The 144179-nt window shown below is 37.3% G+C and overlaps 1 protein-coding gene across 1 annotated transcript; it reads right to left on the bottom strand.

The window, feature by feature from the left end:
• Positions 1 to 38701: 38701 nt before the first annotated feature.
• On the bottom strand, positions 38702 to 94660 carry HNF4G (hepatocyte nuclear factor 4 gamma). The gene is made up of 11 exons (XM_030446263.1): positions 94588 to 94660; positions 68765 to 68867; positions 54615 to 54783; positions 52803 to 52897; positions 49401 to 49507; positions 47334 to 47489; positions 45104 to 45191; positions 42821 to 42973; positions 42401 to 42637; positions 41801 to 41923; positions 38702 to 41109 (listed from the first exon to the last, which is right to left on the bottom strand). The coding sequence occupies exons 2-11, from the start codon at positions 68811 to 68813 to the stop codon at positions 40991 to 40993; spliced, it is 1296 nt and encodes a 431-aa protein (XP_030302123.1). The 5' UTR covers positions 68814 to 68867; positions 94588 to 94660; the 3' UTR covers positions 38702 to 40990.
• Positions 94661 to 144179: the final 49519 nt, after the last annotated feature.

Here is a 144179-nt window from a genome sequence, read left to right as displayed (position 1 = left end):
AATTCACATAATCATTTAATGCAAATTTTGGTATCCATAAGTGACACTTTTATATGTTTGTAAAGCCCTGCAAACCACAAGCATCACTCAGAGAGAGGCAGAGAAGAGGAAGCAAGAGGTTTAAACGTGTCTTAGGAACTGAACATTTCGTTGCACAGCAGAAAATTTGCTGAAGCCCTTGCTAAACCCGAAACATTAAATCCTTGTGCAGCATGTTTTATATTATAGTTCTTCAAACCATGGTCAATGAATCTACATAGAAAATTCTGTAATGAACTGTACTAATATGCAATGTACCACAATCTTACCACCTGTTTTCTCCTTCTGTGCCATTTCTCTTGACATCTGGGAAAGTAACATAAGGTTGATAATATTAACAGAATCAGCTGCATAATTATGCAGTTATCACCCACGTTTGGAAAACACATTTTGTTCCTATTCTAGGTCAAGTGATTATGAAAATTTGTACGCATGACTAGCAGAATAATTTGTATAGTGTTGTTTTGCCCTGACATTTTGCTATCATAGCACCTCTCGAAGCAAGAGTGTTGAAGCCTGTTAAACTTCACAATTACATTTCAGCTCCTGGGTGCCACTGGACAGGTCATGAGAAGTAGAGAGGTGAGTGGTGAGTTTGTATTTCAACACTCACAAAGGAAGTGTTCCCAAAGCTGTTGTCTCCTTGGTAGGTGTTCAAATGACCTTTCAACAGTGGATTGGCACAAAGTAATGGTCAATAACAGTCGTTTGCTGTAGGGAAGCCTTCCACTCTGTCACCATGGTTTCCAGAGCTGAGAGCCCCTTAAAAGTAATTTTCAGAAAATGGGACAGAATCAGGAACTGGATGTAAATATTCTTTGTCCAGTATGTTAAATCCGTGCGAGAGATTCCACATCTCTACTTTACAGCTGAGACCAGCGTGGATATCCTGGCTTGTACTTTAAGTTTAAATAAGTACCATGAAAATGCCCATGTTTTTACACTATTAAATGGTATCTAGAATGTTATTGTACATTATTATAAACAAAATACAGGAATGTCACAGTTGACTAAACTCCTATCAATTATGAACTTAATTTTTACACACATTTAATACTTATCTCATTTCAGACTTTTCTATACTGAGAAATTTTCTTTTAAAGAAAAATGGTTTATACAGTTCACTTCCTGCCATAATCAAGGTCTTTCTAACCTGATATCTGAAGGTTATGCTTCAGTGAATAATTCAGTAGGTTAGTGAAACTGTGGCAGCAAAGAAAGTGCTAATCTTAGATGGAAGCTGTGAGGGATATTAAGAAACAATTGCAAAAAGTGACATATTTAATAGAGAAAGATTACTCTGTGCTACATCTATTTAATTTGAATTGAATAAATTTTGCCAGTATTTTATGAGATGCAGTCTGCAAATTATGTGAAACTTCATAGTGTCACTGAAGTCTAGAGGAAAGAATAAAGGGGGTTTTTTTCCCCCCTCAACCATTTTATGAGTATTATGATTTTTGAGGACTCCTCACTCTTTCAAAAGAAATTTCAAAGGAACTGAAGAATCATTCACTGCAGGACTTTATTAATTTGAATTAAGAAAGAAGAAAGGGTAGTAAAAGGTGATAGTACTGAAAGATAAATAACAAGAGGCAATAGAAGGATCTTGTGTAATGAGACTTCTTGAAATAACTGAATTCCTTCTGGACTGTGACTGAGTGAGGCCGGATATGTTCTCAATCTTTCAGGGAAAATTTAGTTGATCTAGCTGAGACAAGTCTGAAAGTATGAGCAAATGCAAGTGTGAAAAATGATAGGGGGCAGGTTTTCCCCTTAATCACTAAACAGATCCTTAATGCAAACCCAGTCCTGACAAAAATAATTTAAGTCTATGTTCATATGATACCTTGTATGAGTAAGTGGAATACGAATATGATGCTGCTACTAAAAATATTAACCTCATCCTATGTTCTCGTAGAGATAATATTATTTAAAAAACCTGCTCTTTGTCTCCTCAAAAAAACCATTTATACTTTCTACCTGTATATTACTGATTTTGTTCTAAAATCTACCACAGTATAAAAATTATACAACAGAGATATTCTCTTGACATATTCTTTGAAAAAATATAGAATGATTTGCAACACTTAATTACATAGAAAATCTTTTGCAGAAAGCAGAAATTACAATAATTTCTGCACACAAAGAAACATCTGGAGAAGACAAAAAAAAAAAACAAAAAAAAAACCCAGCACAACAAAAAATATATGAAGCTGAGCATAACTGCAGCTTATAAACTCAATTTTATACTGGGTCCATAATTTAATAATTATGGTATAAAAAGCAGAGGCCCTGTCTAAAATTTTGGTCACAAAACTCCTCTTCCAGAAAATTTGAACTTTCTCCTTGTACCACCCCTGCATGCCAAGTTATTCTGATGCAAACAGCCTAAAAGCTATAGATTTATTAGGTTGTGATTTTTTTCTTTAAGGATGACAATCTTTTTTTTAAGTACTTACACTGTTTTATTTTTAAGTAGTTGATAAACAAACACAAAATAACTCTTGAATACTTTGGGTAGGTGCCAATCACAGAAGCCAGCTGTACATTTTGAAGTTAAATTTTGCAAACTGTTTGTCCTGGAGGTGGACTGTTTCATATTTTCTTTTTCTCTGAGTGATCACATCGTTCAAAACTGAGAGGAGACAATTTCTTTCCCTTCACCTCTCTTCCCTCCAACTGCAAGAATGGTAAAAACATTAGAAGCCCAAGCTACAGGCAAAAGAGTTCTCTCTGATCTGCATGGTGGATCCAATATTCCCAATGGGAATTCTGTGCTATGTGAATAAAGAGACAAATTTCACTAATAGTATGAAACATAAAAATTTTACTATGTATCCACCGGTCCTGTTAACACTATAATTTATACTTTACCCATTCATAATCCCTTTTGTCTGCTCCAAACAGACAGAAAACACCAAAAAAACCAGATCTACTGTGCACTTCAGAGAAAAAAAATTCTTTTATATGCATGATTAACCTTATACTGAACAAATTCATATATAAGCAGGAATGGAAATACGATATGGAGCATTTCACCTCTGCAATAGGTTACCAGATCAAGTCTGGTTCAGGTCACTGGTAACTTAAAGATATTACAGCCTAATGGCCAGTTTGTGACCCAGACAAAATGAGCTGTAATTATTTAAATTCATGGAAATATATTTCTGCATTGGAAAAAAAACCCAAAACCCACACAGGACAAGCAACATTGTAATGGTAACATTAACAGCAAAGAGCAACCGCAGAATTGTAGTAGAGATCGGACTAACTTTTATCTTCAAATGGTGGACATATGAGAAAGCTGCAGCAAGAAAGCAGTTGAAGTGTAGGAAAGACAGAGAAAGAGGCAGAGAGGGGATGCTATGTTTGTCTACGTATCGTCTGATATGTGTACAAAGAGAAGACTTCAGTCTCAAGGCCTGTCAGTTCAGCACCTTTCACAAGTACAAAATGTCATGTACTACATACTGATGAAATAAAAGACAAAGGTGTCAAAGGAACCATTACACTATATTCTAGCAGTGATCAGAGGAGCAACAGCTTCCCTTCTACACTGACACTATGTTAAACTATGCCAGTGTATTTGGCCTAAACCTCTCCTTACCTGCCCCAGTTTTATACCGAGGGTGAAACTTAATTTATCTCAATAGCCTCACACTCTGTCAATTGGAAGAGAAATGAAATACACAGGTATTTCCCTTCTAAGTTATTTTTTGCCTATTTTTCCACAGATAATATGGCTGCATATATTCACACATATTAGGAAGCTTATAGTTTCTCCTCTTACCAGAAACAAAGGGTGTGTATTTACTCACCATACAGATGCAGTGGGTAATCACTGTAGGCAGAATAACATTTTGCACTGAGAGAGATGCTCATAGCTGGCAAAGCAACGTGTGAAAATACCACTCTTTCAGCATTGCATCATACTGCAGGTTTGGCTCACAATGCATTTTTTTCATCAACAGACCCTTGTGGAAGAGCTCCATATTTCAGCAATCATGAACTGTGACAGCCTTAGAGATACCAGAAGGTTTTATTTTCTGGTAAATTCTACCCATACCAGCTAATACCTGTTGAGAATTCTCTGAGAAACCAGGCATTTGAAAGGTGCTCCTAGCAGTGCTTCTAAACTGAAATGTCAGAAATTGTTTGAAATTACCGTCCAAAATAATATTCCTATTAAAAAAAAAATTAGTGTGATTACTGAAGTTGAATAATGAATATGGAAAAAATAATTTTTTTTTTTTCTGTTATTGTGGCCTTTACAACTATAACTGCTGCAGCAATGTCCTTTTGTCAAGTCAAGTCAGGTTATCACACCCCCTCAAAATTAGACTAAATGTCTCTAAAAAGTATAGATACTTTCTTTCCTCAAAGCCATTTTTACTAGTTCACAAACCTGCAACAGCAATGATTATACAATGAATGTAGACTAATTGCCTACAGGTCTCCCTGTATTCCACCACGTACATGAATACTAGTCTTCAAAGAGCAGTGAGTTAGCTTTTAGAGGGCCTAAAGTGAAATAATATGTAGCTCACTCTTTTCCAGACTCACCTTTTTCCTGGCAGGAGATTTTCGCAATGCATTCCAGAAGAACAGCTATAATGCACAGCTATAATGATGGTCGACTGCCACACAAAGTCTCCTGCTGCTGACCAGTGTGAGTCCCTGCTGGAATGGCAGCTTCCCACCCTCTCAAGGGGCTGCACGTCTTAGGCTCATGTCCTGAGAAAGACACCCTAAAAGATTCTTCTATTTTAATTACATCATGTGATGCAAAACTTCTAACAGTGATTATTTGGACAGATGCTAATCCATGGGATCTGTAGGGAAGGAAGGAGAGGAAGGAGAGGAAGGAGAGGAAGGAAGGAAGGAAGGAAGGAAGGAAGGAAGGAAGGAAGGAAGGAAGGAAGGAAGGAAGGAAGGAAGGAAGGAAGGAAGGAAGGAAGGAAGGAAGGAAGGAAGGAAGGAAGGAAGGAAGGAAGGAAGGAAGGAAGGAAGGAAGGAAGGAAGGAAGGAAGGAAGGAAGGAAGGAAGGAAGGAAGGAAGGAAGGAAGGAAGGAAGGAAGGAAGGAAGGAGGAGGAAGGAAGGAAGGAAGGAAGGAAGGAAGGAAGGAAGGAAGGAAGGAAGGAAGGAAGGAAGGAAGGAAGGAAGGAAGGAAGGAAGGAAGGAAGGAAGGAAGGAACCTTCACAGGTTTCCATACACAGTAGGAAAATTTGTCATTCCTACTGCATCATCTCACTATAAAGTCTAACTTGTGGGTAACTTTTTACCTTTTACTACAGTTGTATACAGAACATACCTACTTCTTTATCTAAAATTAATATTCAAAATCACTATGCATTGTGGAATGAGTGCACAGTACCAGGGACAGTCACAAACTGCTCACATGGTCTACTCTAGTCTTGTTAGTAATATACTTAGTCACACCATGAAAGGCTCAGTTTCACATATTTCTTTGTGACTGGTCATTTTTGTGGTATCTCAAGTAGCTTTTCCAAAAATTTTCTCCCATTTTCTGCAGTTCTTTCAGCCATTATCATTCAGGAAAAAGGCTCTAAAACCCTCTTGCCTTTCCTTAAGCTTACAGGACAGTTTAAAGTAAAAAAAGAAAAGGATAGAGACAGGCACTCTGTCCTGTTGATAAAACGTCATTTCAGAAGTCTTGTGCTTCTTACTATAGTCTGACCTGTTCAGCAACTTTGCCTGAAGTTTTAAAAAAAAAGACTTTAAAACTTTAGGCTTTAAAAAAAAGGCGGAAAAGAAACGTGAAAGTTGAAAAAGATCATTCTGCATTCTTAGAGATGATCAGCACAAAACTAAATATTCCAGCTCTTGTAACATGCCAGAAGAGAAAGTAGAAACATAACCCTGTAGGATTTGTAGGCTCAAGGTGCTCTGGTGTATTTATATCCTGACCTATTAATTAAGAAACAAATGTTCAAGGCTTTCCACTCAGACATGAACTTAGAAAGACTACCTTGCATGCTCTAGCAAAGGCAAGCAATGCTGTGCAGGAGGCACAATTCAGCACATCCATTAGCTGGACATTCATGAGACAGGTATTTCCAAATAATCTCACAGGTTTTACCAATCACAATTAGGTAGGAAGAAACCAGATTAAGAAGTGTATTTATTCCATCACAAAATCCACTTGAGTAAAAAGGTGACAGCTGCTTCACCAGCCAAACATTATTTTCCCTCAATCCCCCTCAATACTTCTCCACATTTTTAAGTCATAGCAAAGTCTAATGTAAAAAAATCTTTGGCTTCTGCAGTGAGTGTCAGTTGTTAAGTACCTCAGGCTGACACCATTCTGTATTGCAGGCTGGAGACACCTGCCAATACCTCCTCACTACACATGCACGCTATTAGTACTACCTAAGAGGTACTGCTGGCTTCTGAACCCCTTGGTTCTCAAGGTAAAAGAAAAAAGAGGAGTCAATCTCTGGTATAGAAGAACCTTTGATACCTGACTAGGATTCTTAAAATAGGTCATAGGATTAAAAGATTTTTTCAAGTTACGTGTCAAATATTACCTAGACTCTTTTGGGAATTTTAGATTACCTGTCTCCTGCTAGATACAGCATCAAAACAGAAATAATCTGATTTAACACAGGGTCTGAACTATGGAAGACTTTTTAAGTCAGAATCACATCTCATATTTAATCATGAAACAAACAGGAAACCAGTGTAATATACGGGGAATAGATATTAACTGTGGTCCCATCAACCAGGTGCATTGCTCCTTGCTGAACCCTGAGACACCTTTAGGGGCTCATTGCAGTCAAGACAGCCAGAGGTAACAATGGTTTAGATAGTGTCAAGAGATCTTGCATCTGAATAAAGGTTTTACCCTAACTGTGCCTAATAAGGGAGGGAAAGGACATGCTTGGCCAGTTCATGTAGTCCATCCTCCAGAAACAAACAAGGTGTAAAAGGACATCCATGTGTGTGAGTCTGAGTAACAAAACACAGGCACTTGCATTCAAATAATGGTAGCCCTGAAACTGCAAATAGTGAGCCCTAGGGGCAAGCACACTTGGGCTTCTGCCACCCCTGAATTTTGTTTTTTTTTCTCTGTCTTTTAGTGTTTAGGGGTATCCATTTTATATCCACCAGTGACCCTTTAAAAAGATGACATGATGCTAAAGACTGATCCAAGGGTGTTGAGCTCCCACTTCAATAACAAGAGGAAAACAAAAAGAAAATGAGCTTACTGAAAGCTAAGCACTGTCCTGCATCTCATTTTTAGGTACTGAACACGAAAGTCCTTGATTTTTACATAGAAGACAATCAAATCTTTAATTTCTACCTGTCTCTGAATAATGTATTGTCATTGTATACATACTAGGTATTGCTCCATGCTTTGCCACTTCATTCATGAGAATAACAGCTGTGAAGACATAGCCTTTTCTTCCTGCCTTTTATACACACACACACCCCTACAAACACAGAAATACAGACACACGCACACGTATAAACAAATAAGCCCAGGTATCCAGCCACATAAAAATTCACAGTAAGGCTCAAAATCAAACAGCAAATTTGCAAATGCTCTAAACGTAACACGCAGGCTAACTAGACATACAACAAAAGACTTCTGAACCTTTATCAAATACAAATTAACAGGAATACATTTGAATTGTTAAGGCGAACATTGCCTTTCAAATAGGTTCAGAACCAGTTCCTCAGCATAAAGAGAGGGGGGGGAAAAAAATATTGTTGCAGCTCCACCTAGTGGAAAATGGGGACAAATACAGCGACCAAGCACAGCCCCGCCGGGGCCCGCGACCCCTCGGGGAACGGAGCGGGGACACTCGGGGGGCCCGGGCCCGACCCCGGGAGTAGCAGCACCGACCCCCCCAGGCCCTCGCCTCCATCCCCACGGGCTGCCGGCACCCCCCAGGTGCCTGGACCGGTCTTTCTCAAGCCTTACAAAATGCTCTATTTCGGAGATCAAAGATGAGAGGTTATTGGGTTCTATCTGTTTCTCAGGTGAGGCAGCTTTGTCAGCAAAGGGCATCCTTTAACGCTGGCAGGGCCATCCATCAAAACAAAAGATAAAGCTGCCAAAATTATATATATTTTTTTAGTCAAAAGGAGTCTGAATTTTTCATATACTTTCAGAATTCTCCTGTGACCTCTGCTGAATTAAAGGTAAGGAGATTTACTGTGTTCACATTTTACTGTAGTATTAATTTGTGCTTCTCTAATACATTTAATTAACTTCTTTCCAAATATTACTGTAACAGTATTGTACATGTCACAGCACCTAGACATGACTGAATCTAAGGGATAGCTCATGAAACCTCTCTATGCCTGTTTCTTTACCTTTGCCTGATGTTCCGAAGTAGACAAAATTGAGAGTCATGATGTCATGCAAATGCATCACCTCTTCACAACAGACACTGATGGTAAGAACTGTAGAAGAACTGTACATAGGAATAAGATCAGAAAAAAAAAAAAAACCTCGCAAACCCTTTCAATGTGTTTCACTCCATACCAGTTTTCTTTCTTGGAAGGCAGTGAATGCAATGGAATGCTCTCAGCTGCAACTCTTGATTTATTTGATTTTTATTATCCACTTTTCAAACATTTTCTAACTTTATTTCATCAGCTGTCTGTGTTTCATTGTGGCCATTTAAAAAGATCCATCTTTTTTAAGAAGTCAAGCACTCTGTTAAGGCCTACTGTGTAAGCAACACCTTTTGCCTCTGTATTTTTACCCAGTTGCTCCTCTGCTCACTTTCTCTGCTCCACATGTGACAACCAGAACTGAACTCACATTTTGCAGGGCTCTGAACCACTGGCACTAAAAAGATCAGGGCCTGAATAGCTGACACTCCAGTCCTGCTGCCAGAGGGGCAATCTGACACTGAGCTGTTTCCTCCTGCTAGCGGGGGAAATATAAAAGAGAAACCTGCACACAGAAGAGATATTAATGGACAACAGACTGCAGATGAGTAGGGCTATGCTGCTTCTGCTGAAGTATAGCATATCCATAGATTAACTCTAATTTAAAGCAGCAGTATAAATAATTTCTACATACGAATAATTTTGTTCATTCCAATATACATAGTATGCATTCTGTACAGTTAAAAGAATAATTGCAATTTTGTGCACATTCCAACAAAAATGCTTGGTCCTGTATAGAGTAAAAATGAAAAGGAAAAAAGAAAACCTTACAGCATGTGGTTTAAATTGTGAAAATATTTAGTCAGATGTTGAAATTGAAGCTTTCAAGTATTGCATCTAATGGGACAGTTTACAGACTTTAATTCAGTACATGAACATGTATTTGCAGAACTGACTCCCCCTAAGCAACAGAGGGAAGGGATCTACCCACTAGAATTATTTACTTCAGTATTTGTATCTAGTCTAGTTTATTTCTTCTGAGAATGTAAATATTTCTTTCCTCAAGAAGAAACCTGAAATGTGCATAATGATTTCACTAAATTCACGTTAACTATACAGGGTAAATTAAGCAGAAAAAATAAAGGCCAAACACTGTACACAGTAATTAAGCTCAATATTACAGGGCTGTACTGTAATAATTACAGCCAGCATTGCATGCACACTCTGATAATTCACTTAAATTGTCTTCAGAACATGCCAAGAAAATCTCCTTTATCCGGACAGCAAAAAGGTTAAAAAAAAAAAAAAAAAAAAAAAAAAAAAAAAAGACAGAAAGAAAGAAAAGGAAATTTGTACTTTTCATTTTGAAAACTATCATTTTTCCTTTCCCTATCTTGTCTCTTCTGGGAAAAAAAGCCCTAAATATAAATAGAGCATTTGCTGTTGTCTTTCCACTAAAGCTTTTAAATTTAAGGAATAATAGATGCCTGTCTAGACAACCCTAAAATTGTTTTAGTTACTGATGTATGGATGACTGATAAATGTCATCTTTTCTGCCTGCAGTGCATTTTGCATCCAGTCTAGTGACATTTGTCTATAGCTGACCTGAGTCTGCATTTTTCATTTGCATTAAGCATTTAAATTTTACAACTCTGGACCTTCAGGATTCACTGTTTATGGGAAAATACAATACCATTCCCTGCCCTGCCTCCACCCCAAAGGAGAGATGCTTTCTTTGCTTGTCACATGGCCATTTTTAATTAAACCAGCAGGGAAGATTCTAATCAGACAAAGACGATGGAGTTTGCTTCATACCTTTCCAACTGAAATAGTTATTAATTCCTTAGTTTCACCTTTCTCATACAGATAAAATGAAACATGTAACGTGGGCAGTGAAAGGGTTTTATTTAAGTATGGACTGTTGTTTTTTTCTAAAACAGTACCAAAACCATGTAAGTATTTCATGGTAGATGACAAATCCACAGAGATGCAAGAAATTAATAGGTTTACCACTTTTAAAATATGCTTTGTATTCTTAATATCTTTAGGTAGGTGATTGCAAAATGGTAGAATTATGTAGAGATTTCTCATATAGAGATTTCCGTTGCAAAATAGATCACTGTATTTTTGCACACTTCTACTGAGAAATGTTTGTTGCTGCCTACTTCGAAATAGAGATGGTTCAAATATTTTACTGTGACTGGACCATATTATCCAAGCCACCATTGCTCAAACAAGGCAGGGTTTTTGCAATATGTCAGCTCAGAGGACTGAACTAAATTGAAAGTCTCTGCAACCTATAAGCTGTCCTTCTGATTTTGAGGATTTTTTTTTTAAAAAGCACACAGATCTGGGAATCCAGAAAGCTTTTTCTGTTCACAGTTATTGCAGGCTTCTAAGTTTTAGGCTTCTTAAAAGAAAAAAAAAAAATAAAAAAAAATTAAAATATCCACAGAAATTGTTTGGTTTTATTAATATTTTTTGGTGGCAAAACTAGAACATTTTTCATTATAAACATTCAACACCATTTTTATTTTTCCTACAGGTACTTTCAGAATTGTTACCAAAGTAAAAGCTGAAGGAACTGCTTTGTTTTTTTGTTGAACTAACAAGATAATAGCCTGGGTGGAAGTGACTGAGACCGAAAGCACGTGTCCAACTTTACATACATGAATAGTGCCATTGAGGCCAATAGATTTGCATACTTCCCATTAAGGGTGCACATAAGTAGTCAACAATAGACTTTTTGTTCTACTAATAAAGCTACATGAGGGTATCTGCCCTACTACAAAACCCATGGGCAAATGTTTTGCCCCACTAACTGGCACCAGCAGAGTTCTTCACAGCTTTGGGAAAGTCTGGTTCCATATACCATTTTCTTTGACAGAATTAGAAAAAAGTTCTCTTTTTGGTGTAAGCCTATCATGACCATTGAGTGGACACAAAGAAAACCAACTGCTTTCCCTACACCTTGTCTACCTTTGGCAGAAGTGCAGCAACCTAAGAAAGAAGCAGGGGCTTATAAAAGCACCTATGCCAGTCAAACCTCACCCTCCCTGGAATGAGACTCCCTGTAGTTCCTTTGGTCTAGGACTACTTTCTCTTGGCAGTCTTTTTGTCAAGCTATGCATTGTTTGATTTCCATTGAAGAGAGCTGGCTTTAATATTTTTCACCTCCCCAGCACAAACCAGTGCAGAAAAACACCAAGCATCCCAAGCAGTCCCCAATAAGAAGAGAGTTTGGAGCAAGTGTTTTTCTACTAACCTCTGCTGCTAAAATTACAGCCAGATCCTAGCAAACAGAACAAAAAGGAAATGGCTGCTGTACATTTTTAATAAGTATAGAGGATACAGTTTTAAAATGGGATACTTCACCAGGTCTAGTCAAAAAAACCCAGCCTCCAAAAAAGGTTTTTTGAAAGAGTATCAGGAAAGCATATGCCCTGAGCTCAGAGGAAGCTGTAGCAAAAGGAAAACAGAAAACAGTTAACCTCCACCTTGTATATAAATCGGTGCAACAGATGTAAAAGTAAGCGTACATTTGGAACCTACTGACCCAGAACACCAGCACTGAACCTTTGTTTTCCCTCCAATATGACTCCATCCTGTGATTTTTGCTCACAAGGCACAGAAGACAGAATAGTTTTGTTCTCTTGCAGGATTAAGCACGAGAAACATTTTTGCCTTGTCTTGAAATGCATCTCCTTTCCTCAGGAGATGTTAGGAAAGGTGTTGTCATAAGACAACATCCAGTATCCTAAAATGCAGGGATCAGATATCACTGGGGAAAAAAACAAACAAAACAAAACAACAGAAAAACCAAACAAATGGTAACATAAAATCACTCAAGGACTGGCCTAAGTAGTCTCCCATCAACATTCAGTAGCAGTGCGATAGCAAAGAAGAGAAAAAAAAAAAAACACAACACCCCCCAGACATGAGGAGAAAAGATAAAAGGAAGCCTGAATGAAGAAAAATGTTTTATTTCTTAACTGAGCTGTGGATTAGGAGGAGGAAAGAGGCTCTGACATGGCCTGAAGCTCTTTATTTATAAGAAGATCCTCCCAGTGATCTGAACCAACATCAGATGAGAGGACAGAGCTGCTCTTCATCTTTCTTTAGTACTTCGGCTCCTATGCAAACTCAGAAAGGTACTAAGTGCAAATTTGTGTGAAAAGGCTTGTTATCAAAGGCTAGGAACAGATTTTATTTCAACACTTCATGCAGAATCTTTAAACTCTGTTCTAGGAAACACACTGGAGGTTTGCAGGCTTCTCTGGAGTGAAGCTCTTATAAAAGAGTTCACGTGTACAAGGTCCCAGTCCGGCAGCTAAGCCTCTGTGAGCAGCTCTTTGCTGCTCTCCATCCTAACTTCAGTAATGCAGAGACCTGTGGAAAGATGAACATAGCAAGAACAGCTCAGACATTGATTTGGTTTATTAAGCAGAGGGTTTGCATTCATAAATCAATACATAAAAATGTATAAATAAATATGAAACTTATTGTATATACAAATATACAGAGATATAGAAATGCATATTATGAATACTTGTGTATTCTAGTCAATATTATATATATTCTAGTCAACAGAAAACTGGAAAAGGTCTTAGAAGCCTTGATTTATTTCCTTTAGTTAGGAACATCATCTCAAAACCTTATTTCCTTTTTAAAGGACTAAGTAGGCTTTTTTTCTTGGAGAGTCTGATCCACTATACATTGCAAACCAAAAACCTTCCATCTGCAAAAAAAAGATTAAATTTTCTTCCTGTGACATGAAACTTGTCTCAGCAAAAAGGCAAACTCTGATCAGAAGGCTTAGGTTTTAGGAGCCAGTTTGTAGATGGAGAAAATTTCTTAAACCACAGTTGTTAAAATGAAAGTGAAAACACCTGTACTGCATTAAGGATCTGGTTTTATATCACTGACACAGGCTGAAAATCATCCTTCTGAAACTGCTTGTGTTACATCAATACCAAACCGATCTGAACTTGACCATTCAAGTTTTTTTCAGGAGAAATGCAACAAAAAAGTGTTTTCATACAGAGGGGTAGATTATTCTCTTTCCTTGGACTTTTTTCTTGTTGTTCTAACTGCCAAAGGAGATGATAATTAGGACCATCCCCTATACATTCCTCTATTTATCATTTTTATTTGTTTGTTTGTCAATTTTTAAGCCCTATTTCTACTTCACTTGCCTTCATAATAACAATAGGGCTAGCTTGACACCTACAGGGAGATTCTTCATGAATTTATGTGTACCATTTATGTATATAAAGTGGTATTTAAATAATATAATAATATATGCCATGCTATGGTGGAGAAGATTGCATCTACCAAATATTTGCCTGAGAGACATAGGAGGTTAGACAGATGGAAGTTTGGAAATGACATTAAAGTCAGGACAGGTTGCAAATTGCTTGATCAATACAGTGGAGCAATGGAGAGAAGAACTGAAAAAGTCTATATCCTATAGGGATAAGGAGGAATATAGGTCAGTGATGAGAATTCAATTGCCATAATAAAAGAGATGGAAATGAAAAAGCACAACTTTCATGCAGGGGCAATAATTGCCTTTGCATCCAATGGCTAGTGCTCGAAATAAAAAACAAAGCTATAAAAGCAGAAAAGTAACATGAAAATAATAATGAACAGTTGGGTCCCACTGTGTGTGACCATTCTCTCTGAGTCCCTTCTGCCTCTGAAAATCTCTGCCTGTGCCCAAACACATTTCTGGTGCTGGTCCATGCAGTTTTTATAACCTACTTCTAACAGTGCTAATATTTAGTAGATTCTTACACTCAACTCTTGCTTACATTAAGGGATCTCCAAAGCTGTGGAAGTGGCATGGATTAGATGTTCATGGTTTGCGGACAGGAAAGCTGAGGCCTAAAGAAGGCAGAATTCACATATGGTCTCAAGGAGACTCGGTGGCAGGGAGGGAAAAACTGCTGTGAGAGCTTAACAGGGAACTATCTTCAAGCCCTCTTTCTAGTGACTGGCTGAGTCTCTATTGCCAAATGTGAAGCTCATAGTGGGATTTTTTTTTTCCATAAGGCAGACAGAAGCATGCCACAGCACTTTCTGGGCAAGTACAGGAGTATCCTCAACCTTCCCCACTGTTTGACCCTATTGTTAATTGTGTCCTGTAATGTAGGCTCTCACATAGCATGGTCTGTACAGTCAAAGCAGTGAAAATGTGTGGATTCTGGCTAGACACAAGACTTAGCTCTATATGTTTTAACTCCAAGCCCTAGACAGTGTTCTTTTCTCCTAGGGAAATTCCTATGCATCCCCTGTGCTCAGCAGCATGACTGTAACACATCTCTGTCTTCAAGAGGTCTTTCCTGCCGTTGTATGAATCAGATGTATAAAACATGAGTCTTCCTTCTCAGCATGGGAGACTGTTGGTACAGACTCCATTACAATATAGCATCAGCTACTACCCTTTTCATGTTCATCACATCAAATTCAGACCATCATAACTCCCTGACATGCCTATTTTGTGGGTTGAAATTACATGAGTGTAATTTCTTCCTAAAATTAAATTATTTAGGCTGTAAAAGTTTTCTGGCTATTTCCAAGTGTTAGGAGACATATCAACAGTAAAAAAAAAAAAAATAAAAAAGAAATGTGAATGCTGAGAAGATTCAGAATTAAAATAATTCTCAATAAAAGCTGAAATTTGGTCTAAGTAAGGAACAGTGTACAGATTAGTCCTCCAACTGCACACTAAAAAAACAAAACTAAAAACCAAACCAAATTATTTTCAAGCCTTTTAAAATTGTATATTGGCCATACTGGGGGGAAAGGGGACAGCGTACCTTTAAAAAAAGCCTATGAAACATAAAATGTTCACACTAATGAATCCTCCATGTTCATAAAAGATGATAAAGGATTCTGTACTGAAAGAGATTGACCAGTCTCACGTGAGAGCACAATAGTAGTTTTTTCTTTACTATAAATCTACTTTCCTAAGGATGTAGTTAAGGTCTTCAGTAGTTAAAACTTCTACAAAGTTTTAAGATGTAATTTTTATGTGAAGCTGGTGACTTTGGAGTTCCCAGTTTCAAAAATCTTGAAAAGACGAAGGAGATTAAAGGAATTAAAGATGTTAGGAAGTTTTGTGCCAGTCGTTCAGGGAAAAGGTATTAAATTTCTGGTTTTGTGCTAATTCCTATAGCTTTGTTCTCAGTTGTTGTGGTTCAGGCCCAGATGATACCAACCAGGCCTCTGCTTGCTCAACCCCCAACCCCAATGTGGGACACAGAGGAGAGAATCCACCCAAAGGCTCATTAATCGAGACAAGGACAGGGAGGTTTGCATTCCCCAATTACAATAACAGGCAAAAACCAGACAGGTTCAACTTGGGAAGAAAATGAACTAATTTAATCTACAAGGAGAAAGAGAAAACGTAACCAGATTTTCATACCTTCTCCTTTCCCGCCTCTCTTCTCCCCAGTCCCGGATCCCTTCCCTGCTGCCTCCCCCTCAGGGGACAGAGAGGGGTAGGGGGGGTTTAGGGTCAGTTCTCTACATGGTGTTTCTGCCGCTCCTTTCTCCCTCAGGGGGAGGACTCCTCACATTCTTCCCCTGCTCCAACGTGGTGTCCCTCTCATGGGGAGAGTCCTTCAGGAACCCCTGGGACATAAGTCCCTCCCATAGGTGCAGTCCCTCAGGCACAGATCCCTCAGGCATAGACTGCTCCATCCCGGGCTGCACACAGAGTCACAGCTGCTGCGGGAGGAGTCACCTCCTCTGGCACGGGCTGCTACATGGCCGCAGATCCACATCTGACCCTCTTGGTGATCCTGAAGAGGCTGCTGCTTTACATGTGCCCAACTGTAATACTTCATGGGCTACAAATAAACATTTACCCCACTTTGGTCCTTCCAGTGTGGAGGTGGTACTTCATAGATGGCAGGGGCACAGCTGCCACCTCACATGGGCTGCAGGGAAACCTCTGCTCAGTCACCTTCTCCTCCTCCTTCACTGACCTTGGTGTCTTTTCTCTGGCATTACTCTCTAATGTCCTCCTCTCCACTGCTATGCATGTCTCTTTTAAATTTTTTTGCAGTTCTGTTTCCCTTTCTCGAATATGTTACTGACAGAGGCACATCCAGCTTCCCATATCTGCTCAGCCTTAGGCAGAGGCAGAGCCAGCGTTGGAACTGGGAAAGCTTCCAACAGCTTCTCACAGAAGCCACCCCTATGGTCTCCCCCATTTCCAAAACACCACTACATTAGTCCAAGACAGTTGTCTTTTGCTTTTTGTTGCCAAATGTGCTTCATCACAAGCAAGAGGCATATAGACCGCTGTCAAGTTGGAAAATATTTCCAATTATTTTGCACTGGGACAAACAGCTAAATGAAGTTCAGTAGAACAGGGAACCATTCCCCTGTCTCTATCTGCAAAAACCCCTAGCAAGGTGTGCATTGCATTAAGCTTCTGCAAGGGCATTTGTACTTGAACTGGTTCCACCTGCATTCCAGTTTGCAGCAGCACAGAAAATCTAAAAGCCTCATTATAGGTGACTCCACAGTCCCTCATTGTATTATTTTTGTTACTAATACATGCTAAGTTCTGCTGAGCTGAGAAGGCTTTATTTCTGATGAGGTTTTATGATGTGGTATTAGCATTTTTTTTCTCCCCTCAATTTATAGGATGGTCAAGGACCTCTATTTTCAACTGCCCAGGACATGGAAAAATCAAGTTTCTTGCTCCCAGCAAAGGAGGATGCATTATTGCTCTGGCAGTAAAGTCAATGTGAAGCTTTCCATTGGCTCCAGCAGTGTCTTGATCCCACATCTTAACCAGCCTGCATTTCACCTCTGTCTTGGTTCTTAAATATCCTTAACAGCACTGCATGGTAACTAGCAAAGCCCTCAAATAGCATTTTAAAGACATGAGATTTGATTATATTTTGTTCAGGGAGAACTATGCAGGCTTCTTACAACTCAAATACGAGTTAATGTCACTTCACAGAAAAAGAAGGAAACCAGATCATTCGAATTACAAGATTGTTGATGGATTAATTTGTGACAGAAGAAAGTGAAAGTGAGGTGGTGACAAGGGGATTAGTTAACAAGATGCGGTAAGAATGCTAGGAGAGCTGCTCTTGCTTTACAAATACACTAGACTTTTTGAAGATAGTGCTAGCATGACAGATAAAGGGAATGTAGCTGCATTATATATTTAAATTTTCCAAAGGCATTTGAAAAGATACCGCACAAATGGCTTATTTTGAAAATAAAAGCCTATGTGATGAGGAGAAGGTGCAAAATGAATTAAAGTGTAAGAAGAAAGGAGGGGGAGGAAAGGAATAATGAATATAATACATTTAAAATAGAAGGTATTCTCCTGAGAAGTATCAGAGAGCTCTGGCAGGCTTAAACCAGGGCACTTTCACCTTGTTATTTAATCTATGTAATGCTTTGCTTATAGACTCTTATTTGACCAAACTGATGAAAATGCTTTATGGGATTGATGATGTAACTTTTTTTACCTTATTTTTAGTATTTTTATTATATTTAAAGTATGAAGCAATTTCCTCGATATTAAAGAGATGAAAGATATTAGCAATAGTCTTATCATTACAAAACTCACATGTTATGGGCTTAATTGATATAGAAATCCTTTGTCCCTTCAGTCACAGAAATGACTTTAATATCACTGCTACAGCTCATCTTACACTGAACACCTGGAACCTCTAGAAAAGAAATAACTAGTGGAGTCCATAACCTATAAGTGTTTCTTCTTGATTAGTGTCTCATTTCAGCCTTTGTGAATCTATCTTCATGCACTATTTTGTTATTAGATACCCATGAATGGAGCTTACATGGTAACAGTACCATTGTCCCTACAATTTTATAATTACGCTCATTGGATTTGAGAGGCACAAATATCCCATTTTTATAGCCAAGGAAAAAAAAAACAGGGAGAAACTTAAAGGATTAGTTTCTTAAAAGTAACAGGTGCAGTATTGCAAAATTTAAGCCATCATCTGATGGAAGCCTCAATTACTAAGCCTCTATGAGACTAGTGAATCTAAATTTGATTTGCTCTTTTGCAAAGAAAATGACAGAAAGAGCATAGAGTAAACCGAAGTCTAAAGCACTCACGCAGATGTAGAAGATCTGCATTCAGCGTTTGGCCTCTGTTTGCAGCCACTCCAAGAATTTTCACTGTTGCTCTGCCAGCTTCCATGTCAATACCCTAATCGGAAAATACTGGGCTTTCCAGTGAAGTGTAAATTTATCTTATTGGAGTTATTCTGTCCCTTATAAATTATTCAGTAAGGAAAAAGGGAGTGTCTCTTTAATCCAGCAATTTTCATCTATCACATGGAAGGTCTTCTATTACCTTAGTGCCATGAAAAAGCAGAACATGGATCTGAATCCAGTTTTCCCCACACCCAAGGGAAGTGATCTTAGCACTTACTCTTCTTACTCTTTTGTTAGATGCACAAGTCAAAAAGATTTTTTAGGAAGCATCTATTTCCGAGATGTGCTTCATTAGCTTCTGTTCTAAGCAATGCGTTTGTTCTGGGGAAATGTTACATCTCATGCAGCTCTGTCCATATTCTTCTACAGCCTTAGACTGTGACATTAAGACTGGTTCCCAAGAACCATTTATAGGCTTTTTTGAGGAGCTTAAGAACTACCTGGGCCAAGAGATATGCCAAAAGACACCCAGGGGAAAAAATGGAGAAACTGAATCCATTGCTCCTAAGTCCACAGCCTGTGTATGACCCCTTCTCTAACTGAAAGGGGAAAAGGGAGAGCATGTTATGGCATTTCCTGTGATTGCTAACAATGCAGTTTGTCTCATGTCACTTCAAAATTTTGGGATTCTATTATGGTTTTCTACCATCTTTTCCCTTTTACTAGGTAAATTTATCTTCTTGTAGTGAACTGTGAAAATTCTGTAATTGTTTTAGCAGTGGTACTTCTAGAAAAGGACACTGAGTCAGGTTCAGAATGGTTTCCTAAGTGGGCCAAAGCTTGGTACTTGAATGCCATCCACTCATGCCAGTCCACATTACTGCAAGTTAGATCAGCAGAGGTGATTAAATTCTCTGCAGCCTCATCCAAAAGAAAAATTCAACTGAAACGAACAAAGCTAGGGCAGGCATTACATAAATAAGAAAAAACAATAACTGTCAAGGATGTTCTTGTCAACCCAGTCCAAAACTAATCATTCTATATATGCTTAAATTTAAACTTGTACTTAATTCTTCCAAAGGAGAGCCACGAGGATGGTGAAGGTTCTGAAAGACATGACTTATGAGGTCACTTTTATTGTTCAGATTGGAGAAAAGGTATTTGAGAGGTGACCTCATTGCAGTATAGAGCTTCCTCATGAGGGGAAGAGTTGGGGCTGGTACAAATTTCTTCACTCCTGTGACTGAAAACAGGACACAGGGGATGATAGGAAGCTGAATTAGGGGACATTTAGGTTAAATATCAGGAAAAGGTTTTTCACCCTGTGGGCTGTTGAGCAATGGAACAGGGTCCCCAAGGAAGTGGCCACAGCACCAAGGCTGCCTGAGTTCAAGAAGTGTTTGGATGATGCTCTCAAGCACATACTGTGAGTTTTAGGGTGTCCTACACAGGAGCAGGAGTTGAACTGGATGAGCCTGATGGGTCCCTTCCAACTTGATATATTCCATGGTTCTATGTTTCTTCTCAAATCAAATATTGCATGGAGATATGAAAAAATATTGGAAGGAAAGTTGTGGCTACAGGAAATTTCTAATATGTCTAAAAATAAAGTTTACTACTTGCTTAGGGCAGTTCTTCTCCAATATGAATTAAATAACCTCTTGTTAGTTGGTATCCAGGTACTTAGAGGTACAGAAAATTACAGAAGCAGTTTGTCTGAGATGTTACTGAGAGAATTCGGTGTTTTCTAATACATATTGTCTTGGTTTGTATTTTATAATTGGGACAGGATATGCTGCTACTTTCATTCATTAATTTTCAAGCTAAAATTCAGAATTTTTTAAGAGTCCAAAGTACATAGGTGCCACATAGGGATGCTTAAATTCATACTCTACCTCCAGCTAAAAGTGTCTATGCCTGAGAGAAAGAGAAAAATATACATATGGTTGACACTGAGCAGTTAACATGTATTCAAATGGTTCTTTACTCTGAGACCTTCAGTGACTGGAAGACATGATTCTAGTATGCTACTGACAACTATATTAAAATTGATAACACCACTCATTTGGACATGAATTAACTAGCAAAATAAACTGTGCAAAACCTCAATGGCAATTTGAAGGAAAATAAAAATATCAGGAAAGGGACAGATGTCAAGTGAATTCTAGGGACAATAGGATAATTCAGAAGACACTTCTGATCTGTTCTGCTCTCCTTGAATTTCCTAATCTATCTTCAAGGTCACTTATGAGTAATGCCATAAGGTTTGTGCTTGGTTTAATGAAGGCTATGATGGTCAGCATCATGGTCTGAAGAGTTACAGCCTCACTGCAAAGTGAAGATGGAAAATGTTGTTACCTATTACTTCTACCTAGAAATTCAGAAAGAACAAAAACTCCAGCGTGAATCAGAATATAACTAGCAGAAAAATAAACCTCAGGCTGCATATCTGTTGAGTAACACAGGTTGCATTTTGATTTTTTCCTTGTCTCTCTCCCCTTCCCAACTCAAGAAAGCCTCAAGATGGCATGATTTCCATAAACCTGTTCTACAGTGCACTAAGAGGTTCAAGAGTATTATAGCATAGACTTAGCATAGATCTCCAGAAACCCACTGGGGGAAGACTAAAAACTTGCAGGAATGCAGACAAACCCTCAGTGGAAGAACTGGAATCCACCCGTAGGCATTCCAGTTAAAACCTCATTAATGAAAAAATAAAACAAAGAGCAGGTGTTGGCTGAGGGTTTTTTTCCACATTCTGGGCTGATGGATTTGCATTTGGTGCTCTTGGCCATGGCATGCATTGTAATGGCCTGTCATAGTCCACTGGCATCTGAGGAAAGAGAACCCTAACATCAAGTCTATCAAAGTTCTTTTGTAACAAAGTGCAAATGTGAAGTAAAAGACCGAGGGTATATCAGTTTCATCAGCTTTTAATTTGGAATTTAGGGAGTATACTACGTATGGAATGGCTTTGCTGATAGGGAAAATGTTAATTACTTAGTGATATAAATAAAATTGGCTAATTTTCACATCAGTATAGATGCAAAATTGTTTATGCTGGCTTATTGCTACAGGGAGGTGTTAGCTGTCAGATACTATTGATTTCAGCTTAGATGTCTTAATTAGTCAAACTTATTGATTTTGATGAAGATGTCATGAAAAGTAATTACTTTACTTCCAACATAGTCATTTTTCTATTTTAACTTCTCTTCTCTTTCAAAAAGCAGACTTTTAAAATTGCTAACGGCACTAACACCAAAAGGCAGCCAGATTACTTGGTTTAAGAGTCAAACTAGACTCCTAAGACCACTTATCATCATTTTGACAGTTTTTGAAACAGACCACCAGAGCTACACTCAAAACTGTCAAAAAAAGTTGTGTTTCAATACTGCTTCTTCCCCAAGGCCTGATTATGGTTTGGTATTCTTAACTTATTGAATTTTCCCTCAAGTGGTCCTTGTGCCTGAAAATTGTTGAGCTGTTCCATCATATTAGCACGAAGTGCCTGTTCTACTATAGTATAGCAAGGACAACAAAGCTCAACCAGTGTTATGTCATTTCATTCATTTTTCACCTCTTTTCACTTCTGTATTTCATCTCTGACAAGAACTTCTCTATGTCTTTTTAAGATCAAAGTCAGGAAAGTTAGTTTTTGGTGTGCTGGATATGGATCAAAGAGTCTTTTTATCTAAAAAGCTTGCACTTGGTTAAAATCAATATACATATTTTATAAAACCTTTCGTATTAGTCTCAAATGCTGTTTGGGTCATTCTTTAATTTAAAATAAATCACATTTTAGAGACTGAAAAGCCCACGTAAAAGTATTAGTTCATAGAAAAATGCTAGCCAAATTTGATTGTGAGTATATTTGTTCAAACTGTAAAAAAAAACTTCCCCAGAACTAGGACAGCAGAAAAAATCTCTACAAAACCAAAACAAAAAAAACCACAACCAAACCAACCAAACAAACCAAAAAACAAAACCCCGCAAAACCCAAAACACACAACAACAACAAAAAAACTTCTTCATGAAAGGTACCAAAGATTACTAGGAATCTTTTTAACATACACAGGGAGACAACAAAATTTTGACCACTCCATAGCCCTATCTAAGTGACTTCACAAGTAAGATTAAGACATCCTTTCAGCTTGTCTCTCTTACTTAGCCTGTCCAGTTAAAGCTGGTTGTATATCAGTGGTTGCATATCAGTAGTTGAGTTGATTATTTTAGAGTTTAGGAACAAGCACTGCACACAGATTATGAATACATGTTATAGATAGAAGCAGCAAGCCTGATGTCATGAAATCTGATCACAAAAAATGGAGACCAGTTTAAGAGGAAATTTCAGAGTTAACAAGGAAAAATTCCACACTTTTTTGCCCATTCCTAAACTGCTTTTTTCCCCTCGTAACTCTTGGAATAGGGAAACTAAATGAGAATATAAAATAGGCATGAAAGAATCAGGGAAAATTGTCCTTGACATTTTGGCTCACAGGCTGTTGTCTGCATAGCCATGGGTTTCCTTGGTTTTTTGTCTGATGAGTCCATGTAGTAGAACTTTTTTCATTTGGACTAGATTGTGCTACTTTAAGCTGGTTCACATTGTGGTACTGAATGCATAGGAAAAAGTCTGGGTATCCTGGAATCTACGATATCTGCCAAGACAAAGAACATCTTGTAAGGAATGTTGAACCTTTTTTATGTTGGCAATAATTGTCTGACTGTAAACCCATGCCACAGCTATAATAAGAAATACTGGCTTATCACAGAACTGAGACTGATTTCCCAAAGTGTAAGTATTTACAAACTTATTGTTCAAGCATCACTCGTTTTAGTGTTTGAATGTGATGTGTTATAGAATTGTATTATTATTCCATTTTATTATAAAGTCACCAAGTTTCTGGTATGCCATATTCTAGTAGTTTCAATATATGTTTCCCTCTTGATATGGCTTTTGTTTTTCAGACTATCTTACTATTTACTGCTTTCATTGGGATGGACAGGACTGGTAGAAGAGGTACTAGTACATCAGAGGATAAGGTACTAGTATCTCAGAAGATAAGGAAACAAACAAAAAAACAAACAACAACACAAACAAATAAACTAAAAACAACTAAACATAAAACCAAAATGAGAATACCTCTAGGAATTTCATTCTTACACAAATATATAGGAGCTTGTTTTGTTTGGAGATTTAATTTTTTTAAATCTTTACATTTCTTTTGTGACACCTTTTCTGCTTTATTTTTACTCTATTTCTGCATTGGTGTGGTTTTTTTCCCCTGGAGGTTTCAAATCTTCCCCTTTCTTTTTGTGCCTTAAATGATCAGATTTCTCCCCAGAATCTAAGTTGTGAAAGTTGTCCATGAAGTTCAGTGGTACAGTAAAGCAATTCTCAGTGGGCTTTGTGGCTACCATTTTCATAATATTTATTTTTATTCAAGTGCACAAGTTAAGTGTAATATGGTCACTTCAAACTCTGCATATACTGTGATCATCGTATCTATAGTGTGCATGATCAAATAAGCTATAAAGGACTTTTTGCATTTCAATGTACTTTCCTGAATAGTAAGAGTATTTTTTTATATTTGTGTCTACAATGAACAGCGTTATAAAAAGGTAAGACCTCTTACTGTAAAATGACTTGGATAGAAATAACTTGCTGTGTGTCACCTCCTGGGTTCCCCTAGGATAATCCTTATAAAGCTGAGTCTAGTTCAGTGTGTTACTTAGAGTGATAGTCTATAATGTGCTAAATCTTTATGATTATAAGGAGAAAAAAACAGTGTCTTCAGGTTGTACAGTAAGCTGGAGTTTCCATGAAAGACAGAAGACAAATTACTCTTATTCTGAATACCTGGGTAGAGAATCATAGAATCACACAATGGTTTGGTTTGGAAGGGACCTCAAAGAGCATCTAGTTCCAAGTCCCCTGCCATGGGCAAGGGCATCTCTCACTAGACCTGGTTGCTCAAAGCCTCATCCAACTTGGCCTTGAACACTCCCCTTCCAAGGAGGGGGCATCCACAACTTCCCTGGGTTACCTGTGCCAGTAAGACACAGTCAAGAATCACTCACAGTCAAGAATTTCTTCCTAATGTCTAATACAAATCTGTACATAAGAAGTAAAATTATACTGCTCCATGCAGGGACCAGTTTCTTCCTAAATTTGCTGAAACAGTTGGAATAATTCAATTTTCATTGCATAATTGATAGTGAACCAAGAAGTTGAATCTGCTAAGGATTCCTAAAAGATTGTGCTAGACTTTATGTGTATATGATAAGGGATCAAGAGTATACACAAATATGATCCACATATATACATAATACACATATCCACATAATACACTTCTTTATTTAAATAAACTCACACATATACACATTTAATAAAATCAATGTAAAAAAAATTTCATCAGGATCTTTTCTATTAAAATATATAATTCTGAAGGGTCTAATCATTAATCTATATTAGAGGCCAATTCTTGCTGGTAATCTGAAGTTGTTTTTATTTCTCTTCTACATCACTTTTGTCCCATTAAGATTAATTTGATTTCTGGCTTATTTTGTGTGCTGATATGTATGAGCATTATGTGTTCGTAATATGACATCTTGCTTTCTTTTTCCTCTCCTATACAAATCTTTGGCCAGTAGAGTTCCTATGAAACGTTTGGACACCTAAAAAATTAGGTGATTAATGTCTATCTGACATCTTTTCATAAGTAAGTCAAAGATTAAAAGCAGTAAACTTAAAATCTCCATTTTCTTTCAGAAAGTTACTGTGAAAATTAGGGACTGTCAAAGGTGCCACTGAGCTAACAAGCAAGGTCAAAGCCAAAACACTGTAGGACTGGAGGCAGGGGGTTTATGCATCCTGGTCCTGGATTCCCCTAGTAACTGCAATTGCAATTTTTAGGAATAAATTTAGCCAAGTTTTAAATAGCAAAGACTGTGCCTTACTTTAAAGCTCCTCTGGGAGGAGCCTCTGTGCTCCAAAGACTGGGACACTCTTTAGCCATTGTACTGCTACAGGTGTGTCCACAACCCCACCACCTCCCTCCCAAAGTCTGTGGGACCACCCCATAGCTGCTGGCTAGTAAGGAGTGACTAAGGTTAGGTGGGATGACTAAGATTAGTCTAGTAGGGTAGGTGACTAAGGAGCATGCTGAGTCTTAGAGATGAGAACTCGCCCTCACACGGAGGTGAGATGGGAGGCAAATACGTTCACAGGAAAAATATCTTGCTCTCATGGACGGTTTCTGGTTTTCCTTAGAGAAAACATTGTTCAGTTTTACCACTGAAGGTTCAAAAGATAATGATTGTAGTTTTTATCCTCTGCTCTGCTCCCATTTTCACACCATCAAGAAACATGAGCAGCGTTTTCTTACTTGTCCTTTTACCTGTGCTGAAATTCTCTGGTTCATTCCTGTTTCTCTTTTTTGACAGTGAATGATAGAAAGACTGTTTATTACCTTCACCCTTATATCTTTTGAGATACCTAACAAATTTTAAAAGTTTTTTGGAAGAAAGATGTAGTTATACTCTCCTTTTCTAGTATTTTGTTAGTATGGTCAGGAGAACTCCAGTATATAAAGCTCTAATTCATCAGATCACTTAATCCCAAGTTTAAATCTTTTTGAAATGAACAATTAAATGGGTGTTCTACTGAGTCAGGTCTTCAATATCTGATTTTCTTTACGAAAGTGACGTGGGTTTTAATGAAATATAGGGACTATCAAACTGGTTTAACATCGTACATTTAATTTATGTTATTTTTTGTCTGTACCTGATAAGATTAATTTACCTGTAAAACTCAATATCAGTTTATACAGTTTATTCAGGAGAAAGACACATCTTGTCTCTTCGTCAATTGTGTAAGACAGAACAACAGATTCTCTTGTTTATAATTCCACTATTTGCATGTCAGTACATTAAGCTGATTGACCTCAATGTGTCTGCCTTTCAGCTTGTTTAATCCTTATTTTGCCTTGATCACCTCTGTAAGCAACACATTATGGTTGTGCAGTCTTTTAGCATTTATGGCCAGATGATCTCCTGACCTCTTTCCTCTAGAGGGAGCATGATCAGTCTGTGCTGTTTCCCACAGCATATCTGGCTGCCATGAATACTGAAGGATCAGATGGAATTTTCTACTGGAAGAGGGAGGACCAAGCATACTCTCCTATTGAAACCCAGAGGCTCACACTGAAGCTAGAATTGAAGCTGGCAGAATTGATGTGGCTAAATACAGTATCATACACATCTAGCTCTACTGCACTGGCCCTTGAAGGTCTGGTTGAAAATAAGAATGTTTTCCATATAGAGAGAAGCTGGACAAACCTGGAAGGTCTAGGAGGTTAGGGAAAGTCAGTTATTGGTACTGAGGTGCTATTGGATTGCAAGTGTACCAGCCCTGAAGACAAACTGGCTCCAGATAACTCCTTCTTCTGGTGCATTTGTCACACAAATCGTAAGACCAGTTTAATTGTATTATACTTTATTACTATTTGAGGCACCAAGGTAAACCTGTCCCCTGGAAAAATATGAGCAAGTACTGGAAAAAAAAGGATCTGTGCCAAACATTTTGTGGCACAGATAAATGCTTGTAAAGATGCAGTGTTCAAATATAAAGCAGTGTCCTAAGATGTACCACAAGTGACCAAACCACAGTGATGCTCTACTTCCGCTGGGCAGTTGGTCTTTCAAGTTTTTTTGTGGGCAATTTTGCCTCATGTAAGTCATATTAGCTGCCCCAACTACTCTTTGTATAGAAAATAAAGAAATAAACAAACAAACAAAAATAGCAAACAAAAAAATAATAATAAAAAAACCCTAATCCATCTCAAAACTAAGTCCAGAATTGGTCAGTGCTCATGAATTTTCAAGTCAAAACTTGAATGGGGTTGCACATATGCAGCCAGTCCTTTTTGCAAGGCTAAAATGTGATCTTCTTTCTAAATAAAGAGTAGGGGAGATGCAAGGCCATTATGGAAATACATTTCTAGTTAATTCCTGGAGGCTTTCTGTCTGGTTACTTAAAGAGGTTTTCTCTCAGGTCTTCTGGACAGTCACTGCATGCCACTGAAGCTGTGTCCCTGCAATGTGAGGTTTTACAGAGGGTAGTTTAATTGTGTCAGACTTTATTAGCATTAGGGGCACCAAGGCAAACCTGTCCTCTGGGAAAAAATAAATATGCACTGGAAAGAAAAGGATCTGTGCCAAATATTTTGTGGCACAGATGAATGCTTGTAAGTGCCCAAATATAAAGAAGTGTTTTAAGATGCATTAACTATTACAGAAAAAAAAAAAAAGGAATGGAAAGAAAGAAGGGATTCTTTCAGACAGCATATACTTATTGGAAACATAGGCCCACCAGTCAACTCAATATTTCTCAAAGTGATTCTGGCAGGTGCCCTTTAAATCTCTTTCCTTTTCCTTTGTTACCTCATCTTTCAAGTATTCTGCAATTTAGTAAATTAGCTCATTACAAGCTCTACATTTTCTTTAAAAAATTATGAAGAAGACTATGTACTGTTGTCTACTTTTTTATTATTATTAATGGCATAAACTAGGGCATTTGAACAAGTAATTCACTGGGGATTATTTTTCCCAGTTTGCTCTGGGTTCTGGTTTCTGCCTATTTTCATTGATGCACGGAAGATTTCATTGTTTTGTTGCTTGAAAAAAATTTTCAGTAATATATTTACCTGATAACTCTCACACAGAAAATTCAATCATCAGAATTAATTCCACAGCCACTCATTTGGTTTTTGGTGGTGGTGGTGGTTAATTACACAATAACAATTGTCAGGACACAGGAACAACACCGTGGTCCCTAACTGGGAGGTCAAATCATATTTCAGCTGCTGAGCAGTAGAAGCCCAATTAGTACATGAATCATTTAAAATCAAATTGAACACATCAATTGATAACATTCCTTTGGGGGTAATCTTGTGCTTGCAGAGGGATCTGTCTGCTGAGCAAGGTAGCCTCAGGGATGCTCTTACCTCTGCCTGAGGGCTGGCCTGCACACAGCAGCCTCAGGATAAGGGGAGGGCTTATATCAGAGTTCCCTTTCCTGTGCATTCCTTCCCTCTGCAAATGTGACCATGTGCTTAACTGCTAAGAGAAGCAACTGACCTCTCTGCAGGCATGCTCAGGACTGAGCTGAGCCCGTGCTTCAGGCCTCACCTTTTATTGGCCCCCTGGTCCTGCTCATGCGCAGTGGGGTCCTGTCCTAATTATCACAGGTGGGCTTAACACAAGCTCATACCACTCCCTGGGAATTACTGGCACCTGGTTGCCTCATTTCACTACACTTAACCATCATACCTGGAGATCTGGCCCGTGTATGAGCAGTCTCTGACTTAGCTGCTTCTTCATTATCCAGCTGCTTAAACTGGGTGCACAGGAACATGAAACAGTTCATTTCAACATTGAAAACACTTCCCTTTTTTTTTTTTTTTTTTTTTTTTTTTTTTTTTACTATTGTTCCCCCAAAAAACTTTTAGACTGGCAGAACAAGCTTAATTGGGATCTTAACACTGCAAGCTGGGACCAATTACAGACACCAGAGTTTGGCACCTATGGTCCTATCTCTAAGCATTTAGGATGAATCAACCTTCATCATCCTTAAGTCTCACAGATTTCACCACACCATTTCTGGTTAAATTAGTGCTACCATCATGTATTGTATTCTATGACAGCTTGACTTTAAATCTGTATAACAGTTATCATATTCAATTATATTTAATTTTTAAATTTACTTACTTTAGATTTACCACCATGTCTGCATCTGTAGATGTAATCATCTGGATCAATTAAGAAGTCAGACTTGGAGAAGTAGGAAGGAATCCTCTGAAGAAAGCACTGAACATGAGGTTTACAAAGGGATACAACAGAAGTACGTGCCTGCACTGCAATGCCGCATAGGTTAAGAAAATCAAGTTAGCACAGCCCTACCTGGGCATGCAATCCTGGGGCTAAAGGCAGTTTACCCATATCAGTGCATTATATCTTCGAGCTTAATGCTGTACTGACAGAGGTGTAATGCTTGCAGTGTGACAGCTGGCATACCAGTAAAAGCCCAGATGTGGCTCAATAGGCCACAGTATCATTATTTATCACTGAATAAAGATAGCACTAAAGAGGGTCTCTGGTGCTATCCTCAGAATTCTATGCCTAGCACTGAAGTCATACAAAAAAAAAAGCTCCTAAATTTTTCCTTGTATACATAGCCAGAAGCATCTTAGCCTCAGTATCTTTAAACTTGATCACATTTCCTCATAAAGATCCACAGCCGGGGCAGGAAAGAGGATGAAGAAAATTCTGTTCTGCCTTTGAGTTGCTAGCTCAGTGGTTAGCCCACATGCAAATCACAGACGACCTTCAACAAGACAAGAAGACACAGTCTTAAGTTGTGCCAGGGGAGGTTTAGGTTAGATATTAGAAAGAATTTCTTCACGGAGAGGGTGATTAGGCTATGGAATGGACTGCCTGGTGAGGTGGTAGATTCTCCGTCCCTGGAGACATTTAAAAAAAGACTGGATGTGGCACTCAGTGCCATGGTCTAGCAACTGCTCCGGTGGGTCAAGGGTTGGACTAGATGATCTCTGAGGTCCCTTCCAACCTGGCTAATTCTATGATTCTATGATTCTATGGGCCCAAATTCCCATGTAGAGACATCTGGGCTAGGAATGTTTAACTTTATGGCTCACATCCTGTTGGTCAAATTCTCAGTCTTGATTTAGGGACTCTGTCCTTACCATGCTTGGGGACATACTTTAAGTGATAATCATGGCAGCTAGTAGGCTAAATGATGAGTTCCCTATGTTAGTAGTAAATTAAGACAAGAGGTTTCATGCTTGCTCCTCACTGGCTGTTTGCTCAGAGAGACTGAGTGTCATCTCCACTCAGGATGCATCCCCCCTGGTGCTGGGTGTTTTAGATAGGTCAGCCCCTTCAGACAGATACAAAATTGGGCTTTGGCTTCCACAAGGGAAAATATATCACTGCTACTATAAAGATCTCATCTTACTCTTTTCAGTGATTTATATACTGCTAGTGTATAAACCTTTTTGTCCCTATATGAACTGTAAATGGTAGTCACATTTTTTTCAGATATGACAGTCTCATGCAGTAGGTTATTTTTTTCCATTAGAACACATGCCATTAAATCCATTATCCTTTCTATTTTCTCTGTCAGTGCGATCTATCTCTTTGCTTTGCTACAGTTAACGCCACTATTAATTAATCTTACCCTTAATTCATACCTCATATCTTTTTTAAAGAAAATGTAGAGCTTGTAATGAGCTGGACTGGCAGATTTTGAGATCAAAAGCACAAATCCTTAGAGATACACGGATGCTTAATTACTATTTAGGTACCCTACTTCCATTGATTTCAGTAGCAGTTGGGTGCCAAAATATCTTTGAAGATTGGTGCCAGAGTTTAGTTTCACATAAATATCTATAGTGCAGTTTCCATCACTAGATTAATTTTCAGGACAACTGTGTCCAAGGGTATTAAACCATAGTGCAGGCTCTCAGTACATTCAATCACGGCCCTTGCTGTAACTACTTGCAAGTGTAGCTTTATTATAGGACAAAAATTTCTAACCAGATGATTGTTGAGCAGTCAGTTCCACCAACACTTCATACACAGTTGGAAAGAACTACTCACTCACTACAAAACAGTCACCAATGTGCAGGGATAAAAATCAGAATTTTCCATTTGCGATTGATTATGTATTCAAAATAATGAGGAGGTGAAGGATCCTTTGCAATTTATACAGGACACTTAGCTGCTCAGTCTGCATCTTGTCTTCATATATACTTTCCTGTGGATAGGCAAGAGAGATGTTCTGCCGAAAGTAGTTCTGCTTTTTTAAAATACTCTGGCCTAATTTGTATGATGGGCTGGAGCACTGCATTATTTTCCATTTCACAGGGTGGCATTTTCAATTCCATCCATCCCTACACGTCACAGTGTGCCAGAGTGCACTCCCCTTTAAGCCTATAAGCAGCTCCATTGAAGTCAGTCATGACTCTGAAGTTAAGCATTGCTTAAGTGCTCCCTTAGATTGGGTCAGGGTGCTAAGTGTTTTATTCAGATTGTATCTCAAATGTCTAAGCAGCCTGAAGAGCTTTACCTCATGACCTAAGGGTGCCCACACTCCTAATGTACACTAGGTTACATGAGTGAGTGACAGCCACAGCCTATGTATGAACAGAAATTAGGTTCCCATGTAATAGTACCCACGTTATCTTTCCTCAAATATGCTTTCTTCAGTCAAACTCCAAGGTAGGCTTACAAAATGTAATTTTTTTCTTCCAATAATGGTGTAACGTTTTGTATAGTATCATATTTCACGGTATATTTTTTGTATAAAAAATAAAAATGTCAAATGTATTAATAGACTTCATTCCAGTGGAGCAGCAGCTTCAGTGCAGGCTGAGCTGCCTTTATTTCACAGAAAAAGAAGCAGAAAGTAAGTTGCTTTTAGTTACAGCGTGATGTAGCCCTACAGACATGCTGGAGCAGGCACTCTGCTGATCCCTTCTTACATTAGGGGTCACCTGCCCCACTTAGCCTCATTACCACCAAGGACAGGAGTCACGTGGGACTGACCGAGAACTCTCAGTTGTATTCCTCATCATCTGAAATGAAAGAATATTAAAGGAGCTTGACACTCTACTTCAAAGGTCAACAAATAACTCTCAGTGTCTCCATATATAAAGGAAATGACAGTGGACAATGGGCACAGCTTTGTCTCCTGTGCTGCTTGTAGTTTAAAGCAAAGTGACAGGAAATAATGAGGATTAAATTGGTGAATTGGTTTGTGTGTACTGGGGATTAACCTGTAATACACAGTGCACCCAAATTACAGAACTTCAGAGAAGAGCAGCTTTAAAGCATTGTAACACACCCTGACTGCAATGATACCTCATTTACAGAAATATTGGTATTCCTCATTACCATCCCACAGCCACATGTCATAAAACTAGATTAAAATTTTCAACCACCTGGCAATAAACTTGAGTGGTATTAGAAAATTAACACTGCTGAAAACTGATTTCAGTAAGGTGACTCGTAGAGAAGATGAAATGTATCTGCAAAAATCTGGTCCAAATGTTACATTTTTGCTAATACGTCAGGATCAGTTTATTTATCAGTGAAATAAAGCACAAAGAGGCAAAGGATGTATTTATGTTTTTTAAAAGAAGGAGTGGGATAAAATAAATGTGCTGTTTACATCTTTCGAAACACTCTCCATAACAATCTGGATGTAGATTGCACAAAGAAATTGAGTGGCAGCATATAGACCTTTGTGTCACCATATGTCTCCCTTTGACATGAGGAACTACTGTGCAGTCACAAGCATGTTCAGAGGTCATAAACAGTAGGTAGTGAGTTCAGCAGCAGTGAGTAACAGAAATGACAGGATGCTCTGCATCCTTCTAAATCTGCTTCTATTTTCTCTTGCCCTTTCTATTTCTTTCAGTGGGTGCTTTTTTTTTTTTTTTTTTTCCTTTTTGCCAAAGGAAATTCAGCCTGAGCTCACATGAAATGGGGCTAGCAGTGTGACTGCACAAGTGTCGTAAGCTTGTTAGGTTCAAGGATTCTCAGGCACAGGATTCAACATAAATTAAGGTGTAAATAAACAAGGACTCTTACTCTGGGAAAGATAAGATTCAGGTGAGAGAGAGGACAGAGCAATGCAATTAATTATCGTTACACTAAAGAACCGTTATCACCAGAAAATAATGTTATTAGGGTTGAAGACAGTAATTTGAGCAAATAGTTCCATTCACATGCTTTAGCTGAAGTAGGTCTCATGAGTTTATTTAGTGTGCTGATGGAGGTGTATTCTTTGGGTCTGAAATTTCCCACTGCTTTGGCTTTTTTTTTTTTGGCCTTCTAATATCTTCATTCACCTCTCCCACTCCTCCCCACTGGGCAGAGTTTGAAGAAGACATCTGACATGGCAAGGTATATTCCAAGCCTTTAAAGTCTGAAAAGAGCACTCAAAATACCAAAAAGACTGAATTGTATATAAAATCAATAAACTGAATTATTTCCAAATCAAAATAATATTCTTCTGATTTTTCTGTGTGGAAATTGCATTGTTTGAAGAGGTGGTCTGTTAACTACAATTGCTCTGTTCCTGACAAAATAAAGATTCCTTTTCACTTATTCATATACCTCCAGGAGGGGAGGCTTTGCAAAAGGCAATGGTGCTGTGCTAGTTCCTCAGCTGACTGCCCTCCTTGAATCTATCCTCTCTAAGTGGGTATTGTTATGAGTAACTTTTTTTTCTTCTTAGGTATCTTTTTGCCACAATTAACGCTATGTTCAAAGTGCAAATTTCTTCATAAGCAGGTGTTTCCTTCTGTAAGTCAAAAGCTGAAAGATTCAACAGTACCTTACTCATGATCAGGGAGATGTGGTTTCTTCTCCTGCCCTCCAGAAGGGCTCTGTCCTTTCATTTTCAAATTATTTGTTGATTAATGAGCAGCACCTCAGGCTGTCAATCTCTGAACAGGCACAGTGTCACAGGAATGGAATATTTGTTCCCATGCATTTAATCACACAACACAATTTTAATCAACCTGCAAAAAAAACCTGCATTAAAATGGAGGACAGATCATACTACAGTTAAATTATGATTTTTCTGTTGAGATTAAAACTGGATAATAATGTTCTTGTTTCAAAAAAAGAAATGTACTTCACAGTACCTAAATTGATTATATAAAATTTGTTATTTTATAATATATCTATCTGCATATTTTAGAGTATTTGTCCATTTCATTACATTTCTGATCAAGACTAATGCTTATTAAAAATCTAATATCACAATGAAAAAAATTATATGGAAAAATCTTGCCCTCTATTACAATTGCTATCTGCTCCAGTTTTTGGAAACCACATCAAATTAGTCTTTGGCCATGGTAATCTTAATTATATCTTGGAATAGATGATGTTGGAAATATATTGCATAAACTCTTTTGGTGAGATTGCCTGTGCCTCTTAATGCAAAATCTCAATGTTCATATGCTTGCATTATTTAAATTACAAAAGGCACATATTTGAAAAATGGCATGCTTTGTTGGGCAGTCATATTCATGGAAATTCATTCCATTGTCAGAGGGTCAAAAAAACAAGGGGGGTGGAACAGCTTGGTGTTCAAAATGTAACATAAGCTACACCATTTAATTTAAGTAGTGAAATTCATAGATTAAAAAATAATTTTTTACATAATCTTAAAACTGTATTTCTATGAACTCGGCATACTTTTAAATAAACAGCAGATGTAACCCAATTTATTTAGCTGCTTTATTTTAAAAGGGCATTTTAACAGGTGGCACACTCTGCAGATTGAGTGGATGATGCTACTTGTGAAGGTGACAAATGACATCAACAACTCCAGCATTTCTCTTTTCTCTAAAATTGTATCAAACTAAAATGTTCTCTGTGTACACAATTAAAAACTTGAGCAAGCTTTTATCTCATCACAATTGGCCTGGAAGCAGCTTGAAATAAAGCATGACTTAGACTAATGGATCAGCTGCTATCATGATCACTTTGCAAGTTGACTCTGACTGCTGGCATCGTTAGCATCAGCTGGGTGCTCATTGTCTTGCAGTGTTCTCAAAAATGGGGAATTTGCAGAGTTCATCTAGGAAAAGTGGCCAGGACTTGGGAAAATGCAGTACAGGTGATGCAACTGGCAGGTTCAGCTATGCAGCATATGACAAGATGTGATAATAAAAGGCCACTGGTGACAGTAAGCACTGCCCTGAGCTACATAAATGGTCCTGTTCTATTCCCATGCTATTATTGTCCATTGATAGAGAATTCATTTAAAGAACACAGAGAAAGGGTCTTTGAGGAGTGATATAGAATATGCCCAGGTCACCCTTCACTGCAGTTCTGTGGAGAGCCAACAAACTGTTGGCACCTGTGGGCATGCTAACCTGCTGGGACATGATTCCTGAAATGCTTAAGAAAAATTGTGAATGAATCAGCTGTTCCAGCTTCATCTGATGTTTGCAATGTACAGATAATATAAGGAACCACAAACCAAAATACATTGAGCAAAACTGTCTGAACTTATACTTCCACAGTAGAGGTTCACATAATCTCTTCATGGAATTAATGGTTATCAATTTGTGCAGGACTTCTTGCCTTCCTCTGTTCACTAAATCCTTTGAAAGCCCTTGTCATATACTTTATTAAATTATTTTTCTCTAGCCATTCACTATCTCCTTTAATTCTTAGGGTAGTTTAACTCCCAGAGAAACAACTCTCTGAGCAATCTTTGTTGGTATTATTTCTCTGACAACATTTAAGATTCTAAAATCAAAACAGCAACTTTCTATCTGTTTGGTCAACCTACTAACAAAACATCAGAGGAGGTTACATTGCAGCCCAAAGCCCACAAAGCCCCTGAACCTAATGAGACACACAATGTTCTCAGCCATTCAAAGACTGCCCCCCTTTAACAGTAACACTCAGAGACCAGCCAGTGCAATTCAGACCCAGGTCAAAGAATTTAAAAACTGTGGATTTCTAGACATTCTCTAATCTTGGAGCAGAGATCCTAAGCTTCAGCTGAAACCACCCTTTCATCAGTCTGGCTAAAGGAAAATCTTCAAAACTTGCTGCTGTTGCCTCCATGAAGCACATCTGTCATGCTGGACATCAGTGGTGTTCACACTTGCAAAAGGAAAACGTGTTTTCAGGCCCAGGATCATCAGAAGTTGCAATTAAGAGCTCAGTTCTGGTGCAAGGCTATAGTGCCACTATGTGACCTTGAGTGGCTGTCACACCAGGAACCTATAGTGATGAGGTGACAAATCTACTGTTGATGTGGCATCTTCAACTGAGACTCAGCTGAATGACCAGACAATGCCAGTAGCAATCTTAAGTCCACCACAACATTCAGCAATAGAGGTAATTATCATAAGTGCATTTTTAGGCACAACATGCTTGCTCCCCCATTTTATGAGATTTTTCCCATAGAGGCTATTCAGACATCCTGGTATTCAGTAAGTATGATTTACTTCTTTCCATCTTAAGATACAGGACATAAGTTCTCTTTCATTGTATAAGTTTTTATATTTGACTTTCATCATTAAGTTTTTTACCTTTTCATAGAAGTATTTATCATTTTGCTTAGAAATCAGATCTCCATTTTAATTTTCATAGAAAAGATTTTTGAAAATGCATTCCCTACTGTGCAGCACTTTTACTCCTCTCTGCAATCTGTTTCATATCTTAGCTTAGAATCATAGAATCATGCTTTATAGAAGGCTCTTTAGTTACAAGTAAACTTTTCCATTAATTAAAATATTTGTATTTGCCACAAGACGATAAGGAACCAGCCCTGATGACATCTATGTTTCCTTTTTTACAACATTGACAGAAGGAAAACTGTTCACTCAGTGGCTGAAAATTTGAGGGTAAATTTTCGTTTTCTTTTTGTTTTGTTTTGTTTTTTTCCTAAAGAAGGAAACTAATGGCTCTACATAAGGGAAAATTAAAAAAGTGTAGACATTTGCTAACCAACACAATAAGTTATTAAAGAGTTACTGGAAAATGTGGAGATAAATACTTTCTTCCTCTATGTATTTTAGTGTAAGCAACAGAAATATTGGAACTGCATGTCTGTTGGACAGAAATAAAAATTTTTGTCAGTCACAGTCTGACGCACATCCCTAGGAGTGAATATAGAACTGCCAAGTAACAAAGGTACAACCAGAAGGCATAATGGACTTCATTCTTGTATTCTGAGAATGTTAAATTTTCTGTCTCAGAAGGTTCTTGCAGCTCAGTAAATGCCTTCACCCACATACAGATTTCCTGAGTTGGGAGCAATTTTGCACAATGAGTAGGACTGAAAGCTAATATTTCCATCTGTAAAATATACAATTCTGATTCACTTAATGGTGTGGTTTATAAAGATGATTCACAGAAATCTGTAAAGAAATGTCTGTCAGCACTTCATGGCATTGAAGATGTAGGAGGTTTTCCATATTTTCTCCATTGTAGGCTGAAAAGACTCTCTTCTTTCCTCTAAAACCATTACCTTCTTTCACCCAAGTTAGCATTTACAGTGAAGGGCAGAGAAATCTTTCATTTAAAATAATGAGCCACAGACACAAGTTTCTCAAAGGGACCTAAAAGCACCCAAACTCATAAGCAAAGCCTCTTCTACCTCCAGTGGCAGCTTTTCATGTAGCTCTGCACTTGAGTAGAACCCATGAGCCCAATTCCTTTTATGTAATTACGCCCTCCCAGTCAAAAAACACCCCTCTATTCAAAATCTACTCAAAGGAGACATACAACAAAATATACTTTCCAAGGCTCTCGAGAGACATTATCTAAAAATATAAATCTTAAAGAATCTTCCTAAATTTTTCAAAGTCTGTACAAAATAAACAACTGCTTAGCTGCAAATAAATTAGACTAAATAGCAAGGCACTAGAGAAACAAAAGGGAGTGATTTGTTAAGTTATCCCTGTCCAGAAAAAAAAGGCTGTTGAACATATGCTTCATTCTAAACACAGATGGAATTAAGAATGCACTTAAATTCTTTTCTGAATCAGAATTAAAAATTGAAAACCATAGCTATGTAATTATTTGCCATGTTACAGATGAATCAACTAAAATGTTGCCATCCTATTTCATATGATTTCAATAATCTGCTTATTCAGGGGGGCTGGACAAGATGACCTCCAGAAGTCCCTTCCAACCACAGACACTGTGATGCTGTGAATACTGAAGAGATGAAAGCATATTTCAGTTTTATACTTAGTCACAACATAAGCAACATAAAGCATTGTTATTGTTTATGTAGATAGTCATAAAATTAACAAAGGCAAATGTGTCATTTGGATCATTCATTTTTCTTTATTGAGCTTTGATAAAAAACAGTCCATTTGAAATATTTCCAGCAAACTTTTCAATTCCAAATGCTCAACACAAAAAAAAACCAGTATCAGACTTCAAACATATAAAGTTACATCTCATTATAATTTAACATTTAACAAAGCTACTAATTTCTGATTTTTTTCATAATTAAGTTTACAAAAATAATATTACATTTATAAAATAAATCAGCTTCTCCCAATAAATTACAGCGGTGTTCTTCTTATTCAAAAATGTAGTATATCATACAAAATAGATAACTTTTTTGTCAGATAAAATACTAAAGTATATTTTCCATCCGGTACATTTTGGCAGTGTGTGGAAACAATTCATTGTACACTTGATATCCAAAGTACATTGTGAAAACTAAACACATTAAGCTATTATACATATTGCTTATATAAGGCAAGGGTAGCCAACTCAGGGACTACTTTCTATTTCCCACTAAATGTTTTTTGTCAGACCAATACTGCCACAGTTATGCAATTGACTTCATTAATCTGACACAGGAAAGCCATGCAAGCCCAGCTTGAGCCAAATGTTCTTTTCATGACAAATGCACAAAAGTGACACCCATTAGTCAGCTTTTGGGCTGCTCAGTATCCCTCACACATGGTTTACCATTGTATTTCCCCATAAAGTGCTGGTGGCCATCAGCACAGTCTGGTAGCTCCTAAAGTTAATGGCAAAATGTTGGTACTATATTCCATCATCAAAACTCATGCTAAAAGGAACTTGTAAAAAGAGTAATGCATTGATAAAAATAAACAGTAACCAGCAAAAAGAAAAACACTCTAAAAAGCAAAACATAAACATTAGGAGGCTTTACAAAAGCAACTACTTTAAAATAACATAAAAACAAGGTCTCATTGGTGGTAAGTGTATTTCCATGAAAGCCTTTTGAACATGCAGGTTAGCTCAGCATTTCCTGCCTGCAAAAAACATAACTGAAATATCTTATCAGTGTGTTTCAGAAACTTTTACAAGTCAGAGATTTAACTACACCATCTTTGGATTCTGCAATTAATGCAGGTGTCTGGCTCAAGATGACCAACATCTCACTTTGCAGAATTTCTGCACTCCAATGTTTTCTCTTTGCAATCATTCAGTAAACTGCAGAATTACTTCTCTCTTTTTTCTCTGTTTCTCTCTTACACAAGTTCTGAGAAGAAAGTCTGCTTTAAAGTACTAAAAGAAAAATTGTTGCTGTCTGGTATAAAAATGTGGAAAGTGGTGATTTTCTTCATGATTATTTGAACAAGAGATCACTTTATATATCATAATGGATCATTTTCACATAACATCCCAAGTGAACATGTGTCGCAAGGTCCCCTTTGAGCAAAACCACAAAAAGTCCAAAATCTAGATGGGTTATTACAGACTCCAGGCACAAAACTTGGTCAGTGTTGGGTCACCTTTGACTGGAAGAGGAGGAAGAAGAGGAGGAGAAAGGGGCTTTTCATAGTAAGTCAATTCATTCCAAGCTTCTGAAAACTCTTAAAAATCCAGAGAATAAGTATTTGGTGTGCTGGATATCTTATGGCTTGAAATGCCATGGCTCAAACCACAAACATCTAAAGCTCAGAGTTAGTTCATACCTCTCCAGACACAGAGCTACTGCATACTACTCTATACATAGAGTGAATGGTGAAACATGCATTCACTGGCCAGTAAAGCAAATAAACACAATGGCTACATTTACCCTTGTAAATCAAACAGTACAAAGTCTATACTCCAGCCTTGAGGTCAAGTGGCATGGTCTGGCCATATTCCTACTTATACCCTCTGTGCCCCTAAAGCAAGGTGAAAAGTGTCCCAGAATGGCCTAATTCCCATAATGTCCATACGAATAGGTAAGCAGGGGAGATTGAACACTTCTGTTGAATTTTAACTTGATATCTTTCTTTCAAAACAGGATTTTTTAATTATTATTCTTTTTTAATTAATCGGGTGTTTCTGCCCTTGTTTTCTCCTTTCTATTTAATACATGTGCTTTGGTAGCCTACTGTTCTACTATTTGAGGAATCTTGGCTTTTGTTTGATTAACACACTTTTTCATGTCTACAATTCACAGCTAAACAAGCACTAACCAGTTCCGTCACAAAGAAAAAAATTATATACACATCTAAAGCAATAACATTAAGACAACAACTAAAACAGGAAATAAAAAAATTAATCTGTGCAGTTAAAAGATCTAAAAACAGTATCAACCTCTATACATGTTTGTCAGACTGCAGTGTCCACAGTTACAGTTGTGAATGGCAGTCAGAACAGTGAGCATCACTTTCCAAATAACAAGGTGTTTTAAGAAACATCCACAGTAGTGTCTGCTGAGGAAATAATTTCCTTTATCATCCTGAGATTTTAAATGTGCAAGTGTCCTACCAATTTATCTAGTGCATAAAAAGGAAGAGGGAAGGGATGGGAGAGGAGAGAGGGAGAGAAGGAGGGACAGACAGATGAGTATGACAGGCAGAGAAACATTATCACAATGGTTTGGGTTTCAAAATAGATTGCTGTGCAATGACTGAAGCCTGATTCGTAGACATTTTGTATTCTTGCCCAGAGCCTTGTGGAGGGGAAGGTAATGGAGTTTCTGGAGTTGCTGAAAAAGAATACAGAAAGAATTATGTATTTTTATAATCTGGCCTACTCTGCATACACATACTACTGCCCCAAAAGGAAGTACTGTTATATTTGGCATACTAGATAAACAGGATATTTTCTAAAATCAGAATGGCGAGGCTTGGAAGGGACCATTAAAGATCATCTAGTTCCAACCTCCCTGCCATGGGGCAGGGACACCTCCCACTAAACCAGGCTGCTGAAGGCCCCATCCAACCTTGCCTTGAACACTTCTAAGGAGGGGCAGCCATCACTTCCCTGGGTAACCTGTTCCAGTGCCTCACCACCTTCACAGGAAAGAATTTTTTCCTAATGTCTAACCTAAATCTCCCTTCTTCAAGTTTTAAACCATCATGGCTCGTCCTCTCACTACACACCTGTGAAAAAAGCCCTTGCTCAGCTTTCTTGTTTCTTTTAGTTGTTAGAATTTTCAGTTTTTGAAAATTTTTCATGTGAAACCAGTGATATATTAGAATAGTGCTGAACTTTAAATTCAGGTCAGTGTCTCTCATTTAACACTGTTTATATACATGCATTTTTAATGCACAATTATTTTAATTTAAAAATGATGATGAAGTAACTCTATGAGCACTGACAGGCCACCATTCTAATTAATATTTTTAACTGTAACAGTGAAATGTTATGACAGAGGCAAACTTGCAATTACTCACAAATCTGTTCTGTATGTACAGGAGCAGACATTGAACTTATGAGGATAGTTTGGCCAGTTAATGGATCTTGGGCTAAGTGAGGATGCACTGGATGATGCAGATGACTGGCATCATTAGAAGTACCTGCAAAAATAACATGAGCACACATCAATTCAAAAGAGCATGTTGTTGTCAACGATTTATACTGCAATAATTATGTTTCTGTAGAGCAAATATTTTGATTGGCAATTTGAATAATTGCCTCCGGATATTCATTAAACAATTTAACCAGACTTCAACTGTATTAAGCACTGTGTTTATTTTCACTGTTTTGACTGCACTGACAGTGGATTTCATTAAATACTTGGAAGGGATCTTCCATCTGCCTAGGGAACTGTGTGCCTAGATACCCAGCAATGATTGGGAAGTATACAGCACAATCTGAGGTTGTAGAGATGAGCTGCCAAAACAAGAAGGCTTTATCTAACAATCATATGACTCAAAGCTCAGCAAGCAAGGTGTGGTCAAAGTGTTTGCTTACATCATGATTCTCTCAGTGTCTCTCAGTGTCCTAAATTCAAGAAAACAAGACATGGTAAATTTAACAAGTTGTTATCTTACCTCCCAATAACATTTCCTGAAGCAAACTGTCAATTTTGACAATTCCAAATAGCTTAACCAATTGTATTTGCTCAATCATTTGCCAAGTGATGCTCTGGAGTGTAGGCAGTAGAAGCAGAAGTTCTCCAAATCTCCCTCGGGAGTCATACTGACGGTCATTAATATAATCCTCTAAACTGATCTGAACTTGGAACCGCATGTTCTTAATCTTCATTGGATTACTGAGTCCCTTTGCATCTTAAAAAATGAGAAAACAAACTTAAAGTCAAACCAGATTATATTTGGGAGGAGCATCTTATTTTTTTCCAGTTCATTTTTTCCTGTTCAGCTGGGTAACACAAACAGATGCTACATCAACAAAAATCACTCTGAATATAATCACATGTACAATAATTCCAAGATGTGTTTTTGAAAGGGTACCTGGATCAAAAAACACAATTGCTTTCAAGCAAGCATACTCATTGTCATCTATTTGAATCTCCTGGAAGGGTCGAACCAGCTCATCTAGAATCCGATTTGCCACCCGGCTGATCTCCACCTCGGTGCTGTTGCGGTGGATTATGTAATTGTTGCCTTGGAGAGAAAGAAAACCAACATGTGGATTGACACAAAAACTTTGATGTAATGTACTAGATGTAGTCCCCTTTTCCAAAGCACACGTTTTTGGTTAGTTTGTATTTTTTTCTTTATCAAATATTTAATATTTTTTTAAGTAATAACTTTTATTTGTATCATACTTGGTACAGAACTGTTCTATGTACAAAATACATCTGTCATCTGTAAATAATCTGTGCATGTAAAAATGCCAACTGAAGAGCCCACAAGACTGAGCTCTATATCTGGAATGCACAAGTAGGCCATTATCTTTACATAATAGATACATGTAATGGTAAATCGATCTTAAAATTTCACATTTCTCCATGAAAATTATACATCCCAAGTTGAGTAATCAGGATTTGTCACTGGACAAAGAAACCTCCTTCCAGACAAGGCATCAGGAATACTTCTAACAGATTCTTCTGCAACTCCTAATAAAATTTCAAAGCCTCTTAAAATTTTCAGTACCAAAAGAATTTCCCCTGCTCTTCTAATTTTAAATTTTCATTTTGGGGAAGACTCCATGACACTGCAATTCACCTTCTGTCCATAAATCATCTCACCTAAATGTTGAGAACAGTGAGAAAACCACAAACCTTCCAGAAGCCACCAATTTTTGGAAGACAAGCTGATGCTTATATCATAACACATCCATGCCAGAAAGGGACTCAAAAGCTATACAGGTATCTACCTCCAAAAATCAGAAATAAGCCTTGGAACCTGAAATTATTTCTTTTTTCAATACATATGGTGATATTGGTTCATGTTGACAATATTTTTCTGCTTAGCATTTACCCTTTTTGTCTTTATTGCCCACTAAATCAAATAAAAATCTACAAATGTTTTATTGTCTTTCTGTTAATTTCATCAGTAAAACTGTATCTAGAAGAAGAACTAGGTTAAGAAGGTAATTTGTGCAGTTTTTAATCTGAAAGGATTGTTGATTAGACTAGTAACTCCAGAACAAGCCCTTCCTGTCCCTTTAATGCTATGAAAAGTGTAAAAATAAATTCAAGCTGATCAAGAGCTATGAAAAGGCAGACCCTAAGAGGAAGGAGAAAAAGCAGTGGAAGAATCCCTTGTACCACACCATCAATGAAGAAACTAGTGAGAGTCTGTAATCTGTTTAGTCTTGCCTAAAATAAAAAATCCTGTCCAAGAAGACGTGCACATTTTCTGAAAATAAAAACCAAAAAAACCTAAAAAGCTCCAAAGTTATGTACTTGTTTAATAGGACCATTTTTGGCACAGTGCTTTTCAGACTGGCAGAGTAATGTGTCTAACAGTACTAACAAATGCCTCCTCATGTCACTATATGTACAGGGACACATGTCATGGTAGTACTGTGCCTCTCTGATGGGTGAATGAAGGCAAGAGATGCTTCCACCACATGATGACAACCCTTTCCCTAACAGACACAATATCTTTACAAGACCCAGGAAAGGAGCCTTTTTAAGTGACCAAGAATATGCTTATGCAGGTTTATAAAAATGAGCCCTCACCATGCCATGGATGCTCCTATCTCCCACACGTCAGGGAACAACAGGCATGCTGTTCATATGATGGTCACATGGTGAGAATCAAGGCAGCAATGAGAGGGCTCTTGGGAAAGTGAGTTGTAGGGATGCCTATCCAGGCTATCCAATTTTCTAGCCTATATGATCTTCTATAAATATATCTGAAGTGCTCTTTGGAAACCTCCAGATAGATGATGTAATGAAGACTGAAATTAGTACATGGGCCATAGGTTGCCTGCTCTCCTCTTAAGCGAAAGGTTTTTAACATTTTTTTGTTGCTGTTTTGTTCTGGTTTTTTATGGGACAAAGGTGCAGAAAGGATGCTAATGTAAGGAGGCAATTCGCCAGAAGCTCCCTTAACTTGTGGTTTTAGGTATTCAATAAACCTTTAGCCATATTAACTCACAGGAAACTGTCCACCTGCTTTCTCTGGAACAGTGCACGTGACATTATGTCATTAATAGCTATTCAGCATTCACAGAATGCATTGTTTTGATTGTGCCAGAACAGTTGTTCCACTTAAGTGATTACATGGTTGCTAATGTACTATAGCATCATCGTTATTAATTAAAACAAATCAAATGTTTACCTAAGAGTAAAATATCCTTATATGCCATGGACCGTTTTGCTGCTCCAAGCAACAGGTGCTCCCCAGCATGTGCTCTTAGCAGGGCAACCTCATGAAAAAAAAAGCAGACTCATTAGAAGATAAAGCAGTAAGTTCCAATATGGGCAAAAGAAATGAGGATCTATATTACTGTGAGTATATTCAGCTATTGGTACAGGTTTAAGACTGTTAAGGTTCTAATGTAAAATGCAAAGTGAATGTAACAACCTTAACACCATGCTAACAGCACCCTATAATTAAATTATCATTCACTTCTAGCATTTGGTCTTTAAACATACCGCTCTGAAAAATAAGTCTCAATAAATAGAACACTTGGATTTATTTCCTAGTACCTATTCCCTTAATTTGTCTCTGGAATTTTAAGTTGACACCAAAGACTCTGGTGGGCTAAGATGAACTGTTAAGTACATTCAGCACTAGCAGTGTTTTGTTTTCCTCATGCTGAACCAAAAATTTAAGTACCACTTAAGAGCTTTTTTCCCCCAAAACCCAGATATGCTAAAATATCTACACCTTTCAAAGAAGAAACCTGAATCATGCCAAAAAGGCACTTTAAAATGTGGTCTTAGTTTAGTCTTTGCCACCTATTTACTATCCTTTTGCCTTTAATGTCTGCTTGAAACTCCAGCCTCTGTTTCCTCAAGGAACTCCTCTTTTGTCAAGTAATTCCTTTTTTTAATTAATCCAATCTAATACTTTATGAGCTATAAAAAGGTACACAGCACCTAAGAATACTCAGTATGATAAGATTTTTCAGGTTCCTGCTAGATTTAGCTTATCTGCTCTGGCCTGCTCTATGCTTTGCTAGTCAAGCTTATTCCCAGACCAGGAGTCATTTGCTCAAACCCAGATGGTATAAATGCACAATTTGCCTTAGAAAGAGGCTATTGCAAATGCAAAAATGGCATTTGTTTTTACCCCCAGTATCTCTGTCATTAGTCTTCTAAAGTACTTAAGGTTCCAGATTATTTCCCAGCATGCATTCTTTAAACAGCGCAGGGCTGTTTATCACCTATTTTTCTAAGCTGATTTTTAAATATTTTTTTAAAATATAGAGAGGAACTTTTAAATGAGTTTTGATCCCTTCTCTTTTCCTTCATTCTATCTTAACGATAAAACCAGCAATATTTGCTTGCTTTTGTTGACCTGGCATATTAAAATTCTCCTTCTCATTTTTAAGTTATTTCACTATATTGAGCTTGTGCACACATATCATATTCTGTGGGTCTGCAGAAGTCATAAAGCTCCTACTTTGAAGAAAGAATATAAGAGGGAACGAGCTCATTTTGAGTCTCAAACCCAAGAATGATCTAAACCTTCTCACAGAATTCACTAAAATCTCAGAGACTGAAGGGGCAAAAGGGAGGAATTACTCAGTTCCTCTTCACAATGTCATTTTCAAGCTGAGTAAGATTTTGGTGGACAGGAATTAAGAGATCCTGAGCCATGAATTAACCTTCTGCTTAGGCAGCCAATGAGAGAAGTGCTAATTGCAACGTGGAAATGCTGGTGTCAGCACAACTTTGAAGTCCAGATATTAGGCTTACATATATATTAGGATATAGTACAGATGTGATGATAGATCAGATCTCTTTAAGAGAACCCTTAACAAGTTTCCAGGTTTGATGCTTTTCTCCCCCCCACTCACTGAATACAACATAATATTAGTACATTGTAGTATATGACAGATCATTTGCTTTGGATTGGTATCAGTAGGTTTGCCATTTTTTTGATATTCTAATGGTTTGGTTTTTTGGAAGTGGAGAACACCTGATTCAAATTAAATAACACACTGTCTGAAACCATATTATAATGAAAGGTGAACATGAAATAAATTCTCTGCAAGATCAGAAAAAAAGCAAAGCTTTTTTGTTTTTTTACAAGTTTTTTTTTTGTTGTTGTTTTGAGTGGTGCTTGTTATCTCAGCTTGCAAATGAATACAGAAAGAATAAAACACTATAAGATGCACTCATTTACTGATTCTTTTTTTTTTTTTTTTAACATGCTAGGTCCTTCTCAATTTCCACTGATTTCTTTTTGTGGTGCTATTTGAAAACAAAATTCTAAAATGGTAAGTCCAGAACACAGCTCTATTTGACCAGACAAAAAGATAGGGTTTAACCAGAACATTTAAATATCACAGAAATAACATGACAGAAATTAAAGTTCTCTCTTTTGTCTCCGCTTATACCTGGTCATCCAGTGGTAATTCACAGAAGCCTGGAATGTATTTAGCCCATTCCACCAGTACCAAAAGTTGTTGCTTCATAGATTCACAGACATCACTAATACCAGCAATTTTCTTAACATTTATGTCAGTGCTAGCACCAGGACTGGATATCGAGATCTGGCCATAGTGAGAAAAAAATAAAAACACAACAAACCCACAGTGTTAAATTTAATATAATTGCATTTTCACCAGTTAACAGCATATCTAAGAAAAAAAATCATCAGTAATCATGCATACCCTTGAGAAATTCCTTGACCATACAGACCATTATTCTGCACATAAATTATAACATTATATTTCTCATTATTACCAGTGTGTTCTATCATATTTTTGTATATTAAAGTATGTTAAAAATGACACTATTCATACAGCAATACAACATCATCTTATTACAAAATACTGTTTTAAATATGTCAGAGCCCTTTTTATTTGTGCGGGGGAGGTGTTTGGGTTTTTTTTTTTTAATGGTTGACATTTAGTTCATGTCAGGGAAAAAAAGCTCATAGGAGCACTAAAGTAACATTAAGGACAAAGAAAGAGAGAGATAAAGGGGTAACATGTTTTCTACTAAAAGGATAAGTATCATTAACTTTAGATGCTAAACCAGGGGTTTTTTAGTGCCTGAAGGAGAATGGTTTGTAATGATGAAGCAGCAGTATAGGCAGGGGCCTGAGACATTTCAGAGCTAATGTAAAGGATATGAATGTGCATCAGACCACCTGCAGCGAACAGCATTCTGTGAAGTAAGAAGAGTGCAGTATCTTTCTGGCACTTTCACATAATCACTAAGACAAATCCTAAACTTAATGACTTTTAAAGGAAAGGAACAAAACCAGGCTTGCTCTTAAGCCAGGCAGGAGAAACAACTTAAGATAAAACCAAGCCTGGGAATTAACGGTCAGCTTTATAGAAGCTGTCATGCCAGGGAAGAAAGGAAAAGGAAAAGGAAAAGGAAAAGAAAAAGGAAAAGGAAAAGGAAAAGGAAACAAGGGAAAAGGGAGTCTTGATCATGACTACCTACATGAGATTATCTAGCACCCTGTCTAGCACATCTTGAAAACCTCCAGTGACAGCGACTCTACCACATTCCTGGGAAAGTTGTTCCAGTTATTGATTGCTCTCACTCTTTCTTATATCAAGATGAAATCTCTCTTGCAATTTGTACACATTAATGACTTGATGAATATGACAACGTTAAACTGCAACCCTATTGTCCAGAGCACCATCAGACACTAAGGCACCACCAGAGCCTTTACTCCTACAAGACTCCAGAATTCCTCTTTCTGATTTTCACTATTCAGGAAGCATCTCCTGAATCTGTAGGGGAAGCATTATACTTGGACAAAATTCCTCTGTAAGAGATCTTCAGGCACAAAAATAATTAATTTTCCCTATTTCAATATGAACATTTTAAAAGGAATGAATGACACCATCTTCCTCATTTCACAATTGAAGGACAAGTCCAATGATCTGTGACAATATCACCTCCACCAAGTCTCTCCTCAGGACTCAGATCACCTTACCATTTGATTGAGAGAAAAATATAGAATTTTAAGACTATTAAGACTATTAAGCAATATGTGAATAGACTCTGCAAATATACTTCTGTTTGCCTTATTTATATGTCTAAGAATATTAAAATGGAATTTTCAAAGGAATGTAAGGAAATTAGTGTCCACACCTCTTTGAATGTAATGACTTTGGACAATTTTTTCCAGCCTCAAGGACAGATAGATGCCATGAGCTGCTTGAGAAAGACAGGGACTTAAAAGCAGTAAGAACCATAAAGCTTTATTAAGAAAGGAGCCTCGGATATATTTTCCCAGACTATGTAGAATATTTTTTTAACTGACTTTGCTTTAAGAATGTATTCTAATATTTATTCATTCGCTGGGAAGAGAAAGCTAGGTGCATTCTGGAAGCAGAATAAAATAATCTCAATAAATATATTTAATGCAATTAGAAACTGGAAAGTATTTAACTTTAAAAAACATGGTCATAAAATTATTTTGTGGTAGATCTCAGTACCTGACGGGACAATGTCTCAGCTTGTGACAAGGTGCTAATAGAGGGAATGTTGCAGCCATCAAAAGTGTTTCTTCTTGTACTTATCCTGTCCCGTTCGTTTTGTACAGCTGGAAAAGAATAAGCATCTCATTTATTGACTTGTAGGCACTGCCACACAATATCGTTTCAGAAATTTTGATATTAAAAAAAACAAACAAAACAAAAAACACCCCACAGACTCTTGTGCTTTTAGCACTCAGTAATGAGAAAGGATGACATCACATGTTAATGGTCTTTACCCATATACTGTCTGCCTGTAAAAACTACACATAAATAATTGTAAATAGATGTTGAATTATAAGTCATTATTGTGACTGGCTTCACTACAGTAAAACCTCTTTCTTCCCTCAAACTTCAACACATGCTGTTGTTCTGTTATTTTAACCAATTTCATGTCAGGTTTTATGAGAATGCTAGAAATGGAACACATGCAGACTGCTGAATAGGTCAAGAGGTACAACATCATCACTGAAAATATGTTTCAGAGGAAGGCTGAAAACCCTATTCCTACTCTCCTTTAAGAAAATCTGAAGAAGGAAAGAACTGTAAATTTAAGCCACTAGTAAGATGGTTTTGAACCTTAAATCTCATGCTCCTCCACAGTGAGACTGCATTCCTAGCCAGTTTACAGAACATTCATTAATTTAAAAAAATACAAAAATAAACACTAAAACAGTTTTGGGCGGTAAGTTTTGTCCTATGGGACCCAAAAAAGAGGCAGCTGAAAAAGTCCTTCAGATACAGAATTCTTAATCAGCACATGCAAGGCTTATGAAACAACAAATCTTACTTTTGAATTGAAGGAAGAACTAAAAATAAAACTATCAACCAGAGTTTTCTAAAACCTAGATCATGTCCAAGGTTAGTCTAAGGAGAAAAGGAAAAAAAAATTTACTGATCAAAACCTTTTTATTACACAAAGAATCTCATCATCTTTTAACAGCAGCAGCTTTATTTCCAAAGATATGTTTGCTGTTTTGTGAGAAACAATCTGCATTACAGAATTTAGAAATCAAACCAAAGGTTTCAATAAAAAAAAATAATTCTATACACTGCAAACTTTTCAGGTTTTATCTGAACAATGTGCATACTTTATTCCAGAGGTGTACCAACTTTTTGCCAAGGACACTCTGTGATGGGCCTTTTATTAAGGTCACAGTAAGAAATGCTGCGCAGTGATAAACACAAAGTGCTAAATGTTCATGTAGCAGGAAAAAAATATAACCTGTTTTAAAAGAATGGAGAAAAAAACTCATTCACACTCAGCAGCATAAGTGCTACACAGAAAATTAACATAAGGTCATCTCTGATTAGTATTAGAAAAACAGTGAGTTACTCTGACAATCGCTAGGAAAAGTCACTAATAGAGTGCTTTGAGAATCACCAAGAAATGCTTCCATTTTCCCCTGCATATGCATAATTTTGGATTATTAGACTGGATTGTCTGTCTTGGATGTTTTTTTGTCAGTTCAAGTTAAATTGCCTCAAACAGAGCCTCCATGAGAAAGGGGGAATATCTGCTCAGAGGGCTTGAATAGCTTTTACCAGCCTTTTGCACCTTCACCCTGAAGAAAAGGAAGTGATTGTTAGAATGAAACTATCATTTAGACTATGCTATGCTTAGGCTCTGAGACATTCCCCAATGGTATAGAGAAGTACAGAACAACACACAAGCAGCAAAATTTACAGTTCAGCATCTTGAATTATTTTAACGCTGGGAAGCCTTAAATAAGCACGGCTTGGACACAATGAAAAATGAAAGTTTTATAGCTGTTGGGACCAGAGGAGGCTCAGTGGTATAAATTAGGTTAAAAGTTTTGTGCTGGATATATCTTCACTTCATCAACATGAGTCAGCAGAATGCCTCATGGAGATGTTAGCTAGCCGTGCACAGGGATGCATTAGGATCTTGAGGGAAGTGATGACTTCTTTGTTTTGGGCTTCTCAATACACAGATGATGCTGGAAAACTGGGCAGTGTCCAGTGGAGGGCTATGGATATGTAACCCACAAGACACAAAAGGTGAAGCAGAGTGAGATATCTTGATAAGAAAGAACAGGTCCAAGGCAGAGGTAAGGGTCTGATTTCTGTAGTTTACAGAAAATGAAGCCAGATTCTTCTCTGATGTACAGTGAAAAGACAAGAGGCAATGGATGTTACCCTGATCGTAGCAGGACACATTCCAATCAGATATAAGGAAAAACATCTTCCCAATGAGCATGGTCCAGCACTGGAAGAAGTTTTTAGAGACTGTAGAATCTTGCCTCCCAGGGACTGTACAAACCTGGCAGGAGAGGGTCTCAAGCAACCTGGCTGTACCCAGAAGTTAGCATTGTTTAGAATGAGGGCCTGAACTAGATGACTTCCAGATGCTCTTTCTGAATGAAAATATTATTTAATTTCAGCTTTTGAAAGTCTTTGAAGCTTTGTTTTTTGCAAAACTTTTAGGGCTGCTGTGGACACACAGGTCTTCCCTTTTCTTCACATCAGATTGATAATATTCATTTAAAAAGTTACTGATTTAATGGCCCAAATTACAAGGTTAAGCTGTGCTCAAGGAGATCCATAAAAATTAGCAAACCTACTTCATACTTACATGGTGTAATGCTGTTTAGAATATCCCCATCCAGATACAATAACAACATCTATTTTGCTTCATCCCAAAACTCAATCACTGGCAAAACATTACTTTAGTATAGGTATATAAGAGCATAAAGAAACAATTTCCTTTATCTCAGGAAAGCTATGTATAGACTAAGTATATGACAAAGTAATCATCATCACAGGAGAACTGCCCACCATTGCACGCTGACCTTCAGACAGATACACTGTGCTCCCAACAAAGCAGGTGGCCAAGTTTCTGATGAAAGAACCATTTCTGGGTGCTTCTGTGAACCTGACAGAGACATCTTTTGCCTCTACATCATAACTGCCAGTGAAGCAATAGTCTCAACAACCCAATACAAAAATTGGCTGACATTCCCACTCCCTTTTCTTTGATGTTGCTCTGCTCTTGGGGTTGCCCAGTCCTTCCACTTGGACAAGAGGATCACTGTGTTAACCACGTTTCTTATGTTGGTCAGTGAGATCCATAAGTAACAGTCATCTCATATAAAGCCTCAATGAGATTTGAATATTTTTCAATTAATGTGGTCACTCCAGTGAGTGCCTTTTTCTAACACTCCAAATGTCAGAACTCTTTACTCACCTGAAAATTAGATGACACATATTTCACCTTGATACAAAAGCATTTCTCCATCATGAAGGCATTACAGCAGACTCTCCATTGAATTATTCTGGAGTTTTTTATAATTTTTATTACTAATTCATATTATTTATCTTTATAAAAAATTACTTTATTACCTTCTTTTTTCATTCCTGCTCGGAAACACTTTTTTAAACGACAATATCTGCACTGATTCCTTTTATCCTTGTCAACAATACATTGGCGGTTGAATCTATAAGAGAAAAGGTGAATCTGTAAAGCATTACTAAAGCAGCATGCAGATTATGAAGAAAAAACCCAACCAACTAATCCAGTTCATCAGAACAATGTCTATAACTACAGATTTTCTCCCTCACTTTTTATTTTATTAGTAATTCTTTGAGACATGTTTCATGTTCACTCGATTTTCAGGAATATATGTGTGCGTAGACACATTTGCATTGGAATGGGCAAGTGTAGAAAATTTTGGAGCTATGTGCATAGCTTACATCTTTTTTTTCTTTTTTTTTGTGAGATATGTCAGTAACTGGCTGCATCAAATTGAGGTGGGAAAAAACCAAAAACAACAAAAAAAGAAGAAAAAAGCCACAAACAGAAAAAGTAAAGCATAACCAAGGAAAATGCCAATTATCACTGGCATTAAGGAGCCCTTAGCTACCAAACCTTTTGCTGGTAAAGTTTACTCCTTCTGGAAGATAACAGTGAACAAGGTACATGTATCATTCCAGATGATGACAGGAAATGGGAGGAAAATATTCTAACATCACAATGAAACAAAGACATGAACAGACACAGAGCATGACACTGCAAGGCTCTCATGCACATTCACATGTGTTCCCAAGATGGGTGTATATGAGCAATCCCCCCCTGTAGAGAAACAAGATAAACCAGGTGCTTTGAGTTGCCAAAGAGTGGGTGTGAGTCCACCTGTGCCTGGTTAGGGCAGGCCCCCTATTACCAGGGGACCAATAAAGGTGGGACACACACCCACAGAGAGAAGCTCACTCTGGTGCAAGGTATGGAGAGGTCAGCAGCTCATCGAGCCTCAGGAGCAAGAAAGGCTCTTCCCACTACACCCCGCTCTCCCTGTTTGCTTGTCTTTTTGCTCCGTGTGTTTGTTAGATAAATTCTTCTTTGTTTTGCAGACCTCTTCCTGAAATCACTTGCAACAGCTCGTCATACTACTTCAGGGAAATGTCTATGCTTTATCAATGTGGTATATCTGTAGAGATTTCCTTGTAAGACTATTAGGCAAACAAGGAGGACTGTAAATAACATTTCTAGTAAAAGCCACTCTTACAAAAAGTTTAGTTATTTATTTAGTTATTTGCCTGAACGCACAAAGGTTTCCCTATATTCTGTGCCCATCTTAAAACAGATTTTAGGGACTTGCCACGAACAGATCAGTTGATGAGACATGGTGCACAGACCTGAGGTGTGATAACCTGGGAAGCCAGATATCCAGAAGATGTCTGGATCTATTAGAAGATGTTCATTCATATTGACAAGGGGCAATGGTCACTTAAAAGAGTACTGTATCATTCAAAGTCGGAAGATACACAGATGCACCTCTACAGCTCTTGAAATAAGACTCATAAAGCTGAGATTTTCTATTCAGAAAATGACTTCATAAGTTAAAAACTTGAAAAGAAATTTTAGAAAACAGCTAGGAATTGCACTTTTCAGGTTGCCATTTTTCTTTTTTTTTTTTTTTTTTTTTTTCAGGAGATAACCTTTGTAATCAAAAATAAAAAACCAGCTCTGGAGTCATTTGAATTAAAGATATTTTTCCAATTGTAAGAATATATCATGAACCACATCCTCACCAGGAATTCTGGTTAGAATTCTGTAAGAAAAAAATGAAAATACCCTGACAGTTCTGAAAGGTCTGAATGCAATTTTTGCATAAATTAGTTAACTTAGTGCCTCTAGATGAACTTTTGAAATACCTGCACGTATAGACGTGGTTTTTCCGTATACTGCGCCTAAAGAATCCCTTGCATCCATCACAGCTGGAAGCACCATAGTGTTTTCCTGTTGCTCGGTCTCCACATATTGCACAGAGACTGCTGACCCCATTGTCAGCAGCATTCATGTTGACAGCTTCTCCAGAACTGTCTGAGGAGAGGAAAGAACAACACATTTCATTACGGGTAAGAATTTTGACAACCATCCCATGAACAATTTGTACTTTAGTGGAAGCTTTTTATGGCCTTTCCCTTTTCCATTGCCACTTTATTATATAGCATGGCATAACTGATTACATCTGCTTCTTAGTCAGATGAAAATTTTTGAAGTTATAGAGATGTAAACAGAATTTATGAAGTTCGCAACAAACAATTTCATTCCAAGCTCCTTCCAACTGAAAGAGGTTAAAAATTAAAGTGTGACTGTATGTATAATTACATATACATTCTTACTAACTTGAAGGGGAACTTTGGCACAAAGCAGTGTTGGCTAGTTAGATTGTAATGATCTCTTATATCAGTTCCCATAGAAGTTGGAAATAATCACCAACTATCATACACAGATACAAGTGCACAGATACAAGACACTTTTACACAACCCTTAATTAAATTTAAAAAAAAAAATGGCAAGAGGGACTGTGTTATTTCCTTGAACACATTTTCCACTGGGGCAGACTTCACATGTACAAGAAGATATTAGCTACATGATTAACAATTAGTCACTGAATATGGTAAATTATGCTGAAGAAATTAACCTGAAATCAAACCAGATATATTTATTCTTTTTTGAGTCAAAATGTTTAACAGACCTGTTCTAAGAAAGCTTTTTCTGTTATGCTTCTGGTATTATGAAAGGAAACCTATTTGCGATATGTAACTACATTTGTAGCTGTTCACTGGGAGAGGAAAGGTTGACATATTAATTAGTTATGCAAACACGTATTCAAATGTCAGGCAAATGAGTTAATGAGCGGTGGACAGGTTGAAAAGTAAAACTGTAAATACCTATACATAGTATTTTTCATATTGTACTACGTCCAATTAAAATTTATTACATGAATGTTATAAAATTTTCATTGTGACCCAAAGAGCTTACAATTTAAACAGAGTTCTTTAGACAAAAAGAGAACCAGCAACATTTTTTTCTGCTTTTACAGAGACACAACTGATAGGAATTTTATTGAAAGTTGATAAAATAAAAATTGAATCTTAAAGGTTAATAATTCAGTTCTGTAAATATTTTATTTTAAAACTAGGTTTGTCATGACTGGAAAATATTTTTTTTAAATGCGTAACAAAAAACTTTCACTTGTACTTTTGTAATTTTTTGATCATATGAATGCTGCAGTATAATTAAAAATACAATATTATAATTCGATGATGAAATATTTCAAAGCAATATAAGTTGTGTATACATACAGGGATATACAAATTTTCTTTAATATTACTCTGAATCAAAACCTCTGGGAAATTGACCTTTTTTTTCAAATGTCTTTTATTTCAACAGAACTCTGGAATATTCCTGAATGTGGATTGCTAAATTTCTCTGAATGTTTCTTATTAATTTTCAGATAGAAAAGACACATAGGAAGGTTCAAAAGAGCCAGCTTTCAGTTCCAGACCAGCACTGTAGCTACAAGATGGTTCATAAATTCTGTAAGAAAATACTTTACCTAAAATCAAAAGAAACTTTCAACAGAAAAAGGCTGCACCTAATAACTAATAATTACAAAACTATTCACTTACAGTGAATAATTTAAACAGCTCTATCACCAGAACATAATGCAACACAGCATAACCTCCCTAAACTGCTTTTCCATTTGATGTAACATTAACAGATCTGAAAGAGTGCGATTCAGCAAAAAACAAACTACCAGTGAAATCATTCATACTAGAACAAAAAGCTGAGAAATCACCTAAAAGTTACCTAATCGTTGAGAGCTTCAAAATCACTTAGGCCATAAAGGTCTGTTTTTTCTTCCCAAATCAATAACCAAATTTACTGTTCTGTTTACTAAGCTTGCTGTAAAGTGACATCAGAAATTCAGATAAAACTTCAATAATAAAACTAATTTAGATTCTGTATGGCAGGAATATGTTAAAATGCAGGTGTTAAGTATTTTTCCAGTAAATCACTAAATATTTCTTCTGCCTTTTAGAAAACATATTTCAATGAACTATACTTTAAGATACAATAAAACAATTTTAAAGTATATAAGAATATTTGACAGACATTTTAGAGTAGTTTAATTTGCTTGATACTTCACTTCAATGGACTAACATTTTTTTTCTTTTTTTTGGACAGGGGGGGAATGGTGTGCCTCCTATTTCAGACATAACTTATAGGTACAGTTTGTCAAAAATTTACTGCATTAAAAGTTCATCTAACATTAAAGAGTTACACCAGCCAAATGCAAATAGTTTTTCTCAGATAAACATTTGTCTTTAGAAAGCCTATGTGATTTTTTAATAAAATCATTCCAGTTCATATATGCACATAGGCTAAATTATTAAATAAATATCAGCCCAACAATTAGAAACTAGGTATCAAGAAACAGTAGCTAATTTTTTTCACGAGCATCTGGATAACTTTGTCCTTCTGAATGTTATATACGAAATATGCTTTCATGTCCAAACTGTCAATACTAGTTATTCATTTGTCTTACAGTAAATAAAACAACTGCTGAGTACTCCATTTTCTTTCTTTGATTAACTGACTGCTGACAGTACAGTTCAGTCACTTTATTACACATAACCTCTCTTTTATTTTCCTTAATGTTAAAGAATTATCATGTTATTAACTTAAAGTTAGCGATGAAGTGTAAAAGACCAGATTTGCGTTTGAAAACAACCCCCAAACGTTCCATTAATAAAAGGTTTAGCTAACACCTTATAGCATTACTGAACTTCACTTTTTCTGTTCACTAGTTGGATTTTGCATCTCGGAGCAGAACTCACCATTGCCATTATACAGAATCTGCATTGTTTCAAACTCCAGCGCTGTGTATGTCGGATCTAAAACTTCGCTGTAGTTTGCCATTTCCATGTCTAGTATTGGTTCTGAGAGCCTCATCATTGAATGTAAAACCGGTGAAAATGCTGCTCAAATGTACAGCCTTCCCATTCTGTTTCACAGTGATTGATAATCCAAAGTTAACTATAAATGTGTCACTTAAGTGCTGCAATGGGAGGAGCTGGAAAACTGCTTCTGCATGCTATATTCTACCTGTTGGGTTTGGTTTTTTTTTTCTTTTTATGATACACTGAAACTTTTCTGATAATCCTGGAATGTTTTATGGAATAACCTTATCAGGAGCTGTACTGATTCCTGTTCTTGAGTGAACCCAAGGACGTGCAGCAAGCTTCCGATCTCCTCTGCCCTGCTACACGCACTGTTGTTGCTGTGTGGTATAAACAGTACTGAACAAACCACTCTGTTTTTTCTGTGCAAAATGACCATAGGTTCATCCACCATTTTCCTCTGTCTCTTCAGAGCAATAAGGAAGTATGATATGACTATGGACTATCCTCACACCCAAAATGATGCGATCATATTTTTAAAGATGATTGTATTTTAAAAGACAGCTTCAAATCCTCCCACAGCTGTGAGTGTTCTTTAATGAACTGGCCGTGTAGGCATTTCTAGCCAAGGCTTCAAGCGCCATAAGCTCAGCAGCAAGAAAGACCACTTCATAGATTCCCTTCATATTTTGTGTCGCTGCCATGGCTCTAGGCACTGGACCTTGGACACTTTCATGAGGTGGCTTCTTAATCTAACTCATCTTCACACAAGATGTGATGGCAGCATCTTGTTTTGAAGGACCATCAAGATGTACAGGGGAAAAAAACATCCAGCTTCTCTGAAAAGAACCTCTGGTAAATCACGTGGTGGACATGGCATTTACATATCTAATTAAAACAACTCCTGGAAATGTAATTTCCCTTTAATCTGTGCAAAAGATAGCTGTATTTCATTTGCTAACTGGGTGCTTTTTAATTTTGGATAACAGAATTTCAAATGTTATGACTTCTCAAAAAATTCTTCACAGAAGAATACCCCTGCTGACTGTCCAGTTTATGTTTAACAAGAGCCAATAACAACATATAAAACATTGAAATGCCCATTTGGATGGAAAAAGTGGCTGCAGTTGCTGCAAAATGTAGCTGCAAAATGGCACCATAAAAACCTTCATCAAAAAGAAAAGTAATCAATGACACACTACTGATGAAAAATGAAAAATGACAGGAAAAGGCCTAGAAAAAAGCATTCCAGTATTCATCCTGCTCATTTCCAAGTTCCTAGGGCAACCTGAGAGGCACAAATCATCCCGTGGGCTTGTGGACATTCAGATGGAGTCTCAGGCCAGTTGTTCCCCTGAGCCCCAGTGTAGTTCAGTCTCCTAATTCTGACAGTAGCTACTCTTCTTTAAGTGGCTATCACAGAGCTATCCCCAAACCAAAAAGTATTTACAATGGTGTTACTGCTTGTCATTGCTGGGAAAGAACTCAAAGATCACAACATCCAGCACCCTCTGCAGATTTTGGAAAGTATCCAGAGGGGCTGCTCTTTTCAGTCAATTGCTAATCCTTCTCCTTTAAACCACCCATCCATTATTGTATTCAATGACACATGAAAAACATGCAAAAGTTGCTATTTAGAAAAGGCCCATTCATTAATGACCAGTGTAACTGCAAATACTCTCTGTACAATAAGGAAAAAGAGAAATAATATATGGAAATTTGGTAAGATTTATGACTGAAAATTTATTTATATGAAATGTTCGAATATTTCATGCCAAAAGTCACAGGAGAAGTTCTGCTCAAAGTATCATTTCTCTGTGATGAAAGTGTATAAAGTTTCACTGTCTTTCACTGTAACTATTTTTTATATTTAATTTTGTTAATTAATTTAATTATTTTTTAAATTTTAATTTTTAATTAGTTTTAAATTTTTAAAATTAATTTAATTTAAATTAAAAATTTAATTAATTTTTTAAATTACAAAGTATGTTTGCAAATTAAGATTGATGAAAAGCTATTTGCTGATAGACTGTATTCATTTAGGAAAACTACTTTCATCACACAATTGAATAATTTTATGCTATCTAATGGCTCATTTTGAAAAGTTTCTTCAGCAGCATAATTTGCTGAATTTGCTACAATAATATGTTGTATTTGTATAGTGTTTGCTTTAACGAGGTACTAGTTACATAACAAATGTCTCATTACATTACCTGTGCTATTAAAATAATATACAAAGGTTTACATGTTAACTAGAATTACCTTTTGTTTCCTAGTGCAAAAGTTTTGATAAGATTTTTGATATATAATCTCTTTTTCATACCAAAATTGTATTCTGCACAAACAGAACAGTTTTATTTCAGAACTCCAGTCCTCACAACGTTCTGGCATCTGAGTAACTTTAAAATAAAGGAATGAATGTAAGATGGAAGATATCATGTATGACATGTTCAAATACTGCTATTCCCAATGCTGTTAGCAGAACTTCTTCAGTGCTGCCAAAGCAGGCCCCTCTGTGACTACTAAAGAGAGGGAATGAATTGACCCTTCATACTTCTGTCACAGAAAAACTCGTTTCAATTGATTTTTTAATATGGAAAAAATGTACACTATAGGAAAGTCATTCTTTGTACTATTTTTCCATGTCTTGCTAAGGAAATTTCTTACATTCAAATCTTGCATTCATAAAAATCTACTTTCCGGGTGATTTTTTTGCATCACAGAGTAAATAATAAACAATTAATGTATCCTAAGTGACTACTGTAAAATATTAATATTTTTAGGTAGATTAGAGCAGTTGAGGAAAAGCTAATGATGAACACCTTTTGGTCCCATGTCAGCCCAAGCTTTATAATGTTCCCTGGTACTCAAGTCTCCCCACAGATTTCTTTTCATATTGAACACATGCACCGTTTTTAAACTCTGAATGACTTTACATCTTGTTGTATAAGATGTGCTTTCATATTATAACTCACCTGCTACTGACAGCCAAGAAATATCATTCTTAGGTAAGCAGAAGTATTAAAATTGTGTAAATAGTTAAACTGCTGGGTTGGACTTGATGATCTCTGAGGTCCCTTCCAACCCAGTCGATTCTATGATTCGATTCTATGATTCTATATTCCTTTCAGATGAGTGATTCTGTAAAGTTGAGTGAAAAACAATTTTTTAAAATTATTTTTGCAGTAACTGAGCAGAAAGAGAAAGCTACACAATAATGTTCTGTTCATGTGGTTTGTTTTTTTTCTTTAAATTTTATGACCACACAATCACATACAGAAAGCATTCCTATCTTATCTTTAAGACTATTAACTCTGTTAATTGTTCAGCCCTCCATATTAAATGTAATAATTCTTTATGATTGTAGTATAAAATAGAACACAAGCTAATAAAATCAAGGTTATTTCCATAAAAGTCTTCTGGAAAATGAAAACAAATCTCAAACTACTATGACTAGTGAAAACAGTTTTGGTTTTCTATTTTTTACTTTTATATATAAGCAGCAATATGTCCTTTTATTATTCCAGTTTGGTAAGGAATGTAGGTCCCTGTAAGAAAGTCTTTATTAAAAGTTAGAATGTTTTTTTTTTTCTTATCTTTCATGTGTTCTATGGAAGGAATACATCCTCTCAGTATTTCTTTGTTTTGCAAGCACAGTGAGTTGTGGTGGACATGCTTGGAAGGCATCCTGGTTTTGTGATTAAGCTGGCAGATTTATCCAATAGATGGATAAAACACACGTGATATGCCTCTCCTCTCATTTGCTGGCACACATGAGACAGGGCATGCAGGAAGTCTCTACTAACCAAGCTTACTAAAATGGTATGAGCTGAGCCAGAACCTCACCTTACTACAGTAAACTCACCTGAAGATCTCCAAGTCAGAAAGATATTTGCCAAAAGTTTGATACCCAGGAAGTGGCATGCAAATTTCCGTGCATCTTTGGCATTCAAAGAGGCACACACCCAAGTGACACCTGAGACTGGGAGTCTCTCTTCTGTAACCCACCCTCAGTGCCATGGAGAACACTGCCAGTCACCTGCTTTGCTGCCACCACCCCCAAGTATTCCAGAAATGACCCATGAGTAATAACTGGGAAATGTTTGCTTGTACTTAAAAAATAAAATGATGACGCGTTTGGTATGAAAAGATTTGTACTGCTGGGGTATTACCTTATTCCATAGACAGTTAGAGAATGTTAGTTGAATCAAATCTAAAAATGAGTAATATAATCTAAAGACATATTATCAAACTTCTTTGATTTCTTGGAAAATAGCTTTTTGTGCTTAAGACCTAAATACCATAATGGAAATATGGATACAGTCTTCTACAATGCTAAGACATTGCAGTAAGCCTCTCACATTGTTGTTACCCTTCCCCCCCCCAAAAAAAAAGACGTGCAGAGCTAAACAAGAATGAACTTGCCTCTGAGCTGGTTAATATTAAAGGACTTTTTAGAACAGTGTGTGTACCATGAGAATAGATGCACGGTACAACAACTGTGCTCAGTAAGATGATAAAAGACACCATCTCATATGCGCTTCTCAAACCCAGAATCCACTCTCAGTTTTACCAAGTTAATTTATAGCACCTAGATGCTTCTCTGACTTTTCATTTTGCAGCTTCCTTTTGAGTTTGCCCTAAAAAATATTGTGCTTATATAAAACATTAGAAAAGCCAAGTCGGTACCAAAATTGAGTAACAGGTTTTCCCAGCACACATAATAAGGCAAGGTGGTAAGATTAGCTGCAACAACTCATGCCAGGTGAAACATAAGTACAAATCTTTGTGGGAAATCTAAGTCAAGCCTGTTTCCATTACACACATATTCAGACACTGAGTAGTTATATTCTTTTATCTAGGTCTTCTAGGAGGCTTTCCACAGGACACTTTGCAACATCTGTAGAATCAGAGTATCATACAGGTTGGAAAAGACCTTTAAGATCAACTTTTTTAAATTCAACTTTCATAATCTTCCACAGCTATTCTAAATTTCTGGGGGACAATGGAAAATGTAAGACTACTGACACTTCCCAGACTTCTTAGTGTTTCTGGACTTCTCAGTATAAACTATATATCAAATGTTCAACAGATTTTAAACCTTGGTTTGCACATACACATTTATGTGTATATATGCACACACAGGAATTTATTTTTGGCGGCTTTGTGACATCTGAATATACCTTTTCAATTATCATGGAGCATAGCCACAAAAATGGATTTGACAGGGGGAAACTCTTCCTCCTACATACTGGATCCTAGTCATTCTTGACATGTTATGTGCACCTAGTAGAAAATCTGCATTTTGCCACTTCAATCCATTCCTGTTCTTGCTTTGTGCTTAGATTAACAGTAAATTTGGTAACCTTATCTGGGGTTTGCAGGCAGTATTCAATAATTGTGCATTTTCATTAGGAGTAAGGTAAAAAACAGGATGCTTTTGCATTTTACATAGCATCAGATAAGGTTTACAGTAAGGTATGCAAGTTAAAATTTGGTAAATTTTAGTATTTCGCATTTCTATTTTAACTGAATATTCTTTAGTTGATTTTATTCTTCAAAATTCACAATAGCCATGAAGTGTTGCCAGTTTAGAGGGCTTAAAGGATTTTTGTATCATAGAGTTTTGCAGTGAGATTTGCTAAGCTACCATTCAATGGCTGAAGTTACTTGTTAATTATTTCCTTAGATCAGGTAACTTATTATTTTCAGACACACACAGGAAAATTAATCAAAGACTTGTCCTGGAGAACAGAATGAAATGAGAAAAGAGGAAAGAGTTCATGTGTAAGATAAACCCAAAACATCATAATATTGATAAGCAAAACTAAAAACTCCTGTTAAGTCATCCTTAGGTGATTAGTAATTTGTTAATTAGCCTTCTTGGCAGGTTTTTATGCAAACTTACTCATAAACAATGTTTTATAAGGCCAGTTAGATAAATTCAACTTGCAACTTATCCACAATTATCTTGAGAAATAACATATAATGTGATATAAATATATTTATTTTTTTCACAGATGCACATAACCCATGCCTTTGTCATACACAATAAAAGAGTTCAAATAAAGGTTAACCAGTATCAAGGTAAGATTTGTTTGGAGGTTTTTTTCAGCTTGCCTAGAGTCTTTCTTTTCTGTGTGATGAATTAGTTGCAGTAAGTCTTCTAATTTTCTGTCCTCTCTGCTGGTGACTGAGTTACAATATTCTACATAACAGTTCAAAGCAAACTCAGTACACTTCTGTCCATGATCTAGTCTCTAGTAATGCTAGTGACTCTGTAACTCTTGCTCCTACGTAAAAGACCAATTAAATAACTGAACAATCAGACAAGTCCCATTATTCTCAGTTACTCTGTCTAAAATTAAAAATTTTAACTAGAGTCTAAACTGACTCATCACATTCCTGTAGAAAGAACGTTGTGTCAACACACTTGGCTTAACTCTTCCAAGACATTGGTGTGGTTATGCTTAGCTTGACTTCCCTCATTTTTACTGTTACAAAAATCAGTTAAGAGTGTGTTAAAGACTGCAAGTTTAAACTGAACTTGTGGCAAAGATACAGAAAATTCAAAAGACTACCCGAATGGAACACGAAAGCATAAAGGCATATATCCTGTTCTAATATTTGCATCTGCTCTTTAAAGTAAAAAAGCAAACAACCAACCAAACCGAACCAACCAAACAAAAAAACCAAATCTTGATTTTAAGCATCAAATAAGTACAAAGATTTTTTTGACAACCAATGCATGGAGAGCATGCATTTAAAATACCCTGATTTCCAAGGGATTCTTTTACTCTGAGAACAATCATGTATGATGGGATTCAGTACTGCTGAAAATCTAGCTTGTAAAATGTACCAAACCCAACCATACCAAGCTTCTAAAACCCCAAATTAGGCCAAAGAAACCATTACCCTCGGTCATAAACCAAGAAATTTCACATTAAATTACTATACTGACTTCCCTATGAGAAGAAAAAAATTATTGATTTGAGCAAACAAACAGCAGTATCTTCTTGAAAATAGAAACACCAGGGCTGTCCTAAGAATTGGTAAGGCTCTGGACTGCTGATGTCTATTTGGGCAGAGGAATCATCACTATAGTAAGTGCAAGGAAAAAAAATCCAATCCCAGTGCACATAAAATGGTACAACCTGGAGAAGGAGCTTAAGTCTGTTCTTTGTTGTCCACATACTGATCCAATCTGCAATGGGCCACTAGTTATCTTTTCATTTGAACACATACTGGGTGTGCTTACAGGTGGGAATAGACATATATTCTTCCAACATATTTTTAACAAGAATTTTATTAAGTTCAAAATTAAAAATCCCTTTTCAAAGTTGATGATAAATATTCAAAGAATAAAGCGGGCTGCATCTCCCTGATTAATAAAGCTAGAACACTGATCAAGCTGAGTAGAAAAAAATTCACAGGCATGGCAGCTATGAGAGAAGCAGTCCTATGAAGTTCTACATAAACACTATCTTAAGAGCAGGTTAGAGAAAACTTTGAAAGATAGTCACAGGTGCAGTTGATAAACTTAACCCACAGTGTAGATACAGCCACAGGAACAATTTTCCATTACAAATCAGGCTGCATTAACAAAGTCTGTGTTGAACAAAAGGAGAAATCACAACTAAACTTCTCTATTTATTTTCAGGTCTACACAAAAGTGCTGCATTCCAACATTTTGGTGATTTTTCAAAACAACGTGGAAAAGACAGACATATTTGCATCTGAGATAAAGCAACTGTAAACTGTACTCTGTAGAAATCAGAGTACTCTCTACTGGCAACACTCACTCCCTAAAACTGATCCACCTTCCAAGTAAGATTGTTTTAATGAGACATTATCTAAGAATATATCTAAGAATATATCTAAGGTGACAGTCTGCTTTTTATCAGTAAGCTTTGTAAATACATCAGCATTTAAAATACACTAGCATTTGAATATTCCTAGCTGATTAGGAATAGCAAAAGTTGCTTCCTGTGAAAAATCAGTCCTTCAGCTTCCAAAACAAAGCTAAATTACAGCAGGAAATGGAAAGAACCACAGAACAAATTTATTTTGGAGCCAGAAAGGCTGAGTCAGTAGTGGTGGCATGCAAGGAAACAAAGATGACTTCACTCAGACAGGTGATGAAAAGTAACTAGTGGGTGTATCCTAGACATTAATGTTAAGGTTTTATTACATGCACAACAAATTAGTCATTTGAAAACTTTCTGAATCTGCAGATGAAGGAAAAAAATACAGGTAACAGGATTTTCTTTTTTAGGTAATATAAGGTCTGGAGCTAGAGGCACTATTGTAGCAGACTATTTGACCCAGAAGCAACAGTGCAATTGCTGCACCAAAGAGAATATTAGCACTGCCTGTTCAAAGTGAATGTCCTGATTGGTTTAATAAAAATGTGACAACGTGCTAAAACTTGGCCTTACATGAGCTTTTGAATAAGTACAACTAAAACACTGAAACTTATTATGCTTTTTTGACATGTATTAAATTTTAGGGATAGGAAACATGATAAATATTTTCTAATTTAAGACTGATGGGGCTTATCTAATTTGATTTGCATTGTGCTCTTGGGGGAAAAAGATATAAAAAAGCTACAGCATTGGTGTGTATTGTTGTCTTTGAAGAACAGATAAAAATAAATTTAAAAAAAAATAAAATCCAACCATGCCTAGCTTGGCATTCCTAGGAAGTGTGGTAGAATTAGTAAGTTTGAAATCTCAAACTCTTCAGAATCACTAAATCCTAAAAAAGATAGGAAGGCAATATATTTGTTGCAAGCAGTTGTATTTGACATAAGTGAAGTAATATTTTTCATTGAGTGAAGAGCAAAGAGGTGAAACAGGACATTGGGTTCTTTGCTAACTTCTGGGACTGAAGAGAATTAAAGTGACTACCATACTACTGTAGCAAAGTGTGTCCCCTTTGGTCTGAGGAGTGCACTGCTACCAACCCCCTTGATACTTCTCAGCAGAGCGTCTCTCCAGCCAGTCTAGCCTCTCCTCACTCAATCACTACAGCATTCTCTTATTTTTTTTAGGTATACATAGATTAAGTTAACATGATGGACTTTGTTTGCAAAGATAAACTAGCCGTCTCAAGCAGATTTCATTAAAATACTGCCGTATTTATACACTTAGCCAGAATAAGAAGTCAGCCAGTTGCTTCCAACTTCTGGACACGTTGCTCAGAGCCATCAGAACTCACCTACACTTTCTGCTGTCATTCATCCAACAGGGAACAGCATTTCACCATCCATCTGCACAAGCAGGGTGTTAAGAACTACCCCATTCAGGGTACAGCCACATTCAGGGCACAAGAATGTACACCTTACAGACGGTGCCTAAAAGGAGTTGGTTTGCCCATCTCAGGAAAGTGCAAAGTGAGAGCTTATTCTACTTACAAATGATGCAGGGTCAGCACTAGGAAGAAAAAAGAAGTATTTAGGCAATAAAGCAATACTGCCATAAGAAGAAAGGCTGGCAAGTGGAAGGCTTCTAAACATGACAGGGTTATGGCATTGTAACAAACCTTCATGAGGCAGCTGAGGTGAGGAACCTATCTGGTTTTAAGACATGGAGAGAAATTTATGTAAGGTATTATATGGGGTGGTGACATCAGCCGAGCTGATAACTCAGGAGACCTCTTCTTATATTGCTGAATATTTGCATCATGAGTATTTTTTCTCAAAGTGGTCAGTGAACAATATTAAGTGTGTTATTTTAAGTATGAATTAAACACATATAAATGACAGAAAGTTAACCTTAGGGTGATAAGCAATTAACAGAATTATGCTGTGACTGCAGCTGATACATAATTAACAACTGCTGCAAATGATGTTATCCGTCTAATTTGCCCAGATTGGAGTAGCATTATTCTTAGGCATGTTTAGCAAGTTCTGCATTAATGTGCACTTGAGTGAAGTGCTCTTTACTAACGTGTTCAAATTCACAAAGCTGTTATTAGAATTGCAAATAAGATATATACCATCATCATCTCCTCTGCCCATCATTTTCTCTTCTTTGGAACTATTCTTGACAGAAAATCAAATTGTAACAAGTCCAAAGAATGTTTGCACAAATTGAACTAAAGTGGTGTTATATAATTAAAGAGGGAAAATGTGAAAAAAATCATTCTGATGAACCAAGTGGGACTGAATCCAAAATACGTGAGTTGCTGCTGAGTAGGAAGAAACACGAATCATGGAGTTCACTGGGGGACACAGAGAAACATTCATTGTAGAATTCACTTAAAAAAGTGAAAAAGGGAAAAGGATTTTTTTCAGGTGTTGTATACTTAAGGCCCAGAACTGAAAAATATCTGCCACTCAAAGACTAATGAAATCAGTAGGAAAAAACATAATCCTTCAGAACTGAGTCAGAGTCACAGGCTGACCAGGGAGGTTGTGGAGCCTCCTCTTCTGGAGATACTCAAAACCCACCTGGATGCAGTCCTGTGTAACGTCCTCTAGGTGATCCTGCTTTAGTGGGAGAGATGGACTAGATGATCTGGATGTGTTTAAGGAAAGGCTGGATCTGGCACTTAGTGCTATGGTCTAACTGATGTGGTGCTAGTTCATAAGCTGGACTTGATCTTAGATGTAGTTTACAAATTTAGTAATTCTTTAATTCTGCTTAGATGTCCCTTCAAACTCACATTCTTTGAGTTTTCAAGGTCAATAGATGCTGAAGTGAAGTCCTTAATTAGCTGATTAAAGCATACCAGTTTAAAAAAAAAGGATGAAGAAACTAGTGGTCACTGGTCTTCTGTCTGTCTTTCTCAGAAAGATACTGGGAAATCTGGACAACTGAAGAAAGTAATTATAAGAGCAGTTGTCTGGACCACTCAGGACCACTCAGTCTTGTGATAACAGCATAATTGGCAAAAATTGGGTGTACATACTTTCTCCCAGCCTACCACCAATCCCTACAAATTCATAGGTATTCAGGTGGTCTTAAGGAACATACGACCTTTACAATAGCTATGTGTCCAAAAGGCCATCTTTTTCTGAGACAGTGGTGTGGCAACATAGAACTACTAATGATATTGTCTCTATCAAGAAAGTAGATTACTGGAGCATGCAGTAAAACTTTACTTACATTCAAAAAAAGAAATCAACAGAGTAGGGAGCTTCAGTTCTCCACACATGGATGAAGGAAGGATAATTTCCTTGGGTGTGTTTCCATCCTCACCTCTAGATACCTGCAACCAACAGGAGTAAAATAAATGCTAAGCTACCTGCAATGCAAACCAACAATGCTCCTAAAAAAATTCTTATTTATATTGTAAAGGCTGAGAAAACAGTGCTTTCACTCAAGGTACAAAGGCATTTCTGAAGATTAAAGAAAGTTCAAGAAAATGCTTAAGTCACCAGACAATGTTGATGCCAGATTTTCTTCTGCTTGTAGAATAAAACAGCATAGAATTTATACAATGTCTTGAAATACTATCTGGAAGGATTACATATAGGGAATAAGAGACAAAATGGTTTTTAAGATTGCGGAACTGTTGACATAGAAGCGTATGAATAAAAGATTCCCTGCTCTTTGGATGACTCTAATGTTTAGGCACTGGGTAAACTACATAATAAAACAGGATTTGTAGTAGAAAAGCCTGAAAGAAAAATAAGTTTGATTTGACTATGTGGAGAGGGTTTCAAGAAGGATGAAAGCATTAAGGAAACGAAAGGACGTTTTGTTGTAACCTTGAGAACTACTTTACAACTTCTGCAAGTGAGCTTCACTGACTTTCTGGGGTGATTTGCACTTCTAAATGCTACGCTTTAGCTGGGCAGTCACTATCTTTTCTTGTTTTATGTATATTTAGGTCAGTGCTACCAACTAATTCTATAAGCTTTTATATATATGAAGTCTGAACATTTATGAGCAATTCTTAAATACAAACAAAACATACACTGGCCACTCACAAAGTTCTTAAGGACAACATTTTTTTTCTGCATACAAAACTAACTCCCTGCTATTAAGATTCAGTAATAGCATGCAATGCTTAGTTTTCCCTATTAAAAAAAAAAAAAAAAAAAGAAAATATCCACAGCATTCTTCAATTTTCTTTTTACTTTACCAGCAACCTCATGGATCATGCATCATTCTTCCTTTTGGAAGAAACTGAAATCAAAGAAAATCATTTCTAGACACCAGTGAAGAAACTAGCTCCCCTTATTTAGGTACAACTGTACTTTAGTCAAGAACAGAGATTCTTACAGTCTAAATGGTAGGTCTGCTGAGGTGCTACATTTTTATTGATCTTGTAAACTGCAGTGCATGCAAATAAAAAGCAGTAAAATTATTAGCCCATCAGTATTTTTGTCCTCAGAAGTGATACTGCTACACCGGTACACCAGATTGATTCTGGCACTATCAGAAATAACAGTGTTTTATTCAATAGTTAAATATATAAAATTAATTATTTTCTGCATATTTTCACACGTAGACACTGGATCAGAAACACACTGGCTAATTGTGGAGGAAAAAAGCATTACTTGTAATGACACAGCCTCTCCCACTGGGGCCAGTATAAAGACACACAAAAATCTTTACCTCTGCTAAAGTGAGGATGAAGCCTAGAAATGGGTCTGTTCTTTAACTCCCTCTGTGCCTCTCTCCCTACCCTCTATGCAAGATGAATTAGTCTCTCCATCATGCATGATGAGGAAAAGTTAAAATCTCTACGGGAAGCATATACTTTTTTATACATCTCCTTTCAGTTGTACATTTTCAGAACTCCCTTACACACCTAAGCCTATAGCCATTAGTAAGGCAGTAAAACAACATAAAATGAGCAAAGAGTAATAAAGCAATCATATCCCAGAATGTTTATTTAGTTGTGGCCCTTAATGATGGAGACCTTCGTACCCAGTGACACCTGGAGCTGCTACTAATTCTCCTGTCTCAAATACCTGGTTATCATTACTCTCAAGACTTATATCTAGTGTTTTAAGCCCACTTCACACAAATTATGCAAAAAAACCCAAACTGAACCAAAAAACACCCTTAGAGAAAGAAAAATTGCTTTCTGAAAAAAAAAAAAAAAAAAAGTTTGCAAATTCAGGCCAAATCCAGATTATTTCAGAGCAATACTCTGAAGGGGTACTCTGGGAGGCAGAAAGGTGGAAGAAGTGGACATCATGGGCTGCACTTCCACTGCCCATACGCCGACTTGGCTGGATGCAAGCTAAATGTGAGGCAAAATTCATGTAACTGCATCAAGGTTGTGTTAAAATGTGTTTATATGTGTCCATCTTTGAATGCACTGAGTAAATCAGGCAGTCATACACAGCTTTGTGGCTGTTGCTTAAGATAAGGCTGAAGACATATCCTTAGTACTGAGAAAGGTATTTAAAACATAACTATGTACTTGTGAATCTGATGCCAAATCAGACATTCCTCTCTTTGAAATACTTGACTAGTAGTCAATTTTAAGATATACTAACTATAGTATATTTCGATTATTTTTACAATCACTTCTACATTCATCTAAAATACATTCCTTTAAAATACCACAGCTCTTAATTTAATGAGATATAGTTATCTATTAGTGGCTCATGAAGAGTTTCCTCTCTCTTTACTTCACTATTTATATTATTCTGCAAGAAGCTTTAAAAAATATAATTCCCATAAGGGGACATTCTGATAGTCTACACTGACTTCTAAATAACAAAGAAAAATGCAATTTGATCCAGTTTTTTCTAATGTGGACCAAGAACACTTGCTTGTCCTTCAGAAGGATCTATTTTATTTTAAAAATGGCCAATCCCAGTCCAGTTATTGGTCATAATCACAATTAAAGTTACAGCCAAAATACAGAAACTTTGTTTCAGTTTGTGTATTTCCGATTTCAGCTTTCTAACACCTCTAGTTAGTTGGCCTTTTTCTGTATTTGTGAACATTAATAAGCTTTAGTTTTTAGAGTTGCCTCTTTTTGTCATGTAAAAAGTCTGCAGAGTCACTTACTTTCACCTTACCTAGATGCCACGTATGTCTATGTCTTTTCTTTATAATGTTTCTTTCTTTTTAGCCCACTAAAAAGCTGTCCCACTAGCTCCTTTTCAATCTTTTATCTTTGATTTTGTAACTTTGTTTAATTAGACTCCCAAATATAAAAATCAGTTTAGCATAAAAAATATATGTATCATTAAACCAACATGTATTTAGGCTACTAGTGGAACTAGAGAATTTATTTTATGGAACAATTTTTTAGGATCAAAAACTTGTAACATTTCTTAATCTGGAAACTTGGTTTTCTTAACACATTGTACTAAAATGTTATCAGACTTTGTCTTCTTTAAAATCTTCATAACAGGTGTTCATAAAATACCTGAAGTTACATTTACTGAAGCAATGTGAAAAGGCTTGGCCTTTGTAATCCTTCTTTTTTCAGTCCAAAAAAAAAGATCTGAAATTTTCTTTTAAATAAATGTGTGTGCATTAACATGCATTTCTCCTTGTGTATGATGCACCTTTTGCATTGTTTGTTCTATTGCTCTTTCCACCTTCTCCAGAATTTTTTGAATAGCCATTTGTCCAAGATAGTTTTTACTCCAGATTTCAGCAGTGGCTTGTTCCTCTTCTGTGAGTTCTGGGAACTCATTCAAACTGGGAAGAGCTGCACAAACATGGAAGCCCAGCCATAAACTAGCAACCACTCAGAACAAATAAATTATGTGGCCCAGACATGTTGATATGTTGCATTAATACTGTAAGAAAAACATACAACAGGTTGTGTTTGCAGAAGCAAGCGCATGGGATACGTAGAAAGCACGCATAGCTTGGCAACATTCTTCAAACTTCAAATAGAACAGTTGATCAAAAACTAAAGTGAGGAAAAATTCCCCTTTTCATTGGAATGCTCGAGTGTCCAAAGAGCATGGTATTCCGGGGAAAAAGAAAAAAAAGGCTTGCTGAAATAAAGACACAATAAAAAAGAGCTATGTGTTAAATTATTTCATTGAGACAGGATCCAAAGTAAAGCACTGTGTATAAATCACATCATTTTGCCTAAAAGCAGGGGAGAACAAAACATGGATAGATCAAGGAAAAAAAACAGACAAAGAAAATAATGGGAGAAAAGCAAAACAAAACAGTGGCCCTTTCAGGATGATTGAATTTTGTTTAATCCATATTTTACTCTCTGCTACATAATTTTACAATCTTGACAAAGTGTCAGGCAATTGGAAAAGGGCTGAAACAACATGTGCAGCTCTTTGTCAACTTTATGCCTCCCTAAATTTAGAAGACATTTCTGAATAACAAAAATAAAAATAAATCAGGAAACAGTGTCAATAATGGGGTCCGAATTATCCAGTAATAAAAAAACTGAAAACACATTTTCAATATATTTAAATAGAACTTTCATAACATAAATAGTGGCAATGAGATTTGACTGGCAATGAAAAGAAAGTGATTTGTAGCTGACTTAAACAGATGACCTTTTAAAAAAAATAAAATTCACTGCCTATATATACTGTGGCTTGTTTACTTACATGTTTAAACTATTGTAAGAACTCATAGTTAAAATGTGGCTAACGTACTTTACTTAATCTTAATAGCAAAAGCTGGCACTGAAGTCTTGGATAAGCAAATATATTTACATTAATAGTTACAATTTTATTTTCCAGAATGAAAATCAATGTCAATTTACTTGGACACTAAATAAATTAACAAAATATGCAGAAAAAAATAATGTCTACAGATTTATATTACAATTTTCATTACACATATACAATGAACTTTTGTATACATAGAGAAGGTTATATAGTTTGTCTTAGGGACAGTTTTATGAAAAAGCCATGCTTAAATACAACACAATTATCTTTAAGGAAATCTGTTAATAAGATAAAGAGTTGAAAAATTCAAATCAATCTAGATGTAAGAGATTTAAGTCAGGATTTTTTAAGATGGAAACTTCCAGAATTCTATAAACATTCACCATACTAATTCTTTAGTCTTTAGAGTAGTATTGTCAGAGATACCTGACAAAAATGATAACTGCTAGGTTAAAAATTTGGTTAATTGTATAAAATTTTTCAGAAAAAGCATCCACAAAATAATGGCTCTGAAAAATGAGAAACAGATGGAGCAAGCTGGTTCTCAAAATCAACAAAATGTTACTTAATCCGAATATGAAAAAAATCATAATCAAAATTAAGAAAAAATAAAGACCTCTAAAACTTTAGCCACTTAAAACATTTTCTACCTTGCTTTAAGATAGTTAGATGCAACAGCTAATCCATGTTTATATTCATTTCAATTTCTACCAGTTCTTCACTTCTCTATGAAATAATATATTAGGTGCAGAGCTGCAGCACTGTGTAGTCCACCTGCCCAGATAGCCAACAAGATTAATGATTTTTCTCTTTGTGAACTTGAAACTAGTGAAGAGCAGAATGATCAACCAGCTTTTTTACAACCTCTGGATGAGATTAATCATGTCTCACAAGTCACTCAAGCTCCTGAAATTTTTCATTCTGTTACCCTTTCATGTCAGTCCTCTTCTTCTTTACCCTTTTCAATCTAATTTATTAGTCTATTATTTTCCTATGTTAATGAGCATAAGACTTTTACCAGTTATTCTGACAAGTTCACCAGTGAAACCACTGCTTGTTGGAGGTATACAAAAGCAAATTATATTAATTGAACCAGTAGTGTTAGTAGATTGTTGCTTTATCAAGCCACGCCTCTTGATTTTCCAACATATGTGCATTAATCTAAACAAATATGATCACACAATAAACTTCCAATATTTAACTGAATTTAGTCATAAAGTATTTTACTCAGTAACCAAATCCACACACAAAATGTGCAAACTATTACAATGCAGGACTACATCTGAAACAATAGCAACATGCAGTATCTCCTACACAGGACTAGGGGACAAAGAATACAATCCCTTTCGTTCTTAAAAACAGGTATATCAGTCAGGACACTTCCTTCAAGTGAGCCTGTGAAGAAAGTGATCTAAGTCTCATATTTAAGACTAGAAATATAGAACTAGATTATGGATTGAAGGAAAGCCTGACAAAAGATAATAAAATTTTATTCAGACCAAGAAAAGAAATTTTGCAGTTGTTTTATGCCATAAAAGGGAAACTGCAAATTGTTTATGCCATAAAAAATTTATGTTTTGCCATTATAGTTTATAGGCTGCCATTAATTTTAGTTGAAACATTCCACTAATTATTGCAAGACATAGTTTAGAAAACAAAAAGTAGTTAAGTCTTCAGGAAACTAAATAAAATTATGAGATGATGAGACATGGCGAGATGAGATGAAACACAAAGAAATTAGAAGAAATAATGAGATATACCAGACTACTGCTTTTTTTTTCATAGGGAAAGAATTTGTTCTGTCCCCACAAGTTCTAAACACTAAAAAAGGTGATGAACAGAGAGATCTTAAACCTGCTTACAACTCAACTTCTCCACGTGGACACATTAGTGGACAAACTGTAATGAGAAGCACACACAAACCACAGAGAGAATAAGTACCTCCCTAAAAATGAGCTGCAGAGATTTTTCAAAGGTATTCAGGCACCTCGAGGTGCAAATACACATTGTAATACAACCCACAGCTCTTGAAAGTGGCTGGCCTCACCCTGTTGGGAACCAGCATGCTGAAAAGCATTATTTTCAACCGAAAGAGTAAAAGAGGGAAGGAAAAGTTCACTGGCATTAAGAAGAGATATCTTGTACAAAGACTTTTCCAACCCGAAGAGGATTCCCTCTTAAACACACACACATAGCCACAGTATTCACCCTATCATCATCTTCAAAACAAGAGAACCAGCAACTGCAACAATTTCTGATGGTTTTAAAGACCGTGTTCCTTTTTTGCTGACAGATAGGATGATAAGTTCACAGACAAAGCATAGGATAAGTAAGCTGTATTTCACTAGATATCTACTTGCATCTTTTGATGCATGAACCTCTTTGAAAATCTGACCCTAGACCAAGGTATTCCCTAAAGAAGTGAGTTGCCAAGAGTTGGATAGACCTTTTTTTTTTTTTTTTTTTTGTGTGTTAAGCTCATCAGTGGCAAAGTAACTATAAATAAGTAAGGCAATCATAAATACTAGCAGCCAATCCTTAGAGCTCAGTTCCAGGTGAACATGAAATCTTTTTTATGACACAAAGTCTCAGAAAGCATAAATAGCAATTGATTAACTTGAAAATACATTTTTTTTCTGGTAGACAACTACTGAAAAAAGAGCCAAACTTTGGTTTTTTGTTTTGTTTGTTTTTTACTTCCTCTTGAATAGGAATTTCATGGGAAATGTATGCAACTAGCAAGTCTAAAATAAATACCTGAGAAACTTTTATTTAAATGCCTCTAAAACAACTGAAATAACTAAAAGAATTTTTATATTTGAAATTAACTAAATTTTTTCCCTAAAACTGTTTTCCATGTACCTCAACTGAGTATGACTGTACTACAGACAACACAACCAACACCAATTGAGAAACCACACATTATACATAGCACTTAGTTCACCATGAAATTCTAGATGACTTAATGACAGATAATGGCCTACAATTCACATGTGACTTATTTTAGCAAAGCTCAACTGATACAGCAATTCAAGCACGTTGTATCAACGCTGCACTAAGTATAATCAAATAGGCTTGATGAAAAATCAGTAGAAATTACAAAACATTTAATAGAGAAGAATGTGACATGCTTAGAAGTCCCACGAACTCAGTGTTGTTGACTGTCTTAACACATCTGTTTTATAAGATTTCCAGTGCTGAGTTTGTGGAGAAAAGAAGCAAAAGCAACAGTGCTCACTAGGACCCTGCTCCTTACCCAAAGCTATTGAAATAGTTACAAAAACCTGTCCAGTAGCACTGGATCAGTGATGGCTGCCATCTTGACTGACACTAAAATGAAGTGTAGAGGGTATCTTTGCAAGTTCTCTTTCACCTTTTTCAGTGGGTTACCAGGTCCACAAACAATACTCACCATGTGGATATGCACTAGATGATGTACTCTGTGTCTGTGACAACAACAAACTTTGGAACCTCAAGAAGGGCTTTTAAGAAGCCCTGATGAATACATGAATAAAAGGAGTAAGTTCTAGGAATATGTGTTTATCTAGACAGATCTATGTGACTTCGCTAGCAATTTCCTTTCTTTACAAAAGCTAACCTTATACCTAAACCAACTCCTACCCTTTGTTTTCTATCTATTAAACAATCATTAATCCAGGAAAAATCCTTTCATCTTCTCCCATGATAACTTTGTTTCTTTAAGTGCCTTTTTGGAAAGGCTTTTTGGAAAATTAACTATACTGTGACAACATCTAAAATCAGAAGCAGAAAGCTCTTCAACGCTCCTAAGCCCAACATGCCCCAGCTTTCATACATACTGTATTGAGATGATGTCTGGAAAGGCACCATTCCCCTTGCTTTCCTCTCACTGGCCTCATCAAGCAGGAGAGGAGCTATGGCATTTGCTTGCTTTCTTTCTCAGGACAATCAGGGACCAGGGAGCACACAACATGAGGAGGTCCACTGAGGCACACCTCTGTCAATATCATACCCTTTTCCCTATATGTAGTGATTCCTTGAAAGAACTGCAAGCTCACATGGTGTGCACTCCCACTGCAAAAATTATTTTCTTCTTTATTTTAATTTTTCTTCTGGACTGACCTCACACAACTTCTCTAGACACCATCTACAGCCCATTTTAGGAAAAAAAAATTAAAAATTCATGGTGTTTACCATCTTCCATTATATTTTGTTTCTTTGATACAGGAATACAGGCTGACATAACAGACACAAAACAGTAAGGGAGATTAGCAAATATGAATCATTCTGTAAAAAGATAGCTGAAACAGTAGTACCTTCAAATACCTCCCTACTTGTGAACAGTGTCTAAGTTATGCATGGTTTACCAGTACTACCTGCAAGAATCTAATGTGGAAAACTTGAACCAGTGAGAAAGAAAGCATTTAAGGTAGAGCTAGAAGAATCCTGGCTCCTCAACTCCTGCTCCCCTACAGATAATTCCCACACCACCACAGGAAACAACCTCCCTCCTGGTCACCCCAAATGCAGCCCAGTGACCTCAGACTTTCTCTGCAGCTGCTGCCAAACAGAACACTGATAATGGACCCACCTAAGACCCAAAAAATCCATTCTGTGATAAAAAAGCCATTGAAGTTCACAAATCATAGATTATGGAGCACAGTCAGCATAAAAATATCTAGTTATTAAAATGTGTTTGAATTAATTTGTGGTAACATTTTGTTTAGCTTTTTTTATTATTATGATTGCATTTTATTTAATTTCTGCGGTTTCATTAATACTAAACCAAAGTGAAGGAAAAATGCACATACAAAAGATCAGACACTGGAGAACTTTAAATATCTTTAGTTATGAAAAAGACAAAAATTCAGGAAACACATCATCACACAAAAAAGACACTGAAATAAGAATTGTCTTAAGACATCTGGCAAAACTAGCCTATTTCCACAATAAAATATAGCCTGAAGCATACATGAAGCATACACTTGACCATTATTTAGTTTTTCTCAACTACCATTTTTCACCCAATAATAACACGAATCTGTGTAACTGTGTAGATAGAGATGCCCTCTGTAATCATATGGCCTAAGAACATGATTGCAATTAATAAACAACAGACATAATAATTATCTAAAACTCAAATACTGGTTTTATTTGATATTACCTGACCCTTAAATAAAAATAAAAATAAAAATGAACAACAGAAATTTATTTGCCCCTTTGCTGCTGTTTCTATGAAAATCTAAAGATTAGCTTTGGTAAATCACAAATAGAGCCTGGCATAATGTAGTCACTCACACACATAAAGGTGGGCCCTCCACAGGAATGTCAATTTTGGTAGCAGTGGCCACTTCTCAGTAAGAAAAATGTACTTTACCAAGACAAAGAGACCGAAACAGTTAGAAGCACCTCATTAGCAACAGCTCACCTAAGAAAAGTGTGCATCAAAATCTAACACCAACAGACCATTTCTTCCAAAACCAGGCACAATTTTCACCAAAAGAAAAATTCTTTGTGAGAGTATGTGTAACAGTGCCCTCTGGTGAGTATGTGCCCAAGCAATTCCTTTGTTGTAAGAGCAGAGATTTTGGGGTAGGGCTGGTGTTATATGGACATTTTTGCAAACTGAATTATTACAAGACCAGCAATTACAAAGTCAGAGGTTTTAAGATTATAATTGCTTTATGAAATATGCTCATTTTTTTAAATACAAACTTGTATGAAGAAAGAGACAGTTGCCTTGACTAGGTGAAGATTTATGAGTGCTATAGACAGCATAGCTACTTTTATGGCTGAGAATGTAATAGATCCTAAGCAAACACTGATAAGTCCTCTGTTCTTCTGAGAAGTATCCACCCATCAAGTGTCCTGACACTGGAAAGCCCCACAGTTTTGATAATAAATACAAGCTAACTGTAGAAACAACTTCATTTCTTAACTCAGTTGAGAACATTCATCAAATGTTTTGGTGTTAAGGACTGCACCTTCCTCCATTACTGAAAAATGACCACTGTATTTTCAATCCTACTGAAATATATATCTATGAATGTAAATATACACGCATAGATTTCTATCTAGGTATACACATAATGTGGGTATATGTACATATGAAAATGAAGTTAAAATTCTGGAGAGACTTGCTATGGAACAAAGCAGTAGAAGTCTTCTTTCAAAAGGTTTAATTGTCAAACACAGCTAAAAGTACTCCATAAAAAAAATAGCTGGTATGAAACTGGAGTTTCACTATACCATTCTGGTCAAGTTTATGGGGTGAAGCCCAGAGCAGCTTTAGCAGAAGTGTCACACTCCTTAATCAGTTTCTCCCAGTGATTACACATCGTCTGTCACGTGTAATCATTGTACACATTACTTCTAGCCTTTGCAGTACAACCAAAACTACAGCAATGTGATATTAAAGGCAGGAAGACAGAGAAACTACCAGAGCTGTTTGTGTCTAAGATGTCTGTAAGGAAGAGAAAGTAAACTTAATGAAGATACTACCCCAGTCAACCTACCTATCTCTTTACAGCAATCATTCTTCTTGCTCGTATTAAATATCCCTCACCACCCTCTTGCTCTAACTATGGTGATTAATTAACTTCTCACTTTTTAAGGAAGGGACTTGGCAGTCCCATTTGGTTGTTTAACAAATAACCAGCTGTCCCCAAAGAACTCAAAGGAGTGACTTCCAGACAAGTTCCTTTGGGCCAGGTCTAAACATCAAACAAAAAGGCACTTCAGCAGGTGGCAGCAAGAACTGTGGGGGGGAACAGGATTAGTAAAATATCATCAGCAAATAAAACATCAAACTTCAGCATTATTTTGCAATGTTGAGTTGATTTATTATAGAGACTGTGATCGTTACAGTGGACATGATAGGTCTTGATTATACTACATGGCTCATCTAAGTTAAGCATTAGCCTCCTCTAACACATTTACTTAAAACCTCCAAACATCCAGCCAGTAGCTTTCCCAAAGTAGAGGCAAACAAATTAATTTAAACAAAATAAGAAAAAGAAAACATACAAACAAAAAACCCAACTAAAACACAACTCAAAATAAAACTAAGTGTTGTAAGTTGTAAAAAGTGACAAACTACAATACTTTAAAAAAAGTTTTCCTTTCTTTGCATATTGTCAACCTGGCATATATGTAGATTGAGTAAACTGTTTTTGAAAATGTAACGTACATTTGCTAGACAACTCTATATGTGGGAAATTAAGCCAATCATTGATTTATTTTGGCAAATAAAGAAGAGGCTGTGAAAGTCAGATCTGCAGTAGAAATATTAACTTTACTGATAATACTTTAGCAAGCACTAAAGATCCTAGAGCAAAGGCTACATTTTTATTACAGCAGCAAGCAGTGTTCAGTCTCATGAGTCCAACAAGCATCACTGTAATGTATGAAAAACATAGTAATGGTTCAGACCAGTTTGGGGTCTTTTGTGAACCTCAGATGTAGGGTAGGTTAGAAGTCAGTAAATAATATTACTGGCTTTTAAACTTTCCCATAATATATTTTTGTATAGCTCCATATATACTTCTAAATTATGGTTGCTGTCAATGTAAGACTTTATCCAGCAGCAAAGCAGGAGAAACAATAGTGGAAGGTGTCAGCATTTGTTTATGCAAGAGAAGAGCTCAGGAGAAACACATTACATTAAGCTTCCTCACTGGTCTGAAAGTTCTAGGATGACAGTGTGGTTATTTTGTGCCAGATTGACCATTTTTGGTAAAGTGAAAATAAGTTTTCCAGGGTAGTTTTAAACAATACTGAAGGGGAATCTAGTGGAAGCAACAGAGAAATTTAAAAGCAAACAATATAAATCACGCTTCTGCAGATAAACCTTAGCAAACTAACAAAATCTGACCCTTTCGTTATAGTCCCTGTAAATTCAAAGTCAAAGAGATTTGTTTGAGATTTTTTTTTCACAGTTACTAAATCAAAAATTAAAAAGTCAGAAATACTGTCTGGCTTAGGTGCTCAGCCCAGGCTTGTTCTGCTCCCCACAAAGCTCCGCATTCCCTAGGGAGCAGTGCACTCCCTTGTGTGCCACCAAAGCCACTGCCTGCCATTTTCTCCTGAGCATTTGTTAAGAGTTAAGGGAAGATTTACTGAAATTAAGGCAAGATTATTCTCTCTTCTCCAGCCCATGAGAGAGGAGGGGACAGTTTTTTGGAAACTGGAGAACCCTGGCAGCACTCCTAGCTTTTTCAGCTCAAAAGAGTGCATCTCTGTCAGTGCTGCGGCACGACTGCATCGAGCCGACTTTATTCTTCTGTTCACAAAGGGGTACTTCACCTGTCTTGTATCAGTCACAACTTGCCCCAGTGACTCTGAAGAAAAAAGGAAGAAAAATAACCATACTATTATTCGAGATTAAAACAAACAAACAAACAAACAAACAAAAAAAGAGAGAGAAATCCCAGAGACAGAGACTTGAGCACTTCTGATTTTCCAATGCATTCCAGCATCTCTAGGTGTTCTGACAGAAATGTTGCATACTAAATAAATTTTTAAGAATCCAGACTAATCAGAATATTTATTATCCCTTTAGCTGTGTTACACTGACAAAAAAAATGGACTTTGGTTTGCTTTCCTTGAGCTGTGAGAGCACACCATTTACAATTCCTTCAACACAGGACTTATAGGATAAAGTAGGATGAATATTTTTTTCTAGTTTTATCAAGTTTTTATAGTGTCTAGGTTTTCCATCTCAACTGTTCTTGTTCAAACTAAATCCAGCTCGAGAAAAAAAATCCCCACTTCATTTCCCTGAGAACCTAGTTATTTTATCTACCTCAACAACCAAGCTACTCTACCTTGTCATTTCAATTTTCACATATTTTCTCTTTGTGTATTAGTTCTATGATTCAATGAAATCTCATCTCTTCAGCCCACTGCCATAAACTACTGTCCGGAACAAAGCTCTCTCTCAAATTCAATCTCAAACAAAATGAAAAAGAGAAAATCACAAATGAGAAAGTGGACCACAACCAATCCTGTGGGTCCCATTCTCACAAGGTCTGCAAGTTATTTTGCTTTGTCAGGTATAGCTGAACTACATGAAGGTGCTCTCACCTCTCTCGTTGCCAAATAAGCAAGTGTTAATAAAAACAAGACCTCATTCCAGAGACACTGTACTGGCAATGTTAATCACTGAATTGGCTGGAATACACTTCTTTTTCTTAAAAGTGATTTCCAGATGAAATAAAAACAGCTGAAATATTTTAGATAATTTGGGATGCAGAAGGTCACACATCTGGTGGATTTACTGTTGCTAAACTATGATTACTATAAGTAGTAATTATCTACTGTAATGATAGCACTTAAAAATCCTTTGTGCTCATCTGAGTTTTCTCTCAGACATTTTACACCCCTAGCATTCAGGAAGGCATGAAAAGCCTTTACATTTATCTCATCTATACTTTTGCAGAGGATCTTACTGTTTGAAAAACATTTAGACAGTGACAACTTTTTGTTTCAAAATTTTGGACATTGACTGCACTTTCTTATACTGCCTTTAAAAAGCTTTGCAATTACTGTCTTCAACTCTGCATTTTTTTTTCTTCTCCTCATATGCCTTTAATAGTTCTGTGCAGAGCCCCACCTGCTAGAGCCTCCCCAAGAAAGCTCTAGTAGCTGACTTTTACACATAGGAGTGGATTATGAAGCTTTTTCTGCAAATAAAAATCTAGAAGACACCAGAAATAAAGCATTAATGTAGGCAACATTTATAAATGCTCAAATGACCCACTATACGTGAACCTGTGTGTTAAAACGACTGAGTAAAGAATCTATTAAGGTTCAATATGGTTTGAAAATACTTTGTCATGTAATGGTGGCCGTAAGTAACTTTTGCAATCAAATTGTCTGTATCCATACTGTACCATTGTTGAGGTACAAGGCAGGCAAGCCCATACAACTGCTTCAAAGGAACTACACGCACAGGAAGTTAGCACTGAATTAAAAAAACTAGTATTACACAACGAAAGGGCTTTTTAATGAAAAAGAAGGAATTAATTTTTCCTTCTGTCACAGTGATTTTAAATTAGTGCAACCTAATTAAATGACATTTGGTCAGCAAAGGAATCAGCAAGCACACAGAACTGGTGTGATTATTCCCACATGCATTATGATAGCAGTGATATAGTAATAAAAGCATATTGATAGTGATGTTCCTAAATTCTCTGTGACTAATAAAAATTTTGTTGAAAAGATGTACTTTTCATAGGAAAATTGCAGCTTTTTTTTTTTACTTTTTCAGCTCATCTTTTAAAAAGCTAGATTGCAGTGAAAAACCAGTGAAAAATTGCTAGTGTTTCTCAACGAGTTTGAAGAGCAGCACCTCTTTCTTTTCAGGTTTACCCTGATGTGATTCCAGAAGTGTGTTTCTGGTACAGAATGAAACACTAATGAATGAGACAAGCTGCAGTATTCTAAAATTAACTTCCTAACATGCACATGTATTCACACCTTGTAATACACACTTCTCTTATTCCTTCAACTTTCCCACTGCCATGTTGTAACATAAAGCTGTTGCTACTACTTTATCTGGAAAATACTCGCTTTTCATGTCTCACCATTTTGTTTTCTTCTAAGCAGAGAATCCTTCCTTTGTGGACTCTGGTAAGGCTGAATTCTGAGCCGTCTGTTCTGTTCTCACCCAGGTCATCACCTTGCTACTTCCCAAGAATCAAACCTGAGGTCATCAGTCACCTATAATCTTAAACCACCAGACCAACTTCAGTAATGCTTATCTGTAGACACTTTAACACCTGCTAACATACCTCCTTCTTTGTTCCTGCTTTTCAAGTAAGTTTTAGGCTTACAACACCAAAGCCCGATATATGCCCAAACAAAGAATCTCTCATTTTTCCTCCCTTCTCCCTGCTCTTTCTCAACAGATTACATACTTCGTAATTTCAGCATCTGCTTCTTCTTCTTCTGCACCTCATCTGCTTGCAAACTGCTTGCTGATTCCTAAAACATTTTTGTACATAAAAATTTCCTTGGCATATAGTCCGTGTGCTTTTAAAAAACAAAACAAAATAAAACACAACCAAAAAACATGAGGGCAATGGCTTACTCAGAATTCCAGACCTCGCACTGTAAAGTTTGGCAGACTTTGTCCCTTTTCAAAGATGCCCCCATCTAGAAATCCAGGCCTGTTCAGCAGTTGATGTCTGAACTGTGATCTTCCTGGGCATGCCAATTACCCGTGCTGGGAGCCAGTCACTTCATTTCATCCTTTGGAAAGAGCCTTTGGAAATTCACCCTACACACATATTCACCGAAGTCTGCATCTTGACTTTCATCTGTAATCAATTCAGTTACATCTCCTTCTGCTCTAATGCCAAACTCTCTAGCCCTGCAGATGTAAAGACTGCAATCTGTCCTCCAGCACACAGAAATATGCTTCTGCTCCTCGCTCATAAGTTACAAAGAAAGATTAAACTTCCTCCAACAATAGTCCACTTCTTCTCCCAAGGAAGAACTGGACTGTAGACTGGAAGTAATCTACACCAATGCAGAACATCGGAGTGCTCAGAAAACAAAAAACAAAGAAGAAACAACCCCCCTGATAGAACCAAAAAAAAAACCAAATTTCCAAACACAAAAAAACCCTCAAACCCCAGACATATATGATCAGCCTTTGTGCAGAAAAAATTACTATTGCTCACTATTCTTGTTTATTAGTACTCAAGTCTAAAAATACCTTGCACACACTCATGTTCACTCAGCATGTGCAAGGCAATTCTGATTGAAATGGGCAGCTAGCTGCATTAAAACCAGGAGATAAACAAACAAAGGGAAAAGACAGGTTTTACCTTCATATAGGTCAAACAATTTGCAGTTTTGCTTAAATAAAAATGTGCATACTTGCTCTTCTATAGGTGCACAGATACTAAGTTTTAAATGAGCTGCTTGGACAAAGGTACCAACACAGCTAGAGTAACCATCAAGCCTCTATCAGCCTGGGATTGAGAAGCTGCTCAGGGAATTTAAAAGAATCTTAGCTTACTAAACCTTTTTTTTTTTTTAATGGAAGAAGCAGTCTACAGTAAAGTTGATATACTTGGAACATCATTCTAAGGTGTTCTAAGTTAAGTTCCCAGAAAATTAAAAGTAAATTGGTCAAGACCTGGAGTAATTAATCACATTTTCCAGTATCTCTTTATAAATTTTATATTTTCATTTTAAGTACTATTTTAAGTCTCTAATAAAAAAAAAAAACCCTATTGAAATATTTATTGCTTTTGGCTTTACTTTGTGGAGATTATTCTAAAAAAAAAATAAAAAAAAATCCAAATAAGCAAACAGTTTGCTTAACTTAAAATTCCTAAACACTGTCAGCATGTTGGAAATGAATATAATAATTATATTAAATATATAAATAACATATTTTAAAAAAATAATATAATATAGCAAAAATAATTATAACAAGTAGGAATTGTTTAATAAAGCAGCTGTTAAATGCTTTTTCTTTTTCTTACATCTATGTCTAGCATAGATGCATCTACTTTGGTATTGTTGTAAATTTCACTACACAAAAAAGTAGGTGTCACTGTTCTTATAAACCTAGCAAATCTTATTTCGCTACACATCCATTTCATATGACATTGAATATTTCTCTAACTCAAATAATGCCTATCTTCAGGTTTTTTTCTGTAAGTCATCCTCTGCCCCGTCCCATTTGTTTCATTTGGAATCATTCCTGCAGGGTTAGTGCAAGGAATTTTAAAGATTCAATACCATTAGGAGTTGCCAACTATGCATAAAAGTAGTGACACTTTCTCACACTATAATCTGCTGTAAGAACTTCCAAAAACACTCTCTGGAAGTTTTATATGAGTCAACAATATTCTTCTATGTCAGATGGTATCTTTCAATCAGGAACTCAGGATCTTTTGCTTCAAATGTTGGCTGTGCTGAAGTATAGTGCCCAACTGGAAAACATTTCTATTCACATTGACCACCCAGCTTCTAAGATCTGATTGCACAGAATCTTTAGAAATGCATTTACTGCGTACATTTAGTTCCTATTAAAGCGACGTAGGCATCACACTGTGTATAAGCACTAAGTGTCTGACAGACTGCAGTATGAGAACCCCTGCTCTGTTCAACTATAAGCACAGGTATTATAGACTAACAGATATAGTGTCATAAACAGCCCCTTTTGTTGGAAAAACTGAATTACATACACTGTTTAAAATTAGGCGGCTGGTTTTCTTCTTTTTTAAATTACAAGGTTAATGAGGCATACAAAATGACTCTAAATGAATTTAGGAAAGGATGTAAGGCTTGCTTTATGGGAAGGTTATTGATTTTCAACAGGAATCTAACCATGTCACATGCTAATAACAGCATTAAATGTTTTCTATCAGGGCAAGAAGGCAAGTTGCAGACTCATACAATCCACAAATTTACTCTCAGCCACAGAAAATATGCATGCACCCAAATGCTGTATCTAACTCTTGAGATACACCGTAAGAAGTTCCCAATGTTCCCAGCTGGAAGATACCCTTGCATGTACACAAATTCCACCTGCGGTTGCAATAGAACAACACTGACTCAAGTACCAGGGACATCTCAAACACCCAACATTAAGTCAGACCCAAAATGAGTTATAATTTTGCATTCAGTGTTATTAGAATAAAGACAAAGAAGAAAAGACGAGGATGTTTCTATTCTTCTGCACACCAAATCCAAACCATACATGAAAAGCATCCCAGCTGAAAAAAAGATATTTCTGCAAAGAGCAGCTACTAGCCAGCCACATATTTTTCCTAATAGCTAAAAAAATTTATTTTGACTTATCAAGGATTACAGGACATGTTGAATTCTTTTTCTATCTAAAAACAATGGAGCATCTTTAATTTTCCAGGATCACAAGCTGTACTCACATTAGCAGATACAACTCTTTCAGGGAAGTGCACCATGTAATTAATTTTCATGATCTCTAAACCATGTGGTGAGTTTATTCCAGGACTCTCCAAAGTTTCTTCTTCCAGTTGTACCAGTCCGAGGTAGGACAGAGCTCTCAAACTGAATGTTTAAGAAAGTTTAATCAATTACTTTGACTACCTCAAATTACCAGACAAGGCAGACAAGCTGTTTTCACAGTGAACCCATAGAGCACATATTCTTTCTGAATTCCGTGTGTTCAGTTCTAAACAGTAGCTTGCCTGCAACTATTTAACTACACTACTTTCCACAGCTAATGAAATACTTCTGTACTTTTAAGAGTTTTTCAGAACCTTCCCTGCGTTGCTGATGGTTTGCAAGAACCTTGTTGACTTGAACTGCTTTAAAATGCTGCGCTTTTTGTCACCATAGGGAAAGAATGAGAACATCCTTAAGAAAGTCAAGGCTAAGGAGACCATAACAGGTCAAAAAAAATTGCTGCAATCTCAAAGATACATTCTTTTGGCCATTCAAAGTTGTTTTCATATTCTATCTGCCAACATTTTTGAAATTCATAGTTTTATCTCAATTTCAGAATGATCATTTTTGATCCCTGGTACAGAAGTAGAAGTAGCACCGTAGAGACTTGGGAATGATCACAGAAAGTGTTTTTAATTTCCTAACCTTTGTCACCTTCAAAGATATCTTGGGAAATAAATTACTTGATCTATTGGATTAAAGTAAGATAAAATTTTCACTATTAAGCTGTTTACTAACACAATTTATAGAAAAAATTGTTAAAATTTGAGTATCTTTCTCAGCCAGAAGCTGCAAACTGCTTACCATTTCCCTGCCCTTGAAATGTAAGCCTGTTAGTTGAAAATTTCACAGTTTCCCTCTTGTTATTAAAAAGGTCTCTACAGACTTGCTATTGAAAAGATTACTATTGTAGAGTTGCTTGTTCTCCTATTTACCACTAATCAACGTGATGTTAAAAATGAGAAATGAGTTGCCTTCAGTCTATTTCCAAGCAGACAAATGCCCCTACCATTATCTATCCACCAGTCAGCTTCCTCTTTTTGGCAAGAAATGAAATTACTGATTTTGTTGACAGAACAATTTGTTGAGGTCTGGCTGCAAATAGAACTTCAGCCTCAGCTCTCCTCAGAACTGACTATTCTTTTCAACAGGCACAGCAAAGCGGGCACACACCCAGACCTCAGCCACAGAAGTTCAGCTTCTACTAGATTCATGCAAGCACCTCTGTATTTGACAATTTAAGCAACTAGCTCAACTGTGGAAAAGGACATGTATTAATCCTGGCATCGCTGTTATAGGGACAGTAACCCTCAGGAGGGGTGGGAGATGAAGTGGACAAGCAAGCAGTGCAAATGCCCTCAGCTGCCATGGTTGTTTCAGTGAGCCTGAAAATGGAAGCAAAACACCATCAACCTGTGTCAGCAAACTTGTGCTTTTTCTTCTCTGCTCTTACTTATCTGCAAAGAAAGTCATCTGAATGAATCCTGAAAAATTTGGCTGACCCAAAGCAACCCAAAAGCTCAAACCAGACTTGAATTCACTGATGCATAGAATTCACTTTAATTTCTAAATCTACTATTGACTGCAAATTCCAGGGAGCTGGGGGTCTACTTCATCCTGTTTATGAGCAGTTAAGGAGATTCAGACCCTGCAAAGTACATGTTAACTGAGATAAGTTCTTTTCATCCTGACTCACTTAAAAAAAAAAATAAAAATCTGTAAACAACAAACAAGTAAACAAAAGCCACTCACAAAGTTAGCTTAATACAGCTGCAATTAGATTAATGCATTTTATATTTTTACAACTAAAGCTTCTTCCCCCTAATCCTGAGGCTACTTTTTGCTCCTTGGGAAAACTGCAGCGGAGGATTCAATTTTTTCTTTTTTTTTTTTCTAATAATGGTTTATCTTTGATATAATGACCTGGTTTTCCATGTAAGCTTGGATGTCAACACCAAACTCTTAAAGTTACTAGTTTGTATCCTCAGAATTTATCTAGAAGCTTCTGAAATGAAACACAGCAAAATAAATTTGGGGGCTGGACTAGAGATGATCTCCAGAGATCAACCCCTAACATCCTGTGAAGTCTCATATTAAAACTCACTGCCTCTCTTTCCATATTTTTCCCTCTTACTATGATCAAATCTAAAGTTCTGCCTTAAACTTAGGTCATACTAAGTTCTGACACTTCAAAACTGAAGTAAATTAAAAAGCATTGTCTGTAAGTATCCCCTAAACCACTTGTTAAAATCACATATTTAATATTAATATAAAAAGTCACTGAAACTCAGAGTCAGATAAAAAGGAAAGAAAGTTAAAACCAGTAATACAGGGTACAACTGTAAAGAATGAACTGAGTCAGAAGTATTGAAATATATTAAAGCCTCTCTAAAAATGTAAATTTCTCTGGAAAGTTCTGGATTTGGACATTAAAATCAGGAATACCTCTCTTCTCCCAAAAGGAAAGAAGGATATTATTAAATAAGGATAATACATAATTGTATTGTTGGCAGCATCTACCAGCAAGATGAGATCTACCAATAAGAGCTATGCATTGTTTTCAGCATTCATAGGTAAGAAGCCTACTTCCATTTTTGTGTGGACAAAAGAAGAAATACATATTGAAGATCAACTGCCCAGACACTGTATGAAACTACATATGCAGCCAACAACGTGCAAGATCTCCATCACACCTAAGAGGGTCACTGCGTGGCAACCAGAGTCCTGCAGAAAAGACTGGTTTCAGTTTGCTTAACAGCTGGGAGCCAGGGAGTAACAAACAGGTGAAGTATTTAGCAATTCAATGAACAAAATTCTATCATTTTCCAAAACCATGATTTTAGCCTTGGAACTAAAACAGCAGGTACAAGCAAACACCTAACTACACCAGGCACAGAGAGAGGACGGTGAGCGTGTATTAATGTTCAATCACAGCGTGGTCACCGTCTCCTTTCTCTGAGCAGAGACCTCCACTCAGAGAATTTCTTCTGCTAATATAATGTCAGTCTGACATTTCCTTGCAAAAGAAATAAATGTTATTATCCTGAAGGGCATAGCAAAATACGTGGTCTGTAAGACACTTTTCTGAGTGTGATGCTGAAACTGGTGGTATCAGGAGGGATCATCTTTCTCATCTTACTCATCAATTTAAAAAACTTTAAAAAATATTAAAATGTCTATCTGCAGGAGACATGAAAAGTGCCTGAAATATGTGAAGAAGCATGGTAATTGTGGTGAGAATCTGGACCAGTTCTGAGAGTATGAACTGGCCCCACTCAGTGCCCAGGGCTGATACTTTACATATCAGCAGTTAATAAAAAATGCCTTGTTTAGCAAATAAAAACAGAAAATTGAATCTGCATAACTTTCTGCCAGTGAGACCTATTTTCGTAAGCAGGTAGTTGGTAACTGATGGACATTGCTACTAATTTTTTCTCAGACAAGTGCATATACCAGGCTGGTGTAGCCTAGCAACCCTGTACAAAAATGATTCTCAAAAAGGGGATTCTCATTGCAACCTTCCCATAGATGTGCTATCAATTGCAAGCTGACCTGTATTTGCCATTTCACAGAGGCTCGATATCCCTCTCCCACTTGAGCCTAATCCCCGTGTTTGGGCAGGTACTGTCATACACTCAGAAATCCTTTTCCATAAGAGTGCTAAATACAAATTAAAAAAAACACAACAAAACAAAAAAACAAGTCTAAAAGTAAACTTAACCATGCTAGGAATAGATAGTGGAAACAGAGCCATTTTCATAGGTCTACTGCAGTTGGATTCCCAGATAAACACAAGGCAAGGAAAATTCACACAGCACCTTGTATACTGCTGACTGTAATGTATATCCTTGTTGCCTGGATACCTCTAGTGAATTACTGAGCAAGGATGCAAGTCTTTTTTCTCGTCAGTATTAAATTTAAAAAATCCCAACCTGCCACTCCATAGGAGGCAGAAGATGCGCATGGAAGCCTCCTGCACCCACACCAAGCAAGTGCCAGGAAGGGACAGATCGAGCCTTGAGAATTTTAAATCATGTGGGTTGCCGTGCCACGTTATGAACTAGATCTTATACAATTCATCACCCAAGTTGCAGAAAAATAGTTCAAGAACTGAAATAATGAATTCTGTCATTTCCAATAGAAGTGTGAAGGGAGAATTATGAATGAACCTTTTAAAAACACGTATGTGGAGGGAGATTGCCCTTCTACAAAATGAAAGCAGCAGGCTTCTATTTAAATGGCCCAATCCTGAAAGCGAGACCTTTCATTTTCAATTAACTTAAATTGACAATTGAGAAAGGTTTGAAAATGTTGTTGGAGCCTTTCAGTTTGACAGATCTCAGCTCTGACATTCTGACCTGGTTTTTAGGGTATGCTGTTTTAAAACTGAAAATCTGAAAAATCTTTGATTCAATCAAAGCTGCTGCAAGACATTCACACCTCTTAATCTGTTAGAAATACATTTTCTGTATTTTCTCTTCAGGATGTGATGTAATGCATCATTCATTAAGATACATTAAAACCTAAAAGCCATGCCTTCCGCCAGTGTTATTTGATGTTGCAGTAATACCTCTTGAGGAATTAAACTCTAGCACAGGATATATTACCCTGTACAACAGGTAACTACTTAGCACAGAAATAAACCCTATCTTTATTTTCTGAAGTAGTCTACATTATCAGAATAATGCAATTATCTGCTATTACATACTTCATATCAACATGACACAACATAACCAAATCAAACTAGTTTTCAGGTTTAATATTCAGTTTTAGACACAGAAATGGAAGACTTCTGAACAGCTGAATGACTTCATTAAATAAAAAATGAAAATTAATAAAACAAGAGAATATTTCAAAGATCACAAGCAAAAGACAGAACTTTGAAATCACTATGGAATGAGGCAGAGAGATGCCCAACTTGAAAGTCTGTTTATCAATTAATAAATGGAGTACATTGCTCCTGCTCTTTGACAGATGTAAAAGCGCTGTCTGCTAGGCTTAGTACCACATGGTGCCAACAATACAGCCTTAAATCAGATGTGAATCATTTTTTGTTATAACAGAGTCAATTCCCAAATAAACAAAGAAAAAAAACCCAAATAACCACTAACAAGAAGTTGATTTTTTCCATTGTATAGGTTATGACATTATTAGTTTTCAATTTGATTCGGGAAGTCTCTTTCAATTAATGACCTCCTATAGGGAATTAATACTGTTTAAAGTCATGTTTTGTTTCTTGTAGACAGTGGAAATAGAGATAGATGATGCAGATTTGCAGGTAACACTGATGGCACATGCTGGACCTCATTTTTTACACCAGTCAGAGACAGCTTAAAGAGAGAGTGTGGACCGATTTCTGGTTGTATTGAATCCAAATGGACACATATAAATTCTGCTGTGAAATCTCAAACAGGAACCGTATCAAATACATGGAGAAAGTTCTTTTATTGCACTGCTGTAGTTCAGTAAACTCATTGGGATCAAGTAGAATTTGATTCAGATTCAAATTTGTCCAAGCAATGCTGTTTATCTTGAGGAATGGGAACAGCAAAGGTGTTTATACTAGAACATTTCTGTTAAGGACTGGAGAGAATTTAAAGATTTGCACAAATTAGCAGTAAGTAACACTTGGCCAGCGAAAAAACTGGCTATTATATTCAGGCCACAGGAATTCCATTTTCCTCGCTGTACCTCCTGAGTTCTTCCCTTGCGGGTGCAGGACAGAGAGCAATGATAGCTCAATGCCACCTGAAGCTTTTCTCCACACACTGCCTAAGAATACTTTTATGCTCCATCTTGGAAATGCAAACTGGACCTCTGCATTGCTCTTGTTTTACACTACTGCAGCTAAGTGCAAAATTTTGGAACAGGGATATTCCTCTGGTTATATGACACAAGGTGCAGAGGACACAAAGTTCGTGTTATGTATCAGTCCAAATGCATGAGCTGCTAATATCAAAAGTAACATCATGAAAAAGATAACATCCTCATATTTTTTACACTTGATTTTATTTATTTTTTAAATATAGGTATGAAGCCAGCCTTAGGCAGACTGATGCATTTCAGTAAGACAGGGATAGGGATCAATCAGTACTTCAGAGACTTAAGGATGAGAAGTGTGAACTGAGCTACAACTGAACATTTTGTCCCTTTCCCCTTCATCATAATACTATAAAAAGGAAAAACAACTAAAAGACCAAACTATTTGAAAATCATATGAAGAAATGTATCTGAAAATGACCTGCATATATAAAAATGCTTAATATGCCTCTAACACAAGTTGGAAGAACTTTTTTCTTAAGGAATGCGGGTAATTACACAGCACTTTGCAGTTTTCTCAGCATGTAAGACTATTCACTAATTCATTTTTAACATACTCAGCACCAATAACAAAGGAGATGTCACTTTAAACTACTCCTTGTCATGTGAATGAGAAGTCACAATAAATCAAATACGTGCAGCGCTGTACAAGGCCTAAACAAAGGAAAGTCCAATTTAACACAACCATAGTTTACTATGTGGAATTGACTTATAAAAATGTGGAAAACAATTTTAAAATACTGGTATTGCAACCTACTGTCTACTTTACAAAATGCTTTACTGTATTTTCCGTTTCAGAGTGCAGAAACAGATGTTTGACTATCACAGGTGTGACATCTGAAAGTTGGCTTTCATCAAAGTTACCCTGCATGCAGTGCACCTGCAACACTATTAAAGCACTGGAAACACTTCTGGATTCGACTAGCTAAAGTTATTCTTGTCTTGCTTTGCCCATTTCATGGTTTACTTTTTTATAATTATTTTCCCCCTAAGGGAAATACCTCAGGATTCTATACCAAGGCATCCACCACCAAGAGCTATTCCTAGGAGCTGCCCTACAATAACAAACGCATCTGCTGCACCGGTGATCATGAGGGAGGGGGCGGAGAAATATGCAAGGGAGGCAAAAACAAAAAGTCTTTAGAAAAATCTTCCTAAAGCCGGTGCAAAGACGGCTAAGGAGACACAAATGCCAACACAGCCCCCCCCCCCCCGGCAGCAATGGGACTCTCCTGCGGGGGCAGGGGCTGCAGACGGGGAGCCAGGGGCTCAGCGGACCCGGGCTGGGCCGGGTTCCCGCCACCGAGACACGCACGCACCCCGCCCCGGGGGCCCGAGGCTGCGCCCAGCCCAGCGCGGCTCTCGGAGCGCCCCGGACGCCGACAACAGGGACACGTGACCAAACGTAAAAAGAAAAATAAAATAATAATAATACATTTTTTTTTAAATGTATAAAATTAAATTCCCCCCCCCCCAGATCGGCTGCTGTCCGTTTTACCACGAGCCGGGTCAGCTGTCCGCACCTCACACATTTGCCGCCTCCAGCGAGGCTGCCCGCCGGCTATGAGGGGTGCTCGGGGCTGTGCCACTCGCTGGCCCCCGGGAACTTACCGGCGGGGCCGCCCCGTCCCTCGGCCTCCGGCGGCGCGGTCACAGCTCAAGGAGGCGGCATCCCCCGGGCCTCCTGCCTCCCCCGCACCCCCCGGCTCCCCGTGGGCGTCCCGGCGCTGGGTTGCGTGACTTGTTTGGTGTGGCTGGCACCGTCTTTACCATATGCTGTAGAGGGAAGAAGGGGGAGAAGAGTGTGTGGAGCGGGGCGGGGGGAGGAATTAACTTTGCTCAATGGCGACAGGGCAGCAGCCACAGCCCAACCATCAGATCGATTTACTAAACAAACTGAAACGTGGGTGGGGATGTTAAACAGTAACCAGCGGCCTCAATGAAAACTGAAAGCTACCGCTGCCGACAGCGACTGGCCCTGCGCGCACCCGCGCCCCGCCAGAGGGCGGGCCCGGTGTTCCCGGCCCGGCCCGGCTTGCCTCCGTTCGGCTCGGCTGGGCTCCCGCTGGCGGGAGCCGCGGTGCTGCGGAGGCGCTTTGCCCCCCAGCCCCGCTCCCCCCATCCTTCGTCTGGCTCCGCCGCAGCGCCCTCCGGCCGCCGGTGAGGGGAGCGACCGATCCCCTTGCTCCTGGGCTGCGGGCGGGGAGAGAACCCCGACCCACTCTGCTCTGGGCTGCTCCGTGCCCAGCCAGCCCGTAGGGCCTGAGCGAACGGCGATCCCCGGCGGCGGGGCCGCCCCCGCTGCCCCCCGAAGCGTAGTGCTCAGCTCTGCGCCGTGTTTGGCAGCTACAGATTTGCGGGAGGTCAAATCTTAAAAGGTTCCCCACCCAGTGTTTCTCCCCTTGCTTCACTAACGCTGTGGTGGCGGGGGGAGGAGAAACCCCCCCCTTCTTTTAACTGGACGCCTGGTGATGTAAAGAAACGGAACGAAATGCGGGAATCCATTTCAGACTCTGGGTTCCCCTCGCTAGAGACACTTCGTCGGCCTCGTACCATGGGGAAGGTCGTGACACAAGGAAGTATTTTTAAAATAATAACTGTCCTTGTCTTCCGACTTTGAACAGTCACAGACTCGAAACAATAATTAGTGCCCTTCCTATGGTATCACCAGCTCACACCCACAGAAGCATCAGGAAGAAAATAATTCAAGGCAATGAAGGTCGTATCTTGTCACTCCAAATGTCATCCGGGGGGCCTCCCTGGCAGTTTGAGAGGAGGATATCTGGCAGAAGTTCCCATGTAAGAATGACCAAAGTCCCCATAGAGAGGGACTACCTCACCGTGGCTGCGTGAACATGCCTGAGTCCCCAAACTGCCCACCCGTGTCAAGTGATTTAACGACGCGCTCTCAGGAGAGGGGACTACGCAGGCTCTTACACAGGAAGGAGATGAGAAAAAAAATATGAAAAATGTTCTCTTCCTGCAGTCTTGGAGAGCGGCTGGTGATTGATTGGTTTCCCCAGAGAGGAGATCATTTTCCTCTCTCTAGTACCGACGGTACCTTGCCGTGTTGTTGTATCTTGTTAAGATGGCCAGTTCCTTATTTCCAGAGTTTTCCCGTGGAAACTCTGGATTCAGTTTCTTGGGACTTTCGATTGTCCGTTGAAGGGAACAAAGGAAAATATGTATGATCCCCCACCATCACACACCCCCAATTACGAAACATTAGTTATCACTGGAAATAATTGCTCAGATATCTACATGGACGGTGTCAATATACCCAAAGCCATCCAGTGTTATTTCAGAGGTGGTTTTTAAAAGGCCAATAAAAGTCAGCAAGGTAGACTTCTTTTCCTGAGGAGTTCGTGTCCATCTCCTGCTGCAGATAAAATACTGCAGGCAAGGGCAGCACTGACAATGAAATAAACGTTACTGCTGCTGGCTACTGCGCGCCTCGCAGCAACCCGCGGGGGCAAACAGCCGGTTTAAAAAGTCACTGTTACTTAAATGAGGGCTGTTTATAACCTCTCTTACAAGAATCTTAGCTATATGCCCTGGGCTAATCAGGGTTTTTGTATGAATAAAGAGGATTGTTTGAAATTTCTTTGCTGTCTTAATTAGAATAAAGTTAATATTCTAAAGCCATATGGTCATGTGCAGCAACTATTTTTGCACTTTCAACTAGACGCGGGCAGATTTGATGACGAGGACGTTTTGATTCCAGTCACTTCAGCGTATGCAAACGTTACTATTCTTTCTGCGGGAAAGGTAGTGCTTCGTGCCAAAACCAAACAGCTTGCAGAATAGTAAATGGAATTTCTTTCCTATGCGGGGAATATTTGCGCGTATTTCTCATCACATAAGGCCACGTTTGATTTAACCTTAATGTAACTAGTGGTTTTCATTTCGGCTTCAGCGTTTCCTTAAATGGTTTTTATGAAGTGGTTGCCTCTTTTAGTTATCAACAACGTTTTTGAGGAAGAATGGGGGGGCAGCATAGAGTCCCTTGACGGTAACCTCGCCGCCAGTGCTACCTCTGGAGCAGCTTTTTTACGAGTCACCTCCACGATGAAATCATGCGACCGCCCAAAGAACCGCAGTAGCTGTGAATTGCCCCGGCGCCCGTGGCCAGGAGCCCTTCCCCCTTCTCCCAAGGTGGGGGTTCCCGCCACCTCCAGTCCTGCCCCCCACCTCTCCCTTCTTCTACCCCGAGGGTGGAGTACTAAGGCACTAGTGCAGCTGCAGCGACCTTCTGTCCGGGATCCCTGAAAGCATCAGCTGCGTCATCAGGGGCAGGAGATGCCCCTTTTGCTCACTATATCTCTCCCTAACTACACCCCGAGAGGACGGGTTGGAAGACAGTAGCGAAGTTCGGGAGGGAAGGAAATCCATGTAGCCATGTAGATAACGAATATTTTCAGGCGCAGACCTCCAAGAGGAAGTCCCAGGAAGTATAGTTTCTGTGTCAATTTTTATAAGCCCCTCTAAGCACTTGTCTGCTTCTGGCTGTAGCCTGAGACACCAGCCAGGTAGCTCCCCGCCGGGCTGCTGCCTCCGGCTCAGCCTCCACCACCGTCCCCCCCTCCGCCCTACGAGAAACCCTCGCCCTCGGCGTACAGCCCCGTACGGTCCCGCGGGGCAACTACGGCCCACCCCTGCCAGCCTCTGCCCTTTCCGCACTGCTCCGAGCAGCGTTTGCCTGCCCCTCGCCAGGCAGGCGCCCGGCAGATTACTGGGGAAGAAAACAAGGGGATCAGCCGGGGCTGCCCCCGCAGCCGGCGGAGCAGGGGCCGGGACGACGGTCAGGGCAGCCCGCCTGGCCTCCGCTCGCTTCATTCTGGTATCATTAACCTGCGGGTGAAGCAACTGTTTGCGTGCCCTCTCTCTCCCCTGGGCTGCTTTTTCCCTGTTACTGATCCATCCCTTGTAAATCATTTATGGGGAACTGGGCACTTCTCCCCTCGCAGGACCCTCCCTTGAAGAACTTTCGCATCTTCAGGCAAACGCCTTTTCTTTGTTAACACGAATAAATTGATAAAGGACCCCAACGTGCCTTCATAAAGCAATCCAAACGGCTCCCGGGAACTACAGTCACTTAGGGTCACGGGGTGCTCCTGCCTTTAAAAGCGCAATGCAGGAAACGATCAGGACCAAACCGGTTTAAAGAAATAGCTAGTTTTATGTGGTTACCTCAAACCATAAATGGGAAACGCGGTCTAATTTTACTAGTTCTAGTACCTAGCGTTCAAGCTGACTTGCTGAGCCCTTTCCCCCTCCCACTGGTCAGAGAGCACCTGGCATTCTGGTAGTAACTAACGTTTCTGGGTTTTCTTGTCTTGAAAAATAGAGAAAGTGCATTGTTCAAAATAAAAGAAAAGCTGTAAATCTCTTAAAACTCTGAATCGTGAGATTACGCCGGCACCATGCGGCTATGAACCGATTTCAAGAGCTGCGTTAAGAGACCCTGTTTTCTTTAAAGGCTCCCTGGCTAAACTATTAATTGCCAGGGTTTCATGAAAGATTTGCAGACTTTACAATCATTTATGATCCATGCAATAAAAACTCGGAGATACGGGCAGACTAGTTCAAGGTGTAATGCAAAGATGTATTAGGTGCCCTTGGCAACTATCTGTGGGTGCTGTTTGTATTCTCCTAACACACCCTTCGCTGCAATGAACATTTCTGCAAACCGCGGGTTGGGTTGTTCATTTCCAGAGCTCTGCAGGTTCACACAAAAGAGCTATAGATTCCAGGCAGGGGAATCAAATGATTGGAAACTCATTCCAGTCCCCCGAAGAGTTCAAATGCAAGTGAGATAATTACCCTTGACGAAAAGTAAACTTCGAGGGAAAATATATGTCTTTCCCCCCTCGTAAATTAAAAGCCCGCGAGAGAGAAGATTTGAGTATTCAGAGCTGTAATGTTCTCCTGACCCCCATCAAGGCGGAGATTACATTATTGTCCTCCACAGCAGAAGGCGGAGAGGAACCCCTCGAACCCGAAGAAAGACACCTCAAAGGGTATTGACGGTCCTCCAATGATATCCTATTTAGGAGCCTCACAAGCGAGCACCCTAGGCAGTTTAAAGATTATCCCTCCTAAAAGATCTTTGAAGATTATGCTAATAACTGCAGATTACAAGAGTTTACTCCGAGAGCCGAGAAACAAAAACAGCCTCGTGGCGGTTGCCCATGGTAATTTTCCGCCCCGCTTTTCAGATGATTTGTCCCCGTCCCCCCCCCGCCCCTTCCCCTCGGCTGTTCCCCTCATTAGTAGCAGAATGAAGCGGGGAGGGGGGCGGGGGGAGAGCTCCAGTTGCCCCTCTCTGCCTAACGAGAGGGGGCTACGGAGCGGGGGGCGGCAGTGGCGGCAGTGGCCAGACCGGGCAGGGTAGGGCAGGGCAGGGCCAGGCCAGGCCAGGCAGGGCAGGGCCAGGCCAGGCAGGGTAGGGCAGGGCAGTGCCGGACCGGGCCGGGCCGGGGAGGGCAGCGCGGGCTCTGTGCGAGACCCAACCGCGCCACCTAGCGGCTCCGCGACTCCCTGCCCGCTGCGGCCCCGCGCTGGCTGCGGCCCCGGGCACACGGAGGTGGCGGGGTGGTGGCAGCTGGAGCCAAGGCGGGGGTCACCGCCCCAGCCAGTAACGAGAGCCTGGAAGTGAGGTGCGGAGCAGACTCCTTCCAGCTTGTCAAAGTGTCGCATGCGAGGCGTCTCACCTATTACAGGGGGAAAGACTGCCAGCCGGCAGGTTTCACGCTGCCCGAATGATTCGTTTGCTTCCGGTCACCCCCGAACTTGACCCTTTCACCCACAAATAGTTATGATGTAGATCGGTAGAGTGTAAGAGCCGGGGTCTCTGTCCTGTTTGTTCCACCTGAACCATGTCAGCGATCCTATCAATTGTTTTTCCCAGAAAGAGCACATCCTCTGATGATGCAGAGGGTGAGAGGCAAATCATCGTCTGGGACAGTGTCAGTAACATAGCGGTGGTGAATATGTGGAAGTACAAATCCTGTTCAATTTTTTAAAATTTTCTGATTAAAAATCCTGCCAGGCTAAGGCAGGAATAAAAGCTTGAAAGCACAAATGCAGTTACTGATGTAATGAGAACAAAGATCATTATTACATAGAGGAAAACCGTACCTGCATATTTGGAGATACTACTTCGCTCTTGTAGCTTAATCCAGGCCATGTTATGGTATGCTTTATGCAAATTGTGATTAATTTCTTTTCCTTCCAAAATACAGTAAGGAGATGTATGCATGAAAAGATTAATAGGAAAATATTTCTATATTTCTGTTATTTTAAGCACTTCACAATGTATCATGATCTAAAAACACTGGTTTCAGAAGATCAACTTTATCAGGATTGTTGCTTGGTCTACACTTGAGAAGTGTATAGTTCTATCATTATTTGATGTCTTTCATATGATATAGAACATGTTTCATGCTTATTTATAAAAATGTTCAAAAGGGTTTAAATACATAGCAGTTTCAGCGTGGATACATATGTGTTAGTCTGCATGCTCTGTCCAGTGTGGGCTATTCTGAAAGGATCTTTACTCAAGTGGAGTCCTCTAAATTTGAGTGTGTTATGGACAACTTAGAGTGTTCCCAGGAGGTATAGGTCCTGGGAGATACCTTAGAAACTGTAGAACAGGCAAGCAGAGGATATTGCTGTTGAAAGAGATGTAAACAATACCAATGTGAGAACGCAGCAAGACTCAAACAGGCTAGAACAGAGATTAACAGGATGAGTATGCATCTGATGCATAATTTGTACACAAAGTAGTTCCACCTCATTGATTCAGTTAGGGATGATTGAATCAAAAATGTAGGCAAGGCAAAAGAAAATTATCTTTTACTGATAAGTGAGTATAACTCACACTGTGTATACTGATAAGCAGCGTGTATAGATTCATATTGACAATGTAGACGTGGCATATAAAAATCATCTCACTGGGAATTGGGAATAATTCAGTCATCATGACATCAACTGGATGAAATTTGTGCAATGTTTTCAGCTTGACTCTGCAGGTAAAAAGCACCCTAGAAGTCTAATGAACCATTTGAACAAGTTCTATTTGTCTGTGTTAATAATGAAAGTTAAAAGTAAATGGTCTGCCTAGGCTCTTTCTATCTCCTCAGGTAGATGCAGAGAAGATGAGGCAAATCACCTAAATCTTAAAGTTTACCAGCTATTTTTATAGCATCCCAGAATATATTGGTTTTGGCACTGCATAGAAAGAATTACAGAATAGCTTTAGAGCCTATTTTGCACTTTAACCTCTTCACCATGGTCAGCTCAGAAACACGTCTCAGGTCTCTAATGAAGGAGAAAGCCTGATGTTGGCCACAGCAGCTGAGGCTGAAGGGGCTGAACCAGATGAATGCTAAAGAGCCCTACTAGTCCCCCCCTTGCTTTAAGCACTTTTTTCTAGGTTGTCCACTCCTATCTGAAAGCTTCCATTTTTTGAGGTCTTGTACCAACCGTGTCACAATGAGGTCCAGCTTGACTTAGAAAATGTGTCAACTTGTATGCTTTAGAATCAGATGAATCTTACAATACTGGACATGCACTCAGTTACAATAGGAGAACTGAAGGGGGGATATGATGTTCAAAAAACAGATAAAAAGAGGACTGGAAACTTGCAGCAGAAGCTGAGTGGCCTTCTGGGTCAGCTACGGTGTTGGAGATTTTGCAAGTATAACTTCAATCATCTGTGAGGGGGAGAACCTCTGTCTATCTTCTAGTACTGAACTCACCAGATCCAGAAGGAACAGGCTGCTTTATATGTACTCCCAGCCTTGTATGTGCTGCTAAAATTATTAGAGTTAGTAGGAATGCAGCTACAACTGCTATTCTAATATATTCTTCATGCATGGTACAGAGTACAGCAACATTCAGAACACATGATCAAACACTACTATGTTCCTATTTATTTTAAAAATATAAGACAAGTATTGTTTCTTAGGTAATTAAAAAATTGAGAAAAATAGCATTTTAATAAGTTTTTGCTTTTTAGGATAGCTATAAATCTAAAACTCCATATTTACATTTTCAGTAAGAACCATGTGACACAATGTAGTCTACCTGAAGTCTAACCTAAAGCCTAACCACAGTATCTGCATTCTACCTTCTTGATGATGAACCTAAAGTTGTAATTCTTTTAAATGTATTACTTAAAGCTAAAAGCTTAAAGCTTCATAAAAAAAGCAAGCAACAAGCAAGCAACTCCTACAATTGCTAAGAGACAATATATTTACATGTTAAATAATTTGTAAAATTCCATTGCTAACCCCAAGAATTACGTCATCACCATAAAAATAACTACACCATATAGATCATATGGTGTAGTATAAGCTAGTGTTTGCTAATTTTCTGTGTATTTTTTCACACTTATTTGTAGAAACAAGTATTTTCTTTCAAGGAATGGGAGAGATTGGTGCATGTTTTTGCCAGCTTGACAGTAGGATGTTTTAGTGAAGTACTCAGATTGCTTTTTCCCCGGAAAGTTTGTATGTGTAGTTTTATAGCATGTTAACATAAGTGAATTTCAGAGTTTCCACCTTTCCCTCAGAAACAGAAACAAAAAGACCATTTAAGTCACAATGATGTGTGTTGGTTAGAAAAATGGAATGCATCAAACTCATTACAAAATAGCTGTTTTAAGAGTTATTTGGTTTGTCCCTGTAGAATAAAACATGTAAACCAAAAGAGGCATGCTGGACAAGGGTACATTGAAAGGAAATTATCTCCCCAGTGTGGAAAACATTGGATCATCCAAGAAAGATGCCCTTTGGGAACAACTGCTTCTCTATTGTCTATGCTACCATCACCATGGAACAGTTAATTTGTCCCTGAGGGATGCTCTATATATATTTAAACATTTGTATAGATGTACTCCTTCCTCTGCTTTCTCTGTAGACTTACCGTGTGATATTATGCCAAGTTTTTTAGGCTGTCTGTGTTCCAGCTCCTGATTCATGTATCTAGTGTAATAGGGTATTCCTCCTGTTGAGACAAATAAAAGTTCTGGGGAGAAAGCCAGACTCAAACAATAAAGGAAGAGGTCCTAGACTCCCTGAAGATGAAACTGTATGCTTCACAGGTCTAGCACAGAACTTCAGATAAGAATACAGAGCATGCATGGAAGTAGACCTGAGATCTAGCACCTGTGTTTCATCTGAACTATTGATGTGCCCCAGATTCATCTTCTGTTATTTTGGTTGAGCCTCAAGGGTGGAGATTTGTATGAGGAAGTGAATTTCAGACTTGCTTCTGTACTGAAGCATCACTTTCCGATACCCTTCGTCACACAATGTTGTGTGAAACAGGGAAAGGGATTCAGAAATGTGAATCTTAAATGAGCCCTATGACTAAAGAAAATTTCAGATGGAATTTCTTGAGAAATCTTGCTTTCAAAAAGTCTCCCATCCTGACTTGAAAATAAAAAAAAGTGACTGAATCAAGTTACCATGCTGAATGGGCTGGCAAAAGAACCTATGTCCAGGGAAGAACAGCTATGTACATGCTGTAGAGCCACAGTCAAAGTTCAGATGGGTAGATTTGCACCAATCGAGTTATATTAATGTATTGTCTTATTTTTTGACATTTGAATACACGTATAGTAAAATATATAGTTCTCAAAGGTTCATGCCATAATTGTGGCAATTGCGCTAATGGCAGAGGCAGAACATTTCTGTATGCACATAGATACTGGAATAGTAAACTTTTCCTGTAGAAGAATCCTCTTTCTTTGCTTTCATTCAAACTCCTTAATTATGGTTTTAATGCTTCACAGAAGGCACCTGAAAGAAGAAATTATGTCTTTTCTTAATTTCATTCTTTTGCAATTTTACCAGTTTGAAGTCCAATTCTTTGCAGTAGTTTCTGTGGCTTATATTTTGAGAGAGTGTGTAAAGTGTAAACTATTTTATTTCTCTGTAAATGTCAGGAGAGTATAAATCAATAATGAAGTGGTAACTGTGCAATTAACTCATGTCACCCTTGTACCTTCACATTAGCATCACTGAGAATGGTATTACCCTTTCACTGACCTCAGTAAAAGCAATAACATCCTTTTCTGCTAAAGTTAATTTTTTTAAGTGAACTTAACACTCCTGAAAGGTGATAGATTGACAATCCTGTAAAGTGAAGTTCCTTATTTGGTCATTGACTAGGTACTGGATGGGTAGTATATAATTTCACAAATTACCTACTGATCCAACCCTGTCCCAGAAAGATAAGAATGGAGACAGGTACTTCTTCTTTCACCCATTTCATTGCCGCACCAAAACTGAGATGTTAATTGTCAGGGTAGTTTCTTTTGCACTTGCTATCAATTAGCAAACAGTTTGAAATCCAATTAATTTTCAGCGAGCAACCACGCATTACTGTGATCAGTATAGATGGCCACCACAGACCCACAAGCGTAGGCCTCGTATCCTGTCACCAATCCCCTAAACTTTTTCATTTGCAAAATGGCATCAAACAGCAGTTCAAAAGGCATCAGGATGTCCTTGAGACAACTGAGGAAGTTAAATGCAATGTAATAGCCTTCTGTCCAGATGGTACTAAGACTTTGAAAGCTTTATGTATATTGGTGGAAACTGAGAAAATTCAGCTATCAAGCAAGTGGAATTTCATTACTCTGACAAGTATATATTCATGTATGAATTTTACACCATCATATAGTACTAGTCAGGTCTGTGTATATTTACCAGAAGTTGGAATGGTAATGGCACTCTGGACCAGTGTTCTGTCTCCTTTATAGTAAAGTTTTTCCTCATTGAGGTGGAACTTCCTGTGTTCCAGTTTGTATCCATTGTCCCTTGTCCTGTCACAGGGCACCACTGAAAATAGACTGCCCACCATCAGATATTTGTATACATTAATAAGATCTCCACTTAGTTGTCTCTTTCCAGACTAATCAGCCCCAGGACTCTGACTCTTTCCTCATAAGACAGGTGTTCTAGTCCCTTGATCATCCTTGTAGCCCTGTGGTTTTATGGGAAGGCTGCAAATGAGCTACAGCTCTATCTATGCTTTCTACTCCATTTCTTATCTAGACAATGAAGTGACAAGAGCTAGAGGCTGTTTTGGACATAGTGCATGTAGTCAGAACTGCTGGAAGTATTCCCACCAATTTCAAATCCTAGTCTTTACAGTTAAGTGTTACTTGCAGCTATCTTAGGCCTTAGGTGTTTTGAAATGTGACAAGAGTAAAACAGGAGTAAATATTTGGAGGATGGGGTTTTTTAAAAGGTTGCTGAGACTTACACGTATCTTTCACTAAATGTATTGAAGGATGTGTTTCCAGCCCCTCGGATAATTTTTAAAAGATTTCTGCTTTGGCTTCGTGTAATATTGTCTTATTTGGGATATGTCCAATGAACTAGATTGCAGAATGCTGTTGTGCCATGTTACACTGATGGGTATTTTTGTGAAATGCCTGCCTGGGCTTCCTTCAGGATATTTGCATATGTAGCATCTTTTCTTATATTTAAATCCAACCACTCCTCAGTGTGTCTTCTCATTAATTGTACATTGGAAAAAAGAAAAGAACACTGTGACCTGTGTATGTGTTGTACTTAGTGAGAACCTAGGGAATTATTTAATGAATTAAATCACCTCAGATATTTCTTCTACATTCTTGAATAGCCCACCAGATCCCATATGCCTGTAGAAATTGCTATAGGGCTCAGGTGGTCCTTCATTAGCTATAATGTAATTTAATTTCTTCCATCTTTATGCTGAAAGTACCTTCAAAAAAAAGCTTGATGGCATAATTCTCAGTGGCCATAATTAACAAATGAGGTAGAGGTAGGACAAGAACCCACATTTATGAGCACAGAAGAGATCCATGTCGGTGGCAGACATCACAGTGTTTACCCAGTGGCAGCAAGCAAGTGAACTCAGCTGTCATTGGCAGTACCCCCTGCAGGGACAAAGGTAGTGCTAATTAAAACTCACTATGCACAAAAGGGCCATTCCTAATGAACATTTACTGATGAGATGTTTAGCTGTGTCTCTTGCATCTTCAAATGCATTAAAAGTAGCTTTGATGAGAGATTTCTCTTCTCGGGAAGAGTTGTCAGTTTTCCTGGAGGATTTCTGTCAGTCCTTTGCTTTCTACATGGGACCGTGCAGTGACAGGCAGAGCACAATGAAGTAGAAAATGTCTCAAAAATATTGAAGTTTTGCAAAATAGATTCATCCTGAGTTTTTGAGTTATGTTGTCAGGAACTACTCTGGAGGTGGAGAAGAGCTCTTCCCTCTTTTTCCATCTTCTCATGGGTGTCTGAAGAGATGACCTCTGCAGGTCTCTTCCAACCTGACTTATTCTGTGGGTCTATGAAAATTTTTGTACTTCTGTGAAGGACAACTAATGTGGTATATGCCACTGAACACAAATGAGTTAATTTCATAAGAAGTATAATGTTGCCAAAGTCAGTGGTGAAATTCCTTTTGCCTTCAATGGAAACAAAATGACTTTTGTGTGTGGTGGGATGTGCTATTTTTTTCACTGAATACATTAGGGACTGAACAGGCAAACATTACCGTACAATTGTAACAATTGTGTATCACAGCTCCACCCTGACACGTACTGACAGCCATAAGCATGCTTTGACTTACAGATCTTCTGTAAATACTTGCTCTGGTTCACCACCAGGTCATACTGCAGCCGAAGAATACTATTACATCTGTCTTTTTCTTTTTTGCTATGGGTTTGAATCTGCCCTCAGAGCAAGACCAGACCTGAGATGTGCAGCATGTTCTGGGACCCCACATGCCAGGGTGTGCCTGGTGTGTTTGCGTGGTAGAGAGCTGCCAGGCAGCTCAGAATAACCTTCTTTCAGAGAAGAGGCAAAAAATCTTTATTTGTCTTTGAACAGTAGTTTTGGGTATCAAGGTATCAGCAGATATTATTTACATGACCAGATAGTCACTTGACTGCTGCCAGAATTCAGTGTATTCACTCCATGCCTGAGAGTCTTTGAAAATCCTCCCTGCCTGCACCCATATCTCTGCCCCACATGTGCTGTGAAAGTCTTGAATAAGGATAGAGTTTACAGGAATAACTGAAGCTGCGAAATAAGGCTGTTTTACAAGGGTTTTCAGTGTTACAGACAGAATTTCAGGTTTCAGCTTTGCAGAAATAGCATGCACCCTGAAAGCATTTTCACTTGGCAAGTGGGGAGTAGTTGATCACTTGCATTTCTTACAGTAAACACTAGATGGCCATGTGGCCTTTTACTTCTTGTCATGTTAAAAGTTAATTACGAAAAATCCCCTGTGGTGTTCTTGATGACTATGAATAATATCACATGAGGAAGTTGTTCTAGAAGATTTAGCCCATGTTAGACTGATTGCAGCAGGGTCAGAATTACACAATCCTATGTATACCTGATACCTATGCAGTGTAATTCTGACCCTACTTGCTAATTCCTAAGTTACGAGGAAGAGGTGTTTCATACCTATCAGTCTATAAGAAAATCTAAATGCTATGGATAATTTGCATTTTCAAAGGAATTTTTGAGAACAAGCGTTACATTAAAGGAAAGAATTCATCATGCTGACACATGTTGCTCTAGGATGTTTGCTTTATCCTTTTGTAATGCATATCTTTTTTTTAATGCCATTGTAACTTCTTTAGGTTTATTTGTAAACCTTGAATCATTAAAGGGATTCAATGAAATTACTATCCTCCTTACATTTCCGTAGAAATATGAAGGTATTCTTTCATTTAAAAAGCAATATTTTTCTAAAATTACTATTAACAAAATGGAACAACATTCTTTCTGTTTTTAACTTATTAACAAGGCCTTTGACTTCCACAGGTTTAATGCAGTTCTTACAGATTCTTTCCCCATGCTTTTATTATCTCTTACAGAAAGGATAGTAATTTTCTGTAATCTGCTCTTGCTTCATTGTATAGTAAGAGGACACTTCTTTGGAAATCCATTGCCCATGGAACTCATAGCATTTAAATGGAGAGATAAAAAAAATGCTCTGTGTATAAATCAGAAATATGCAATATGTTATAAAATAATATGTATCTATAGAATTATGTGTTAGTGTTCCCTTTCTGTCTTACAATAGACATTCAAAAAAAGAAATTAAACACTATTCACATAAAACCTACTGTAGAAATCTGAGACAGACTGATGAAGTCTTTGTTGTTCCCTACATCACTGCACATTCCAGAGTTGTTTAATAATACAAATTATTAAGTTCTCTGAAATTCTCCTCAAAAAGCTATCCCTGCTTATACAGAAAACGCATACACCCTCTGTGACTTCTTTGGCTGTAAATTAGTTTAGATAGATTTTTATTGATGAAGTTCGGTAAATTTTGGTAGATGTGAGATTAAAAATGCATTTCTTACTTAGGATATTTCTGGATACCTATGCTAAATGCCTTCAAGATGTTAGATCTTTATGTTTTGCCTAAAGATTTGAGGTGAATAGTTAAAGCAGTTTTCTGGATTTTAGGCACATGGCTTGTTCTTCATTTATGTTAGCCTCGAGTGGCAGATCTTTATTGACCATAAATTTCTGGCACTCTTATAGTGCAGCTGCTTTACGTTTAATGTTTGGATGGCAGAATGCTCAACAGTATTGAAAGCCAAGGAATTGGATTTGAGTTTAATGCACTGCTTATTACTCTCAAAGAGCTATTTATTTCAGGAGGGATCAACTATGTATGAAGGCTGTTATATCAAACCAATGTAGATAGAACAAACCTGCTGTAGATAGAACATACTCGTGTTTTAAAATCTTCAGGGCAAATACATTGTTACCCCAGATAGTTCCCATTACCTTTTAATGGGTAGATTTGGGCTCTTGTATTTTGCTGTTTTCAGGATGTGTTTGGCAGCTGTGAGCAACTTTCAATCAGATTCCAACATGCTTCAGCAGGCAACCCTAATCTGGTCCACATTCAGTGTTGGCCCAGTTTACAGCAGGAGGCTGGCCTAGATGGCCTCCTGAAATCCCTTCTAATCTGAATTTTTTGCTGATTCAGGAACTTAATTTGCATTCCTGTGCAAACCTTGTATGACATTTATAGGAATGTCTTCCTATTAGTTCTTACCTTTTTGAAACTATCTATGATTTTCTTCCTGTTCTGGGAGAAAGCAGAAGTTATGGAAGATTTAGTTTCCAGACCATGAAGCTGATCTCTAAAACTACATTTATGCTGTGGAATAAAACGGGGCCTGAGCATGAAGCTGAGTGCTAGATCACGATTTTTCTTGCTATTTAACTTTTAGTATATTCATTGGCACAGTTTAGCCCCTTCCAGGTAGATATTTGCTTGCCAGCTAACAGACTAACTCCTAGATGTGCTTGCACAGGTGGATATTCCCCTTAGGCCATTCCCAGAAGGTAGAGCAGATGTAACCTTCCCTGGAGGGGAAGAGGATTTTCCCTGGAGATACAAGATATGTTCTTATACTCTGAGGATCATAGTGAAATGTCTCTGAGGATCATAGTGAAATGTCTGCTCATATTAGAGCAGGCATCAGACCCATTTGCAAGTGCAGACATTTTCAGACATAAACTTGTAGGAGGTTGCAGGTAGAGTATTGTTGATTGAGAAGAAGTGGAGCTTGGGGGAGACCTTCGTTCAGAATTTATATTAAGTATGCAGATTTTCTACTGCTGGGCACTTTGTTCAGCAGTGTAAGAGGTGAGTGAAAATTAAGGATGTTTGGTAACATAGAAATAAGCTTAAAAGACAGACATTTCTCACTTCAGAGGTCAGCAAGTGAAAGTAACAAATTCAACCGTTCCTTAAATGCCTTTCAGTAGCTGACCTCAGTAAAGGTGAACTATGCTGGAACCTAATCAGAACTATCATTACTAAATCTAAACTCTGCTTGCTCTATTAGGACAGCTGTTTCCAAGATTGTTTCCTCTTGCTTGAGGAGGAAGCCCCCTGACAAGATGTGACTAGCATTATCCAGTCATATATCTTGGTTGATAGGTGGTAGAATTGACTGCTTGCTTGCTTACAAGGTCTTAACTTTTCCAACTCGATATTCTTTGGGTGGGTTGCCAGAGAGATGAACATTTGTAAAGAAATTTGCCAGATCCTTTCTTTTGGTCTAAAGTTCTAAAGGACTTTTGGAAAGGCACCAGCATGTCCAGCAGCCTTCTGTAATATCAGTAAATCACAAATATCAGCAAGGCTTTGTTTTCTCTCCTGTACTGGAAAGGGTACTGAAAATACAAGGAATGTCTGTCAGTTTGACATGTTTTAACAGTTGTTTATAGACTTGACTTTGACAGTAATTATTTACTGAAACCTTCATGTTCCTAGTATTTATAGGATTTGGATTTACTTGCAGCAGCTTGTGAGTTTCTTGATTTGCAGAATCAATAGGTTGAAGGTTATGCTGACTTTGCAGCGTTAGCAACCTTTGCAATGTCTTGCTGCTATGTTTACCAGCAAGTTTTGTTAGGGTCAGGTTCCTATTTGATGACCCACTGGAAGAAATTAATCCTAGAACAAGTCTTCAGAAGCAAAATACGGATTTTTGATGATAGCCTTCATATTTTCTCAATCTGCATTTTTTACTTACAAAGTAACCAGAATGTGCCAGGTAACAGAAATGTCAGCTTTTGGCACTGGCTGTGTAGTAAATCCATGAATTAGAGCCTCAATCAGGCTGAGCATGGAATGGAAGACTTTCTAATCCTATGGGATACAAGTTGTACTGAGGGAAAGTAGAAAACAGATCATGCATTGAGCAACACACAACATTAGGTATAACTATAGCAACCTTTCCAGATGCTATCCTAAAACATTACCTAGGTAGCATCAAAATAACCAGGTATTGTCTTTGTGGAGAGAGAGGCCCGTAAACATACTTTTTCTTCAGCATGGCTGATATTTCCATGTTTTCTCTACAATGTTGTCTTTTTAAATCACTGACACTTCAGTAAGGTTGTTTATTAAACCCAGTGTTGTAGCCATTGATTCCACCAGCTCCTCCCTGCATGGAGGTCACAGGTTATAAGCACAATCATATTTAATTTCATGAAATGGATTACTTGGGTAGGTTTCCTGAGCTTGCAATTCAGTGTAACTACTCCACAATGCAGGTAGTACTTGGTGGTAGTGCAGAGTATGAACTCATTCTCAAGTGACAGCCCTCTGTCTCAGTTGAGTTTTCTAAAACACCAGGAGATGAATGTTTCTGTGATCACCAGCACCTCATATTTGCAATTTCTTTTTTTTGCATGTTTTTTGTATCTTCTCACCATATGGTCTATATTCCACTTCAGGATGCATTGTGACAGATTTATTAAACTATCCTAGCCCAGAGACTCCGAGAATGTTTCAGTATTGTTAATTATCTGTGTTACAGCCACATAGCTCAAAATTACTGGGCACACGAAACACTTCCTGGATATTTCTAATAAACATTATGCAACTTCAGTAGTGATGGTGCCAGCTGAAATTCTAAGCTGATAAGTTAAAAACTGAGTTATAACTAAACAAACATAATCTTCCATGTAAAAAATAGAAAGGTAAGAATACCACGTGGCTGTGTGAAGGCAGGGAAATAAATCTCTTGCTTCAGAAATCAATCCCAGTTTATTTTACATTCTTCTAGTGCAAGATGATATAGTACAGCATACCTACTTCCCCACTGCCTTTTGTGTTTGCATGTGGGATTTCACTTTTTCTGTCCAGAAAATTATTTTAAATGGTAAACGATTCTGAGGAAATAAAGTTTTATTTAAATAAGACAAATCATCTGCCTCAGTGTTTCTTAAACTGATGGTCACAGTTTTGAATGAACCACTGTGGTAAACCTATATTCACAGCTTTATACAACCTAAGAGAATCCTGTCATAAGTAGAATATTAGTAAAGAGGTTAAGAAACTTCTTTTTGCTTCATGTGTGTCCAAACTCCTATATAAATCAATACTATATTCTGAAATGTTTGAGGTATGATTTAACTTGGCTTTCTCAGTTAAATATTGAATTTTTATCAAATTAACTCTCAAACTAATTCTGAGATCTTACTATACTGTGTGCTTTGCTTTACTGATTACTATCTGTGTGCCTTAAAATCTCAGAAGTAAATAAGATTTTCCTTCTGTACTGCACAAGAGTCATCTGAGGATTTGCACCATGGTGTGCACTCAGAGAAGCACCCTGTGGGCAGAGCTGGCAGATTACTACTTATTTTCAATCACAAAATAAGTTACTACAAACTGTTTACTACAGGCTAGTTACTACAAACATTGAATTGCAATATATAGTCATCTTTTATGTATCCAAGGACTATACAATACCATAGTCTAGCAACCGCAACGGTGGTTCAAGGGTTGGACTCGATGATCTCTGAGGTCCCTTCCAACCCAGCCAATTCTATGATTCTATGATTCTATGATAAGCAATGAAACATATTTTTTCTTCTGTGTATTGGTCATGCTTATCATATCAGTATGAGAATTCTCTGCATCTTGATTATATTTCCCTTTTCATTGTTTGATGTTAAAATTAATTAATTTTATGGTCTATTGCTGTTTGTAGTGTTCATATTAAAAAACAGAGGAGTTTACCTGGTTATTTTTTAGAAGTCATGAAATTTGTCAGTTATAGGCATTTAAAAGCTAGAAACTCCAGCTTTTCCCAAGGGAAAAGTAGCAACTTTTTTAGCAATTTCTATGGCAAAATAAGGTCTAAGAGACTGTTACCATACATCAATGTAAGCTCATACCTAGCCATTTCTAGTTAGAGGCATATACATACAAAATAAGGAAAAAAGCAGCACTGGAAAGGAATACTGGTGTGGAATTTACTAGTTATTCAAACATTTGCAATACAATTTCCATCTCCCTCCTGTCAGACTAAAATAACCCTGTGTTTTGGAGCATGATTTTTAATCTAAATAATTTTCTTGATTCACTTCACAAAGCAGCCTCATGAACAATTCTGTGGGTATAACTGATATGACACACTGAGATGTAGGGTAGGAAATAGTAGTGGGAGACAGAGGGAATGGGGATGAGAGTTTTTGAAGTATTCACCTCCTGTAATAACACATACTGGAGTGCTTGAACGCACTTCATTGAAGAGCCATATAAAATATGCATGGTATTACAGGCTAAGCTGCTTGGGGAGCAAATAGTACTCTTTAAGAGAAAGAGCTTGCACTAAGAAACACGAGTGCTGCTGTCCTCAAACCATGGGTGCCATAATGTTGTAACCACTCTGTTACAGACAGAAAACACTGATGCAGATTTTCTTCAGCTGCTTGCAAGACCTGTGGTATGTCATAGCAGCTCTTTTACATTCACTCAATGACAATTTCCAATGTACCCATTCAGAAGGTTTTTGACACAATGCCTTTTGACACAATGCCTAAGACGTTTGATAGATAGCATATTAGTATTATGGAAGGTGCTATGACCAACAGTGACTAATTCGGGGACTACTGACAGATGGACTGAAAACCCCCTGAAAAATACATCTGTCTTATTCACTTTATCACATTAGGAAATGTTTTTCATAACAACTCCTTCTTGAAAGACCTTCCCCATGACTTTTCTGCTATGACCTTCAGTGGTAAAGGGAAACTGCAATCACTATTTATACTGAATTCATATTTATAAATTATTTTTAATGCCAAATTAAAGACTACTTCCACCAGAAAAAAGTGCACCTACATATTTTCTATTACTTCAGATTCATTCTTCCTTTGGGATCTCCAGAGTAGTAGAATTTCATCACTATTCACCCACAGGTTGAGACATCCATAACTGAGCCACCAGCCTTCAGAGCAGGAGGAGCAGTAGAGGAAAATTACTTAAGTAGCATCACACTGTATCTTATGTCTTACTAGTTTAGATTTTTCCTCCTGAATAACTTGTTTTTCCCCATCCTTTTCCTCTTGTAAGCCACCTGCAATAGAAAATATCCTCAAGCCACCTTCTCATTCTGAAGTTGAGCTTCAATATCAAAGGCAATGTTTGAGCCTTTGATATTGCCATACAGTACCCTGGTTGTCCATTTATGACCTCAGCTGACCTGTTTTTTTCCATGCATCACCTCTTCAGTCTTTCTAAAGTGATCTTGCTTACCACTGTTTCTGATCTCCTGGCAGCCAGTATTTTAAAGACGTTTTATGTCAGAGCGTGGGCATCGACCATCATGCGTAATAGTTACCAATGGACCTATCCATCATGAAAGTGGTCTAGTCCTTTTTCGAAGCCATTTATAATTTTGGCCTCCAAACATCCTGTGGTATTGAGTTCCGAGGCTTAATTCTCTCCTTTATGCATTTCCTTTTGATTGTAAAATAATTTCTTTGCATGCTGCTTCCTCTTTGAGTGCAAAAGTTTTACTCATCATTCATTTTTATAGACCCCTATCATAGACTTCCTCAACTGTCTTTTCCCAGCTGAGCAGTCCTAGTTTACATAATTTCTATTTAGCTGTTTGCCAGTACTGATAATCTTTTCTTTCCAGTGTTTCTAGTTTTGCTGAAACAACTGTCCACAGTGAACATACAGCTGAAGATATTACAGATCCCAGAGCTCAGTGTTAGGTGATGGAAGGGACCTTCAAAGATCATCAAGTCAAACCCCCCTGCCCAAGGAAGACCACCTAATGTTGGTCACACAGGAACATGTCCAGGTGGGTTTTGAATGAATCCAGAGAAGGAGATTCCACAACCTCACTGGGCTGCCTGTTCCCGTGTTCTGTCACCTTATGTCTCCATGGAACTTCCTGTGCTCCAACTTGCATTCATTACCCTATGTCCTGTTATTATAGGTCATCACTGAGAAGAGCCTGGCTCCATCCTCCTAACACTCACTCTTTACATATTTAGTACATATTGTTCCAATTCAGACCTAAACAGCAGTATAAGAAAATTCTGTTATATTTCTGTTTTCAAATGCTGAAGACCTCAGTTACACATCTTGCCGTAAACTCTTATCAGCTGAAGAATGCTGAGATATATTTTTCCTTTCCAGTAGTGTTTTAGATCTATTTCTTCACAAACTGCCTAGATTAATTCTATTCTCTCTGCTTAAATGGATGTTTTTGTGCCTCTTACAAAACTCAATTTCAGTTTCATAGGCCAAACTGCTTAAGCATGATGGATGATTCCATGGGAATTGGTCAATCTATCCTATTATTTTAAAACCCTCCTTGAAATGTATTTCTATTTCAGTTATTCTAGCAAATTGCTATGGTAGGTTTTTCATAGGATGTCTTTTAATTCCTTTCATGCTACTCAAAATGAATTTCAGCAACTTTAGTGGGTTTTTTTCACACCACAAAACAAATCAGCTTTTTGGTAGTTTTACTGTATTTTATTAAGAAATATCCATAACTACAGGTATCTCTTAGCTAAAGCTAAAACTAAGCTGAAGGTTTTTTAGCTTCAATGTGAAGATTGTAAAACTCTTCGCCATACTGCTTCCAAGCAAACAAATCTTCCTCAGAAGCCCAGCCTGCAGTGTTTTCTATGATAGTTATTAGATAGATGTTCTAAAATGTTGAAGCATTACAGTTGAATCTCCCCTACATGCTTTGAAAAATGTTACATTTTTAGTCATGGGGATGTTTAAAGCAGAACTTCCTTATTCTACTTTAAATCTACCCTCACTATCTAAAAATAAACACAGGCTGGATGATCACCATCTCATCTGATCCCATTCTGAGAGAGCAGACTCTCAATGTGTAAAGGATCTATGGCAGGTAACAAGACCCTTGACCTTCTCATAGAGTTTTAACCTTGCACTCATTCAAAGATGCTGCAGATGCTTTGTTGATGTTTTAATTGATGGATTTACAGGTCTTATCATGTGAAATGACAAATGAAATGTAATTTTTTGCATCTAAAATATGCAGGTATTTGAACCTCTTTTTTTTGTTTGTTTGTTTTTTGTTTTTTACAAGTAAATCTACTTTAATTTAGGTTGGTTTGGTTTGGTTTTTTTATTTCTTTGTTTCAGTTTTTTTGTTTGTTTGTCTGTTTCAAATGTCAATTGTTTCATTTGGTCGTGCAATATTTTGGAGTGGTTTGGTTGTGAATTTGTTTTACGTAAAGACTTGCAATCACTTAGGTCAGTATTTGGTTGGCATCAGCAAGAATTAATAAAATTATCCAGTAAAATAAAATCTCCCATTCCTTCAAAGTCAGGGCAAAAAACCCCACTTCAGGTGACATTCAATACACAGGTGCACTTAACTAATAAAGTTAAATGAAAAATGCTCCAAAAAAAAGTGGAGTTAAAAATAAGGATATGAGTATGTAGAAAAAGGAAATTAATAAAAGCCATTTTTAAAAATTTCTAGCTAAGGTCCAGAGATTCAAAACAAGTCCTGAAGAAGTTAAGAAAGTGTACTCAGTGTCAACATTTTCTGGCTTATTTTTTCATACTGTAACTGACCTACAAGGAATTCCCAGGGCATGAAATAGATTATTTTGCACTTGTTTCCTTTATAATCGGGAAAAGAAGCATCTTAAAATGCCATAACTCTGGGCTCTGGGTGCTCAAAAGTTAGCTGCTCTAATTAAAAAGTGAATGTTCCCAATTTTTTGCCAAATAAAGCTCTTCTCTAACAAATAACCTTTTGATGGGGAAACCACACTGTTTGGACACCAAAAAGTAATTTTAAGGCTTATCTTGAGTCTGTGCCATGGTAAATACAGGCTACAGCTTCTTGCCTTTCCTTTCTTTACTGAGGAAACAAAACAGACATATTTCAGCAACCCGCTTGTACAAATATTCTACTGTAAATGTAACTACAATTTGGACTTGCAGATTCTCTTCTAATGACATTTTTAGAAGGATTATGTGCACTCTTACATTAGGCTGATGTTTCTATAGAATAAGGCTATAGTGCTTTTTCTATTATTAACCTAAATTTACATTGCTTTTATGTAACTGCCACACACAAAAAAGATCCTTTTTGTCTGAATCCTTTTGGCCTTATGTATTTTTTTATTACTTTTTTGTTTGTTTTGATTATTTTTTGGGTTTTTTCTGTTTTTTGTCATGGGCTTGTTTTGTGTGTGTGCATATGTGTTAAGTTTGAGGCTATTCAAGCAAGTTACATTTAAACTGAGGAGCTCGGAAAACTCAATAACTATCAGGCATTTTGGAGACACACAAAATGGAGATTCTGATAGTTACAGACTTGGTTCCACTGATTACTAACATTAATCTAACACTATTTCGAGTAAATGCAATGTCAGTCTGCAAACAGAGCTATCTTTACAAGAACACTCACAACCAATACACTGAAAGTGATAGAAGCTGTAGCACCCTAACCTGCAAGCCTTGTTAAGTCATGCCTATGACACAACAGGTCATAGAATCAGAATGGTTTTGGTTGGAAGGGACCATTAAAGGTCATCTAGTTCAAACTCCTCCTGAAATAAGCAGAGACATCTTCAACTAAATCAGGTTGCTCAGACCCCCATCTAACCTGGCCTTGAATATTTGCAGGGGTGGAGCATCTGCCACTTCTGCGGGCAACCTGTTCCATTCTACACCCTCACTGTTTCATCCTTATATCTAGTCTAAGTCTTTTAGTTTAAAACCACTATCCCTTGTCCTGTTGCTACAGGCAGTACTTATCCCCATCTTTCTTGTACCTTTTTCTTAAAAAGGAATGGAAGGTATGGAAAGGCTGAAAAAAGGTCTTCCCAGAGCCTTCTCTTCCCCAGGCAAAACAACTCCAACTCTCTCAGCCTTTTCTCATAGGAGAGATGTTCCATCCCTGCAATCATTTTTGTGGTCCTCCTCTGGACCACTTCCAAAAGTTCCAGATATAAGGTTTCCCTCCACAGCCACTCAGCTTCTTGACTTAAAAACCCTTTGGTCCTTTCCTTCAGCTTGGAAGTACCTGATGAGGTGTGGTGAATCAAGTCTAATTACCTATAACTTAGGATGTAATGGCACAGCATTACTTTTGAATATTTTTTGTTCATATACTCAAATTCCTTGGTTTGACTGGGTTCAATCCTGAATAGCTTCTTTTAGTAAATTATCCAAACAAAAAGTCATCTTGACAAGATGCAGAGCGTCTCCTTGTGGTCACCAGAAGCCAAGAACTGACATCATGTTGCCAGATACACTCAGCAGTTTGCAGATTTTCCTCTTGAGTTAATAAAGGTGAAAGCAGCTAGGCCACTAATATAACAACATATCACCAAGATCAGATAGGTAACCCTATGTCTGGGAGTTGTCAGCAATCCAAAATATTTATTACTTTCTGAGAGGCTTTTTCATGTGTCACGGTGCACATGTAATGTGTAATGTTATTCTCAGAAGCTAGAAAGTAATCATAAGCAATGTTGATTTGCCATCCTGGAAAATACACTGCAAAAGGGAAGAGGATGAGGTAAGAAATATTTATATTTATATCCATACATCTTGATTTGTATGCTATTGTATTTCACGGGGTATATTAAACATTAAACTTTTGATGGTTCATTACTACAACAGGACAAAAATTGCAAACAACACAGAACTGCAGGTAATCCATTTTTATGACAAGTTTTCAGTGTGAATGAGTAATAGCAAACATAAGACATTCTCATTACTGTATTCTCATTTTCCTCCATAGATGTCACATTCAGGGCAATCTGTCCAGTTCTGTTTTTTGAAGAACTGTGTTTCATATTGCTACATATTCTGGAACAGACCAGTTATCTGAGCTGTCCACATCCAAAAGTTAATGTAAATTTTCCTTTCTGAGACAGTTTGGACTGTCTGAGAAGGCATGTCAACAATAAATTATAGTTAAAAGTATTTATGAAACATATAAATGCTTCAGAAAAATTAAAGTAATTCTGTAAAGTCTGGTTATTCAGATTCTATTTTGATGTTTATGCAAATTAGTATACAGTAAGGTTCTTATAAAGCATGTTTTTTTAATGAATTGCAGAACATATATTTATGAGCCATAATTAGAGCTCTTGGGAGCAGCATTACCTAAATCTAATTTGCTGACATGTCATCATAAGGTCAAGTAAGTCTTTAAAGAAAAGAACTCTAGTAACCTGAGATCAGAGACTTCTAGGTTTTTCTTCAGCTTTGTACCACTGCATATTCATGCATATGTTGAGCTAAAAAGCTAACAATTAGATAATAATTCACAAAGCTCTAAATCCTGCTGTTATCACTGGCAGAAATCACTAGGCACTGCATTATAAATAATTTGTATTTCTTAAACTATGACCCTGTTTTTATCTTTGTCCTTCACAGAAAAATAATTCTGAAAATATCAGCAAGATAAAGAAATCATCTAAACTATTAAGTCTTCCTTGTGATTGCACTTCTTTACTGCAGTCTTTCTATGAAATTATTCATAAAGCTCAATTAATTTATCCATAAATGTTTATTTGACTTTGTGTGATTTTTTTTATAACTATAGAGTACTGGCATCACCTTACAGATGGTGGTTCTGTACAGTGGCAATGTTTGGGCAAAATTTAATTTTCCTCTGTATTATGAGATCTTTAACTCCGAAAACAAAACAGTACAATGTATTTTTTTGTATTTCCTTTCTTTTTTGCCTAACAAGTCTCTTGATAAAGTCTGGAAAATTCTTGTTTGGAAAACATTGGGGAATCTAGGTCAGAAGTCTTAAAAAGCATATGGAATTTTCTATAAACAATACCACAGAGATTTGTCGTTTAATTTAGGAGTTGAAAAGTGAGCTCTGAAGTACAGATTAGTATTATACAGATATACTGCATGTTAAAATACCAGTCTTACAACTCATAATTATGTTGAAAATATGCTGAGGTGGCTAACATCTAAAAATATTACAGGAATAAAAGTTTACGATTTGGGATTAGGAATGATTCCAGACTATCACAGTGAAGAAGAAGAACGAATGCTTAGGTCTTACTATGGACCCCTTCATAGCAGAGGGTTTTTTTGGTCCGAATGCCACATAGCACAATGTTGGGGTTTTTTTCTGAGTTATCTGTAATACACTGAGTAAATATTTGCCATTCTCAGCTCTTTTAAATATGGAATTTGTGGGCAGCTTTGAACATCAGCTTCATGGTTTCCTTTTCAATATTTTTAATTTATTTTAAAAGTTCCAGGTCAGGCTAAATTCTCACTCTTCCTGGCACTCCACAGACAAATAGCAAGACAGACTCCCTTCATCAAGGAACTTGCAATTTGAGTATCAGAGATAGAGAAAAGAGGCGAAAATAATCTAGCCTTATTTTACAGAAGGGGAAAGTATGAGAGAAGTCCATGATAGTAATAACTGTTTGATTTGGTGCTTTTTACCTTCCAACCATGATGAAACATATTCTCTTTTTCAGAACTGCAGACAGTTACATTCCTGTCTTATAAAAGCTGTTTCAAATTAAAAAGGTAAGTTTTTAGCTCATGTAATATTCTTAAAACTAGCAATGTGAGAAACTTACATTCCCCATAAATACATAAAGAAACATTTCTTTAACTTGGTTGTTTTTTAAAGAAAGACTTTTGTAGAAAAAAAATTCACTTTATTTTTTAATGTTACAAAATAGTTTCTACCTTCTGGTTTTATTTTGTAAATTCTGTCTCGGTAAATTATTACATTGTTGGAGATAACTTGTAATTCCTAAAAATCCTTGTCCAACTTTCATTTTCATTATTATATTGTAAAGCATGAAATAATTCTCTGCTTAAATAAACTTGAGACATGTATTGTGATAGGAACCAGTTTTGTGGTACAGTTAATTTATTTAAAACAATCCTTCTCACTAAGTATCTGTATACAAAATTTTGAGCTGTGTTTTGTATCATTAAATTCATAAATAAACCTTCCTCTACAATTCCTTTTTATCTTCCTCTCTGTATTTGTCTCTTCCTTTTATGCAAGCCACTTTCCCAATAAATAATTTTCACTGCAATGGATGCACACCTTCTCTTCTAGGGAGGCAGTTTATTGACTCCTTTTCCTCATACATGGAGTTCAGCTGTCATAGTCAGTCTTTTATCCTTTTCTGTTATTCCTCTTCTTTATGACTTGTGTTTCCTTGTCTAGCTCTTAGTCCTCTCATCTTGGCTTGTGCTGCCTCCTACTAATCAGAGGTAATTTTTATTTTTGACAGTCATTCAACCTCCTGCAACATCAAGTCTCTTTTGAAATCTCCTTTTTATCAATCCTTTGTCCACTTTTAACCTACTCTTATACATTTCATTTTTTTTTAATAGTGCTTTGCAAATTTCAGTTTTCCTCAGGTAGCTTTCTCCACTCATTTTGGTTTTTGTGCTCTTTTTTTCCTATTTCCATTCATTTTCTTCTGTTATTTCTCATTATTCCATCTGTCTAATTGCAGGCCTTTGCAAGCTCTGTGTATATCATAAAATTCCCATTGAAATTAGCAATGTTTGCAAAAATGCCATGTTTCTATTTCATAGCTCTTGCTTTTTTTCCTGTATAAAACTTTCCCCCTCTTCAAAGCCTTCAGGTGTACAGTTTCAATTTTAAAGATGCCTGTGTAATTTGAGTACAGACAGATCAGAAGTTTAGTTGTTCCAATCTGTGCGTGACAGCTCGAATAATTTTACCCCTTGTCCCCATTTTTTGAGTTCTTGAATTGGGTGTCATAAGTCTTTGGGAAACTGGTGGTTTGGAGAACCAGACAAAGAAGCCAGCAGACCCTTTACAAAGAAAATTCTCAGGAAATCCTGCATAAATTCTTTTTATGTCCAGCAAAAATGAGATCTGTGGAGGAGCCCAAGATGGAGGGGGGAAGCAGAACCCTACAGTTTTGCATTATTTCTTGTTTTCATTATGAACGTAAACGATGGACACTTGCTGTCCTTTCCAGTTGTAACACTTCACAGACTTCTTTTGCTCCATCTCACCTTGAAGAATTCAGTCATAAGACAGTCAGACCCTCATTCCTTCTGGAACAGGTAAAACTCCAGGTACGAGATTGAAAAAGCCACTGTAGTGTGGATGTTTTCTAGAGAAGTATTCAGCATATTAACACAAGAAATTGTAATTATTGTAATTTCAGTTGATGTGTGGCATCGCTGGTAACTAAAAAAAAACAAAACAAACCAACAAAAAAGATCTGCACAATATGTGACTGATCCAACTATTGATTTGGCTTTTTGACCTAACCTGGAATCCATTGGATGAACTCAATATTCAGATACTGACACTGGAATTTATTGGGAACATTTGTAAGTAGATGTACACAATTCTGAATATAAATTGAAAAAAAAAATAATTAAAGCTTGGTAGTGTTTAATAAACCATTCTGAATAAATTTCTCTCCTGACCTCACATCTCAGTCTTTAAAGTCAGACCAAAACCCAAAATAAGCTTAGCACCATAATTATTTCATTACAAGTCTAAGGACAACATGCTTGAATAGTTAAAACATTTGTGAAAAGCACAGTGAAAAATGAATGGGAGATTTTTGATTGCCTTCAGTAAGCTTCGTATAAGTTCCAGGATCAAACTCATCTTTCACATCTTTGTAAGTGAGCCCAGGCTCACCTATTTAGTCTTTTATTTAATACTTCACAGCTTCTGCTATAAACTCTTTGCCTTCCTCAATGTGCAGAAATACCTCTCGGCTATGTTTCAAATCTATAATATATGTACAGATACTTACATATGTATGGAAGCAAAAATACATAGAAATAGCTAGCTGTATAAAAAAATCCTTTCATAATGAAGGAACAGCATCTATGTGGATAGGAAGCATTACCTGAAAACATATGTCTGTCCAGTTTTTTCCTTAAAAATACTTCTGAAAGACTTGGTTTTATTAAATCAGTCATTCTGAAATGAGCTAAGATACTCAGATGATAACAGTGCTTGGTAGCTCTATGCTTTCTACAAGTATTACTATTTTCTCAAACAGTAGTATAAAATATTCAAAAGATATTTTTAGCGTGCTGTTTTAGTGACCCAGCAGTTTTCAAAAAGCAAAACTAAAACCCTCTAAAAGTAAAAAGATTTTGTCTTGACAGCTCCCATGTCTTTATTCTTAATGTATTTGCCTGATTCTGATTTATGTGCAGGAGGTGTGTACAAATGAACATACCACTGGGAGCTGGGAGCTGCCTACAAACAGTACAAAAGGTGTTACAACTGATAAGAAGGTTGACAAAAACCTTAGCCAAACAAAGGGGTGTTTGAGTTTTCCCCTGCTTTTGCTATCAGCCATGTAACCTCTTCTAGCAAGTGTTATCATTCACAGGGAGTCTCCCAGCACATAGAATACATTGGGGATACTCTGGCTGACAGAGCAGGGTGGGCTTTGCTGTGGGGCAGATTTTGGATGCAGAGGAAACCAGAAAAGTCTCACTCTCAAAAGGAAAGCAAGAGTGATGAGCAACCTTTTTTTCAGATACCATGTGTCTCCATCATTGATATGAATATTTTTCAGGGCATGCTTTAAAAAGTTTTTATTATATCAGAAATAAATACTTAAATAGGGAAAATAATTAATACTTCTTAACGTGTATGTACACGTAGCGAGTTTGCATTCTGGGGAGGAAAAAGATTTCTCAGCACTGAAAAATCCCACCATGTTCTGTGAAACACAGCAGAATATTAGACCTAAGTTTCCCAAATACTTAAAGATGTGCTTAACTTTATAACATTGAACAGTCCAAAGCTGTCAAAGGGTGCAAAGTCTGAACATCAGGGAGTAAGAATTTTACTGTTAATATTATAATGATATAGTTATCATTATTTTAACTCTAATCTCTGAATTCCCTGTGTTTAGAGCACATTTGTGTCCTACTTAATGGTCTAATTTACCTTCAAATGGGAGCAGCAATCCATGTGAGATTTTTCTGGAACACTTTGAAGTCCTAGATTTAAAAGTGCCTCTTTTGCCAGTTATCTGAGGTGAAAATCAGGTCAGCTGTATTGTTTAAACAGCTTTAGACTGAAAAGAAAAATTTGGTTAAACAAAAAATAGATTACATTTTTTGCCATTGAAAATGTGAATATTTCTGAGAAAATATCCGCATTTAATAAAATAGTACCTTGTGTCACTGACACTTACCACATAACCTTAGACAGGATACAATTAGATCATGCCTGGCAAAACACAGCTTACTATTCATATTACGGATCATTTGCTAGGTGCCAGTATTGTACTGCTCCACAGGATCAGGAAGAGATGGAGACATAACTGCTGCCATGAGGATTTTACAGTCTAAATATGCAGATCAGATAAACCCATCCCAAAATGCATAGGAATAACCTTGGGACAGATCTACAGAAGCTGTTTCCATCTTTGTTGAAACTAATCAGCTTTAGTGGACAGAATAAGTTAAAAAAACAAAACAAAACAGACATAGGACATGAGACTGATTCCAGAAAAAATAGGTACACAGGAGCTATGCAAAAGTAACATAGAGGCTGAGAAAGGCTACAAAGGGATGACAAAGAAGGACAAGTTTAAGTCCTAGGACAGAAGTTCAGGCTTGACACAAAAGACAAAAAAACAAGGTAGAGAAAAGGGGGGGTTAGTGATACAGATCTTGTGAAAATAAAAGATCTGCACAGACCAAGATGCACCATTTTAAATTAAGTACTAGCAAAACCTCAACTACATTTTGATTATCTCTTCAAAACACCAACTTATCTAAGGAAGCATGACAGCAGAATAGGATGTAGTGGTGGATATGTTTATAGGTGAAATGTGCTTTCAACAAAGCAGGAATATATTTGCAGAATGTATCTAGGGAGACATGCCAGGAATTCCAACTTCCAACCACAATCTTGTTTAAACTATATTTTTTTAAAAAGGAAAGAAATTTTGTCTTGTTTTCTTTGTTCCTTCTTATATGCTTTCATTGCATAAAGTTTTGCTGGTCCGTGGTGGCTTCTGCCCCCAAATGCCTTGAAGAGTTGTGGCTTAATCTAGTTTAAATTAATTTCTTTCTTTAGTAGTGGTATAAAAGCTACTCTTCCAATTAAAAAATATGTTCCACTGACTTATACTAATGAGTAATTAGCTATTATCAGATATAGCAGGCTTAAATAATTAATATATCCTTTGAAAGACTATGGGTGAATGGTCAAATAAAGCCAATTAAATTGAGACAATGATCAGTAACTCTCACTGTTATAAACTATAGGGCTTGATTCTATAACAACTGTCATGTATTAAATTTCTGGGGTATAACTAAACCATCTGTTTTAGAAAACAGAATATTCCCTAGATATTAATAAAGCTGGGGCCACTTTAATTGTTTTTGAGTGTCAGTATTGTGTTACTCAATGCCTGCTGTGTTACATTCAATTCATTTTTAGGCACAAGATCACAAAAAACAATTTCACTGAAACCCACAGGGAAACTGGATGTTCAGGGTGAACCTTCATCCTTAAACTATAATGTTTTCATCTTTAAAATTAAATCTCCAGGAAAAAAAACAGGATAGCCTAAAGTGAAATAACAAATTTCTCAGTGGTCGCTTGGGGCCACGTGGAGTAACACCACCACCACATGTATTCCCAAGGGCAATCTTAAGAGCATTTTGCCAAATTTAGAGTCCAAAGCAGCTTACCCTTAGTTTCTCAGTTCGTTTGTCAGGGCTTTGATTTGTCTAAGGACCAATTCTAAGAATTCATCTCAATTGTATGAAGATATAAATTTTAAATATAACGGCCAACGACATTAATTCTAAAATTCTCAGGTTCCATCCACGCACAAGATTTGGACACCAGTTTTAGAAGCTGCTTTCTAGTTCTTGGACAATTTCAACAGCAGGAGAGCCTTCAACTCTCAGACTAAGGAAATCATCTGTTATATTAGGATGAAACAGGCATATTTTGTCTAACTGACTATCATCAGAGGAGTTATATCAGGTTTCCTCTCTTTGTTCTGTGAATATCACAGCATGACTTTGTGTATTTTGCACATATTTGAATTGTCCATATATTTTGGAAGAGTTTTGAATTACTGTGAATTTTCATAGTTGTAGTATCTCCCTTTGAGTAGTTGATTTTCATTTTTCTGATTGTCAGTTGCTAAGATTTAAGGTCACTTATTCTCCTTTGTTAGCTCTAAAGAACTACTTCATTAATAGTATACTCCTCCTGCTTCTGGAAACAGGATACTTACACGTCTTTGTCACCATAAAACACATTCTTTAATGGAATCTGTGGTCACTGATCATAGATGCTAGTTAAAAAGCTGCACTTAGCTGTAGCTGGTACCAAGGTACATAGAGATTTTTATTAACAGGTGGTAGAACCATCTATATCAGTCCATCAGGTTTAGCTGGCATCTGACTGTCCATTTCCTTAAGAAGAGTATTTAGTTCGTGACCTGTCATGGAGGAAAATATGAAAATATACAAAGATATTGGTGAAAGGTGGAACTGTAACTTACAGAAAAAAAGATCACATAGGTCAGTTGTATTTATGACTTGCATTTTGTCAGCTAGGGATAAGTAGTCCTCAGAATGTCTGTCAGAAGTATGGCATGAAGAGTATAGTGTTTTATTTGATGATTTGAATTCTATGGAAAACTTACACAAAAACCAGTCTTGTGCTTCTGTTGTCATAGCTACTTTAACCAGTAAAATTAAAATTTTGTCTGTCCAACTGATGTTTACAGATTGTGTTGCCTTTAGGATTGATCATTGCCCTACATCATTTACTTTGAAGGGTTTTTTTACATGTGGTGAACATCTGAACTCTGTCTTTACATAGTTCAACCTCCTATAAACCAGGAGAAACAGAGATGTATTGTGTTGATTTATGGCACAGTGTTATCATTTAAAACTAATTTAACAAAAGTTCTTATAATTTCATTCCCTTCCACACCCTAATTTATTTGGAGAGAATTATTCCAGTGCTTTGGAGCATGTCTGGAGAGCTTAGAAGAAACATCAATTGATTGAAATACAAGGCATCATCTGTACAACTAAAATATTTGCAGAATTAAAGGTGGGATAGGGAAAAGTGCATAACATTTTCCAGTTAACTAACTCTATTACAGAGGTCTTACTGAATTTACTAGGTATAAACTTATACTCAGGCTTTGAGAACTCCTGTTTTAGGAGTAGGCATCTCTGGACAAGTATAGGGACCTCATTAAGTCATGCAGAGATAATTGAAAGGCAAAAGCCCAGCTAGAATTCAATCTTGTCACTGTCATAAGAGACAACAAAAAATGCCAAAAATATTAACAGCAGAAAGAGAGCCAAGAAAGTCTGCATCCCTTACCGAATGTAGGGGGAATGTTACCAGGAAGGATGAAGAAAAGGCTCAGGTGCTTACTGCCACCTTTGCATCGGTCTTTAATAGTCAGATGAGCTATCCTCAGGGTGTTCAGCATCTTGAGCTGGAAGACAGGAATGGAGAGCAGAATAAACCACCCTCTAACCTCCCACCATCTCTCCCACACACACCCTTTTTTTTTTCCCCCATTATCCATGAGGAAGCTATAAACAGCCTACTACATCACCTGGACACTCACATCTATAGGGCCAGATGAGATCCACCTGAGAATACTGAGGGAGCTGGTAGAGGACCTCTCCAACTCTTTCTCCATCATTTAGCAACATTCCTGATTAAAGTGAGAGGTTGCAGGTAACTGGAGGCTTGGCAGTGTGACACCCATCTACAGGAAAGGTTGGAAGGAGGCTTCGAGGAACTACAGACCTTACAGCCTGAACTTGCTATCAGTGAAGATTATGGAGCAGCTCCTCTTGAGTGAGCTCATCCAGCAGGTGCAGGGGATCATGCCCAGCCAGCAAAGATTTATCAAAAGCAGATCTGACTTGGCCAACCTCATCTTCTCCTATGACCAGGTGACCCATCTAGTGGATAAGAGACAGGCTCTGGCTGTTGTCTTCCCAGACTCCAGTAATGCATTTGGTGCTTTCTCCCACAGTGCTTCCCTAGAGAAGATGACAAATCATGGCTTAGACTGGTGTGCTCTTTGTTGGGTTGAAAACTGGCTGGACAGATGAGTCCAGAGAGTCTGGAGCACAAGTCTTATGAGTCTTGGAGCACAAGTCTTATGAGAAACATCTGAGGGAACTGGGATTGTTCAGTTTAGAGAAGAGGAGGGTGAAGGGAAAGCTTATTTTCCTCTCTACAAGTACATGATGGAAGTTGTGGATTTGTCTCTTTTCTCATGTAACAGGTGATAGAACAAGAGGAAATGGACTCAGTTTGCCCCAGGGGAAGCTCAGATTAGATATTAGGAGAAAATTCTTTTCTGAAAGAGTGGTCAGACATTGAAACAGCCTACCCAGGAAAGCAGTGAAGTGTTTAAAAAACCTGTGGATATAGCACTTGAGGACATAGTTTAGTTGGCAGGTGTTGTAGGGTTGACGGTTGTCTTGAAAATCTTACAGGACAATCTTTCCAACCTTTATGATTCTATGAATTGTTACATTTATTTGAAAAAATGCAATCAATTTACACTGTTAATAATATTTATCAGGCAATGCTAGTACCACAATGTGATTAATTAAACATGCTCAGTCTCTAACTGCAGTGTGACAAAGGGATAGCCTTGGTAAAAACATTCTATTTCCACTTTGTGCTAAGATCTTTTCTTATTATACTCAATCTGAAGGTGAAAGTTCTGAAAAAACTAAATTGTTGGTTATTAGTTAATTAATAAAAACAGTACAATAAAAGCATATATTTAAAAACATACTTTAAAGCAGACTAGTGGGAAGGCAGTGTTAAGACTGATTGAGCATTCAAACTAAACTTCCCTTCTCTCATATACTGTATGTTCATTTGTATAAGGGGTAACATGGCACTGATTCCGTAGAATCATGGAACAGTTTGGGCTGCAGGGGTTTCTAAAGATCACCTTGTTCCAACTCCCTTGGGACACCTCTTGCTAAACTAGGTTGCTCAAAGCCCCATCTAGCCTGACCTTTAACACTTCCAGGGAGGGAGCATCCACAACTTCCCTGGGCATCCTGTTCCAGTGTCTCTCTCTTCTCCAAAGTAACAACTGATAGGACAAGAGGAAATGTCAAGTTGTGCCAGGGGAGGTTTAGATTAGATGTTACGAGAAATATCTTCACCAAAGGATTGTCAGGCACCAGAAAAGGTTGCCCAAGGAAGTACTTGAGTCATCACCCCTGGAGGTATTTAAAGACATGTAGATATAATAGTTAGAGGCATGGTTTAGTGGTGCACTTGACATCTTGATGATCTTGAAGGTCTTTTCCAACCCAAGCCATTCTGACTCTACGATTCTAAGGGAGTGATGCAATAAAGCATTAATTTTCTTCACTGTACTGCTGTCACGAGACACCAACATACATTTTCTCCCACAGTTTGTGTTCAAGTTACCCATCATCCTCAAACTCCAACTAGACCAGAAAATTTACTTATATGTTTACCCATTGAAAAACAAACAAACCCCCCCCACAGCTTTCCTTCAACGAAGGAAACAAAAATATATACAGTCTAGTGACACAGCAGCACAAGCTCATGTAATTGAAAAGGTGGTGGACATGAAGACCTTTTAGGTACCTGGGTTATATTATCCCCAAGACATTTTTGATAATGTAATTGGGACCAGTGCTATGCATTCCAAAAGCAAAATAAATTACTCTTTGTTAGATGTTTTCATGACTACCAGGGACCAATCATTTCTAGCAGGGATGCTTTCTTTCTACCCAGAGAAAGTAGGAATTGCATTAGAGGCTTTAAAATTATCCTCAATTTCCCTTCAATTTGGTGACAGAATTTTAACAAGTTGCTTCTAGGAACCCTTGAGAGCTTCCCTCAGCATTTTATTCTGCTCAGACTATAGACATATCCCTGCAAATGCTATGGAATTTAAAACAGATTTAGAAGCATTTTAAAATTGGCCTTGCTACGTCACTACTATTAAAATTTCTATTAGTTTTTTACTATATGTAATTCCCCTGTAACACCATGGAGTTACCTAATAACAAATTTACTCTTTGTTATAGGCTGTATGGGATAAAGTTCAGAACAGTAATGTAATGTAAAATACTCTTCAGTTGGTTGGAACTTTCTTAAAAGTTGTTTATTATTATTATTTGTTTACTTGCAGCTACTTGCTCTTACTCAGAGCCAAAGCATGGAGTTTTCCACCATAATATGCAAATTCTTCCACTTCAAGTCATCTGTCTTTCATGACTTTCAGGTAAAAAATGGCTTCTTTCAAGTTCCAAACAGGCCATAAACTCCCTAGTTTAGTCTCCTAACCCAGAGAATTCCCATCAGTTTTTTGAGCAATTTCTATTTCAAGAGGGAAATGAGGCAGAAGATCTGTGTCAGGGGAAATTTGTTGTAGATAGCAGTAAGTTGATGGAAGCCTGCACAGATTCCATGTTCTTGAGATGTGAATTTTGCTTTCTGAGCAGTGAAGTATTTATTTCTCATTTTTGTTCAGCCCAGTGTAAGAACCAACATGCACAGACTAATTCTTACAGTTACAAACTAGCACCAAAAATCTTCAACAGTCATGTTTAGTTTATGAAGGCTGAATTATTGTAGCAATCACATTTCTTTATAATACTAATATATATATATGTGGGAGATTACTGTGGCAGGAAAGTCATGCTGGAGCTGGTGAGGTTAAATTTCTTGAGCAGGAAGAGAGGGGTCTACAGCATAGTTTGGTATATTAGAGTAGAAAAATACCCAAGGAAAACACATTGTCTGAAGAAGATTTATATACTGTGAAGAGATCTCTGGTGAATATTTAGTCTTGTAAAATAAAAGAGCTTTTTTTTTTTTTTTTGTTACACTGGAAAATAAAATGCAAGTTTATGATGCTGGCATAATAATCTTCCTGCAGGTAAAAGAATTTGATTTCAGTAAATTAAGGAGTTAAGGAGAAGTTAAGGAAAAAAATTATTTCCAAATCTGATAGGTTGTAGTCATTAAAAATACAGTATTTGTAAAGCAGGTATAAAAGATTTGGTATGTGAATGGATCAAAAAGGAGCTAAAAAGCAATTATAGTTTGGCTGGTGGATTTGAAAGATGAAGAGACAGCTCTTGCTAAAGCTGGAGAGAAATAATAATAAAAAAAAAAGTCAAGTGTAAAGGAAATAAGATATTATTTTTTCCTGATCTCTTGCCAAACACCCCATTGAAGAGTCAGACCTTTATTCCAGTAAAGAAAGTTTTCTTGCCAAAAATGTGGAGGTGGCTACTTCTTTGTTCCCAGCCAAGTTGAGGATGAATTATAAAAATAAAACTTATATCTACTGGGAACCTCAGTCATCTGAAGATCTGTTGCAACATGTTGAAAGTGACTTAGTTCAGCAAGATCTGGATTCTAGCTTAGGTTCAGAGGAACATGAGGACTTTATGGTTTCCTTTTTTTCTATCAAGTTTTACAGCCCACATTTGTAGTAAAATAATGTTGTTTGAAGTTTGTATGTTTCATGGGAGTGGTGCCTTGAAGAAGTTATTTCAGTTAAATGGCACCAGATGGAGTGTTTAGTTTGTGACAGGATTCCAGTGTTTAGTTTGAAATTATGTTCTCTATTTGATGGCTTTATGGTATCAACAGTTATTCTGTTGGCATAAATTGTTGTTCTGCCCCTTGGAAAAAGTGGATAAAATGCATCTTGAATCAATTTGGGGGGAAAAAATAAAAAAAGAAAAGTTATACTTAGATATTAACACAGAGAAATTTATTCACTATGAAGTTTCATTATTTCATACAAGAGTATAAATTAAGATCTTAATTCAATAGTATTTCTTGGTTCTTTTTTGACTACATGACAAACCCCAAAGATACATAGACAGAACACTCCAAAGTAACAATAATAATTTCTATTTAGTTCAAGAGTTAAAAAGTATTTCTGTGCTAAGATTGGGATTATTTACTTAATAGTGATTTTTTTGGTTTTTTTAGATAAATGACAGGGCAATGGGGTTGCAACTAGTTGCACCATTGACTTTTAACAACTCTGTCCAAAAGTAATGGGGCACGCAGAGAACATGTCTATGGAAAGGACACCACCAGCCAAATAAGAGAAATTAAGAAGGTGATACAAATTATTTTCAGAGAGAGAGGGAGAGAGGTCATCCCTATAAGGGAGCAGTCCTTAAGAAAACACAGCAGTAAAAATGAAAATGTGAATGATTTCATCTTCCTTGAAGGAGACTGGATTGTTCAGCCCACAGTCTTTTAGCAGTGGCAAAACTCTAAAGTGGGAAGATAAACATGTGGGAGATTTAATCTCCTATAGAAAAAAATTACAGAATCCTAGGACTTTTATTAGCTGGACAGACTCAGATTAAAAGATAGAAATCAGGTCTCTTGTTTTGTGTACGTTAGCAAATACACTTTCTGAATACCTGTACTATCTAGGATTACAGGGATTGTGATAAAGAAAAGGAGGGGGGGGAATAAAGTTAAAGTAATAAAGTAAAAAAATCTTTTAAACTTTCAAATTATCTCCAATGCTTAATAGAAAGCAAACCTAGTTGCAGGTGGGTGAGATACAACCAGCATGTGAGCAGACAGAAAGTGTTTGATAGAAGAGTTGATGGGAAAGTTTGAGACACCTCATCACTAACTTTAGGATCCAGGAGGATTAAATTATAGAACAGCTCAGCCTGACAACAGGTCAGTACAGTAAGAGGCCATCCCACAGAGAACTTTTAGCCTCTTAGACACATTGGAAATCTTCTGGTGAACCTGTCTGTCTCTAGGTAGTGTGCCTAAATCACTTCTAAGACAGACTTAACCTAGAAGGCACTTAGACATTCCTCAAAGTTCTGCTGCAAGTGAGTCATATCTTTTAAAAGCAAAAGCATTTCTTTCATTTGTAACCAGAAACACTTTGAGAGCAATAGGAAATTCCGGAATACACATACTCCCCGAAAGCAGAACTCTTCAGCAAGAAAACCACAGACTCCTTCCAGAGCTCAGCTCAGGATTCCAAATAATTTGAGGTGTGGCATACTGTAAAAATAAAATTTACTTGAATTCTTTCATATATTTTAAATATTTAACTGAATTTTAGGGATATATGAACAGTTAACTCATGTTTTCTCCTTTGGTAGAAGAGATGTTAAACAGATATTGTCATGTCTTTTTTTGTTTGTTTGGGGTTTTTTGTTTGTTTTTGTTTTGGTTTGTTTGTTTGTGGGGTTTTTTTGGGTTTTTTTTCTTTAATAAAATAGTTTGAAATATATCTATTAGCATACCAGCCAGGTATTAATTTTCTTACCTCCTTTAGATAAAAAAAAAAATTAGACTTTGAAAACTTGAATGAATTATTAAGAACTAACAGGAAAAAAAAATCAACATTATGGAAGGCATTGTTACCTCCTTAGTCTCTTGGAAAAAAGTTAGATAAATATTCCCAGTTATGACAAGCATATGGAGACATAAAAATTCCCAATTCCCCCTACCTCAACTTTAGCAGTTTTAGTGTTAAGTAAAGGCCAAGGCAAGTCTACTTTTTTTTTTTTATTTCATTGTTTTTCTCCACAGGTCTACAAAAATTAAGAAGATAAAACCAAATCAAAACAAAACAAAAAAAACGAAACAACGAATGAACCAAAAAACAAACAACCCAACAAATGGATTAGAGGTTAGAGGTCTCAGGGCAAATGGTTGAACTTGATGATGTTACAAGTCTTTTCCAACCTTGATGATTCTATGTTTCTATTCAATTCTATGATTCTAACCCCACATAAAAGCTCAAGCTGATGAACAACTAAATTTGCAACGACAAAAAAATGAAATCCCTGGTTTCAAGAATCACATCTATGTACTCAGATTTCTCATTTTAGAGATGTTTGATTAATTTGCTGATCGTCTTCCCAGCAATGTCTTCGTCTTTCATTTAACTTATTTTCAAAGCATGTGTTGTTAAAGCATACAGGTATCCTTATTTACTGAAGTGTTATGACAAAGGATTTCCATCGATAGGGTGATTAAAGAGTTCAAGAAATACTTATTTTCAAATCAGCCATTACACCAAGTGTTCATTGCACCAATGACATTTAACAACATGAACCGTGCAACCTTTCTTGCCTCTGTCATGCCCACTTTTGGACACCATTTCTGGCTCATGAACCTACAGGCAGCTTTCCCCTTCAATCACAGTCACACCACATTTATTAGAAAAAAATCTAGTGAGCTATAAATCATTAGTAGCTCACACTCCACATCTGAAAAACTATTTCATATCAATCCCATCATAATACTTCCAGGTCTTATAGATGAAAATAAGTTATCTTTTTTCTAAAAGAGCTATCTGCATGTAAATATTATACCAGAATATGTAGCTTTATTTTTAAATGTGACTGTGACTTTTGCCACTATTTATTCTGCTTTTAATTTCTTTAATTTTGGCAACCCAGTCATATTGTATTTCCCATTTTTCTGGCTAAACCATATTCATACATCCTGTAGTGTTTTAATCTTTTTGTATCCTCAGAATCTTTGTAAAATACTTGAGATTTTAATTTAGAAAATTATTTTTCCTTTTTTGGTATTGTAATGAAGCCCTTAGAGAAGTTCTTTACTGCCAAGTCCTTTATATGCTTTCATTAGCACTTATGCAATGATAGTTCATATAAACCCATATATATTTAGATATATAAATACATATATCATGTTCATATAAATGCAAACAGTGGAAGTGGAACAAATAACACTGCTTACTCTTTACTATTTCATCCTTAAATAGCTCAGCTGTTTTCCCTTTTTTCTTATAAGTAATCACCTTTCCCATCTGAAACAAATTAACTCCTGGGGAGGATATGTTCTGAGAGCTTTCATATGGTCCTTGTTACCAGGGAAACTACTTCTTTTGTCAGTATGTGTTCTGAAGCTCACAGACAGTGTAGATTGCTTTGTAACATCAGATGACAAGAGCCAGCAAGGGCCAACTAGTTTGCATGTGGTTTCTGAAGGAAAAAAAAAAAATAATTAGACACTTTCACAGCACTGGCCAACATTACTCATCCTGGACAAGTCTTCAAAACAGAGATGTGCAAAATTGTGTGGTTTGTCTATATATTCAGCTTACTGCAGTTTGATGACACACATACTGTCCTGGGGGTGGGTGGTAGGGATGCAGTGCAGAGCATCCCTTGGTGCTGGGGAGTCCTCTGCTGGGGGACAGCCTGTCAGGTGTGTGCTAGAGGCTGCGGGGTCCAGTTTAATAGTACTGAAATAAGCTGTTAAAGGAAATCACTTCCCTTTGAGCAGGTTCTTCCTGGGTAGGAGCATCTCATCCTGAAAGTGATTTGTAACATTTATTTAGGTTTTGTCACTATGCTGTGTGTATTTTTCTATAGTAATAAGCCTAGGGCTTCCACTTCCTGATCAAATACAGAACCCAAGAGCGTATCTTTCTGATGAAAAATGTCTTTTTATAAAGCATATTTTCTGCTTTTTTATTTTCAGCAAACAAAGACAACAGGTACATGGGCTAAGTAAACCAGAGCTATGTCCCTAATAGTAATTACTGCTGTTTCTCTATTTTATATTTTTAATCTGGAAGTAGCTCAATGCCCACACTGGTAGCAAACAGGAGACAGAAATAAGTCAATCTTGAGAAACAATGTGGTGTTAATGGTTTCTGAACATCTCAGCAAGGCTTCTGTTTTCAAAAACTTGTTATTAAGAAGGGCCAATGTATGTCATATGTCTTTACCAGTTTGCTTTCTTAACCACATTCGTCTAGAATTTTATCCAGAGGAAATGGTTCGTTTTAGAAGTGAAGAAAGACAAGATTAATGAATCTAGATCATTGTTTTCTTTAATTAAAAAACAAAAAACAACAAAACGCCCCCTCCAAAAAAAAACCATACAAAAAGGCAAATAAAAAAACTCCTCTGGATAATCCATTTTCATTCTTTGGAAGTCTAAAATAATAAAACCAGGGACATTGGCTGCAGAAGTGGAAATATCAGCTTAGTTCTAATCATAATAATTCCACTATTGTTGCATTAGTCCTGGCAAGTTGGAGTTCAGTCTTCATGAAAGCCATGTCTGGATATAACAGACATCAGCATTGCCTGGCCATGGATATTGGTTATGAGAAGACATCACAAAAATGTAACACATTGACAAAACATATCACACAGTATCTGAAAAGAATCTGTATTGCTAATCTGAGCAGATCACCAGGTAGTGGGTATTGAACAAGATTAATACAACTAGGAAGGATAAATAGCTAACAGCCGGCCAAGTGAAATAACTGGGATTACAGAAATGGGAGAACAAGTGATTAAAAACACTACTCCTAGGTGGTACTAGATGCATTAAATATTAACAGAGGTGAAGTTCCTTGCCCAGAAGCACACAATCTAAACAGAGTTTTTATGCACGTGATGGGAGTTATCCCAAGAAAACTGCTGCAACTGAATGGCAAATCTATGAATGCATTAGGTACAGTGGGGTTTAAGTTATTTTCTTATAAGTGCTTATTATATTTAACACATAATATTTTTCAATACCAGATGCATATTTCTCAAAGTTACATTCAGTGGGCCTGATGCAGCAAAAGAAAATGAAAAAAATTACACAAGAATAATTTTAAATAAACTCATCTGCATTTGATTTCAATGGAACATAAGCATATGCTTCAGTGTTTTGTGAAAATTGAGATTATACCACTGCCTGCTAAAATAACAGATATGTAGAGAATAAAACACAAAAATCTCTTCTTGGAACTTTGGGAAAAAAATCCAAAGTAAAAGAAACTCAGGTCAACTCTTCCTTGAATTCTGCAAAACCTGTATTTTCAGGTCGAGTTTGTAGCTAGAAGGTCCTGCAGGAGTTGTGCAAAAGCAGAGCTTTTAGACCCTGAGGGAAGAGAGAATTCTCTTCCCAGTCTCTTTCAACAGTGGTCTCTCTTGTCAATTAAAAGGATGCCAGCTCCTGTCAGCTAGGAACGTCTGTCAAGTCCTTAGTGTAAGATGCCTGAAGGGAGGATGCAGATTAAAGCAGTGTAAGAAAAACAGATGTTAGAGCATGAATTAGAGATGTTCTGAAATTCAAAGAGGTTGTTCTGCCTTAATGTGCTTAATTACAGAATTCCTTGTTGCTGTCATTAAAATCGAACCCCACTGTTAGCTCATTCATCTATGCTCCAGTTTCCATTAAAAAATTTCAGTTCTCTTCAGGGTGGCAGGACCACCTAGATTTGCCAATTTTTGAGCTGTTACATCAGTAAGGGAAAAAATATTCTCTTTACAATTTGAACTATTCAGTGGTAAATGTGAAAAGAAGTCCAGCCCTTAAATGTCAGGACTAGGGATTAGATGATCTAGATTTTATTACATTAGCTGATAGATTTGTGAATAAAACCTAGCTCCCTTGAAAACCTTGGAAGTTTTGCTATTAACTTCAAAAGACCCATGATTTCTCCCTTGCTGTTAGAGTTGGAGCTAGTAATTCAGGTCAACCTTTTGAAAAGGTCTCAGTACTACAGATCTTAAGAGAATATAGAGCATCCCATATGAAGCATCCAGCACTGGTGAATTCCTTTATGCAAATTCTATACATAATTTTTTTCTTCCTTGATTTGCCAATGTAGAAAATATGAGATATAATATTGAATATCATGGAGAAGTTTTACTTACTGGTATTAGATCTTTAATCAGCGAAAATAAAACAACATTAAAAAAAAAAGCCATTAAAAATTGCATGTGATTAATCTTCTTGCTCTTGCTTTCTTCCTAAGTTAAGACCAAACTGTATTTTAAGTTTTCTATGCAATCTCCCAGTTTTCAAATTTGTTCATCCTGGGGTAGAATAAAGAAGAGGAGCATTTTGGTTTCTAAAACACTTGAAAACTAAACTGAAGTCTTCCTTTCAGTAAAACTGAAACTTTTTAAAAGAATTTAAACAAACAAATGAATTAGTTTTGGGTTTGTTTTGTTTTTTTTTAAGGAATATTCTAAAACCACATTTTTGTGAAAACATATTTTTCTTTCAACCAAACAAATGAATTTTCCCAGCTAGCTCAGGTCAAGAAGAAGAAAACAAAATCAAGAAAAATGTAAACCCAATATTGCAAATTTCCAGAAAACTGGGTAAAAATAGTTGGGATTTATTTTTGCCACAGAAATATTTAAGATTAATATAGAAATTAAAAGGTCAGGCTTGCACCTACAGGGAGCCCAGGAACAATCTGAGCTTCCTTTTCAGGTTTTGAATGAAGTTATGTAAAGACATCTTTAAATGTGGTTAAGGATGGGGAGGGGGAGAAACACCCATTCCTGTGGAGCCACTGTATGGGAGGAGAGTGAAGCTCCTGGAAGGCAGTTGGGTAGACTTCTACATGCCAGAAATTATGAATCATGTTTTTGAGACAGCATGAACCTGAAGACAATGGAGAAAAAGTCTGCAAGAGCCACAGAACCATGAGTATTTTTGTCCATTTAATATAAATATCACTTAAAAAGCTTGGCACCAGAAAACTGTGTTGCATCATCACATTAGAACTGCATTGCTGCAGTGTGCCGTTCACTTTTTCATAGACCCAGTTCAATAATTGTTATAAAAAATATTATTTTGTTGTTTTCCCTCATAGGGCATCCACTCCTCTGTTCACTCCAGTATTCTGAATAGTTTCTGCATAATTCCTGAATGGTACTTTATAGTTGTCCAGATATTCTCTGATTGAATGCAGAGGCTGCAAGGTATCACATTTAGAGGAATTTTATATTTTTATTCAGGAACCTAAATAGCTGCTCTTAAAGAAATGGTTCTCATTTGTATATATAAAAAATCCAATCAAGTTTTCAGATGTTCTCTCTACTTAATGTTTGGAAGAAGAACTATGGATATACTAAAGATTTTGGGGAATCAAGAACCATCAGTGGAATCAAAGCACTTCTTTGAATTTGATTTACACTGCATGAGCTGATTACTATTGAAAATCAGCCCATCCAATTTTTTTTTTATCATTCTCTCAATATATCAGCCTTAGCAGTACCTGTGACTGTGTACTGTAAATGTTTTTTGGTTGACATTCCTTCCAGTAAACCCACATGCTAGGGTACTGCTGAATGGTGAGGACAGTAAGTTTAGGAAAGGAGCCAAAGCAGAAAAATTTGAAAATTGAAATATTCATGAACACATGATGGACTTTTTTTCACAGCTTGTTGTCACAACCAATTACAAGTGCTTCAGAGAGTGTTTTTCTGTTTTAGGAATGCAGTTGCTGAAAGAAAATATAAAATGTTTATTTATCCTTTAGTTGAAGGATAGCTTAAAATCACTTTGACATGGACTATCTGCAGGGATATGACACATTTGGATGTCAGTGCCCCTTGCACAATAGTCAGGTTTTTGCTGGGAGAAAAATACACAGTACACAGCGGGAGGCTGACTGAACACTGGTTAATGGCAGCTCAAGAGAGATATTCACAGGATTTAGCAGTTAGCAGTGAGAAAAATGGAAGGCAAACAAGAAATCTCTATACCATCAGAAATCTTTCTTTTTAAGAGATCACTGACTACCATTGCTAGTCTATGTATACCTTCACCCAGAATTTCAAATTGGTTTAAAAAAGGGGACAAAAAGGAAATCTGATATGCCAAAAACACAGATATCCCACTTAAAAAAAAAAAAAAAAAAAAGAAAAAAAAAGAAAAAAAAAAGAAAAAAATGCTAGAGCCATAATAGCTGAAATTTGTTTCAAATCAGAATAGTGTATGGGCTGTGCCATATTAGCAGCAGAACTCCTTCCAGATTTGGCTTTTGGTCTGCTTTTCAGGACAAATTTTGCCCACTTTGCACCAGGATGGGTATCAATAGAGCTTCATGCTGGACCTTCAAAATTATATTAGTTGTGAAAGAAGTATTAGGGTGTTTGGAGTGATATTAGGACCTTCAAGACTGTTGCTATTTTGTTTGTAATCTAAAAGTGTTTTCAGTAGTAAAATATCCCAGAACAGTGTATCAAGGTATTATTCTAGAACCAACCTTGATAAGGACAATGAAAGAAGCACAGGGAGGTGCTGCATTCTGAACATAGCAGACAAATCCATGATTCAGTCCATCTTGGAAGATAAAATGCTTCTTTACGTGATCTTGGTGAGTGTTAGGTTGGTATTGTACATGAACAAAGCAATACATTTGCTTCTTTGGTGTTTTAGAAGATTGTGCAAAGTTTGCTAAAAAGAAAGCAGGAGAAGGCAAGTGAGCTCGCAGACTTCTAAAGAAATCATCAAAAGAAAAAGTTACTTTTAATTTTCCCTTCTCTTCTTAAATGACAGCTGTAACTTTTTCATTAGCAATGTTAAATTTACCTTGAAAAAAGAAGAAGAAAGCAGCATTTGTAAAAATAAGTAATGTTCAAATAGAAGCTCATTTAAATATAAAAATGTATTCTGAAATCTGCTAATTCTTTCACAGTCAGTTGCTATTAGCATTATTCAAACTGCTAAAATAAGTGTAAACATTTTTAATGTTGACAAATGAAGAGGGGAATACTTTCTTAACTTTCATCCCCTCAATTTCAATGAATTGGCCTTCAAGCACAATGTAGAATAGGAAACAGCTAAAGAGGGGCTCTTATTTAGAATCAAAATCTTTCATTTTGTAGCCTATTGTTGCTCATAAGATGCAGTCTCTGTTAGCTCAAAACCACATTTTTCCTGTTATTTCTTTTACATACTTCCAACAGTTAGAGATTTTTTTTTCATCTTTACTGATAGAAGTTACTTTTCTCCTAACAGTATATTTTCATTTGAAAAGAAAAAGCCACTCCAGAATGCTATATGGCATTTCATATTTTCAAAATACCTTGGTAAGTGCTGTACTTTCAAAGGTTTAAACCAGCAAGGTTGGAGTACATTTGATAAACCCTAAAATAGTATCTTGTTACAGAGATCCATTTCTCAGTGAATAAATGTAAAATGCCTCTCTTTTCACATAAGCTATTTGAGCACTGAACTTAATATAGTGTAGTAAATATTTCAACAGCTGAAGCTTTTCTCTGAAAAGCATGATCCTAAGGCATTAAAATCTATGCATATTTTCCAGTTAGAGTGAGAGCAAAGGATGTCCCCCAAGTTTCCCATCTAATCCTATTCTCTATCCAGTAATTCTTTCTTTTCCTTTACACCACAGGAAATCAACTGTTCCAGTCACTGACACTTCTACCATTTGCCTTTGTAAACTGCAGAGCTTACAGTGTGGATCCAACCCGTATTGTCTCTTTTCTTGTTTTATTTAAATTTTTTTAATGTGCAAAAAATATATATTTAAAGTTGTAGACAGAAAGAGTTTCTCACAAATGAACAGGCCTTATAAAACCTGGAGGTACAAACCAAAAGATTTACAGATCTTTTCCTCAGGACCTCTGAACTTTTCCTGAAGCCAATTCCAACTTGTTTCTCCTCTGCTCCCAAAGTTGCTTTACAGTCTCTGCTCTGTGTCCATGTCTTCTCCTCCTGTTTACCTCTGTTTTGCTGTCCAGCCAGCATGGTGGCTTTTTGGACTCAGCCCTATTCCATTATCCAGGCAGGCTCCAGCAGGGCAGAAATATGCCAGCATTTCCCTTGGGTAGAAACAGGAAAAACCATGATAAATAACCATGATAAATTAAAAAACCATGATAAATTAAACCATGAAACCTTCAAATTTTCAGAAGACATATTTGAAATGAATGTTTTTGGCTATTCTGTCCATCTATAAAATTGGCTGAAATTACTGAATGTGTTCAGAAGCCTTCACAAGGGCATCACGTATATCAACCCAGATCTCATTCAGAGCTAAAATGCTCCTGTAAGTCCTCTTTCTTTCCTCAGCATGCCTAATAGTACCACAGTCTTCACAGCCCTCACATATGCTGCTTAATAATATACTGTCTGAACAGGAGCTGCATGATGAGCTGTACACTACTTTGAATATCATATAGGGAAAATTACGGTAGTTGTAGAGCTTGTTCCATAAATATATGGATCTGCAGACAATGATGAAATGTCAATGTCTTTCTACAAACCTAATTTTCTAACTGTCCTTTGGCTGGTCTTATCAAGCAAGCAAAGAGCAGATCTCATCTGATCAGAACATTTGGTGGTCAGAACCTCACTTATTCCACCACATATAATGCAGTACTTCCACAAAATTTGATGAATATATAATAATCAATATAAAAAGGATCTGACCCTCTGTGTTTTATCTGGAAGTATTTGAGAGAGCATCATTAAATTGCTTGTGTCCAATTAACTAGATTAAAGCTCAGGTTTGACCGTCTTTAATTCAAAGGCAAAATGCTCTTTAAATTCAGGAGGTATCTGGATTTCATCCATAATCTATACTTATCAATTTCACCAAATGCTATTCATCCAGTAAGTTGTGTCAGAAAATGACAGGTAAAGTAATTGATTCTCTAGACAAGACTTAATGGAAAGAAGAAAAGAGGTTAGGGTAATCTTTTCAATATTTGAAACTGATTAAAAGCTGACACTATTAAACTTTTCATATACTGAAATCCAGAATGTAATGCATTTATCATTAAAGCCTCCAGATTTAAGACTTCTGGATATGCTTCACTGTCTAAACTTCTGCAGACTGGTAAAATTGAAGAGTCATAGTTTATTTGCATTGAGCACACTGAAGTGTTGAGAATGATCTCAGAATAGAAATATGTGGGTCAGATCAGGGTTTTTTTTCATTTATTTCATTAGACATAGCATTTGACTATGGTATACAGTCATGGGGAGATGCTGGGTTTTGTTGTAGCATAATGTGTTCAGGCTATTTGCTCTTCATGCATAAATATTTGCCCTGTCAAAAAGGACAGTTTGTGGTCTATTGTTGGGCTTCCTTGTTGGTTTGTAGTCCCCTTCATAGTGCTACATCTCTCCAAATGAGTTTCATTCTTCTCCCAGTTCCAGGTGGACTTCTCTCAATATGAAAACACATGCTCCTGTTGGGCATGAGATGACATCACAGAGATGGCAATATTGTCATCCATGGATAGCAGAGGGCACATCCATCTCAAAAGTATTTCATGCAGCTGTTGGAGAAGCTTTCTCAAAGCTGTATAGCTGTAGCCTTTTGGGGGTCATTACCAACACGTGGCAGTCCACCCCAAAGGTACCATTATGGCCCAAGCAGCACCACTAGGTGTCACCGTAGCGCCACTGATAGCAATTAGAAAGTGACGCAGTGATGCATAAGTAATTAGCAAAAGATACTTTAAAATGTGTCCTCTCTTCTTTCTGGTGCTTTTGAACTAGATTGGGTTGTTGGGGGTTGATTTTGTTTGATTGCTTGGTTTATTTATTTATTTATTTATTTATTTTCCTTCTTCCACTTCCTACCTTTTTAATTTTCAGAATTTGGTAGTCAAGCAACTTGCCAGCCATGGCATTTTCTGTATGTCAGATATGATGTCAGAGCAAATGCCATGTAAACATTACTCAGACTTTCACTCAAACTGTATTTTTTCCATAACCCTTTCAGCAGCATGCATGAAGCAGAAGAGTTAACAGACATGGCAAGGCAACTTGAACATATTTCCTGAGAAATACAGGCATACGTTATTCTTTTTTGATTTGGTGTAATAATCTGTTATCTTTTGTCATGCATGTTACAATGATTTCATGCATCACAGGAAGGGATGGATGATTTATTAGAAGTGCTCTATTAATCCTTCTGAGCAGGCTTGGGTTTTGAAATTGATTTGTATTTAAAGGAATAGAGTCTCTCAGGTCACAGTTATGAAAATGCATTCCTTGTTGCAGCTTCATTAAAGGTTTTCTTTTAAGAGAATATGAGCAAAAGAAATCTTAACTGTTGCTCATTTTTGCATTCTACATTGCACTAATAAAGATTACACTAATGAATGATTTAACCTGAATCATTTTCTACAGCTTCTGTTCCTGCCTTTATATTGATTTCCATTATTCATCGATAATTACTGTACAGAGTGTTATAAAATGAAATTTGGTTTTGAAACATTGCTTGTAACTGACTACCCTTCAAAGTGTGAAAAACTGAGGCATCAGTTTAATTATGTCAGACTGTCACCAAGCATTTTTTGGAAATATTTTTAGTAGGACTTAAAATCCCATTAAAATATGATTATATTGTGAAGCCTATAGTTCTTCTCTAATTAACATCTCCTTTCAGTAATGATAAATCACCATTCAATATAGTGGCGTGGGTATTTCTAAATTTTAAGCCCTCAGTCATTTCAGTGTTGCTGCCAAGATACAGCCACCTATATTAATAGAAAGCTGATTAATGACACTTTCT

The sequence above is a fragment of the Calypte anna genome, chromosome 2 (assembly GCF_003957555.1).
Source record: "Calypte anna isolate BGI_N300 chromosome 2, bCalAnn1_v1.p, whole genome shotgun sequence".
NCBI classification, from domain to species: domain Eukaryota; kingdom Metazoa; phylum Chordata; class Aves; order Apodiformes; family Trochilidae; genus Calypte; species Calypte anna.
Note: the sequence above shows the minus strand (reverse complement) of the source record. Positions and strands in the feature narration are given on the sequence as shown.

Coding starts and splice junctions, on each gene's coding strand:
- HNF4G (XM_030446263.1), bottom strand. CDS start 68,813: ATGTGTGGAGAACTGAAGCTCCCTACTCTGTTGATTTCTTTTTTTGAA. Junction 49,508..52,802: donor AGCAGGAATGAAAAAAGAAG/GTAATAAAGTAA, acceptor ATTCTTTTCCAG/CTGTACAAAACGAACGGGAC. Junction 41,110..41,800: donor TGTACATACAGAACAGATTT/GTGAGTAATTGC, acceptor ATTCTTTTTCAG/CAACTCCAGAAACTCCATTA.